The sequence below is a fragment of the Corvus cornix genome, chromosome 4, assembly GCF_000738735.6.
Source record: "Corvus cornix cornix isolate S_Up_H32 chromosome 4, ASM73873v5, whole genome shotgun sequence".
Taxonomy (NCBI): domain Eukaryota; kingdom Metazoa; phylum Chordata; class Aves; order Passeriformes; family Corvidae; genus Corvus; species Corvus cornix.
This window is the reverse complement of record NC_046334.1, coordinates 40,587,316-40,730,957: the sequence shown is the minus strand read 5'-3', so window position 1 is coordinate 40,730,957 and position 143,642 is coordinate 40,587,316. Positions and strand designations below refer to the sequence as shown.

The following is a 143,642-nucleotide window of genomic DNA, read 5'->3' as shown; positions in this document are numbered from 1 at the left end:
ATGAGGCTGCTTGATCCACGTCTTGTTCCTCAGCTGCAGAGGTATCCCTTATCTCAGTGCTACTGTTCGTTCCAGCTATAGTCCACCTCCATGTCTTTCTTCCTAGTGGAAGGACCATGCTCCTCTGTTTGCTCACCTGCCATGAATAGCGGCATCAGTAGGGGGGAGGTGATAACATGATAGGTCTTGGGACTCCATCCCAATATGGTGCTTCACAAAAGAAGCTATGCTTGTAACCATGAGTCTCTTGTATTGTACGGTAGATTCAGAGTGCTCTCCTCAAAATCCTAGAGTGCTTTAGGAGGTGCTGTTTGTGCTTCAGAAGATGATGTTCTTCTCATTCTGTGAGATATGGTAATGCCCATAAGTTAAACTTTGATCATAAGAACTTTGATTTTTGTCATAGGAAGTTGTCAAGTATCTCTGTGGTGGAAGACAGGACTTCCAGGTCAGTAGTGCTCCTGAGTGCTGCTATGTGCTTGTCGTATTCCACCTCTGAGGAGGCACAGTTCACTGTAAGTATGTTTTGTGGTGTAATTTAAATATAACATACTCTGTTCTTCATTATTAAAAGCCTTTCAGAAATGTAAAATCTGATATGGACTGCTTTTAGATTACTCTCTGTATGAACTTTTTGGGGTACAGATTGCTTGAAAGTCGTATGTTCCTGTAACTGTAATATCTCTTTGTTGACTTTTTTCCCCAGATATAAGATTTTAAGCTTATTTTTAGGTTTATACGTAGCATAGCTAATGTACTCAGAATTACATAGGGTAAAATGTTTCGCTGATTAAAATCAGGTGTAATTATATGCGTTATAACCATTTACAGGGGCTGATTTACATTGGCAGAAGACCTGATACAGCTTTTGTCCATCAAATGTGTCTGTATGGCAAAACTTAAGACTCTCCACTGTGTGTTTGTACAGGGTGAGTCCCCCAAGACAGTGGATAGATGTTTGCAGTTTTCCCAATGACAGCTATCTTCTCAGCCACATACTATTGAGACAGAATATGTTGCCCTTTAAATGACAGCCTGTCAAAATGAGAACAGAGTTCTAAAATTGATTTCATGGGATTTAGGTAATCATGAATCACTGGGGAGATGTACATTAGACTGCTTGTGACTGAGATGTTCTAAATAGCTAAATAGTTAGATTTGTGGCTGTCTGGCACAAATAAAGGCTGAAAGGTTCAGAAAATACAAGGGCTTTTTCTGCAATGACATGTCTAATGCTGAAAATGTGTGATCCCTCCTCTCCAGTCTTAGTAAGACAAACAAACGAAAGTAAAAACTTTTGCTCAGCATGGCTTCACAGAGGGGAAGTTATGCTTAATCCACCCAATAATCTTCTATGATGAAGTGACTGGTTTGGTGGATAAGGAGAGAGCAGTGGATACTCTGAAGAAGAGAAGGCTTCAGGGTGACGTCATCACAGCTTTTCAGTACCTGAAAAGAACCTACCAGAAAGCAGGAGAGGGACTTTTTACAAGAGCACGTAGTGACAGAATAAGGAGTAGTGGCTTTAAACTGAAAGAAGGTAGGTTAAGATTATTTATTTGAAAGAAATTCTTTATTGTGATAGTGGAACAGGAACAGGCCGCCCAGAGAATTTGTGGATGCCTCATCCCTGGAAGTGTTCAAGGTTAGGTTGGGTGAGGCTTCTGAGCAACCTGGTCTAGTGGGAGGTGTCCCTGCCCACAGCAGGAGGGTTGAAACAAGATGATCTTTAAGATCCCTTCCAACCCAAGCTGTTCTATGATTCTGTGATACCATCTACTTGGCTTTTGATATTGTCTCCTGTAACATCCTTGTAGAAAAGCCAAGGATGCATAGGCTCAATGAGCGGAACTGAAAACTGGCTGAATTGCCAAGTTCAGAGAGGAATGATCAGTGGCACAAAATCTAGTGTCCAGTAACTAGTGATATACCCTGGGGTTCAGTATTTGGTCTAGTCATGGTTAACATCTTCATTAATGAGCTGGAACATACCCTCAGCAAGTTCGCAGATGACACAAAACTGTGAGGAGCAGCTGATACACCAGAGAGTCATTCTGCCATCCAGAAGGTCCTCAACAGGCTGATGAAATGGGCTGCCAGGAATCTCTCAATTCAGCAAAGGGAAGTGCAAAGTCCTGCACCTGGGAATAAACTACCCCCTGCACCAGTACATGCTGGGGGGGGGGGGTGTGATTGACTGGAAAGCTGCTCTGTGGAGAGGGACCTGGGGGTCCTCGTGGACATCAAGTTCAACATGAGCCAGCAGTGTGCCCTTGTGGCCAAGAAGGCCAATGGTATCCTGGGGTGCATTAAGAGGATCATTGCCAGCAAGTTGTGGGAGGTGACCCTGCCCCTCTACTCAGCACTGGGGGAGTCCATATCTGGAGTTCTGGGTCCAGTTCTGGGCTCTTTAGTACAAGACAGAGATGGCCATACTGAAGGGGGTCCAGCAAAGGCCCTTGAGGATGATTAGGGGATTGGAGCAACTCATGTAGGAGGAGAGACTGTTCAGCCTAAAGAAGAAAAGGCTCAGGAAAAGCTTACCAGTGTGTTCAAATACCTGAAGGAAGGGTGAAAGAAGTTGGAGCCAGGCTCTTCTCGATGGTTCTCAGTCATGGAAACAGAGGCAATGTGCACAAACAGAAATACAGGATTTTCTGTCTATAACAGGAAACAATTCTTCTGCTGTGAAAATGGTTAATCACTGAAACAAGTTGCCCACAGAGGTTGTGGGGTCTGGAGGTGGTCCTGGGCAAATGACTCAAGGTGTCCATGCTTGAGCAGGGAGGTTGGACCAGATGATCTCCAGAGATGCCTGCCAACCTCATCCATATCATAGTTCTGTGCACTTCCTGTGTGAACATTTAGTTTTGATGTAATTCAGTCCCAGTTTGGTTTGGCACAGAAGAAATGTATTTTAATATTTTCTTACAATTTCTTACAGCAGATTGAACTCATTTACTCTGTTCTCAATGGGACAATTCATTTAGATTCAGGGTTTCTACACCTGTGTCAAGCAGAATAAATGGGAGGGAAGCACAGCCTTTCTGTTAATTGTACTTCACTACGTGTTGCATTGCAACTCGGCCCATTAAAGACTCATTAACATCCATTATACTTATGACTGCTTTGTAAACAATGCTAATTCAATAGGACTTCCGAGCTTAATTCCCTCTAGAGTCCTTTGTAATTCCTAGCCATGACTTTCTTTCTAGCTGAAGTGGAAAGGGGACCCCTATGAGAGATTTATGGACTCTGAAAAGCTTATTAATTTAGTAATGCCGTAGTTCAAGCATGTTATTATTACGAACCCTCAGTACTGAGCTTATTGAGTGGACTAGGGACTTATAGGACTTCTTTTCAGCAAAGCAATATTCTTTGGTTCAGTCCAGCTTTGCTCTGATTTCACAGAGATTGTGTGGACCAAACACTACTCCGTGCTACACTGGCTTCCAGAGAATTATTTCTGAAGTGTGCCCTTGTTGCTAACTCAGAGAGTTAGGATGCTGCACTATGCACAGACTGTGCCAAGATTTTTAGGTTTAAGGTTCCTCTGCAGAACAGTTCGGTGATATCAATGGTCCTGCATGCTACACTGGTGGCTGGCTTTTGTGAGGTTAATCCAGTGTTAGCATATGGCAAGCAGCATAAGCCTAAGATCTCGGCGACTTTGTGAAGGCAGATAATATATATATAAAATATAAATATAAAGTTTATTCTGTGAAATAAAAAAGAGAGGGACTGATGCCTCAGGGTTCCTGCAGAGTCTGTCTGTCTTCCAGGCAAGGACTGCAGCCCCAACCAGTTGCCTTTAGCAGCTTCATTATTGCTGGGCAAGTGGGGTGGCTGGCCTTCCTGCTGGCTCTCTGTTGTGGATACTGAGTGGTCTCTGTTGCTGAAGCTGAGTCATCACTTGTTTCTCTGTATCCCGTAGTAGCTTTGAGTTATCTAGTGTTTTGCTGTCTCCTTTATTCAAAGAGGAGAGATGGATACAACCAGGAAGGGGAGAACATGCAGCTGGGAGGCACTGTTCTGTTTGCTGCTGGGAAAAGGTATGTTACAAGAGTTAAAGGCTTTCCATTGCTATCTGAGTTTCTGTTCCGTGAAAGTCTTGCCCTTCTGACTGAGTGCTGAAAAGTGTTCTGCTTCTGGAAAGCTTAGGTTGTTCTTCTTCAAGTAAAGTTCTTTGTCTTGGACACTGTCAGCAGCCCTTTCATGTTTCTGAACTCACAGCCCAAAGCAATCCAAAAGGTTATGAAAACATGTGAAGATCCCACAAATTCCTCAAAAACAGGTGTGAAAGTTGCTTGCATGTCCTGGCTTTAAAATGATCGCTTCTTGCATAAGTACACCTTTGGTGATAGCAAAGTGAGATCTCTTCTGCTAGACAAACAAAACATGACTATTAAATGCAAGCACTTTCTTTAAAAGCTGTCAAAGTATTCTGCGTAAATATCATTCCCTGCTTGCCCTGTTCTTTGATTCTTTCTTAGTGCACATCAATCTAATGTCAGAGAGAGAATAACAGAGCTCTGGTCATACCTTGTAGGGATGATCTTCTGCCAAAACTGGGTATATCTGACACAGGGATAGCAGATGGTGACCAAATATTTCTGCAACAACTCTCCCTTTCTGGGTAAAATTAAGAGTATATTGAAATCCCAGCATTCATAAGTCATGAGCCAAGCCCTCAAACTCTTAAGATAAGTGAAAAGTCAGGAACTTGAATTCGTCAGCAATAATAACAAGGCATCAGAAGGTTGGTTATTTCAGTAGTTTTCCATTTGTAGTTTTTTCTTCCTCAGCTTTTATAACTCAGGTTCTCAAGCATTCTGCATAACCACTAGAATAGAAAAGTAATTTTTATGAAATCCTTAGATCCTGAAGCAGTAGTGTAAACCACCAAATATAATTAGATTTTCTAAATGAAACCATAATGGTTTTAGGAACACTAGAAAGGATATCAGTACTGGATGTGGTGCCACCCATTTTTCATTTCATCTGGCTCTTTTTTAAAACTAATTATAGCAGGCAGGGAAGAAGTACCCATGTTCCCTCTGGCTTTAATGCCATGTCCATTTTGATGGAAAGTTATTTTACATGTCATGAGAGTGTATAACCAGCTTGTGCATGCTCTGAGGTCCCATTCTTCCTTCACATTCATATCCCACCCTCTTGATGGCACAGATGGGAGTGTGTCTGGGCACCCAGCCTGTTGTGGCACTTTGAACACTAGTTACTCCTTTTTCTAATAAGTCTGGTTTGAATATGGGATAGGGAAAATAGAACATGCCAGTGTCAGTGCCAGAAAGGAGAGCTGGGAAGACTTTCTCAGTGACAAGCATTGGAATCACTTACTCCATTCTACTGATCTGGCATTGTTTCACCCAATATCTGTATGTACATGAAAATATGATATAAATGGCAGTGATATAAAAAGCACTAGCATCTGCACTGTTATCTTATAGGCATATGTGAAGATTCATATGAAATGCAGATTGAATGTCACTGTGCCCCATGGCACATGTGGCTGACAAACTAGGAGGGAGTGGAGAATAAGTCCCACAGTTTTGTCCCGGCATTTGCAAGGCAGAAACATCCCAATTCTTCTTCCACAGCTCATCTGTGGCACTCAAGACAGGCACGATTAGACAAAGAAACAACATTGCCTGTATTACTTGCCACCACGAACTTTTAAAAAATAGCTTAATGTGAGGAGCGTTAACACTCGTGGCAAGCAGGCAGGCTTTTCTTCCAACGCACAAGCATCGTCAGCGGGGAGGCTTCCCAGCTCCCTCTTCCCTACAAAGCCTACAAAGCTTTGCGGAAAACTGTGGGGACATTAGGGGTTGGCTACTGCCCTCTAGTGATCGTCACCAGCGCCTGAGGTTACTAACTCGCCTTTTCTCATCAAATTGCTAAAAAAAAACTTAGTGTGTGATGAAATGCATGAAATTCAGTATTATGAAATAGTGCCTGATTCATCAGATCTCAGAATCTGCACCAGATGACGGACTCCTTCCTAGCATGGACACCAGCTGATGCAGCTCTGAAAACACAGTTAATGCAATCCAAGCGTGCTGTGTTAGGCATTTATGCTATCACCTAAGTTAAATATTTCCCAGTTCTTTAGAAACTGTTATACCTTGGTTTGGCTAAGCTTATTGATAGAATTTTTCCCTGAATAAAAACATTGCTGCATTTTAAATACAGCTTTTCAATAATAAGCAAGTCACCCTTCTTTCAAAAAAAACCCTCAACATAACAAAACAATGACTATGGGAAACTTTATAGAAAATAAATTATTGAGAAACAGAATATTTGGTTCAAATAATGATTTAGCTGAATTTGTGAGTAGCACTAGGGGCCTCTCTCCCTTTTTCTTTTTTTCCTCTGTACTAAAATGGTCAAATACCTGCTAGTTAAGAAGTAGGATGTGTGGGTTTTTTTCTCTAGTTATAGATGCAAAGTGCTCAACTCCCTGATTAAGTTCTCATCAAATGTTACCTGATGAAGGGCTGTTTGAGCAGAATTCTGCTGCTGGCATGAGAGGGCAGCCTTGAGGGTTTATTTGATTTTTTTCTTTGCATATCAGTCTGGCTAGGATCTAATTTAAAGCAGCTTAAGGCTATTTTTGCTCTAAAGGCAGTACAGTCATTTAAAACCACCTGCCTTGTTAAGTCCAGCACCCAGCTGTGTTGCTCACTGATGAACATCGACACCCGCGGGTTAGGGACAGCCAAACTGTTCTGCAGGTAGAATGGCTGCAATTACGAGATCCTCAGAACAAGAAGTGTGTTGATCTAATTGGCCTGTGTACAAAACACACCAGGCAAGGGAGTCACCTTTACTTTCATCGTGCAAGAGTAATTGAGTGGTTCACAGCTCTGACTTGTTTTCAGCAATACAACTTAGTGAAATGAATGTGCATAAGTTCTCTCCAGAGTCACACAGACTGCTCCAAGGTTTGAGTCTTTACACATATGAACAGTGCAGCTTATTTGTTCTACCATGTCTTTTGTGCTCTTGCTTCTAGGCCCATGAACACTGCTTACCGTCATCTGTAGGTACAATGTCTTCACATTTCATCACTTATCCTTCAGACTTATGTAGGGCAAAGGTTGCAAAAGTTCTTGGCATCTGCCATATCATGTAGGAGGAAAGCAGCATCAGCAGAGAGTCTCTTGTGTAATCTGCTGATATTTTTGGAGATATGTTTGGGTAATAAAATGTTCACTTTTTCTGCTGGTCAGACTGCCTCCTATACAGTCAAAGTTGTCTGTTGTAAAAAAATGTCTTTAAGGAGGCTTCATAAAATGAAATAATTTATCTGACTTATAAGGAAAGGTTCTGGATCAAATAGAAAGCAAATGATCTTTAATTAACATGGGCTTGTCAGAGGATAGTGAGTCACCCATCAGCTGAGGGCAGGGGAACGTTAAAAAAAAGTGTGGAAAAAATTATGAGCTAGAGGAGAACGTTTCAGATCCTGAATCACCTCTGCATGAACCATGTAGATAGCTACTCTGTTTCTTGATGATTGTTCCAAATTCAGCAATCACTTGTCTTGAAATGATCTTGAATGGCGCTAAAAATAGCTTGATACTGGAGATGCCAATTTTTCCAGTAATTTCCCTAAAATGTCAGCAGAATTACTGGCTGTGAGAAACAATGCTCTATCTTCATCTCCATGGGAAGATGATGTTTGTCTGCTGCAATACAGTACTTTTGAAAACAGCATCCTCTGAATTCCTATGGTTTTCAATTTGTCCTAGATACCTTTGAAGACAACCCTATTTATGGCTGACAACTGCAGAGGTAGGAAAGTCTCATGTCCCCAAACCTGGTAGTTGAGCCATTCAAAAAGGTGAACAGGGATCTCACCAGGTGTTTTGCTAACAGAGCAGATTTTTCCACGAAGTGAGGTAAAGCAGAAACTTTAGGGTAGCTTCAGGTTCTCTAAAAACTGGCTAAACCTTAGTCAGGCTGTTTTTTCCCCCATGTCTCCTGAAAACCTCTTTCCCCTGCTGCCACATATACATTTGTGCAGAAGAAACCCGCTAAGAGTTTTTCTCACTGTTATCAAAGTCATACTGATTCCAGGAAAAGCCAGGAATCTGGAAAGACTTGATTTCCACTAAAATCAGCCCACAGCAATGCCTTTTGATACTAGATAGAGAGGAATCTCTTAAGCGTCTTAAGGAGTACAGCATTTGAATTGTGAAAATCCGGATCATCTCATATGGTTAGTTGCTCCAGATGCATCAGTCAGCCTGCAGTAAGCATGCTCTGAAAACAACCAGAAAGTCCATAGGAGGATTGTCCCAAACCTTTGAAAACTTAATAAACAGTAGCTCAATGAAGCAATAGACTCTGCTGCTGCTTGAACACATCCCACACTGTTGTTTCTGTGGAGGCACTTGCAGATATTTAGCATACAAATCAAACATACATGACTAACATATGCTACTTCAGCATAGAAGCACAGAATATCTTGAGTTGGAAGGGACCCACAAGGATCATCAAGTCCAGCTCCTGATATTGCACAGGACACTGCAAGAGTCACACCAGGCACCTCTTGAGAGGCACTGAGAGTGCTTGTCCAAACACTTCTTGAACTCTGTCAGGTTTGGTGGTTTGGTGCTGTGACCACTTCCCTGGGGAGCCTGTTCCAGTGCCCAACCATCCTCTGGGTGAAGAACCGTTCTCTAATATCTGACCTAAACCTCCCCTGACACAGCTTCAGGCCATTCCCTTGGGTCCTGTCACTGGTCACCACAGAGAAGAGATCAGCTTGCCCTTCCTCTTGCCTCATGAGGAAGTTGAGACCACAATGAGGTCTCCCCTCAGTCTCCTCTTTTCCAGGCTGAACAGACTAAGTGACCTCAGCTGCTCCTCAAGCAGCTTCCCCTTAAGGCCCTTCACCATCTTCGTGGCCCTCCTTTGGACACTCCATAATAGCTTTATATCCTTCTTACATTGTAGTGCCCAAAACTGCCCCCAGCACCCGAGGTGAGGCTGCCCCAGTGCAGAGCAGAGCGGGACAATCCCCTCCCTTGCCTGGCTGGCAATGCTGTGTCTGATGCCCCCCAGGATACAGTGGACCTTCCTTGTTGCCAGGGCACTGCTGACTCATGTTCATCTTGCCATCAACCAGGAGCCCCAGGTCCCTTTCCTTGGCACTACTTTCCAGCATTCTCATTCCCCAGTCTATACATTCAAGGTTGCCCCATCCCAGGGGCAGAATCCAGCCCTTTTCCTTGTTGAACTTATGCACTTGGTGATTTCCCAGCTCTCTAATTGGTCAAGGTCTCTCTGCAGGGCCTCTCTGCCTTTGAGGGAGTCAACAGCTCCCCAATTTAGTATTATCAGAAAATTTAGCCTACCTTTCAGTCTTGTATTCAAGTTGTTTATGAAGATAGTGAAGACAACTGGCCCTAAAGTAGAGCCCTGTGGAACCCCACTACTGAGTGGTCACCAGCCAGAATATGTGTTGTCACCTAAAACCACACAGTGGAAGAAGAAAAATAATTCATCCCAGGAAACAGCATCTTAGTAGCTTTCTCCAGTGTTATAACCAGCCTCTTCCCTTTGGAAATGGTGGTCTGCAGAGCCCCATCTTTCTTCAGGCTGTCCTCAGATGTTCTTCCCTCTGCCCTGCTCCTGGTTGCCAGCATGCACCTCCTGGGAAGAGAGAACCCTATACATATTAGCAAGTGATGAAAATTGACTTTAATCCCTGCACCTGAATCATCACAAGTTATACTATCTGTCTAGTTTGATAACTGGTAATCCCATGTGAAGAAACTCATGTGGGGACAGAGTCCTGTCACAGCAGATCTGACTTATGGGGCTGGGCTGGGTTGCACAAGGGAGGCCAAGGGGAGCTGCCAGCACCTCACCCCACTGTTCTGCACAGCTAACTGAATAACAAGGGAGGAGGATGATGAGAGATAAATATTAAAGCTGGGGGAGTAACTGGTGTTTAAACATTGAAAGTTTTTCTCTGGTGTCTGCTGCTCAGGCCTGCATAAATCTGTTTGTATGCAAATGGTGAACTTGCCCATGCTTACTGCTGCTCAGGTTCTCTTAGCACAAAGCCCCAATCTAAGGAAACTGCCAAAACACTGCAGATCAGCAGGAAGGAAATACAGCATTTTATTAATGAGGCACCCAGGAAAAGTTTGACAACCATTTTATATTGATGGAGCAAATCATGTTTAGCACTACTGACACATACATAGGATACCTAGAGGTAGTTGGGTAAGAGGTAGACTGGGAGGAGAGATCATCAAGTTTCTCATGAAGATTTTTTTCCCAGAATTTTTCTGCAATCTTCCATTCCTTTTCTGTTCTCTCTTTTGTGCTTTGGAATCCCTTCCTACACTATTCATCCAATTACGTGTGGCCAGGATGTACACAGTCAGTCTTCTGCATATTGCTATTTCTTCTTGCTAGTGTTTTTGTGGAGGTTGAAGCCACAGCCTCCCCTGTTTGTGTTGGACCTGTGATCAAAAACCTATAGGAAACATGTATTTGCTTGACAATTCAGGATGAAGAGTGTCCAAAGATGATCTCATAGAAATAGGTTATTAATTCAGCACCTTTACAGGTTGTTGTTACTTAGAGTGTGTTACGCTGTATTGAATGAATTTGGTTTGAAATAAGGACAGGAAAACGAGTAGCTGTCTGCTATGAAGGTACTTGAGCAAATGCGCTGTGAGGAGCACTGGCAAGCAGCACAGACAGCACTGCAAGAGATGTATTTCAGTGCATTTGCTGTATAAAACACAAGCACCACTTGTGGCTTCAATCCTGTTCTTAATACCCATTCATCAGTATAAAGTCAACTGCTAAATAAACAGATTTACATAAAATCAGAAAGGGCATGTGATGTCGATATGTTCTATGTTTTTGAGATATTTCTGTGGCATGCATCAGCCAATTGTTCTCATAACACTTCCAACTGGTTTGAAAGCTAAAAGCACTAATGAATCTGGAAGTGTAATTAGGAGAGTACAGGGCTTTTTTTCCCCTTTTGGTAACTCCATCTTTTTAAAAAGTGTCTTTATTTAAAATGTCATGTTAGCCAGATGAGATTGCTCTACAGGATGGGAAGGAAACTGTCAAGAAACATGTTGATGAACTAAAAGCCTGACGAACACTAAGGGGCTGTTTTAATATTAATTTTAGATTACCACCAAGGTAAAAAACCTGTGCTGTCCTCTTGACCACTGTGACAGGAATGGGGAACAGGAGAAGTTGGTCAAGGATGTATGTGAAAGGCTGGATGGACACAACTGTGGCTGATGGCACCTGGAACAGGATTGCTTAATTCTAAATTTCCAGTGTGCTATTTTTATTAAACAATGATTTTCATCCACAATTTTATAAGTCCCTGCATTGCAAGTTCTGTTACTTGGATCCTCACCTAACCTTGGCCTATAGATATTTTCCTTTTTATATGATAAACAAAAATTACAGCTTTTCATTGTACCGTATGTGTAGACTACATACGCTGACCAAGTCATTCTGCTACTGAGGTCAGCACTGGAGCCTTTAGGCACAGTTTCTGGTCTTTATTTATGGTCTTTCTTCCTCTTTCCACGTGAGCTGGCCTTGCTATTGCTTGCATCTCAAACCATTCCCAGTCTGTTGTGGAGGAGGTCTTAGGAATCACCCTAGTCATGGCATTCACTTTTGCAATGTAAGTGTTTGTGGTATCGTTATATTATTATTTTAGACTTTCTCCGTTTGGTGGTGTTGCCTGGGTGCCTCTCAGCTGTCTGCAGAGGAGTGCTGAGGCTTGGCAGCTGATACTGCAGGCACTGACTGCACAGTGCAGGGCAATAAGCAGGAGGAAAGGGGCCATGGCTACTGTCACTCTTGGTCTTGGGTGTTCTCTTTCGGACCAAAGCTAATTTTATTTCACAGCTATTGGGCCTTTTAACTCCAAAACAGTCCATGTGAAACTATTGGAGTAATTCCATTAACACCAGAGGGCATTTTTACTTATGTCTCCGGTGGCACTGGATGCTTCTATTTTCACTTGTTAACAGTTTCAGTCTACTTAATATTTTTCTTTAACTTGCATGTTTATCTTGTTAACTTTCTAAACATGGAGTTAAAACACTGAAGTGTCGGTACATCTTTCTGTGTCAATGATGCTACTGATTTTTGCACTGAATTTCCATGAAAAATACAACTTTATTTTTTAAGACAGGTAATTTCTGAAGAAGTCTATGGTTTTTCAAATACATGTGGAATTAAAAGATTTAATTCACCTCTGCTGTATAGCTTCTGAATTTAGTGAATTTACATTAGGGTTAAATTTGAGCAAAACTTTCCAGGCAGCTGTCAATCTGCCTTAGTCTTTAACCTCACTGTTAAAAAAATTCTCACATAGGTTTTGGAGACGTGTTTGGTTAAGAGAGAGAGATTTCTTCTTTATTCACAAATACTGAATACATAAAAGAGTGCTTGAGCTGCAAAAATGTCTTGTAATGCTGATGTTCAAACACAAGCAATTACCAGATGGGTGCCAGGAGAAGAAAGATCTGTAAGGAAATGAAAAGCACCGGACTGTATCCCAGGCAGCAGGACATGGTGCAGGGAGCCCACAACTAGCACTAGCAAAACCTATGGGAGTCCAGAAAAAAAAAAGGAAAATAAAAGCAACTTTCATTCATAGTTTTTATACAGACTCTCTTTACTGGAAGTCGCCTTGTTTAGCAGACCATGGGAGACACCTTCTTTTTCATTCAAAGCACTTTTTCATGTGCCACTGTTGTGTTATCAAGCAGTGAGTGGGAGAGAGTGATAAAGTGTGGCCTCAGGCAAAATAGTTAAAGGGAGAAGGAGGAAGATATTAAAAGAAAACTTAGGAAGAAAACCAGACTAATTTTCTTGACTTGATCTATTATACTAAGGCATAATCTTTCAAAGAAGTTGCATTAACAGTCATCTTTAAACGTCCTGGGCAGAAAGCTCAGGGGAGCACTGTAGGGAATTTTCCAACCCTGGTAAAAGGGAGAAACAAATTGCTTAATAAGCTATTCTCCATTTGTAATCCTTATTACATTTCACCCTAATCACTGAGCATTAACAGCAGCAGCTGTGATACCAGAAGTCGTACATTTTTTCAGGTCTGACAGTTTTCCCTCTTTTCTTGAGAACTTAATTTTCCAGTACTGTTTTGGGATTTTGGGGACCTTTATTTAGCAGTGAAAATTTTAGTTTCCAGAAGCACAGAAGCATATTTTGTAATAAACTTGCTGAAGGCAAATTGTTGGTGTTCGGTATCAATGAGATGCATTGTCAAGAAGTTTAAGATTTTTAGAAATTTAAAGGGCCAGATAAGCTCAGGTACTTTACGTAATTTGCTAAATAAGATTGTGTTTAAGACTGCTTCTTTTCCAGTGGAATTTGTACTCTTCAATCAGTGTGAAAGGTTTGTCAATGGAGTGCTTAACCTGATAAACAAACAGCCAAATATCTAAAGAAGCTCTTACTAAGGGGGTGTTGTTTTCCTGTGGTTCTCGGAAAACAACATGCATGAAAGGTGATACAATTTGACCTCTAAACATGCTGTGAAGATTGGTAAACAATCCAGGGCATCTCCCACAGACTGAGGAAAGCTCTTCCAACAGATAAAGGTTTGTTGCAGCAATACTAGGTTTAGATTAAAAAGTAGATTTGAGATTTTCTACTATTTGACCTAATTTTTATTGTCTTTTTGGTAGAAAGTAGTGTTTTCTCTACCTGACCTTTTTGGCATTTGTGAGCTGCATTTGGAAATGAGCCTTGAGCCTCACCCCAGGTATCCCACTGGAGAAGTGGAGACCTGACCCTTCAGTTAATCACAGGGATGCCCCGTGCAGTGCTTGAGATAAAATACATCCCTCAAACCAGCACCCAGAGTTGAGGTACTTCTGAACCATAGCCCGGTGGTTACCCTTGCCAGGCACATAGGAGACAGTGGCTACCTTCCTTCTGCCACCAGTGCACCCATGCCTGCTTTCCTTTGGGAGGCTTTTCCCATGGTTTTCTTTCATTTTCTCTGTTGGGCATGTTTGCTTCTACAGCATCAGTGTTGTTTTCCAGATGAGACATTTAATTGAGGTTTTGTAAGTTCTGCACATTTGTCATTCATCTTTTTCCAATGCTAGGAATTATCCTTCTAATGCCTTCAAAGAGAACGTGGGTTAAATCTGAGGGCTCTTCTTTAGATAAGGTTACAAAAATACTGGTCTGACTGTCCCATGCTAGGGGGTTTGACAGATTTCTTCAGGATCTGGTCCATGTTACAGCTGCAGTTCACAGTCCATGAGAGACCAAACAGTGTGTATTTGACTTGGACTGACACGTCATCTCAGCTCCAGATTTTGCCCTTCACCAGTCTTTCATTCTCCATGTTATACAGTTTTGCAGTCTAAATCACAAATCATCCATTTGAGTATTAAAGAAGTCAACAATATTCAAAGGAGCAGGGGGAGAGGGAGACCCTTTCAGCAACAGCTTGGCATGATAAGAGCAGAGAAATGCTGACATGTATCTCCTCTGGAGATATTTAAAGCCCACATGGATGGGATCCTGTGCAGCCTGCTCTTAGAGAACCTGCATTGGCAAAGGGGTTGGACTAAATAATCTCCAGAGATCCCTCCTAACCCCAACCATTGTGTGATTCTATGATGAAGTATAGAAAAACCTTTGGCACTGGCCATCTTTCCAGAGTATTCTCTGATTTCTTGTGGACTTTGGCATTGCTCTCCTTCATAACTCTGATTCACATCTGCTTTCATCTGCTACTTGAGATTCTCATCTGTGCTGACAGTATCAGAGTACTGCCATAAGTCAGTGTGATGGCTGTGCCTTTCTTTGGCCAGAAAATTCTCTTTGCTTTGTCCCAAGTTAATTCTGAAACTCCCTGTTCTATTTTGCTAAACACTTCTGGTCCCAAATATGAATTATGTCTCTTGTTAGAGGTTCACCAAGCTTCTTAGTCACAGATCTGCTTGCTGTTTCTCCTTTCTTTTTGTACTTAACACTATATTGCTTACACATCTCAACTTTATGAGGCACCTTCCTCTTCATTCTTTTTTGCAATGTTTCACAGTTGATTCCATTTTCTTTGGTCAGCGGGAAGCTCCTACAAAGTGTTTTTGAGCTGCCTGTTACCAGAAATTAGGTTGATTTCTGATTGTTTTCCCTTTTTTCTGGGACTCAGGGCTTGTGGGTAAAAGATAGGTTGTCTTCTCCAACATGATTCTCCTGGTTTCTTTTCCTGGGTTCGGTAAACACTAAGAGTTGTGACTCTGATGGAGATCTGTGTCCAGCATTAGGAGTAATTTTACAGCAGTTTTGCAAAGGCCTGTTTCCTTGCAAGTATGACTTACTGTTACTCTCCCACTCTGCACATAGATATGATGGGCAGCTCAGTGAAGACTGGAGTAAAGACAAGAGGTGTAATGGCTTAAGAGGAATTGAGCTATGGAGGACATGTGGCTGGACTGATGTATTTTGTTTGATAACAAGGTGAGCTGACAAGCCCCTGGAAGATGTTGATGGAACTGGTAGATTTTTTAGTGGGACAGAATTTTTATTCAGGACCCCAAGGTGCAAACCTGCTTTGAAAAATAATATTGATCCACCTACAATCATACCTCCTTATTCTGTTTCTCTTATGCTTCAGATGGTTCTTTTCCCTTTTGTGGACGTGATAGGAAAGAATACTAACCCAAAATGTAGTGTAAATGTAATGTCTTAGGAACAACTTGAAGTGGGATACCTAGAAGTATTGCCACTGAATTTTCTGACAGGTGTTTCTTTTGAATTATGCCTTTCAGCTAGAGACTCCCAGGTAAGAAAGGTGTGGTGAACCTCAGACCAGTTTGTTTACTTGATTTGAAAGCAGCTTTTAAGCTAGGTACTAAATCCTCTCCTGTTACTCAAGAAACTGTCACTGAGATCAGGAGTTTCAGCTGAATCATTGCCATGATTGAGTCTGTCTGCGTTTTGTATTTTAGATAAAATCTTAACATGTTAAGGTGAAACTTTTACTAGTAAGTCTTTAAATGTAATAAAGTATTTTAAAAACAAATGGGTATTTGGAAACCTTAAATGTGTGTAAGAAAAAAGTTGTTTAAAAATGTCATCATGATATGGTTCTAAAACAGCATCAGGGCACCTCTACCTGCATACTCTCCTGCAAAATTGTGAATCTCTGTTTTACACGGAATGGCAGCATTGTTTACAGAGTATTTACAAATAATAGAAGACAAATAATCTTTACAAGCAGTAGGCATATATGACGTATTTCAAAAGGATAATTGAGTTAAAATTGTGTAAAGTGGCGTGAGCTGCACAGCTTTCATCAGCAATACATTGAGAACATTTTGTGACTTGGGAAAAAGGCTTTTAGAAGGATTTGAGTGGGACAAAGGAGTCACTTTAGCTGCCAGACAGTTGTGCAGGGGTTCCTTCAGTCTTTGACCAGGTTGTGCAAATCCAGTCTAATCTGGTTAGTCTTTAGATATATGGGTCCACCTGTAAAATACGGCGTATATAATTATGTGTATGTGGGCTCTGGGCCAACAGTGAGAAGCATGGGTGAATTAGCATGTTGAAATGCACAGTTGTGAATATTAATATGCAAGATCATTAATGTTTTTGTGTGAGTTTATTTCATTAAAAACTGTGCTCACTCTATTTTGGGAGACTGAAGTTTTTTGGTTTCTTGTTTGGTTTTTTTAATGTAGAATCACATACTGTGCAGGTGGTACATTTACTGTGAAAATGAGAGTTGCCTTTTGTAACCTCCTCCCTTCTTTATTAGGTTATCTCTTGCCTCAATGATCCTCTCCCTAATGAATTCTAATTCTCTGTACCAATGGGAGCAGTGTGATCCTATTTTGTCCCCTCAGGGCACCTCAGCACATGTGAATGGTTAACTCTCATCTCAGATAACTGGTTGCATTCTTTCGGGAAGCCCAAGCCATCGACATTATTTTAACCTTTTGCCTACTTAACTTTTCCCTAACAACTACAGTTCCCTCTGTTCTGCCTACCTGGCACGCCCAGCAAAAGGCTCAGGTATTCACAGCAAATACATAACACGTAATAGCTAACACATGCAAAGGACAATATGCTTGTAACTTGCAAAATACTATAATTCTCTGCCATGTTACTGTCCAGTCTCTTTGCTGCTGAAGGAACTGCAGAGGTGACCATTTAAAATAGTTTTGCAGTTGGAATCATGCATGTTGCTCCAACATGCAGTGTCACAACGGGGTTGGCAAAGACAGCCTGAAAGCGAGCATGGGCCCAAATTGCTACAACAGTCTGATGAAATGCTGCGGAAAAAGCAGTGTTGCAAGTCAGGCAGAGGTGAGCAATAGGCACAAGGGCTGGGAGTGTGGAGAGTCCAGACTCCAGGAAACCCAGTCTGCTGAAGTCTCAGAAGGTGCAGAGGTCATACAGTCAGCCTCCAGTGTGGGAAGCTGCCTCTTGCCCAAGGGTTACCGTGGTGCTGGTGACCCTGAGGAAGGAGCCCAGCTCAGCCTAGCTGTGCAGATGCAATGTGATCTACAAGGTCAGGATGCACTTCAGATGTCTTTTGCTGCTCAGTGTGTTTAAAATACAGCTTGCATCCATGCCAAGGTTCATGGACCTTACCTTGTTGGCTCACAGAAACTCTACAGGGGATGGATGGTCATGGGAAGGGCACCTGGAATATCTTGGCTGCTGCACACCTAGATCATAGGGATGTGGCCATAGGGTTTGCAGTGACGTTCCCCAAGAAATCTGCCTGCATAACTCTCTGCAGAAACAGTTCTTGGGCAAATAGTCCAAGGCTGTGCTTTGATGGAGCGCCCTGCCACCAAGGTGTGCTTGGATGGGTGGAGGACCTGAAGAGGTAGAGGGCCACTCAGTTATCTGCAGTGGTGTTCTTGTGGCAAAGGCATCAGCAGTGTTCATGGAAAACAACATTGAAATCGGTCCTTTTTGTTCAACACTGGAAATCAGGAGAAGATAATGTACTATCCAGACTAAGGCAGTTGCTTGCAAACTACAGTTTTGCTTATAACATGTGGGTTGGTAAGAATGGGGAAAAAGTGGAGACACAGAAGTAATTTTGGCTTCTTTTTTTTCCCTCTTCTTTCTTCTTTTTTTTTTTCCCTGAAACATCCCACAAATCTCCACTGGTTCAGAAAAAAACCCAAACATTCCTTTTTGTTTTCTGTTTATTTTAAAATTAAATTTGGGTTGAAAGAACAATTTGAAATGACAGGGTGAACTTTTGTAATGAAAATGTCAGAAGGAAAAAAGAAAATGTAGTGGTAAAGGATGAGGTGGAAGCCTGAAACTGTTGATATTGATATAAGTTTATGACTAGTTTTGAGCTGCAGGGAAAAACACAGTGACCTACACATCATGGATTTGAAATCCCTGTGTACTGGGCCAGGGATTAAAACAATAATTGTTCAAACACAATTATTTTCAGCATGAAGGCTGTTGTCTTCAAGGAATTCTGCCATTCTGCTTATTCATCTTGAGATTTCTGTGCAGTGTCCTCCTTTTCCCCCACTTCGCCTGAGGACCAGTAAGACAGTTAAGTAAAACAGATACTTAAAAACAAAATAGGAGGGAAATACCTCCTTAAATAAGGTTGTCAAGCACGGAAAAGTTCTGACATAGGTGTCTGAATTGTTGTTATTAATTACTAGAGCATAGAAGGTTGCTCTTGGACTGGGTGCTAATAGGTTCTGAGCAAACAAATATTCCCACCCTGAGGAGCTTGGTCTGGGTCAAAGCCTCCCTGAGGAGCTTAGTCTGGGTCAAAGGCTAAAGGCATTTTGGCAGGATAGGAGGAAACTGAGAAGCTGCAGTACAGCCTGGTAGATGATGATGCCAGCAGACCTCTTCTAATGGTCTTCCTGAAGGCCTTCTTAGTGTAGTAGTGTTTTAAAGATGCATTAAGATGGAAGGAAAGCATGGAAGCACCTCGGGGAGGCAGTGACTAAGTGTGGATGTCAGTGGCTGGGAGAGGCTTCTAGCTTTGCACTGGAGGGAAGAATGGCAGGTTAGGACCAGGGAGAGGGCATCAGATGGGCACAGGTGCGAGATACATCCATCTCTCAGATGGGGTCACCAGTGCACTGAGGAGTTTAAGATCAGGGAGAAAAGGCTTTCAAGGATGTAGGGGAGCAGCTGGTCCTGTGCCCAATATGTGCTGGAAATAAGCCCAGGGACATGATCCCCAGTTGATATATCGGGCCTCAGTACAGGAGGAGCAGGTAGGGTTTGAAGGCCTTCTCAGAACTGCTTGCCCGCCCAAGGAAGAACTCTGGAGAAGAACTGCATTTGTAGCTAGTGGTCCCCCTCTGGATTATTTTGAGAGAAGCACTGATGCTTGCTCAGAAAGGATGCTGAGGTATTTTGTTCAGGAACTGAATGCTCTTTATACTCTTTTGCTTATGAAATTAGCGTTGGCTGACAGATTTTGTCTGCTTGGTTTCTTTGGGAGTTTTTTGGGGGGTGGTGATTATGATGGGATTGTTGGAGGTTTTTTGTTTGTTTTGTTCTGTTGTAGTAGCAGTGGCATTTGTTGTCCTGGGCTGGAAGCAAGATCAGCCCCTGTGCACATGAAAAAATTCTAATCTGGTGATATGGGAGGATAAAAGGAGTTGCGGGGAAATTAATATGGTCAATTTTTCCATAGATTAAATCAGCAACATCTTTTGCAAAGAGAACTAGTTGAAGGGTTTAATGTTAGAGGCAGGAGCCAAACTGTGACAGGGAGATGGTGTTTCTGGAAGAGGACAGAACACTGTTGTGATAAGGAAGACCATCCTTCCTACAGGATTTCTCTCAGAGATGATCTGTAGTATGAGTCCAGGTGACAGGTGTTGATGAACTAGTAGGAGAAGTTTTAAGGGATGAAAACGGGAATAAAACATAGAAGAGGATATGGAATGCTGAGAAATAGTACTATGCTAATGGATGAGAGAAGGCGAAGCCAAGAAGGAAGGGCCAAAGTGTAACGATTCCTTGCAAATCACATCTCACAGGATGGAGTGTCTTGTGGAAAAGCTTAGGGAGCTGGAGGCCAAAGAACAGCTATACATTAAACGAGGAATTGGAGGTGAACTGTTTGTAGAAAACATCTTAATATAAGACCCTTCTTTTGAATGGAAGAAAAAAAGGGCTGTGAATTGCATGAAGTTGTGATGAAGATAAAACATACAACTGAGGGATGGAGTGGTTCCTTGAGCAGAAAATGGAATTGCTGTGGATGTGACAAATTGAGAAGAAAGAGGAAGAAAAGTCTTGAATCAGAAGGCTGATGGAAAATAGCTAGGTGAAGTTCAGGTAGTAACATGGAAGAGAAGAGACTGTACAGGATTGCATGAGAATGAAAGAGAGAGTGGAAATTCCAAGCAGCAGCAATGCAGCAGGGACTACCCACCTCCTTAACTCTGTTCTCCTCCCTTTCTTGGGTTTGATCAAAGATGAGAAGGATGAGAAAAATTAGATACTGTACTGGATTTTCAGGTCAGGGTATATTTGCCTTTGTAAGTCTATCTGCAGTGCTTGAAGGCAGAAGCCTTGAGTTTGATTAAGCATCCTTTTCTTGACTCATTTTCAAATAGAGTGATGGTCTTTCAGACAAAGTGAGTGGGGATTTGGCACAATTTAGGATCACTTTGAACTTTAACTGCAAGCAAAGCAATGTTTGGTTTCCATTTTGACCTCACAGTTCATAGGATGGTTTTACTTACTCTTAAGTTTTTCCTGCTCACTTTTGAATCATAAACAGAACAAATATTTTCTCTTTGTCTCTCTGAAACCATTCTCTTGTGATTGTTTGGGGAATAAAATAAGAATCTAGATGCTAGCTGTGAAATAAAGCATATCTGTGGTGACATGTAAGAGAGCCCTAGTGTTGAGAACACATACACTGATATGTTACACTCAGCTTCCTTTGGAACCAAAGTAAACAAATAAGATTATGCAATGAAGTAGAATCAGTTTTGCAAGAATACCCATATAACCATTCCATAAACCAACTTAACAATGCAAAAAAGATGCAGAGAATGATAATAGCCAGCACTCCCTTGCACTTCTCTTTCCCAACTTCTCTTGAGATGAAATCTGATTTAAGGAAATAGTATCTGCAAGTACATAACAGCTCAACAACAGCTCTTCCTCTGAGCAAATACTCTGCTGTTGGTGTATGTGATGTCAGACTAAGTGTTCTTAAACTTTTAGTAATATCCACACAGGAAGGTTGTACAGATTTGTCAAATGAAACCAATTTGAAAACTATTGTAGTCTAATTAATTTGAATTCTTAATGCAGACAAACTGTCAATTGTCATGCAGTGACATGTCTGCACCTTACTCTGTCAAAATGCTCTGAGAGTGGTAAGTACAAATACATGTAAGCATAAAATTAATGTCACACCCAATCAACTACAAAGCCAATCAATAAACCAGGGAACGTGATCCCTTTTGAAGGTCAGATAAAACACATGGTACTTCTGTGCACTCTGACACCAGTTTATGGGACTACCTCATCACCATTAGGTAGTATGAGCACAGTAGTCTGCAAAGGAGAACTTGTTTGTTACTTGAATTTAGAGTAGGGCGAACCTGAGTGTCTTGGTCAGGAGTTCTGAGATAACCCTAGGTCTCAAGACCATACCCAAATTTCTCTGTCTTCATAGTATGACAAACTACTTGGTGGCATCTAAATCTAGCATTAGATGCAAGCAAAGTTGACAGTTGCCCAAGAGTAGACAGACACAAGTGAAAAAATGATGTCCTGACAGAGGGGTTGGGGTGGAAACAACATACCAAGTTGTTTTCCACTTCTCTTTTCTCCCTGGGTCAGCAGCACCATATATATGTATTTTGAAGGTGATGAGGAGCAGAACAAAAAAAAGGTGAATACTGTTGTATTATGTATGCAAAGAGCTGAACTAGAATGTGGCCTCCTGTTCCTGGGAGCAGGGGGCTCACTTAGCTCTAGTACCATGAACTTCTCTGAGGCAGTCGTGTCTGTCAGAGCCCTTCTGCCACCACTGTTCAGCTGAATTTTGACCTCTCCAAAGAGGAGAGCGAAGTGTGCCATTCTGCTTCATCCTCAGAGCAAGCATGGTTCAACTTTGCCTAGACTGCTGAGAAGTGCTGAGCAGGCAGGTCCGACCCTCTGTGATTTGTACAACAGGGCTGCCAGAGTAAAGTCAAATCTCTGGCTACGTAGAAGAAGGAAACAGAAACCTTTGGACTTGCAACAGTGGACTCCAGCACCATTACTTTGGGGTAATAGACTACAGACCTAAGCTGGCAGAAAATCCATGACAACCTTAGTTAGCAGAGCTTAGGGGAAATAAACCATGCTTTGACAGGCATTGCATTTGAGAATGTTTGCAATGCCTTATTCTGCATGTTTCAAAAGACAGTCAAGGCATTTAAATGAAATATTTGTTTTCTGAAGATATTCAGGATCAAGAAAAAGTTGGGAAGCAGTAAAATATCTTCATAAACAAAATATTCTTGGGAGGTATGCAATGTAATATAAAACCATATCAACCCGTGTAACATAAAAGTTTTCAATAGCTGACCATCTTCAGAAAGTTAGCATTCTTTTTGCAACAGAAAGAATCCCTCTCAACACAAACAAATTTCAGGACAATGTAAACAAATTTCATGACAGCAGTAAATCAGGAATAGAGGCAGTTTCATCTACTCCTCTGAGAATATTATAACAATGTGCCCAGGATGAGAAAGTTCACGTGCTTCGTTTTATCTACCATTAGTTGATCACTGCCATCCATTGATAATCTGTGCCACCCCAATGCAGAGTGGATCAGGAGAGCCAGGTATCCCATGGTAGCTGAACTCTGCTAGACTGAGGAGTGGCGTGGCCACCCCACCCTTTTCACTTCTTCCCTGGAGTTGAAGGCAGAAGAATTTGAAAAATCTGCACAATGGATTTCAAGACCTGGATGAAGTAGAGTGTAGGATATATATGCGTAGGATCCATGGATTCTGATGATTCTGTAACAGGAGAAGGTGGCTTATAGATAAAACACATAGCCAAATGAGAAGTTTGCTGGAGAGGTTCCATCAAGAAGTCTCCTCAAAGTCTGTAAGATGGTTCTCTATGGGATCAGGGCTACTGATCTGCCTGGGCAGCAGGAGAAGGATCAGTGAGAAGCTTCAGGTCTTGGAGGCATAACTTGTTCCTCATCCATCTCTTTTAGAGTTGTCTTGTCCTTTCTGCAGACTCTCTTCTTCCTGATGGCTGAGGGGACAAGGTAAGATCCAAGAGTCGACAGCTGTAAACAGCTTCTGTGAGCCAAGGTTGTCAGACTTTGACTGCCAGGGCTTGACAAGCAGATGCTCAGTTGCTGTGAAGTAACTACATTTGGAGTTGTAATGAACTCAGATTCTCAAAAGCCATGAGGGCCTGCATGATCACTTCAGTATTTCTGTAGCAGTTACAAGTGATCCAAGAGACAGCTGGGTAAAACTGTCTTAGTTATGAAATTACCCATGAGTTGCTAAGTACAGACTGGCACAGACAAAAGGCTTCAAAACAATGCCTAAATATCTCTCTGTCATGTTTAAGCTTTGGTGAGTAAAACTGCCATGCTCCCTACTATGTCTGTGTATGACAATTTTCAGAGCCTCTGAGCTTGGAACAAGAATAACTTAAAGGCAAATGGTCTCTCCATGTTAATTTGAAATTATTTGCTTTACACCTATTGGTCTAAAAGCTGTATTTTGTTTATGTAAATTACACTAAGAAATCTTTCAATTAATCTTTCAAATTTTCTAGAACAAATGGGTATTAGAATGCTTGTGAAGAGGTGGGGAAAGTGTGGCTTACTTGAAATTCAGACTTAAGATTCAGTTCAAATTGTTGGTGATTCTGTGGGAGAGAGAAAGAGAAAGGGTGTGTGTGACACAGGCTTGATCAGATTTGTATTCAGATAACAGCCCTGGTGGCAGCGCCCTATGTCAGTGACCATGGCTTTCCACAGGCTGTAGGGAAGGCATGCACACCGGTTCTGCGTGGTTCAGGCAGACTGAACCTGCACCAGGAACAGCAGAGCATGGATCAGCTGAGGACAGACAGCTGCATTTTCATCCCGTGCACTGGAGCAGTTCACACGGAGTCCATGACGTCCATGCTCTGATGCCAGTGTGACAGAGGTGACCTGAGCTAGCCCAAAACCTGCCAGCACAGTGTTAACTTCTCACAATTTCTCAGAGAAACTTGACTTAGCAAACTTGAGACTTCTACCATCTGATACAAGATAATTTTTGATTGAATAGCAGGAGTTGTGAAACTCAGTTTATTGTTGTAAAACCACTAAAATATCTATACAGTCTAGTATCTAGGGTGGTAACAAACTGGTCTTACGAAAACCTTTGAATACTCTGTATGGAAACAAATACAGGATCAGTGCACAGCAAGTGTTCTTGAAACTGCTGGGGCTGCTTCTCCACTGCACCCAGTCTTTCTGGGCACAAAGGGCAGATGCCCAGCTACATGAAGGCCTGGGTAAGGATGGAGGGCTCTCCTTGTGTGTCCCAGGAACCAAGATGGCTAAATATCCTTCAGGGAGTGCTTTACAGCTGTGCAGGCTCTGCTTTTTAATTGCCTGTGATTTTCAGGATTTCCTGGACTGTGTACTTGCTGACTTCAGTGAGAGCATGACCACAGTAATTCACCAAGAGCATCAGCCCTGGAGAGCTCCCTGTGCTACAGCCACAAGAGCAGTGGAGTTCTCCATGTCACCTGGCTTTTTAAAAAGTATCTGTGCTGCACTGACTGATAGAAACCTATGTGTCAAATAAGAGCATGTGATGATTGAAAGGCTGCAGTGCAGGCAGACAGAGGAAAAAGCAGGTAGAGGCTCTTTGTTACACCTGAACTTACTCTCTCTTTAGGAGCCAGGAGGTTTAAGTCACATCTAATACTGGCAAATAACTTATTTTAAATGTCAGTCATCTCTGTGACCTGTAGTAGGCGAGAGAAGCATAGCTCACTCAAATGGCAAATCAGTATAATTTTGAATTAAATATTGAGCAATTTTATCAAAAATAAAGTCCAACAGCATGTAAGAGGTGTGGAGTGTGTGTGTGTGGTGTGTGGGGTGCACTTGTATGCATGGACATGCCTGTGCTGAGGATGGAGAGGACAGCAAGGAGCAGGGAGGGGTAGGCTTGATTGGATGTGAATAATGGGCTTGATTTCCAGGCTTTTCATCATGAAGCCTCTTCCAGACTGAAAACTTTCCTGTTCTTCCTGTCTTAAAGCAGATTTCATGGCAAAACAATTCCAAGACTTTGGCTGTCATCCAAACACACTTGGAGCTGTAGTATTTTAACTGATCAGCAGGCTCCTTTAATTTTTTCTGTCATGCTGCCAAGATCTTGCTGTATAAAGATAATCCCCAGTTCAGCTTTACCATCTGAAATTACTTTTCCTTAGGAAGCAGTGTTGTTGGAAAAGTAGTGTTTGGCCTTAGTGAATCTGGGATATTTCAGTAGACTGCTCATAGATATTACGGAAACATAATTCTGATTTTTTATATATTTCAACTATTTTTATGTATGATTCAATAAGAGTTTAACAAATTGATAATAAGTTCTGCCTAAAAATAGTGGGTGACTGATACATAAATTTCTGTAGGCAGTGGGTAGGGAGACTCTTCCTTGTATTTTTAAAAAGTCTTGTTTATTAAATCATAGATTATTATCCACCTTCATTGTAGGCAATGCTAATGTGGGTTTGTGGGAAGAAAAGTCATCTGATGACAAGTTACGTGAAACAAAGTTACAAATTGTACTGTCACTACTTAACTTTTGATGCAGACTACACAGGTCTTGAACTGTTTTCTGTTTAAGGGCAACGTCCTAAAACCTTTATTCATAAAATTCAAAACCTTTATTCAAAAATATTCATAAAAAGTAACCTGACTGCAGGCAACAGGCTTGCTCCTCATAAACTGTATTACCTGCAAGGGCACGATGCATATACCCTGCAATTACAGTAGATCAGTTGGATGGTAATGTATTAGAGAGTGCATTTTGAAGTTATGCAGGTCTTTGTAATTTGTTTTTGGATTCGCTGATCTCAGTTCCCTTGTTCTTCATCATTAAAAGCCAGGGAGGAGACAGCATGGTGAGCACAGCCTGGCAGGGCTGGGTGCTGGGGGCTCTGCCTATGCACCATACAAGCTTGGACCACCCTGACAGCCTGACAGTGCTGGGAAAATGTTAGATGCTTGCAGAGAAAACAGAAAAATTCCAATCTTTTCTCTTTTTTTGGATTGGTGATGGCAGGAGGGGAGCTCATGTCACTAAAACAAACAATAGTATAAAAGGATTTGAAATCACTTGATGCATGCCTTATTCTAGGTGTGGATTTTGCCCCCTCCTCTAGCTACACTGCTCGGAATCTCAGTGAGTTTTGTGTCTGTTTTGCTCACTGATTATTTTGCAAGGCCTTGGGCTTTGGTAGTCAATGTATGTTGCAGAAAGCAAAAATAATTGAACAGTTGCAGTGATCTTTATTACAGGCATCTACATTTTGACAACTACTTTATTGTATGAGTCCCAACATGGTTACTGTCCTTTTCAATGACTGGCTATGGGGAGACTACATTTCCTTCAACAGGGTGGCTATACTTTCTGCAAAGCAGTAAAATTGAATTATGTTCATGTCCAAAATTCCTTTGGGCTATCTTTTTTACAGTCCTAGGATAATTGTGTGCTTGCACTAATGTTTCCTGATGGATTGTACCAAAATGGCATTTGGACATTTGGAAGCTACAGCTTTTTTTGCTTTTTTTTTTTTTTCCTTTTTTTTCCTCATCTGGCCAGAACTGTGTCACATTCAAAAGAGGACTGCTGGCTTTCCACTAACAGCAAGGTTCCCACTGTGCACACTTAACTAGGTGACATTTCAGTGCTTACTTTTTAGCAGTGTTGTTACTTTGCAGATTTTTGTAAACAGTGAATGTCAAGTATGTGAGGAAATGCCGACAGTGGCATTGTAGTAACTTGGGGGAATTTCTACCACCTCTGAAGAATAGAGATTTTCTAATGATTAAGATCATTATAAAGTTTCTATGTTTTTAGAAAAATAATACTTGTGTTCAAACTGAACATGACTCCTATTCTGCTTGTTGTGAGAAACCTGGTTCAGGAAGCATCACTGTATGTATAAACTAAGTTTACATTTACTTACTTTTACTTTACATCCTGTGGGGCTTTGATAATCTCTGCTGTTCCTACAGCATGCAGCCTAATAAAGTCTCAGGCCTGTTCCTGCTGTTAAGGAATCCTCAACACAGTAGTTGAACAAGTTCAGAGAATGCCACGTAAGATCTGGAGAACCTCTTATCATACCAGTGATACCTGAGTTTTAACCTAAATCTTCCATCTGCGAGTCCTTTTACTGCTGTTTTCATCAAGGCTTTACATGGTCTCTACTACATCTTCTAGCAGCACTGTGTTGCTTTTAGTGGGTCACTAAAGGAAAATCACGCTGCTTATTTAACTCTGACTCCTTCTATAACTTACTCTCCATCAAACTCTAGGAAAGTCGTCATGCTGACCAAGAGGTTTGTCCATAGTGGATCAGTGTACAATGGAGGCTTTACCCTAGAAAGAGCCTAATTTGAACAAGTTTCCGATATATCTCAAGGTATGCAAATGAGCTTAAATTCATTAAAAAACAAATCAGCACAAGTGGCATCCCTGCATTTACCATAAAAGTAGTTTATGGAAGGACAAAAATAAATGCCAACACTGGAAGTCCATATTTCTGTTCATCAGTTTGAAGGAATAATATTTCCTGGAGTTCAGTGCTATTATCCAGGGAGTTTGTAGTTGTAAGGGGTAATCTGAGTCTGAACTTCAAAATGTGCTCTCATCACTCAATTTTCATTACTTCTGGGGAGTTTTTCTGTATTTATGCCAGTGCATCCAACAGATCCTAACACTAGTTCTTATTTTTACAACTTGAAGGAGCCCTTCTTCTTCTCTTCCCCAGCAGTGTGCATGCAGAAAGCAGAGAAGAGTGTCCCCCCTCCTCAGATAAATTCTGACCCAATTTGGGCTAATCTGGGGAAGGGCAAGTGCTGCCAAAAGCTGCTGGGGAGCTTCAAGAGGAAGAGAACACAGAAGTGCTGTGTGTGACAGTCCAATGTAAGTCAAAGCTTAGTTACGTATTAGCTCAGCATTGACGACACTGGCCACTCTACATTCAGCCTCAACCTCATTCCTTCAGATGTTTTATTGTTATGGAGGGAGAAAGATATGAAAAAACATCAGCTTCAACACATAATTATGCCAAAAATACCCAGAAATAAATTTCTGTCCTACCATAGCTTTTGTCTGAGCATGAATATTGTAGACCTTTTTCTTGACAGTTAGAAGAAAGAATCTTTTTTTGTTTCCTTTTGTTATAATCATCATACAGAGGTGAATGAGCATGTTTTGTGTTCTGACTCCAGATATACTGTGGGAATCCTGGAAGGTTACACAGAGCACAAAGCACCAAATATCATTTTAGAAATGAGATGGAAATAATGTCAGTCTCAATGCTGATTTATTTCCCTGCTTATTAAAGTTGGGAAACCCAAGGGTTATGTTTATGACGTTGCTGTGCACTTGAATGTGAGATATGCTAGCTTTGATGCTGTCGACAGTGGGATTCAAGTAGTGTCCCTGAGGATGTCTGCAAAAAGAGAAATTCAGGAATTTGCTGAGCTGTGAGCAAGAAGAGCCTAAAAAATGTGAGTGCTATTGTTGGAACAGGAAGAACTAGTTTTTATTGACTCTATTGCAATCATCTAAGATATCAAATACATTCTATACAATTAAAAAGCTCAAAACCAACAATTACAAAGTAAACTAGAGTACTGACATTATTCTGCTTTGAAAAATGTTTTATCACTTTTTATGTTCTTTAAGAAAAATATTTGATATTGAGAAATGTGTAAAAGAACATACAGAGAATGGGTAGGCGTTTTCTCTCTTTTTTTTAGCTACTACTCAAGAAGTGACTTTAGCACTCAAGGGAGTTACGAAAACATCAGCTGCAGCAGTTCCATCCTAAGTGGAGCAGCACAGCCAAATCTGGTGAAGGAGTGTGCTGCCAGGGCACTTAATAACCAGGGCAGACATGGCAAGACTCCCTATTTTTCTGGATGAAATAAACCATGCCAGTTCTTGCAAGTCGTGTTGTCACCAGGGGCCCTTACCAAACTATGTTGATATGGGATTTTATCTTTTGCCACCTTTCACTGACTTACATCAGAGAAGTTTTGCAACTTATATCTGACCTGTTTAATTCAAAATAGAAGTAAAGACTTTTTTTTCCCGGGTTTATTCTCTAATGAGTACGCCATGGAGTAACAAAGAAAAAGCACATACTTTTATCTTGCCGCTTTTCATTGAAGTCTTAATAGTAAGCAAAGAGGGAGAAACAGTTTGGGGGTTAGCTCTTATTCTTGATATTCATTTTGCTGTGTGGGCAAATCAGTGCACTTCTCTTTGCCCTTCTTTCTCAATCTGTGAAATGGTGATACTTCTGCTCTGAGATTTGAGATGGCTGGGCAGTGCCATTGTGGTCTAAATCCCAGAGCAGTTTCAGAAACCTGAAGGCATCAGCATCACTGTGGCTTAGTTGGGAACAGTACTGGTTTGGTCTAGGTATGTGTCAGCAGAAAAATTGACCTCAGGAGGGTAAGACTGAAACTGTGACTTTTCTACTAGCGATAATAATGCTATGAAATGCAAGGAGAGATCTGCACTGTTAAAGGAGATGTGCTTTTGGTGTAATCAAAGATGTAAGTGTCTTGTGGTTGCTTTTGTGGTAGCTGTAGGTCTGGAAGGAAATTAGGAAATGTGGTTGTTAAAGAGAAAAGTATGTTGACCAGAGCACTAGGAGACAATTACCCTCTCTCCTATAGGATAACAGGAGCTGACTGTTTTCTTTAATGATTGGAAATAATATATATTCTATTACAAAGAGACTTCTTGAAAGGCTGGCTCCTTTAGTTATAGCAACCTCTCCTCACTCCAGCTTGCTCTCTGGGCAGCCCTGTAAAGTTGTCCATTATTTGTTTATAGTCTCACCACTCCTGTTTAAGGCTCGGAGGATATGCTCAGAGGAAAAATGGCAGGCAGTACCTGCACTGTGGGAAATTGTCTTTCTGCCACATTGGAGGCTCTTAAGCCCCTGTACTATTGCTCTTGTTCCTCTCTGCTTTGAAGGGAACAGAATTACTCCACTTCAGGTTATAATGCAGATTGTATTTTGTTGTTTGGTTGGGATTTTTTCAAAACTACCCTAACAGTAAAAAGAGATCACCCAAAATCTCTACAGAGGAGATTTAGCATACTGTAGGGCTCTTGTCTAATTTGACATGTTACCTAAAAAGTAAAATCCCAGAGAACACTGATTGGAGTGACAGGAGACTGGTATCCTCACAAGTCCTTGTTTCTGGCTCTCCCATGCAAGGCCTGCAATGACTCCATGCCAGAGCTTTTGCTGCATTGTTGCTGGCTGATGTAGCTGGTATATGCTCGTTTCTCTCTGAGTGGTGTTTGGGGTAGGAAGGAGTCATCAGAGAACTGATGCATACAAAGAGTAAAATCATAGTGGAGAACGGTCACCTTTCCATTTTATGCCATTAGGATTTGCAGGATCCATTAATCACAGCTGTCCGGCTGCTCAGCCTCCAGGAAGTTTCTTAACATACCAGAAACTTGTGCTGACACAGAATGGGTCAGGACTTCCTCTTCTCTCTGACTGCATCACATGCGTAAGAGGCTGATGATCTGTTGCACCATGCAATGGAAGCAGGTGGTTTTCCTGGAAGTGGCTGTTGCAGATCTGTCTCCGGAAGTTAGTCCCAGAGATGCTCCTGTGTCACACCTCTTTGCTGATCTGGACTGGGAAGGGAACTAGGGGTCTTTTTCTTGGGTGTTACTACTCCCCTCTGTATGTTTGGAGTTCTGCTTAGAGCAGAGGAAAAAAGGATGATGCCAAGTTTGTGGGTTGTCTTCTTGAAGCTGTGTAATGTCGACGAGTGGATGCTGTGCCTGTAAGAAGAATTGGGTGTGGGAAGGCTGGGGTATGTGCTGGGGTGAGCTGACTGCCATTTCTGAGGGAGAGCAAGCAAGAAAACTACTGCCAGGAGAGAGGAAGTATATGCCTTGGGATAAATGACAAGGAAGAGGGAATACTTACCAAGAGAGGGAGACTGGAGCAGGGAGCCCTTGGTGTAGAAATAATATTTGTTATCACTGATCAATCAAAGCACCTGGGAGTAAGGGACCAAAAAGCTCTCTGTTGACAAAGAGCCTGATTGGAAAAAATGTGTGCAAGCTCTGTAGTCAGGTGGTTTGTGCTCACAGGCATGGTGGAGCTCAGGGGAAAGCCAGACTATTTCTCTGCTGCTGTCTGGCCATTAGCAAAACTACATATTTAGAACAAATAATATTGAAGTCAGCCACCAAGTTTTATAGCCTAGATTTGTGCAAGGGTCAAGTACTACCCTATCTCCCAGATTCCTGATTCCTGCCTCAGGTGTTATTTCTGTTCCTGTTTCAAAACTGTGATCAATACTTTAAGAAACACAGTCTGTGCACTTGTTTTTCAGATGTGTCCAACCTTTTCTGACCTTACTGTAGAGCATAGGTGTCTTTTGCTTCTTATTCTGTTCATCTTTCCCTGACAGTACTGTAAGCTTTCTCCCTTCCTCCTCCACTCACGTAAATTAGCTGAGCTTATCAGAGTGCTTGAAGCACAGGCAGGGTGGTTTGGGCTCAGGATTGCAGTAGCACCACTTAATCCAGTCAGACCTCTGATTCCCCCTACCTTGCACCACAAGAACTCTCTGAAGCAAAAGGAGTTCCTCCTTAAAGGCAGCTGCAGTATCAGGGTATCTTTGTGTCACAAAGGACAGCTCAGGACTTCCTGTTTCTTTAACACATCCTTGAAAAAATATGCCAGTTCCTGTATAAACCTGAACAAATACTATTTTTCTTGGACTTTCACAGGGAACATGGATGAATGTGGGGCTCAAGCACTCACTGTATCAGACTGTTCTGGCATAAAGTGCTTCCCAGCAGCATGGCCGTAAAGCAGCAAAGCTATAAAACATCACTGCAGAGAGAGGTGGTGAATTCATAACTCAGCTGCTCCATCCTTTCTGAAGAGGTGTCAGCTCTATAGGTGACAAGTTCCTCTCTCCAGACAGGAAGAGTGGGGAATAGCCCACATGGAAACAAATTAACCCTAAGAATTTTTCCCTTCCAAACTTATTAACATATAAAATCCTTGAACTGATCCTAGGGTAGATTTCAACCCAGAAGTGAGGGCAGGTACCAAGGGTTTAGTGGACTTTAACCACTGCTGTTGGATTAATGTGGAAAACAGTCTTATTTTGACGGCAGTGATCTGTAGTGCAGACATGTGAGAGAGCCGCCTTTGCATATAATGGCGTGGAGTCGTGGGCTGGTGGAGTTCCTACCACCATGTGCATCTGTGTTAAGGAGAAAGGAAGCAAGAGGTATGTACTTATCAGAGAATTTGAAGTTAGAAACAGAAAATAATTTCCAGCCTATCATCTTTAAATTACTTTGTAACCTTCACAAGTTCCCAACTCTGCTGTCTGTAGACACCACACCTGCACAGCGTGGATATGAGTGGGTAACCATACTAATGAAGAATTAGCAATCCACACTGAATAAGAAGATAAAGTTAATCCAGGGGAGCAGGAGCTATTTGAATACCTTCTCAAGATATTACTGTAGCTAACATTTTGTTTGGGTAGTAAGGGAGTTTCTGCTCTAGCTGAACTAGTCAGAAGGTAAGAGACAGATTACTGTGTACAGAGCTATGTGAGAAGGTAAGTCATAGTTGTGTTTACTACCTATGGAGACCAAGAGCTTGTTTAGAGATGTAGTTATGACTGTCTTCACTGTTGGGCTCCTCTCATGTTGTGGCCTGACCAATTGTGTGTCGTGGGCTATATCACAGATCTTAAAACATTTCTTTCCATCTCTTTGTGGGTATTCTCTCTGTTTTTATGTGTTTGCAGTGCTGTGTCCCTCCAGGGATAATGATCAAGCACTCTGCCACTGTTGAAGTGCCACAAATGGCTGAAAATCAGCCTTGCTTTTTATTTTATCCATCTCACCCAAGCCTCAAGTGACCTTCTTCCTGTGCACTGGAGATTTTTGGCTTGTTTTGTTTAAAGCGATAAAGACTTCATAACAAAATCCAGCCTTGCATTTTGACCTACTGTTGCAGTAATCTCCGCTGCAACAAAAATACATGTTGCAGTAACCTACCATGGAAAGGACATACTAAATAACTTCTAAGATTGTTGATGGTTTGCTTAAATATAACACTACCAGATTAGCCCTTCTTATCAGTCAGAAGTTTCTGGGACCATCTGCCTTCAGGTCCAGCCTAGGACTGTATTACCCACTCCTGTCTCATTGAGGGTTTATTACTGATGCTTGTAAATAGCTCTGATGGTAAAAGAAGGTCGATGTTTGAGATATGGATATCAATATTGCCCTCAGAATTCAATCAACCTATCTGTAGATGCTTTGCACTAGTTATTTCCTAATGAAAATGGAAGTACAACACCTGGAAAATGGTAGGGGAGTAGAAAAGGAATAAGGAAGCTTGCCAGCAATCCTTGTGAGTCCAGGGGTTTTTGAGCCTTGCACTGAGTAATAGAAGTTGATGCTGGCTTTGAATGTGCAAATGAACATGACATTTCACTGGAGATGTGAGGAACACAAGGTAGCAAAATAAAAATATTCAGATAAGCTACTATTATAGCACTTCCATCAAAATAATGCCCAGTCACTTGGTCTTTCAACAGGTAATGTGTGCAAGCAGCACAGTGCACTTGTGCATGTATGAGGTTTCAAAATTAAGTTTCTGTGTAAGTGAAGCTGGATAGGGAGCTGGAAAAGAGTAGCCTGTTACAGCAAAGGCTCAGTGTGATTTCATATGTCTTTGGAAGCCTGGAGGTGATTAAGCTTTGCATTGGGCTCAGCTCATTAAACAGAAGAGAGGATTGCTAGAAAGAACAATTATTGATCCTAATTTCTTCCAGAAGTTAAAGGTTAAAGGAGAAGTTTAGTCTGTCTTTACATAAATGAAGCTCGCAAGCTTTTTAAGGAGAAAATGGTGTGTGTTCTTGAAGGAGTTGTGGAGGAGTCAAATGCACTGACACACAGTATTTGGCATTTGACTACTCCTGCAGTCACAGCAAGGTGTGGGATGATGCAGAGGGTAGACAGAGTTGGAAGAATTCCCTGGAATTAGAAACTTCTGCTTTTCCTTTCCTGCAGGATAGTAGGGATATCAGCAACCAACTTCTCATCTTCTGATGGCCACGAAAGTTAATGAACAGCCCTCTATGGCTGTGCAATGGCACTGGCTTGGAACTCAAAGTGCTCCTTTTGTTGCTGCCATTGTTCCCTCAAAAGTGATCCACACTGAGTTTTGTGCAGCTGCTCTGAGGAGTCTTGGATATTCTGTAATGGAGGGCAATAAAGCACAGACTGGGGCACTGTATGAAGAGCTGCACTGTGCTGTTTTCTGCTGTGACAAGGAGATTAATGTCTGCTGAAGGCTGAACCTCTCTAGCTCCTAGCGATTGCAGAGAGGGAGCTGCATTTGTTGCACTTCTCAGGTTATGCTTGCTCTATGCAACCATGATGGATAATGAGCTATTCAAAGTCATTTGGACTCATTTGTCTAAGTAGAGTGTCAGCTCTGTTATTTAATCATCTTGTACCCCTGAGAGTACAAGTGTGGAGCTGTGTCTGGAGAACTAATCATTGGGTGGTGCTTACTCAGTTTATACCTGTGCTTCCACTGTTTTGCTGTACTGTGTGAAGATGCACATTAGCTGCCTGCAGGGCCCGGCTGAGCTGAAGGGAAAAGTTCTGGAAGCCTTCACTGCACTGGGGTTTTGCACCCAAGGCATGGGGTGGAGGTTTCGTCATGAGAATGATGATTTTCCCCTAGTTTGAGAAAAGCTTCTTGGTTTTCTTTCCTTGTAACCATGCTTAACCCATCAGCTGCTCATTAAGGTTTTAATTCCTGATTTGTGTTTCTTGTCACACAGTCATGCTCCTGAAAGCCAAACTGGGCCTGATTCCCAGTTCAGATGTGTTAGTAGCTTTCTGGGGAACCCTGATGCCCTGCCACAGAGAGAGAAGCAGAATGTATGGATGGTTCTAAGTAACCCAGTGAGGTTGGTTTCAGAAATCCTTGCTGGCTTGCTCTTTTTATGCAGCCTGGGATTTGGATTACCTAACAGTGTATGTGTCAGCTCAACTGGTTATGTACCATGGTCCCCTACAGGAATGTCAGATAAATGTTGTTTTAAACACTGCGTCTTTCAACTTGGTCCACAATTTACCAATGTGATACACAGCCCGTGTAAAACTGTTAATTTCTAATCCTTTAAAATATTTTTTTATGCCTAGAGTGACCTGATGTCCTGGTGCGGGAGATGTGGAATAACTGTGCTGGGGTAGCAGTGTAGTGGAGGAAAGGGAAAATGTGATCGTGGTGTGACAACAGCATGCAGACTGTCAATCCACAGATTCAGAACTGAACAAAAAATTTAGGAAGTAATGATTAAGGTATTAAAACAAATTTTTGTCAAGTAACAGGCTTAACTTGATGATTTCTTCTGCCTAACCATGATCCAAAGATTTTGCTGTTGCTATTGATTTTACCTGGAAAGCACTGTTGATATTATTAGGACAATTAGTCTGCTGAAATTTAGGATGGATACACCATTCTATGCCTTGTGCCTTAGTTTGTGAATACTTACTACATCCTGTACTTATTTGCAAGCCCATTCACTCAAGGTAAGATGCCAGCTGAATGCTTCTCAGCTGAGCAGAGATCTTTTGATTAGTCATCTCTCTATAATCTTTCTGAATTTCACTCGCACTAGGTACTTTGAGGTGCTGGACATATAAATGAGAATATTTTCCACTTTGTTGGTCCCTTGACAAAGGTGGATATTGGTTGAACACTTCTTTATCTTTCCACTTAACCCAAGTATTCTTGTAGCTTGTGAAATTTGTAGCAAGCCTAATTGTAGTTTTCTTAATAAGTCTACTTCAACTGTATGCACACAAACTGTGTATGAATAAAACAGATAAAGGAAATTGAAAGTCTACAAGATCACATCATGTTGAAAATTAATGTTTCATAACCATCCTGAAACAAAGTGTATGAGTTCTGAACTTATTTCTAATACTTGCAAACTGGAAAGAGAGTAACTAATCCTGACTAATATCCCCAAGTAAGTGCTTTTCTATGACCTAAAGGACTGAAACAAAATCCACTTTTTTTGCTTGCTTTGGAAAAGAATCAATTTTTCTGCATGGAAGGAAGCAGGACAGAAATGCAGCTTCAGGGGAAGAAAGGGGAATTTATCAGAGGTGAAATCCCTTTGGTTCTCCCCACTGATCACATATTCTCCCTCTTAATCATCTTCCTGCTTAGCAAGTTAAAAAACCCCAGATCCTAATACACTTTTTTTTAAAAAAAACCCCTCACACTTTCCCTGAGGAGCTGAAACACTTTTATGCCAGAAGGTTACTGAACAAGCAAGTGTACGCTGAGCTGAGCAAGAATGTCTGATGAAGAGCAAACTCTTGCTACGTTTCTTTTATTAGGGATTTAAGTCTGAATTTGGAGTTGCTGGTTTAAAGAGGAAACATTAAGCAAATTGTTGATGACCTGCTTTTTACCAGACCATACCATGTGAAAAGCCAGGAGAATCTTGTCCTGGATTTCAGTGGAAGTAGGGCTGACAGAATCCCTCAGCATCAATGGTAACTTGTTTCTGTTGGACTTGCAAATAACTATTTGCAAGAATTTTGATGCACACAAATAATCACATAAATCTTTAAACTGGAGTATTATCTGAAGGACACTAGAAGCTTCTTATTAATGGAAACAGTATTTTTGACGTTCCACTTTGAATTTGTTTCATGTTTTTATTTCCTAAGGATAATGAACTAATTACTTTTACAGTTGTTGGCTCAAAAGACGAAAAAAAAAAGGCACTCTCTCCAAAAAAACATAGCTAGAGTTCTTCTTCTATAGATTTAGACTGCTCTTTTTCTAACCAGGATCTGTGGTTGTGCATCTACACAACTGCAGTTTGGTGAGGAGGCCCATCCATATTATCATGTTCCACAGAAAAGGCCCTGCTTGGTGGGAGGGTGCTGCTGCTCTGTCAACATGTCACATGCTCTATCAATGGAAAAGCTCATTACAGGTTCTTTCTTGAGAAATATTTTTTATATCATGAAGAGTTTAGATACTTGAAGTTTTTAAGTTTTCAGAGACACTTTGGTCAAAGCCGTTTGCGTTGGGACTGTAATACTCTTTGGGAATCCTTTGTGGATGCTGAAGGGGATTTTCTATTTGCTGGAGAACTTGCACTGTAAGACATACAAATTCTTAAATTGCATGTGCATTTAAAATCTGACTGTGCCAAGGGTAAACACAACTGTGGAAAACCAGTGCCATTTCACTATGGGTAAAAGCTCGCTAAGCAGCAATAGATCTTCTAGCCAGTACACTGCACCCGCTGTGTATTATTAATATCCTAATCTAGATTCTGTTGAAGCTAGGAGAAAGATTTTCATCAACTCCAGAAGTTAAATGAGGTTATTAGCTGACCCCAGTGTTCATGTGTGCATGTAATTATGCTAAAGGACTTCAAAAAATTCGGTGCTGCCTCATTAGTTATTATAGTGATAAGGAGTGTATATGGCCTATTTGGACTGGTTAAAAAAAGGTTGAAGATGATCTCTGCATTCTTCCTGCTCCCTTTGTATTTCTGTTTCGCAATCCTTATTGAATTGACCTGTCAGAAATGCCTCTGTGGCTCACCACCCTATGCTACGTTAGGTGATAACGTATGTCAGGAAACATCTGTTGATATGCTTCAGTTGAGTAGCTTTTCCTGAAGTTCAGAACTATACAGCTTTCACTCTGTGTTCTGAAGGATTGCACCATCCAGCTGGACACTGACATACCATCATGGCATTCCAGGCAAGCTCAGACCACCTTCTCATGGGAGGGATAACTCTTTCTGCATGGGGCAAAGCCATACCCTCCACCCCTTTCTGTGAATATGATAAAAGTCCTTTCATCCCCGTGAAAGCAAGATCTCTGATAACTAAGCTTAGTTTGAGACTGTGGCTGCTCTAGGGCTTATAGTGTAAGCTTTGCAAGTTTTTTTTCTGTGCTTAGTGGGGTAGATAACAATTAAGAGGAAGTGGCATTCAACAAGCCTTTGAAGGCAAAAAGAGAATATTGAGTGTACTGAAGGAAAATGAATGAACCTGTATTTTTACAAAGCCAAAAGCTGCTTTCAGCTTTATCACCTACCTTCAACGATCCAAGATTAGGCTGTGCTTACTAAGAAGGTCATGCTACTGGATACACCTGGTGTAATGTTGCTTTCTTGGCTTTCTTTCTGAATGGGGTACAGAATATGGGGATCATGCACCCTGCAGCCTTGCCCGAGGAGGCCATAGGCCAGCTGCAGGCAGAGCAGTGCCATTATAGACAATAAAGCACTCGCCATGGAGGTGAAAATATTATCCTACTTTCTGGAAAGGTTATTAGCTATTGGAATTTTTTTGTTTTGTTTTGCTTTATTAACAGTTAATTTTAAATTTCTAATTTTTCTAATTTGTTACCACCTAATCTCTAAATTGTTATTGAAAAGTTGCCTCTGCTTTATGTTGCCTGTTCAGGTGTGTTAGCCAAATAGAGCAGAGGGAAGTTTGTATTTGCCCTTGTAATGGGAAAGAGCCTATGCAAGCTGCACATTTGCAATTTTTTTAATGTCAAAACCTGAAGGGGAATTATGGGATATGGAACTTTTCACCACATTTGAGATTTGCTAAGGAATTCTGGAGTTTGTGTTTTCACTCTAGGACACCCTGGCCAGTATTTAACCTTGTAGGCATGCAGTTAACAACCTCAGAACAAAAAGAAGTAAGCAAAGGCTTCCTTATCTGGTCTCATGAAATAATTTTCAGCTTGTTGTTAACTCTGTCAAGACAAACTGATAGCTGTTGCAGTCTTCAATGATTTGTGCCAAATCGTATGTTTCAACCCTTAGTAATTTCATCTAGGAGTGTGTTTTAATCTTACTTTGGGTTTTGGGTTTTTTTTTTAAATGTATTCAGTGCTCCAAATTAATATTCCTGGGTTGTCATTCTCCATAGTCACATCAGGAAATTAAAATTTAAAAAAAAAGAACTGCCCTAAATGTGTGGGGTTTTTAAAGTTCTGTCAGCAAAAGCTTATGTAATGGAAACTGTATGTGTAACTCCAGCAGGACCTGCTGCCATGCAGGTGAACTGGGAATGTGAAGGCAGTTTTCCTTCCTGGGCAGTTGGAAGGCACAACCTTCTCCATGACCTTGGGGTGAGCCTTGCCACCTGTTGCTCTTTTTATACAAAAGTAGCCTGTGCCAGCCAGCAACAGCAAGTGCTGACCTCTCTGGGGAGAAGCAAGCAGAGCTCAGGAGGGCAGTGAAGCAGCCTGGCAGAACAGTCTGGCTTGGAGCACGTGAAATGCTTGTGAATGCCACAAGAGCCCCCGGCCTCACACTCTGCCAGCGCTGCTCCTGCCTGCTGGTACTGCCAGCACCTGCACCTGGTACTGCCCTTACTACGGCCAGATAACACCAGGCACTGCTGGCTGCTGCTGCTGCAGGGAGCCCAGGTTAAAATTGCTCTTTCAAACTGATTGATTGTATGATTTCTCTTTAAGCATCTTTGTAGTATTAATTAACTTTAAAACATGAATAATGAATGGAGGATCAAATAGGAAAAGAAACTGTAAAATGTTTATATAACCTGAAGTAAAAGAATTGCCTTTAGTTCAGCTAATCTAAAGTTTGGCTAGACCAACTTAAATAACTTTTATTTAAAATTAAACTTTAAGTCCGAACTTAAACTCTTTGCTCTTTTCACTTGTCATATTCATCTATTAATTTCCTGGCTTCTAACTCCTGCTGTCTTTGCTGTCTTTGCCTTGTGGAGAAAAAGAGTCATTATGTAAGTAGCGACCCAACTGCTGGGTTTTCTGCCTATATATCAGCATTCAGACTGGTAGAGATTCAAGGCTCAGAAATACATACGAGACCTAGTCAGATAAAATTTGCATTATCAGACAGAGGTTAAACAGCCTTGCAGTAGGATCTGTCACTGTTTCATAGGAGAAAATACAAGAAAGAAACTTGATGTATTAATTTTTGAGACAGATAAAGTTTGGGGTTTTCCGTCTAGTAAATTTTTGTTGCTGCTAGATATTTCTAGACAGATTTTGAAAAAACAGTTTTCTAAAATACCAATATGTAGGTGTCCATGAATGTTACATAAAAATAAAGCAAAGCTCTTCAAATAATAATCTTTAGTACCATTAGGTGGTTTGTTACAAGTAGTAGTCAAATATTCCTATAGGCCCATCTCTATATAAAGAAATGGGAATTTCTTTACCAGGATGCATAGTAAAAGATATATTTCCAAAGATAAATAAATGCTTTCTCATCACTCTGGGAGTTTTTCATCTTAAAATATAAGAAAACAAAATAGAGAATAAACTCTGCTCCAGCTGGGCTGTGGTGTTACATGAGGCAATGGAGGATAGCATGGATAGCAGGCCATGGCTGGAACAAGGAAAGATCAGGGATATGATAAAGTGAGATCTCCCCAGTAGGTAATTGGAGTGGTAGGTGTTGGAAGTGGGATGGACTGGGGGAAGCAGAAGTGATGGCCTGAACAGCTTGTGCTGCTCAGGAATGGGGTAGGGAAGCTTCATTTCCAATAACTTCTTGGTGTCCCAGCTCTAAAGGTTTCTTGGGTCCATGCATGATGGCAGAGTTCATGCTAGCCAGCACTCACCTGCAGGGAAACAGTGCCAATACCTGGTACCTATTTTGTGTAGACAACTGCATACATGTGCTACAGGTAACTTGATTAATGGTGGTTCCTTATAACATACATATGGCCAAACCTATTATTATTTTCCTCTTATAATCACTGTTTTACCAAGGAGCAGCATATTTAACCCATTTTTCATGTCTATTTCCCATAAACACAAGTTTGCATAGGCAGGTTTGCTATTCACCAGCAAGACCTATTTTTCTCCTGTGCAGCCACTTGTGACTCACCCCATCGAAGTGGAGGAAGGAGGGTGGAATTGTTTCCACACATTTTCAGAGACAGTGCAGGTGATTTATGATGAAGGGCCTTGACAGGTTGTTCAGTTAATCCCTGGACTGGCTTTTATCCCAAATGAAGATGTAGTTTACTGATGTACCTTGCTGTGGAATATTTTAATGGGCTGTATAATAGCCACACTGATCTTATCCATATCCTTCAAGTCTTTTATTAAAAGTATTCCCAGGACTCTTCTTCACCACAACATTAACTTGTGAGTTGGTTTTATCTCTCTCCCTGTCTAAACACTGCTTTGCACTGAAGCAGGAAGGAGCGTGCAGCCTCAGTTTTGTAGGTAAGAAGGAGCATTAACTAATACCTGAGCTACTCCAACTGCCAGCCTGAGCTCCCCGCACTTAGTCCCGCATTCCCACAGAAGCTAAACACTGGAACAGGGCTTGCCATACATGGGAACTGTAAGTTTTTTTCCAGAAGCCTGTGCTTTGGTATCTGTGCTTACAGGGGTGGATCTTCTCCATTTGTTTAAAGCAGGCAGCTGATAACTTCCGGTGCCCGCTTGTCCATTGTTTTGGTCTGGCATCTGCAAGCTTGGTTTGTTTGGCATTTGATGGCCTGGGGCAGATGAGATGTGGGGCCAACCTTTCAAAAGCAGAGCTCTGTTTACACACATGGTTCAAGTGTTGTGACATCAGTGTTACATGAAAATGCAAGTGACAGAATCAATGTACATGTTCCAGTCTGCAGATGTGTTTTGTAAGAAATAAGAGGCTTTTTTGAATGCTAGGCACTAATTTAAAATCAGAGCCTCAAGATCACCATGTACAAGCTCTTTGACTTTGGGAAAAAACTTGGTACTCATTAGTTCTTTCTGTTTTCCCTTTCTGACCCCTGTAGGCACTAGCATTGAGTTGGAGGAGCCCAAATGAATCCTTGCCATGGTGGAGCATGCTTTTAGGCTGACAGCTTTGAGGAGATGAGCACACTCAGCTTGAGATATCCTCGAAAAGCATTGTTCCTTGCCATGACATCCAGCCTGCTCCCGGGGCTGAACTTGTGCTTGTGCATCAATTCTCATTAGAAATAGTTGCAAGGAGGTGTGGGTATGTGAAGAATGTGAGAACTTGCTGTGTGTTTAGAGGTCATTGCTGGCAAGGGATGTTCAATATACTGTAGTCTGGCGCTGCCTGGGGTTCTCCTGTTTGGTTTTGTGTTAAACATGTGCCAGTGGACTGTAAATTCTACTGAATAGAACAACTTACTCCTTTTGTCAGAATATGTTCCAGCAGAAGAGATGGTATTTTACTTTTTCACACACTTTGTTTCTTAGTTGGAGTCTAAACATAATAAATATTTAACTTCTGAGCTTTCTTGCTCTGATTATTTCTGTGTAATATTTTACTTGATATTCAGTTAAGCAGATGGAACATTATTGTTTGTTCATATATTTCAGTTATATAGTTTTATACATGTCAGAGCCTGTTCTCAAGCAGATGTTAGAACTAAAGAACATAAATTTTATCTTTTTGTGTGATGCCTTTAGCCCTCAAAAAGATTGATATACAGAGGAATGGTGATTGGGGAAAGTTTTTACAAGAGAAAAAGTGAACAAGTTGGTTTGTTCATATTGCATTGGCATAAACAACCAGCAGAACATTCTTGTTGTTTGTCATTTCACTTAAATAACTTTCAAATTTGAAAAGCTTTATGTTGATCATTTTGATGAAGCAAATAGTAAACTTGCTAGTAAACTTGCACATGTGTACAGCTTAAAGGAGGAAGGGGGTGGAAACGTAGCCTGTGAACCAAAGTTCAAAAAAAGAAGAAGGACTGGCCACAGATAAAAAATAGTGACATTTCTATGGCACACCATAGAGAAGAGACATTATCTATCTATCTATCTATCTATATATATATATATATCTATATATCTATCTATATCTATATATCTAGAGATATCTTCAGCAAATGAACTGGAACAATTTAGTCTGTTGCTCTTTTAGGCTGACTTTTCCAGTCCTGTATCATTACAGAGGCACCTTGTCATTTGAGGAAATAACATTTTTGTTAGCCTGACATAAGCAAGCTGAATCAGATTGTCTTGATTTTGCTGGACAGAATACTATTTCCATAGGACTTCCCTTTCTCCTTCATATCTTCTGGAATTCAAACTGACCTTAATGCTGTGGGAAGGGCAGTTCCTGTGTGCTGAGTGTGAACTAAACAGAAACTTTGTCAGTTCATATGGAAGTTCCTCAGAAGATCCCAAACCACAAGATACACATTTATCATATAGAGGGTAGGGAGCAAGAGAACAAGAAATATTTGATAAACAGAGACAGTAATAGAAAGTGGAAGGAGTAGTAAACATAGCTGAAAAATCCTTCCTGTATTTAAAAAAACCCCACAAAACCCTCAAAACCCAACAAAGTCATTACATGCTTAAAAACATGGAATTGCTATTTAAATTTACTTTCTAGTTTTTTCATCTTTTTTTCTGAAAGACCTCTCTAGATATCTTTGTGTATGTATGTATCTGTGTATATATATATATCTATATATATATAGATATATATATATATCTCATGTCTCTTTTCTGGTGTGCCATAGGAATGTCACAATTTTTTTATCTGTGCCTTTATACAGAGGATTTTGTAAACATTTTATTTTCCTGGTTAGGTATCTCAATGTTCAGAAGGCCTGTATTTCATGGAAATCAATACACTCATGACTTCCTTACTTCTATCTAAGTTGAAGAACTATTTAAGGTAACACACTGAGGGTGACTGAAGCAAGCTGGAGGCTGGCTCTGCGCAGACCTTTATCCAGAGCCCTGCCAGTACAGCTCGTTCATTAACTCAGTTTGTTTGAGTTTGTGTTCATCCATGTGAAAGGAAGGCAGATGACTGTAGTCTGCAGGAATCCCCCTACAGATATTTTTCCTCTCTGACCTAGGACAGAGTTTCTTACTTCTGGGCCTCTCTTACCTTTGGGATGTTTGCTGCAATGCCCAATGATGCAACATCCAATATGATGTGTTGTTTCTTAGATGAAAATGCACTTGTATGATGACATAGACCCAGGGGAAAAAAAAGGCATAGAGATAACCAAATTCAGCTGTCCTCAACAAACCAGTTCATCTGTTGCAAGACGACAATATCTTATTCTAGTATCTTCTTCACACACTACCTTTTTATCCCAGCTCTAGTTGTCGTAGAATCATGGAAGCATTTTGTTTGGAAAAGGCCTCTGAGGTTAAATCCAAGCATTATGCAACTGTCATATAACCTCAAACTTAGGTCCCCATGTCACCATTGTCTTTCAAATGTGGCAGGAATATGTGCACTTGCAGCCCAGAAAGCCAATCACATCCTGGGCTGCATCAAAAGAAGAGTGGCTGGCAGGTCAAGGAGATGACGTATGTCTTAGCCTTGTCTTCAGTCCTAGTGCTGGCTCCAGCTGTTCCCCACAGCATCTCTGCATGGACCCCAGACCTGACTTGTCACCTCAAATTGCCCAAGGCTGTTGGTTAAACCACTTGGTATCACCTGTCTGGGTGCCCTGGGGGACAGCACAGCTCCTGGGGAAAAGCACTGCTTCTGCTGGAGTTGTCCTCAGGTCCTGCTGGTTCCTGACTATGGAGGGACTCCACTCCCCCCTCCTGCTCCCTGGTGTTTCCTGTCAGTACTGACATTCCATTTCTCAAGTGTATGAAAGTTACAAATGCAAAATGAACATTATTCCATTTCTCGCTAGGAAGAGGGTTGTCAGGACATAAGTAACTATTCCTGCTCCATGAACCCAGTAGCTCACGGTTTTTAATCGCTATATGTTAGACATTGACATTTTTAAGTGCCTATTTACATAATATTTCTTTGTTTTTCTTCTCTTGAGATTGCACACAAGTGTTGGCAGATGCAGATACGGTATGGTAGAAGGCTAAACAGTCTGTTTTGTGTAAAAATGATACACTTGGGATGGTTCTGAGATGATACACTTAGGATTACCCAACTCTGTAGAGTGCTGTACATACCCTGTAGAGAAAAATAAAAAGAATACAGGGTTTTTTCTGTCAGATGTTTAATTTATTTTGGCAATGACAACCAGTACATGTATATAAGAACAGTACTCTGATATCAATATTACTGGGAAAACAAAATACCAAGCTGAAAATTCTATAATGTTCATATGCTGAAAAGGAAATCCTCTGTTTTGGGTAATCTCTTTATGGGATAACTGCCCTGTTAACATCATGGTCCTGAAGAGAGGAGGGGTCCAAGAAAACGGATTAATTTTTTTAAGGATCACCTTCTCCAAGCTCAAGAGTGGTCCATCCCCACATGCAGTCAAGCAGAGATGATCATCCCCCTCTACTCAGCACTGGGGAGGCCATAGCTGGAGCACTGTGTCCACTCTGGGCTCCTCCATACAAAAGAGACATGGACATACTGGAAAGAGTCCAGTGAAGGGCCACAAATAAGGTAAAGGGACTGGAGTTTTTGTCATATGAGGTGAGGCTAAGCAAACTGGGATTATTCAGCCTCAAGAAGGGAAAACTTGGGGCTAGGGGAGGATCTTGCTGGTGTGTAAATACCTATGTTGGGGGGAAAGATGGAGGCAGACCCTTCTCAATGAAAGGACAAGAGGCTGTGGACACAGACTGGAATACAGGGAACTCCCTTTAAACAAGAAAGACAGAATGTCCTTTTGGATGTCCTTATTTACTTGTTTGGTTTATCTGACATACTTAATGAGCAGATTTCCTTAATGACACAGGTTTAGAGCCTGTATACCCTGTACCCCAATAAAAAGAGTTGATGAAACCTCAAATATAATTAAATTGTGTATGTAGTTGATAAAGGGTCCTAGACCCATCCTCATCCAAAGGAACAGCAGGTTCCTGTGCAAGACAGTCCAGTATTTTCCCTGTAGATTTTGTTTATGCTCCTACTTCCATGTTGTCTGTGCATGTTTCTCTACACAGTTTGGTTGAGGCTGGGTCTCTATCTTTTCTGATCAGCTGGAAAAAAGCTGATTTCAGAGAGTAATGTAGTCCCTGGACGTATTATGTGGTGAGCATCAAGGAGCATCAGAGGAGTGATACCTGGCACTACTGAAATACCTATTTAAATACTGTGTAGCTGGGACTTTTGCAATTTCATGTTGCTGACAGAATTCATGAAAAGATATAAGACACAGAGAGAGAGAGAGATTTTTTAGAAACTCTCTTTCCAGTGAAAGACAAGAGAAAACCAGCTCACTAAAGTTTCTTGGAGAAAGCACTAAAATGTGGTGTATGGCCTTTAGAAACCCAGATGTGGAGAAACGTGTGCTAATAAAGGATTAATTAGCATAGTAGATAAAACAGTAATAAGCTTTGGTGTTTGGCAGATGGAATACATTCAGGACAAAGCATGAAATCACCAGTGCCTGAGATGGTGTATGCAATTCTACCTTGTTTCCTTCATCCAAAATCCTGGACAGAATGCAAAAATCACTTGGCAGATTCTGGCTGTGTCTACATGAGCACTAAGTGTGGTGCAAGAGGAGCAAAGCAGAAGAGCCCACCAGTGGAAGAGCAGCTGATGTCCATGCTGTTTGTGCTCTGGGGCTTTACTCAACTAGCTTTAGAGTGGTGCTAGAGATTCCATGCCCATTAGCAGCAGCAGTCAGTCAGACACACTCCTGGATTATGTGCTTCCATGTCCTTTCCTGAGAAAGGAATTTATTTTGCATTTCTGTGCCACTCCATAGTGTGAACCCAAGTGCAGTTAAGTGGGGACTATCAGCAGCTTCACAATTGCCCTCCTCCTTTGTGCTAAAAAGTGAATATAGGCTCCTTCCTTTCTTAAAACTGTTTTGCAGGAAGTCCTTTGCCTGGTATACTCTAGTATAAACGGAAGCATTAGGAAACAGTAGTTGCCTTTATGTAAAATAAAAGATAAAAGTACCTCCAGTAGTTTATAGAATACATAAATATACATAAAAACACATTTATAGAATATATATATATATATATATATATATAAAGTGTGCAACCTTAACACCCCTACACACACTTAAAATAAGTAATACCCAGGAAACACAGGGAAATTATGGCAATGCAGAATGTGCAACATAGTGGGACTTTGACATGTGGGTTGATGATTTACAGGTCTAATAAACTGATGCAGCACACAGCCAAACGAAAACCAGTTGAGATAACTTAACTGCCATCCAGAGGGACCTGGACAGATTTGAGAGGTGGGGGCACGTGAACCTCATAGAGCTCAAAAAGGCCAAGTGCAAGGTCCTGCACCTGGGTTGGGGCAATCCCAAGCATGAATACAGGCTGGGCAGAGAACGGATTATGGTGCACCCCTGGGGAGAAGGACTTGGGGGTGTTGGTGGATGAGAGGCTGGACATGAGCCGGCAAAGGTGCACTCGCAGCCCAGAAAGCTAAATGTGTCCTAGGCTACATCAAAAGGAGCGTGGCCAGCAGGGCGTGGGTGGGGATTCTGCCCCTGCACTCTGCTCTCATGAGACACCATCCAGCTCTGGGGTCCTCATCACAGGAAAGACATGGATCTCCTCAAGCAGGTCCAGAGGAGGGCCATGAAGATGCTAAGGAGCACCTCTCCTCTGAAGACAGGCTGAAGGAGTTGAGGTTGCTTAGCCTAGAGGCGGCTTTGGAGAAACATTACAGCAGCCTTCCAGTATCTGAAGGGAGGGTGCAGGACAGCTGGACAGGGACTATTTACAAGGGCATTTAATGATAGGAAAAGGGGTTATGGCTTTAAACTGAAAGAGGGTGGGTTTAGATTAGGTGTGAACAAGAAATTCTTTGCTGTGAGAGTGGCGAGACACCAGAACAGGTTGCCTGGCGAAGCTGTGGATTCCATGTCCCTGGAACTGTTTACAGCCAGATTGGGATGATGCTTTGAGCATCCTGGTGTAGTGAAAGGTCTCCCTGCCCATGGCAGAAGATCATTAAGGTTCCTTCCAATCCAAACCAGTCTATGATTCTGTGATAACTATCAGGGGTCCTGATAAAGCCCCAGCTGCCTCAAGATGCCCCTCAAACTCACGGCACCTCACAAAAAAAGTTTAGCAGAGGTAAGCAACAAATTGCAACAAGGTCGTTGTCCTCTTCCAACACTTTCATACTGAAACATATATCCTTTTAGCATATTTATACCGGATGCAGATGTCCTTTTGGAAGCCGTAAGAAAGCCCTTCCTTTGCAAACTGTAACCTCAGACCTCTGAGGGGTTAAGTGGCACTAGTCCCAGTGCTCCACTCAGCTCCCTGTGGATCTCTGTCATCTGTGCCCGCGCAGTACAAAATTTCCACCGCCCCCCCCGCGGGTTTGTGTGCGTTACCGTGGGCAGGGGCAGGGACGAGGGAGGGGGCAGGGATACGGGCAAGGGAAGGGGCAGGGACGGGCGGCAGACGGAAAGAAGGCCGAACGCCAGCGCCCGCCGGGCTGCGCGGACAAGCGGAGGAGGCGGAGGCGGAGGCGGGGGCGGGCTCGGCACACGCACACGAAGCTCCCGCCGTGCTCGGCTTAAATAGGGCGGCGCCGGGCAGCCGCGCACAGTCGTGGTCGCTGCTGCCGCCGGGAGGTGAGCGGGGTTCGGGGGCGCCGTTGCCGCCGGGGCTGCGGACCCGGCCGCGCTGAGGGGCCGGGGCCGTCAGGGACGCACCGCCGAGAGAGGCGGCTGGGCCTGCCGGAGCGGCCGCCGCGGGGCTGGGGTGGTCTGCGCCGCCGCTGTCACCGCGGGGCCGGGCGGTCCCGTCCCATCCTGCCTCCGATCCCTGTAGGCTGCCTTTGCGGGGCCGCGGGGCTTTCCTTCCCGCCCCGCAGTGGGATCAGCGTCCCCCGGAGCCGGCTCGGCTTCCCCTGGCACAAAAGCCGTCAGGAAAGCGTAGCCGGCTGTCTCCGGCCTCCCCCCGGCGCTGCGGCAGCTCGGGCTGGCCGGGCATTGTTCGGCGCTGGCGCTGCCCTCCAGCCCGGCTCGGCTCGGCCTGGCGCGGGGTGAGCAGCAGGTAGCGGGCTGGGCAGCGCAGTGCTGCCTACTGACTCCGGGGGTTCACGTTTGTTTAGCTGCCGGACTTTGCCTTCAAGTAGGCTATTCTTTCGAGCACAAATGCAGCATGTACTTGAAGCAGCTTTTTTTCCTCCTTCTTCTTTTAAAGCAGTTTAGAGCACATATGGAAATGCAGCGTGAGCCAAACTGGCCTAAAATGGAAGGTTGAGTGGCTTTGACTTTGCAGGCCTCCTCTGCTGCTAGGTAGGACTTGTGGTGCTACAGCACAGAGATTTAGCCTGGTTACGCGACGCTTTTGTTCTAGGATGCATACATTTCTTGTTCCTGTTGAACAGGAATTGCAACACTTGAACCCTTCTGAATTTCTAAAGGGCATGTCTGTGAGCTGTCTGGAGTATTACTGACACTCTCTTGGACTATGTAATCTAAACATATGCCTCACTTGGGTTAGCATCTGAGATATGATGGTCAGGTTCTGTGATAGGAAAGAACAGAACTATTCCGTGTGGTGTTAATAGATCTCCTTTTTCATCCGTGTTGCTTTACAGGGAATCGTGTGGTCTCCTGAGCCAGATCAGGAGAATTTACATTTGCCTTTTTGCTTTGGAACGTGCTCTCAAACTCACAAGCTGAGATTTCTCAGCCCTAGAATTTGGATCAGATTCAAAAAATTGAGTATAAGAGGGTATTGAATTAATTGAAAAATACCTTTCTCTTCCTCTTGCAACAATATCAGTATTAATAATGCAAAACCTGATACATGAAGTTCCTCGTGGACCCTTGCTGTTACTGCCTTTTTAAAATTTAAGGGTAGGTAGCAGATAGGGAAATGTTTGGAAGATGGCTAATAGGAAAAATCTAAAGCTTATTATTACATATAGCTGATGTGTGTAGTGCTATCAATTCAAGGTCTTGAGCAAACAGCCTTAGCCTAGCATGATTACAATGAATTTACAAAGGTAGCTTCTAAATTTGGTAGATGTTGTTTTACAACTACAACTTGGCCAACACGAGGTTGGAAGTAAGCCTTCAGTTTTTGAGAAGGAAACCCCCAAGTAGCCTTTTGTTTCGAGGACAAGTACAAGGTTGATATTGGTAGAAAAACAAGACCAGCAATTTAAAATTGAAGGAAAGACAACTTTGAAATACTTATGTGGGTAAGTGACTTGCTATTTCTTGAGCAAAGTCTGTGTGGCTGGTTCTTCTATCTCATTGCTTCGCTAGAAAGGAATCCTTCATGGGATTTTTGGGAGGAGACAGAGGTGGGTTGTACCTTTCCTGTTTTATTTGTGTTGCTCTTCAGTGGGGCAGAGTAAAAGGTTTCTCTTTCTTATCCCTTCATCACTTTTACTAATGTGAGCAACAGAAGGTAATAATAGGTTTTTGTGTTTTGTTTTTCTTGATAATGTGGTTGATGGAATTGGGTAGACTGAAGAAAACTAATGGCATGAAATTTTTTCAATGTGCAGCAGAGATGAGAGAGATGTTTTGGCCCAAGGGATACATTGCTCGATAAATTGGGCTTCTGACAGTCTTACGAACAGACTGCCTGCCATCTCCTACTTCTCTGCTATGCTAAATCACACGTTCAGAGATGTTAAATATTTCACTATGGTAAATATAACCAGTGGCAACTCCCTAGAAATCCTCTCAAGTAAGAGGGGTGATGGTTTGTTCATTGGTGAATGGTTTTGTGGGGGAGTTTACAATGCTGTGTGGCTCAGGGAAGCTCTGCGGTACAGCATTGACTGTTATTGTAGGCTGAACCCTGTCTGCAGATGAGACCTGCCCCATGCAGGTCCCACCTGACTCCTGAAATAAGGATGCTTGATAACATAAAGCTTCTGCTCTCTTGCTGCCTTTCATGTTGAGAGTTACTCATTTACACAGGGTAAAATCTGATTCCCTGCCCTTGGCAGGGAGTTTGGAACTAGATAATCTTTAAGGTCTTTTTCAACCCAAACCATTCTATCATAGTAAAATACTTCTTTTTAGTTAGGATTTGAATCCTAGTAGTACTGGTAGTTTGCTCAAAACTGATTGAAAACAGCTTGTATGGTTTTATAGAGATGTAGAGGAAAAATGGTTTTTGCTCTTGTAGTTGAGCCATTTAAGGGCTATAGCAGAAGTGCATGATGTCCCGTTTCCAGAAGGGGATTTCTCCCCCTTTTTTAAACAAATTACTATTCTTGAACCCAGAACTCTTAAGCTTTTTAGTTTGAGTAGTTTGATACTGCATGTGCCTGCCTGTGTTGGAAATTTGGCTTCTGCTGTTGGACTGCAGTTATAGCCTGGTAAGTTTGAATTAGTTTCCTAGGAAAGCAAAAAGACAATGCTTACTATTACTGACTTGGAGGAAATGTAGGCATACCCTAATACCTGAGGTCAAAAGGTTGCTGTGTTTGTCATACTGTTTTTTGTGCTGCTGGTGGTGGGAGGTCACTCAGTGAACCAATTGCTTCTCATAAGTACTTACTGATCTTCCAGTCTCAGAGTGTTAAGGGTTGTGTTTTTTGTAACAACCTGCTGGGTGTAAACACTATCTAGCATGATGCAATGGGGCTTAATGTGCCTGACCCAGGTTGCCTTCTGCGAGACTTCAGGTATCAGAAGTATGAGTGAGAAACTCCTTCTCAGAGAGTCTCAAAAGAGCACTTAAACCATGTGTTAGCTTGATATTGCACACTGGGCTTTCTGAATAGTAGCCTTTTCCTGGGATGAGTAGAATGAATCAGTTGGTATGATCTACTCAAGCTCTTAGGCCACAAGAAAGCTGCTGGGTTCTGTAGGGTGGTTTTCATCTAAATGGTATTTGGAATGATGCTAGATTAACAGAGTAGTGCCATGATGTATTTGCAAATCATAGTTGCAGGGATGCAATTCTAATGCATAGCAGTGTAGACTGAAAAATATTTGTAGGCACCTTATCTGGTTTTCAGAGATGAGAAACTGGTAAGACTGCTTGGTGACATGTTGTGCTGTACAGGCTTGGATTAAAGGTAATTTAATCAATCACTCTCTGAAAGGTTTTAGTCATACGTGTTGGTTTTCCATTATACACAGGGTTACCAAATGTTGTCGGAGGACTGTAATTGCACAAAAGGCATTGGGCAGATTCTTGTCATGTGTTTCAACTCCTGGACTTGAATAAACTCCAGTGACCTCACCAGTGTGTGCTCAGATTACTTATTGGACATCACTGAGAGGCAAGAATCCAGGTGGAGTTCCACTTGATTGCAAGGGGACTGAGGCCAAATGTCTGAGGACAGGCCTGTGACTTTCCTTGTTGATGTGAACAGAGCCTTGACACGCCAGTTTCAGATTTAGTGCTCCTTAAAGGTTGCAGCAGAAGCCTTAACTTTGGTTGCAGTTTATGAAGTAAGTCACTGTGGCCTAACTGATGGGTCTGAATCCAGCCTGTAGGTTGTTTCCCTCCAGTTCTGCCTTGTCCCAAGTGCAGGAACAGAAACTGAACCAGCAGAGGCAACCTGCACCTCCCAGTGCATGATGTCCTATGGTTGCTTATAGCCTGAGTGGGGGAGCTGAAGAGGAGTTGGAAGTGAAGTGTGAATACTAAGGATCTGGTGGTTCCTCCTGCCTGGGATGTGTTCCTTATTAACAGCTCTTTAGTTCTTCCCTCTTTATTCTTGCAGGAAGGTAAATATGTCAGTTACTGCTTTGAAAGAAGGGTTTATAGCTCTCATGCTTGGCTGGGTGAACTAGGTGATTTCTGGGTAAGATGATATTAATTAATTTATTTTAGTTGGGGAGAGGGCAGAGGGTGAGATGGAGGTGGTGGAGGAGGAGGAGGCCACAGTAGTGGATTAGACAGTTCAATGTACTTGATTTGTTCAGCCAGTCTTCTCTGGCTGAGGAGTTATATATGACTCCTCATATATGTCGTGACAGGCTGCACCACAGTAGGCATCTTGCTGTCTTGTCTGTTATACAGGGCTTGAACTGGGATTTCTCCTTCATGTCTCAAGTACAAAAGCTCCTTTGCTGTATCTTGAAGGTGGTTGTGGTTTGTTTCCTGGCCAGTTTGGCTGTCACAGGTGTTTGCAAGACCTCAGTCAGATTCCCCTCTAACTGCAGGACAGGCAGAAAATCCTGGGAGGATGTGGATGCAGTGTTTAGAGTTTTGTGCTTAATGTGTAGTATTACAGTAGTCCAGCCACTTCCCCAGCTGTGCTGTTGTGTTTCCTTCTGGGAGCTAATGGCTGTCTGGTCACTGAGACGAGAGTTGATCTAATTGAGAACTAGCATCACAACTAATGCAGAAAGATGGTGTTTGCTGGATCACCTCCCTTGTGACTGCCTGGCCAGCAGGGAGAGGGTTGTGGGAGCATGTATCTAGGACAGGTTGGACTGACTCAAATTTAAGGTGATTGTAAATGCACTCTGAGATTACGATTATGTATTCTATTCAGACAAAAGGATTTCTCCAGTTAATAGCCAAAGCTATTTGTTCTACCCATTTTTTATACATAGTAAAGGAGCTAGAATGTGATTCTGCACTTGTTCTTTCAAAGGCTGAGTGGAGAAAGGCTTAAGGAAAAAATGAGATCCATGGGAGCTGTGCAGTGTAACCTGTAAGAGTAAGAAAAAAACTGACTGCAGTGGCAGGTAGCTGTCAGGACAACTCCAAGGTACGTGGGTGGCTGGTTCCCTGTTTCAGCATATCATAAGGAAAATATCTTAGTGCCATATTGCTCATAATAAGAGATAGACAGCTTGTCTTGTACATTTCTCCTCCCTGCAAGAGGCTGTAGAAATAACACAGCCTGTTCTTTTACACCATGTGATGGATCTGCCTTTATGGCAGTGCTAGTGTGTTGTTTATCTAAATATTAGAATAGAGAGAAAGAGAGGCCATTGGTTCTTGGGGTTGTTTTCTTTGCAATACAGAAGCTGACGGCTGCTCTCCTGTTCTCTTCCGTTGCACTCGAACGATGTCTGGCTATGGATAGACAATAGGCAGGCTGCTGGTCACTGTAAATAGACCATTGTATGCCAAGAGTAGGAGCAGCAAAGAACGGCAGAGTCCTGCCAACTTGGGTTGTTGCCTTGAGATACTGGCTCTGCTGTAAAGAATGAGTCTTGGGTGCTGCAGGGTGTGTGTGCGTGAGCAGAGAGAGCTGGCTTTGTCAGAAACTTACAGAACTCCTTAGCCAAATTGATACGGTGAGTTCAGAGGGGCGCCTTTTGGGCTGCATTGTGGGAACTGTTTCTCTGGAGGTGGTCAAGAGAGATAGTTATCTCTGAAGCAGTTTTGCCTCCTTACCCAAACTGCTTTCCCTCTGGTCTTTTAGAAAAAAGACCAAGGTCTACTGATTGCATTGAGAAAAAAAGTGCTTTTGACCTCAAGTGTCAGTTCTGCTCTTTCCCCCCCTACATGTAGCAATCTGAGTATCACAGACTGGTACTTTTCGTTTGGCATCTTCTCCCTTTGGGTCTTCAGCTGTGTCTCACACTGGGGCTTAGTTTGAGTCTGTTCCTTGTGTTCTAGATCCTGTCTGGTAAGAAGGAATTGCAGGACCAGAATTTGTGAAGAGAGCATGGCTTTTTTTACTGGTCTTGAATGAGCAAACTTAGCTAGGTCCTTCCTTGAGGAAAACAACTGAAAGCCAGATGGAAGCTCCATTGTGAAGATCTTTGTATCTCAGTTTGGAGGCTCTAAACCTTCGTCCTTGGTCATGATAAAAACCCAGGATGTCTGATGTTGTTGGAGCATGAACCATGTAAATAATGAGGTGTCTTAAAGAAGGCTGGAAGGCATTGAAGCCTCTTTTCTTGCTGGGGCATATTTGGATGCATATGTTAAGAATGTGAGTTTATTTTCTTTGTTACACCTGGCTTTGCCGTAAATACAGAAAACAAGAGCTGATAGACTTAACAGATAGTGTTAAAGCTTGGAATTGCTTAGTCTTGCAGAAAACTGTGTCCTCACCTTGTTTTTTGTGCAGATGAGGCAGAAGGTATAATAAAAAGATATTATCTCAATATAAACATAAGCAGCAAAATGTATCAGTGTATACCTGATAACTTGTGGTATAAGTGCTTGAGAAAAGTTTTATGTTACAGGCTTCCCTAGAAACAACTGGTCGAGGAAATGAAAAGCAGAGATGTGCATCTATTTTCTTCACCTAAGCTGAAATCATAGCAGATCCTTGACTATAATGGGACTGATGTATGAATTAAATGATGATGTTTACCTCAGTTGTTACCTGTAAAGGCATCACCTGTAAAGCCTTTTGAGTAATTCAAATTACATTGCATTCCTAAATCATAGTTTGTGCGCAGGACACTTCCTGACTAATGCAGACAGGAAAGCAATTTTAGAAGTCTAAGGTGCTCATTGTGGAGGCCTGAGGAAAGAGCTAAGATTGCTCTTAGCCATTACACACATCATAGCCCCCCTTGTCTAGTTTCGTAACATGGTGTCTATGATATATGCGAAATTAACTTGTAAGTCCACACTTCCTTGTTGGTGTATTGGTGTTTTTTTATTCTTAGTGTTCAACTGTCTATAATAAAACTTAAAAAGTAGTTTTCACACCTGCAAGGCTAATGAGCATGATTAGGTGCATAAAAAGCAACTGCATGGTGATCCTAACTATTAAGTCAGTAACTGATTTTTTTTTTTTTTTTTAAAGGGTAGATGAAGAGCTTGTTTATATTCAGTTCATCTCTGCCTTCTGTTACTACAAACCAATGTGTTGTGGATTTTGTTTATAGTCTGCAGTGTATCACTGTGCAAGTATCAAAAAGGCATGTAGTGGCCCTGCATTGCCTGTTGAGGTGATGCAGCCCTGTGCCCTAAGGCTATGCCAGAAAAGAAAAGTGTGGGGGAGAGAGAGCAGTGCCTGCAGGCTGGGGATTATTCCATGGGTCCAGGACTACTCCAGAGGTGGAACTTGATTCCGTCCTGACACTGCCCCCATCCATGACCTTGCTTCAGCCTGTCCTGTTAACATTGTGAAACCATGGGTCCTTTGAACTAATTTCATTACTATTTTGCTGAATCTAGCAAATCTTGTCCAAATACTAGTTAGACTTTTGTCAACTAGACAACTTCTGTTGCCTGGGTGAATAACTGATTGCAGCAGTAAAGATTTCAAGGTCAGACTGTAAACTAGAGGTTATCCTGTAGAAATATGAAATGTTAACCGGGTATAGTTGGTTTTAAAACTAATAAACATAATTCTGCCCGTTTGGGTTTCAGAGTCTCATATGCCACCATCCTGCTGCGGTGGCTCCTTACACAGTATGTTTTAGCTATTAGCTACATCTTTGACATTCTCTAGGACCTTTGTTTAATTCTGTTGTCCATAGGAAATGGCTAGGACCTAAATTACCGAAGTAAATACATCTCTTTGTTCTTCAAGCACGCGGGACAGCGTTGCCAGCCGTCGCTGGGTGTCGGGCGGCCGTGGCGGTGTCAGGGCCCGCGGGCGCCCTTGAGCGCGGTGGGGTGAGCGCTGCGGGCCGAGCGCTGCCGGCTGCCATTGGCCCGCGCGGGCCGGCTGCTCCCGCTCACCTCTCACCTAGTGGGCATCGGCCGGGGGGTTCGGCATGTGACAGGCGTCCCGGGAGACCTTGGCTGTAGAGGAGAGCACCAGCTGAGCTGACTGCAATCCCCTTTTTTTTTTTTTTTTGTGCAGCTGGTTCTTGCTGTGGAATATCCGTGTCAGTGAGTGCTGGCGGGGAGCAGCCTCTTGTAGCTCTTCCTTCTGTGCGAACGTGACAAATCAAATGTGCTTCCTGTGCTTGATTGTATTGGTGCGTGCTGCTGCCTTGGGCCTCATTTGCCACTGCTTTAGTCTGCCTCATGACCAGAGATAAATTGCTGGCATGGTGCTGGGAGAAATAGGAAACTTGCTAAGTACCATAGAGGAGCTATAGGAGGGTATCAGCTTTGAAAGCAGCTTGCTGTACTGACCCTTCTGTGTATGTCTGAAGGGAGAGTAGAAAAGAGTTTATTTTACTGGACTTAGGAGAGGAAAAATACTGCTCCTGCTATGCTACTATAGGATTAGGATGCTCTCTGTTACATGCAGGCAAGGTAACATATGTCCCTGCCCTTCATTTCCCAGTCTTTCCTGCTTGATGATTAACTGTTTAAACATTTGTGAAATTCTCTCCTTTAACAAAAGGTCTGCTTTTTAAAAAGAACTTTGAATGCAGTCTCTGTTGAAAGCAATACTAAAACTCTGAAGAAATTCCCCCTTCTCAGCCCCACCTGTTTTTCAAGAGTATGAACTAATAATTGCTTGCTTACTTAATTGCAGCACAGATATATAAAGATGTTGCCTGCCTAGTGGCAGATCAAGTTATTTTGATGGTGGGAAGCCAGTAGGACAAGGCATACATTACTGTCCTACAGCAATAGTGAATCAAAACAGGATTTCAGATTTTTTTGTGCAACTTTTTTTCATACCAACAGATTCCAGCATTGGAACAACTGCACTGAACTGCAATGCAAGCGCATGAGTTGTTTAGATACCTACGAATGCCAGAACTTGGGGATGTCAGGCAGTATGTGCGCACCCTTCCGACAAATACGCTGATGGGCTTCGGTGCTTTTGCAGCTTTGACAACCTACTGGTATGCAACAAGACCAAAAGCATTAAAACCACCATGTGATTTAGCAATGCAGTCTGTGGAAGTAGAGGTAAGTGTCACTTGATGGATTCTGTACTTCACTGAAATTTGAACCCTAAATGTAGCATTGAGAGAGACCAAATACTTGATTTACATTAGGGTGTTTCTAAACCTGTAGTGTGGGGGCAATAAATTTCTGAAATGTGGCTTGAACTCCTTTTTTTGGCTTTCTGATTTTGAAAACCAACTTGAGGGCTGAGGTCACAGTGGAAATAATTGTCACAGGAGAAGAAGACTGCTGAGAAACTGAGCTTCTGATCTCACTAGTGACAAAACTTGTTCATGTTAGAATTGGCACAGTGTAGTTTTCAATTCCTGGCCACGTGATGACCTATTAAATTAGATCTTGGGGTTCCATTAGGCATCCTGGTATATACTGATTAGGCTAATACTCTTCTGTTATTTTTAGTGTATAATAGCTGACACATGAGACTTTATATTGTGTTACAAGCATGAAGAGGGTACTAATTGTCCTCAGATGATCTGTGGAAGAAATATTAGTCTGCCAAGAGATCCCAGCCACAGAGTAAGCTGAAATTAAACCAGCCACCTGCTGAACTCTGGATATGTTAACTTAGCTTTTGTTTTATGCTTTTTAGAAGCAGAGTTACTTTTAGGTGGTGGCTTCTAAAAAGGGAAGTCAAATATGGAAAGAGTCTGACTGGGAGAAGCTGTTGCTTTGTGAGCAAATACAGACAACTGGTTGCAAGGCTGGTGTTTCTGGGAGTTGTGGTTGTATTGATTCTCCTGCTCACTACAGAGTCAAATACTTAATCTTTCAAGAGTACTTCTCTTTCATCAGGACAGACAAGGTGTTTTCTCCTTTTGAAGTTTTGGAAAATTGTGATCTTTAAGGGAGATACTTACAAAATGTAGGATTGTAAAGCTGACAGCTTCTTTCCTTGCTCATGATAGTCAGAAACTACCACTATAGATTTATATATATATATATATATATATATATATATACACTTGGAACTGAAGTCTCCCTTTACACTACCTTCTTCTGCATGGATAGACTGCATCTAGTTGTCCTGTATCAAATGAATTAACATGACTCTTGTGCTTAAGAGCAGATGTGACTACAAACTGATGTAAACAAATGTGGCAGAGCAGTTTGAAATTTACAGTAGGTCACCTTCATGAATGTTAGCAAACTCCTGTCATTACTTCAAAGTGAGTACTTTTTTCAATGTTTCATAATACTGAGATTAAAGAATGACACATTAGTTGGCCCCTCCATTCACAGTTTATTTCCTGATCTTCTCAGTATGGCAAACAGCAGGCTTGCTGACACATCATGTTACTGTAGCAAATAGAGGTCTGCTACTAGAAGTACACAAAGGGAAACAAAAATATGCACTTGCAATGTGATAATTGCCAAAACCACCTCTTTTCAAGCAACATGTGTAGAGTAAGGATCTAGACATTAGATCTCACTTCTCTTGGTGAGCTTTTCTGATTCTGACAGCAGACATGTAGACAATGTCTTGTAAAGCAGCACATCTTGGCTGCTGGAATGAGCTAGCAGTGCAAGTTTTCCAGCTGTGGAGTGTCTCATTAGGCAGTATAGACTTCTGCAGATTTTTGGGGGGCATTGCACTATGAGATGGTAAAACAGTACCTTTTAGCTGTCCATGAACCCCATGACATGCTTATTTGCTTGAGACTGACAGCTGTCTCAGTTCACTGCCTTTACTTCTTCAAGTTAAATTACTTGTCACTGCTGGATTCTGAGATTGAAATCTTTATTTGGTGGTATGAGACTTCACTAAGCTACTTAAAGCATCATTGATCCAATTATACTAATTGGCTCTCTGATCTGAGCAAGATAGGTATAACAGCATTATTTTTCAATGCCTCTTTAGAAGATAAGTTTTAATGGGAAGGCTGAGTAGTAGTAAGACTTAAATGAAAAACACCTGAGTGTGTTAGCATGTCATGGTGATAAGAGCTCAAACTTAGAGAACATCTTGAAATGGGTGAGATCTGTCCAATTTTTTTCATTAAGGGCTGTATCTGAACTATTAATAGTATTTAAAACTGTAATCAAATGAAAATGTATGTTTTGAATCAAGTTTCAAGTGTCTGTTAGAATTGCTACTCTTAAAACAGTGACAAGACTGATACAGTACTCGGGATTCAGGTTCTCACTACATTTTGCTTAGAATTTAACTTCATATACTCCATTTTCTTACATATATGTTAAGATTGTCACTTCTAAAGGGAAAAAAAAAATCGAATACTGCTCTGAAATTCTTAACATTTTCTTTCTGCCTAAACAATATGATATTAAAAGGCCTGAGGAATTGCTCCAAAAAAGACATGGCAGAAGGCAATGCCTGTTTGCTACCATTTTACTCTCTAATCTACCTGTTCATTAACAATAAGAAATTTGAACTAGAAATAAGCTTATACATAACTCTTACTTGTGATTTAACTTTGTTAGACACCAAGGAAATAAGTGAAGTCATTGGCTGGAGTAGGGTTTCTACATGTTCTGATAACATATCTTCATAACTTCATGTGGGAGAAAACAGATCCTATTTACTGTTGTTCCAGGTCACTTCCCATCTCGTGACTGTTTTGATTTGGTAGGCCAGCACCCAGTGACCCATTTTAACCATCACTGGATGAGCATAAAGATTGCACATGTAGTTGAAAATGGGTGCAAAGAATTAATGAAGTGGCAGGGACACCTTGCACTAGACCAGGTTGCCCAGAACCCCTGTCAGCCTGGCCATGAACACTTCCAGGGATGTGTCATCCACATCTGGATCTGTCTGCCTGTAGATAGCTCTTTCTTTCCGCTGGTGACTAACAGCTGAATAGCTTTGGCTGTTGATTTTGTGTGCAGGCTGTCAAATACATTAAATCTTGCTTTAAAAACTTCCATTTTTCCCAACTTATGCCATGTAGAAGAATAGGATAGAAATAAATATTAGGATGTCAGTACCTTCTAAGAGTAGGACTTTGGATTTGACTGGCTTTTTTGTTCCCCTAAGAAAAGAAATTAAAATACAGAGAGAAGTATTCAACTCATGAAAACTTTTTAAGCCTTCTTACATTCTTCTGATACATTACCAGAATTCTAGCATGCCTTGTCTTTCAAGAATCACATGATTAGACATGTGCTCGTCTCCCTATGAATGATCAGTTTAAGTGCTGTATGCTTACTTAGGGAGTAGCATGCTTAAAATTATATGGCTGGCTTGAAAACTCTGGTTCATACTACTTGCTGCTCAGAATAATATGTTGGTGACCTAAGCACCACTTGCTAGTATACTTTCCTTCTCAGGTAAAGGGAAATTTCTCTTGTCTCTGAGGCATGGTGGAGCCTACAGTGTGTTTTGACATTACTGCTAATCCTAAGCAGCCTGTGTCAGCAACAAGCAAACCCACAGCTTGAACAAAAGCAGTTATTTTACATGACCTGAATAGGCGTTGATAGAGTAACGTATGCTCAGTTGTAGAATAAATCTGTTTCCTTCAGATGCTGCTATTTTTAACCAATGCCAAGGTTTTAATCAATGACCAGGACCTGATGTGTAATGGATTAATTTCCTGCAAGTCCCTGAGCTGCTGCAAGGGCTGCTTTATACAAGTAACTAGAAACTGTTCTCATATTAATCAGATTTTATTGCCTGGCTACTTTAACAACACTTTTTAAAACTGACAACACTTTTTAAAACTGACAACACTTTTGACTGCTAATCTTTTTACTGGACAGATCTATCAGATGCCGTTCAACTAACCTCTGTGAAATCAGCCAAACATTCCAGTCCTGAGATTCAGACACTTGGTGGTAACGACCAGTGATTTTTAAACGAGTTTGCTGCAAACAGAACTTTCTATCCCTGATATTGCACAAACATTCTGGATAAGGACCATTTGGACAAGGTCCTAAAACAGTTCTTGCTGCTTTCAAGCAAAATGTAGACCAATTCTATTGCTTAGTAGGTGAGTTAATTTAGACCTTGCATTATGCTCCTGGTTTGACTTTCACCATATCTGGGAGTATTTCACCACATCAATAACATTGAACTCCTTACGGCCCTCACACAAGGAGCTGTGTGTTTTTCAGAAAAGCTTTTATTCTAAGACTGTTGAAAATCCAGTGAATTCTACTTTACTATGGGAAAAAGAATGAAGTAAGCAAAACTGACAGTTGGTTATGTTTCCCCTTACTGAAAACCCATAAGAACTGATGGGAACTTTTTAATAGTAGTCTGTTATAGAGTTTCTTTTTTCAGAAGAACGGTGCCATCAGTCCTGTATCTAAGCAGTGTGCTGTCTGATAACTCATCTTAGATTTGGTTAGTGCCTCAGGTCCTGAGAAATAGCTTTTGTGGTGCTGTGTAATAGGGCATATAAACAAAACAGTAGTAGCCCACATGAGGAGAAACAAATACTTCTTGACTCTTGCTGAGGAATGGCTTAGGCTATTGTATTTCACCTGATGTAGGAATTATAGCATGTCAGACATGGTACATGGGATACATTGCACTTGTTGATGTTACCATGGCTGGTAACAAACTACATTGTGTGATGTTTCTCAGATTAGCTCCAGAGTGGTGACACTGGGAAAATCTAGAAGATGACCTTGATTATCCAAGACCTGAGAAACCAGTGAAATAAAGCAAAGCAGTCTTTCTTTTCTTTCCAGGCAGAGACATGTACTAGTGATCTGTTAATTTCCTGTAGAGTAGATGTTGGTCCGAGAGCAAGTATACTCTTGAATTTCTAATGTTAAAAATTTTTAGAGGTAAGCCACTCATTAGCTTATTCTGGGTCATGTTCACAGTGTACGTTTCTGCTTACTGTCAAAGGAGTGGCAAGCACTGCATTACTCATACTGTTTTGCTAAAACAAGTTAGACTTGTTTTAGTGTAAAAACATTTTTTTTTCCTCTCTGTGCCTTTAATGTGCTAGCTGATTTCTATAGACATGGGTAATATGACACCTTCTGTACATAAACCTGTATTTATGTAGCTTATACATGGAACAGGTGATGTCTGGTCCTCCAGGATACTTCGAAAACAAGACAAGAAACCAATGGTAGGGAAGAACCTATGACAACATGTGAACAGGTTTTAGCTGTGGATGATAGACAAACTAAATCTGTGCTTGAATTGTTTAGGGTTTGACTTTCTGAAAGAACCAGAAATTGATTATGCCGATAGAGAGAAAATTTTACGCAGTGTTTACTCAAGACACTCTGTTTAACCAGCTGGGCTGTTCCTGATAAGAACTTGCTTGTAGGTGTCTGTCATCATAACAGGACTAATTAACAACTGTGGCCCAACAGTAATTGCATAACTGCAATTTGTGAAACTTGATTGCTCTGTATAAAATGAGATTAAATAATCAGTCACTCTAAAAAAGGCAGTGTTAAAACTGAACTATTAAATTCTTGTATTGACTTATTGACTTCCAATTCTAGCTTATGTAAGTGCTCACCAGCTGAAAAATGGTGATTTTAGTTCTCAAGATAGTATTGTCTTGACTGCATTTAAATAAATCAGGAGGAAACCCTTTTTTGTAAGTTGGCACTTTTAATTGGATTAAAGGACTCTATTTGGAACAGAATATTTTGCTTATGAGAACACTTGTTTAGGATGTTGGTGACCATGCTTAAAATCATTTAGGGTTGAAACCAGATATTGAAGTGTGATTATGTTCTGTAATCTTAATTAGAAAAGTAGATCAGGATTGCACTATTAATATTCTAGAGAGCTCTAGAGGCTGGATTTAGAAAGCTGGATGAAATTATGTTCCATACTGCACTAATAGAGTAAAATATTTCTTAAGAAAAAGTGTTTTTGACAAAAAACACTGCCCTTTTGACTGCCCTTTGACAGTCTTTACTATTCTTATTTGTTCTGTGCTATCATAAGTAGCTGAGGAAGAAGATTTTGCCTGACAGGTTTTTGGTAATGTAGGGAGCAGTCTGACTCTTGAAACAATGTCCTGGAAAACCTTGCATAGCTCTCAAGTTCTCTCAAGAAGAATATTGCTTCAAGCAATTCCCATTCATTTATAGCCAACAAGTGTATCTAACCTCTCTAATTGATTTTCTTAGGGCGGTGAGCATGCTCGAAGGTCCTCTCTTCTCAACAGCGACGAACTGTTGTTGTACTACTATGATGATGTGAGAACAGTTTATGATATTTTCCAAAGGGGTTTACAAGTATCAAGTAAGTCTAAAATTGAAGATAATATTTTAAATATGTCAAGAACTACATATTTGAACTCCTTTGAAATGCAGCAGGACATAGGGGATCTCTGTCTAGCAATATGATGAATGTATTGGATGTGAATTTTCTTGAAGATGAATTAAACTGATATCTTGTGAAATAGAGTTCTGTGAATAAAGTCAGTGCTGTATTCCTTGGCCTAAACCAACTTTGTTGGCCTCTGTGCTTTCCCAGCTTCCTTTCCTGCACCCCTGAAATAAAAACCTAGTTTGTCATCTGAAGGTGTCTGCTGAGAATCTAGGGACTTAACACCAAGAGTGGTGTCAGGACAGAGGAGCTGGGGTTAAATTTTGAGTAACTTTTATCTTTTTTAGATAATGGTCCATGTCTAGGTTCTAGAAAACCAAACCAGCCATATGAATGGATCTCCTATAAAGAGGTAAGTGGTCTCTCTAACTTAGCGCTAGACTTCCTTTTGCTTGCTGAGACCATTGAAACAACATCCAGTAATGTGATATAACAAATCTGAATTATTTATAGATGTTTTAAAGTAGTAGCAGAATATTGCAGAAAGGTTCTAGTTCCTATTACCAGTGTCTTAAGGGAGCAGCCTTAAATATGTGCAAGGGAGAGAAAAAAAGAGCATCTCCTGTGCTTGATTTGTTAACCCCAAAAAATTCTGAAATAGAGCTGCTATCTTGGCAGTCCTTAGCATCTCAATGCTGAATTGTTTAGCACTTGGGCACTGCCTCTGAAGAAGCTGCAGTTCAGGGGGCTCAGACTGCTACTACTTTGTGCTTGCTTCCAAGAGGCTCACTTTACACTAGGAGTTCTATCTACAGGTGTTGTTTGGGCTTCCTGACAACTTGTCTCCATAGTGCTGAATGATGGTTGTATAGGGTGCTAACAAATCTGCTTCTAACTAGCAGTGTGCTGCTTCTTGATCCCTGAAAATATCTGTATGCAAATCTCCATTAACAGCTCTGCATACTTAGCTTGTTCCTGATTTAATCAGTTGGTCTTCAAATTTGCATAAACCTTGCTTATTGCATACTGTTAAGGTCATTAAACACCTTCTGTGTGTAACAGACCTCACCTTTTTCCCAAGGTGACTTTGCTGGGATTTTGTTAGGTGCAACCTCTCTTTTATTAAAGCTTTACTGTTGGGTCATGTGACTAATGTGGTTTCAAGTCATGTGCTATATAGAAAGGCTTTAGAAAACTGCCTTCCCAAGCTTTGTTTATAGAATTAACTGGGTTTTGCCTCCTTGTTCTCCTGCTTTTTGAAGGGAGAAGTGCTATTCCCATAGGCACTGATTGAAGTAGAAGGATGGGATATGTAGTGCTTGTGATTAAGCAGAAATACTATGTTTAATCATTCCAGGGTCACTTCTTGGGTTTAACACAGATACAGCAAACCGGCCTTTTCTGTGTATGTATGCTTAACTTTTAAACTTACACTTAACACTTTCAAGTGTGACTGGATCAAGTGTTTCTTCTGCTGCATATTGAGTGCAAGTGTAATAATTGCAATCAGTGTGATGTAATGGCACTGCAATGTTTAGGTTATCAAAGTCACAGAAGGCATCTGGAATATCCTAGAAAACTTCTCTCTCATTCATACCAATTAATAATTGTTGAGGAGAGTTTGCAATTATGAGCTTGCTTATATTTTTTTTTTCCTACCTCTTTTTTTGCCCCTCCAGGTTTCAGACAGAGCTGAGTGTGTGGGCTCTGCATTACTCCACCGAGGCTTCAAACCATCTCACATTCAGTATATAGGAATCTTTTCACAAAACAGACCTGAGGTAATTTAACTGACATTTTGTGTATTTGTGGTCTGAGCATTACTGAAATGGCCCACTCCTTTATCTCTTGGCAGTGTGCTTCCCTACTGAGAGCCCTTTTGGTGTCAGGAAAAGCCTAAAGGCTGATGTTGTAGACCCATGAGCCATAGGCATGGCATAAGAACCAAAACTGCTAGTTGACACAATGGTTAGTGTCTTATATTGTTGGTTTTGTTTGGTTTTTTGCTCCCAGAGCTAAACGCAGAAGGCCAGAGAGCAAAAAAAGAATCAGAGAATTCAGAAGAACTTAACTAATTATCTTCTGATTTCCAGGTTGTAGAGGTTGTTTAATGGGAAGCAAATGTAGTTCTTAGTGAATGTAAACAGTACTTGGTTTCTCTTAAAAAGTAACATTAGAGAACCAAGATAATTGAAAGTGACAGGAAGTCACAAGGAGGTGTTTAAACCTTTAAAACACAAAGGAACACTTAGTGATTAAATATTTGGACAAAACGATGGGCTAAGATGATAATTCTATTTCTGCCAGATGCCCTGGGTACAAAGATTCTGGGAGGGGAAACTGCTGCTGAAGGCAAAACTTGGAAATTAATTTAATAAAAATGGGTAGAAAGACTGAAAGTGACATAATTAAAGAAGATTACCTGACACATCTATGGGGATATTCAGGTTGATAGTGCCTACCCATTTTAACCCAGAAGTGGTTTTAGATTGCCTTTTCTAAAAATATTATGAAATATTCAGAAAGTATGTATTCTCTAGACTTGTTTATTAAATCTGTTTAATAGGACTGAATTTCTCTAGGTTTGTGTTTAGTAGCTTGAGCTAGCACTTGCTGCATTAAGCTATTCAATGTAAACCTTTATTAAGACAGGGGACTGGTTCTTACTCTTCGTCAAAAGGATGCTGTCCCTCTTGATTAAACACTCCCATTTGTGTTTGCCATTATCAAAGGACATCTATAGTTCTGACAGGGTTAGAAGTGTCTTGGTCTCTTGTTGTCACTAAAATGCAAGCTGTGTGACAAGTGACTTTGGCTTCATTCTTCCTCTTTCAACCTACATCCCAAGGAAATCCTGAGCTCTTGGGTTTTCCTGCTGGAATTCCCTTTCTAACAGCTGTAGATTTATTTCTGTAATAAAAAAAGGCTTTAGTTCTGTAATAAAAAAAGGCTGGAATATATTCAACTAGGAAGCTGTTGAATAACATGGGGTTACAGACTCTGTGGTTCAGTTTCCTGTGCATATAACATGAACTGGAAGTAAAAAAGGGAGACAGATGTTTTTGTTGTGCCAGTTTCAATTGCTTCTTTATAGATCTTTGGGTGCAAACTCTCTGCTGGGTTAGTGAATTTTCTGGAGGTAAGCATGGAAGTGTAGTTTGCTCTTGGATCACAGAGATAAAATGCTCAAGTTTCATTGCTTTGAGTTGGGTCAGGAATGAGCTAAAAACACTTGTTTAAACCAGCAGTTTTAAATCTGGGATTTTCCCTGCTCAGAACTACTGGATGGATGTTGTGACATCCCAAGCATAATCACTAATCCAGACAGGAGAAAATGTGAAGGGGTTTTTTTGTGTGAAATGATTCACATTTGTTCCTTCAGGGAAGAACTGCTGGGGAAATCCCCTAATGGGGAAAATCCTAGCATCTGACTTGCTTAAATATGAAAAAACCAAACTTGGATTTGTAAATAAAAGTATTACTTTCTTTGAGTTCCTGAAAAACAGTCATCTCTTCTGGAAATGAGGAAGTTTTGTTTTGGATTGAGAAAAAACACAACAAATACACTTTCCCCTAAAAGAGCAGAGCCATGTCAGAAAGGAAACTGGAAGTCTGACTGTTGTCTATATTCAGTACAAGTTGCTTGCTTGGGCTTTGAGAGAACTCAAGTGTCAGGGTTTGATATTTATATTTACTCTTAATTTTAGAAGCAAAATGAGGGGGAAAAAGGCATCTTGGTAGCCCAGAAAATAAAGGTGCTGTTTGTACCATTGAGAATGATGGTGTGCCAGAGCTGTTGGAGGCTGCAACAGGAAGCTTTTATCACTGCGTGCAGCTTCTGAAGTCTTGCTGTAGTAGACCCCCACCCTATTAAAATAACTACTAAACTTCTGGCTGCTGAACAGCACCACAGCTGCCCCCTTGTTACATGTACTGGAGGATGCTGTTTAGGAAGAACTCTTCAGTGCATCCTTTCATGGTTATTATAAAGGTGCCTGCTTAGACTTACCAGTATGTGTAATGTCTTCATGAAAGTCTAGCTACCTGTTAGCTGGCCTTGTACTAGTTTTATAAGAACTCTTTCTGGACAAGAGGTGTACAATTTGCCCATTGCATGAATGCTGCCAGAAAAATTTCCTGTGTTTAAGGCTGTCTCAATCAATAGAGTACTTTGGGAAACTGGCCCCTAATAAACAGTTTGTAAAACTGAGATTTGGCAACTTTAACATAGTCTCTATTAGATATTTTTTGGAAAAATCAGCTGAATCATGTTTAAACTTGGCATCATGAGGGGTTGAGGTAGCTGGCTAGTCCTGCAAAAACACTGGAAAGCGTAACAGTTCGGGGGAGGGGAAAGGAAACACCCCTGTTAGTGCAATTCTTGTTGAATTGTAAGTTCTGGTAGCTTTTAAAGGTGGATACTATTTTGTTCCTGTCATTGGGACTGACTAAAGGCACTGACAATTTTTGTCACTCTTTGATGGGAAAATCAGAAATATTCCAGTTCCACTGGCTTCTATGTGTCTGGAGGCTCCCATTTGAGGGGTTGCATGCTATTCTATGTTTTGGTGTAGCTAGTTGATTACAAACTACACCCAAGTTTTACTATTAAAAAAAGAATTGCATTACTATCTTACCTTGATGATACTTTGGATGAAAATAGGTTGGCTGTAATGCATTGCAAGCTCACATAGCACATAATGCTGCAATATTCATTATGTTTATTGAGTACTCTACTTGTTAGCAGGTAAATCCTTCTTACTGCAGCTTGTAGGGATGTATTTGCATTTTTTTATGCAAGTCTTCATATTAGATTCCTGTAAAGAATGGTTAGCGCTGAGAAATGTTGAGAAACTTTCTGGGGCTGACTCTCCAAGGACTTCTACTTTAATTGTGTATGTTGCATGTGACCATCAAATGAGATGCAGATAATGTAGGGGTAAGAATACTGCGTGTATATAAATTTAATGTGTGTCAAGACATAGGTGAATCCTTTACTGGTTCATGGTAATATGGAATATTGAAAGCTTTGCCTACCTCAATAACATAAAACCAATAAAAAAGTCAAAAAAGACTTTTGCTCCAAGTCTTTCTGTTTGTAGGTAAACTGAGGAGACAGGTAATGTTAACTGCTTTTTTCAAAAGTACTTAATATTACTTTTAGGGATAGAGTTGAATTATATTGGATTGGATTCTGTCCTATAGCTCCTTATTATTTGGGGATTTTTTCCTCCTTCTACAGGTAAAAATTGAGTAGATCTTCAAATTGAGAAAATGATACAAACTGCCACTTACTTTTTAGAAAGACTTGTCCAAGTGAGCTGTGTCCTATTAGTTTCCTTGTTAGAGTTTACATATGAGTCTTTCTTGGAGGTCTGTTACAGTAAGCAAAACATAGTGACTTTCATCTCTTCTCTTTGTGCAGTGGGTCATCATTGAACAGGGATGCTATGCATTCTCCATGGTGGTGGTGCCACTCTATGATACACTGGGAGCTGAAGCTATTACATACATTGTGAACAAAGGTAGGACACTTGCAGTAGCTCAGCAGCTGAATAGGTGATGACAGACCTGACTGAGGGCAGAACTGTAACCTTCTTTGGAAAAGTCTTCCATTGTGATGTACTTCAGTATGTATGGATCTAGTCTAAACTGAACTTGTCATGTTTATAATATAGTTCTTTTTCATCAGCTGACTTGTCATTGGTTTTCTGTGACAAACCTGACAAGGCCAAACTTCTGCTAACCAGTGTGGAAAAGGGAGAAACTCCAATACTCAACACCATTGTTGTCATGGAGTCTTTTGGTGTGGATCTTGTGGAACGTGGCAAGAAGTGTGGTGTGGAAGTCTTCAGCATGAGAGAAATAGAGGTAAGACTGCTTAACTGCTTTCATCCCATTTACTTGTGATGGATTCGTTTCAAAATACTTAAGTTTTTGTTGGATTGAAGTTCACACAAAAATATAAAAAATAATAGGAGGAAAACAACTTGCTAATGGTATTTCACAATGCTTAAAGTATAAAAGTGGATGTGCCAAGATGACAGAAGGAGAGCTTTATTAACATGGTCCAAGACTGAACACTGGATCTGAGTGTTAAGGCTTGCCCATGTGAAGCATAATGTGATAATTATATACTGTGACTAATATTTTAGAAATTCTTATTTCAAGATGAATCTGTGTAGGTTTTGGTTTTGTGAAAAGTGGCATTTTCCCCTGTACACGGAATCTACAAGGTGTTTGCTGGGGCAGAAGGAAAATGTCAGTCAGCTTTTTAACAGGATAAAGTTATGGTGATATAGGGGAATGAAACTTCCAGGTTTTGGAAGTAGAAACCATTTTGATTAACCACCTGATGTCCAAGTCTTGGTTTTGATTGTAGTTTATTTTGTCTGCAGAGATCTCTTATGCAAGTTTATTTCATAACTTCACTCATTTGGAGAACCCTTTCCCAGGATCAAATTGCATGAAGTACATCTTTACTGTGATATTATGAAACTGGGTTTAAACTGGTTTCAGCTGTAGTTCTGATGAAGGCTTGGGTCACTAGGCTTTGAGTATCTCCAGAAAAATGTGCTTGTCTTGTGCAGGTGTCAGTAACTGGCGTGAAATGCTTCATTTCACTGAACTTGTTTTCGCAGCAGTTAAGACAGCCATGTTAATAGGGCCACCTTCTGGTAAAGATACAAAAACGTCAGCATGCCTTCTTTCAAAAGAAGATTGGCTATATTGAAGCTAACTGGCTTCAGTAAGTGTGCCAGGTTAAAATGAGGCTAAAAATATTAAATGGGGCTAGAGTCAAGTCACTTATAGTTCACTGGCCAAAGGGTTGGATTAAACTTAGAAAAAGAGTGGCCCAACTGTAAGTTGTTAGACTAAAATTAGCTTCTTTCCTTGAGTTGAACTGCAGTTTTTGACAGAGAAAGATGCTTTCCACTGGATCTTCTTGGAAAAACAAAACTGAGGGTGAATGTTGTCTTTACATAAGATGTTTGTATGCTTAACTAGTGATTTTCAGTAGTACCATGCAGCTCTTATTGCATTAATGCAAACATCAAGTAATAGGTGTTCCAAGAGCCTTTTGTTTAAATGTCTGAAGAGAAGTCAGAGGCAAACTTAAGTATTTCTAATAATGCTTCAGTGAACAGGAAAGTTTTTTCACTTGTTTTTTTAAGAGGGTAGAGACTTTTTGTGTCTCCTGAAAGGTAACTATGAGCTGTTTAGGAGCTTAGATTAGAATAGAATGACTATTTCTAGCTTTAAGTAGTCGTTTTCTGGATTTCTGGTTTGAGTTTGCTCAGCTCTGCATGGGTTACGTGAACAGTTCCTCCATGTATCCCCTAGAAGCAATCAGCTCAGTTTCTGATGCCCAATATCTATATGTATCATGTGGTTACTTGTAGCTGAGTAACTGTGAACAAATGGCTCTTAAATAGAAAGAGATGGTGGAGTTTGGTTCTAAGACATCAAAACAAGGGTCTGGAGATCTTAGCTGTATATTCACTAAATCCCAGATTTTACTCAAAGTGGGTTGTAGGGAGGTACTGAGCTTATGGTGGTACTTGAAATGGAGGTGCTGTACTGAGCAGACAGCTGTGTTGCCATAGTGGTAAATCTTTGCATAATACACCCTTGCAAAAAGGTAAGCCTACAGGTATGGGAGGAGCGTTAACTGTGTTTCCAGACATTCCCTTTGTCTTACACCTCCTTGGGTAAGTCTGACAGGTGCATCATACTAAAGAAGTCTAGGGCTCAAAGGAATGCGTATGCTATTATTGTGTACTTGGAAGGTAAAGGCAGTGGTGAAATTGCTGCCTGTCCTCGAAGGGTGCTTCCAAAGCTACTAACAGAAGGTCCTCTTTAACTTGCATAAGCCCTTAAGCTTACACTGTTTCTAGTCTTACATAGGCATGACAGTAGTAAGTCTTGGTTTGAAACTTTAAAGCTCATAGATACTGAACACTGGCTTGCAAATATTTCCTCTTATTGACTATATCCTTGGTGGTAAAAGGATCGCTTTGGTATCCTTTCCCTTCTGCCTAAAGAACCCTAACATTAGTGGTCAGGTCTGAGTAACTAAGGAGGGAGAAGGGGTTTGGGTGAGAGTTTCTCCTGTGTAAAAGGAGTAAAAGCCAGCAATGGAACTCTGTCTTCCTTGTCACAAGCAGTGGTGGAGGTGCTTGCTGAGATGAATCTTGCTTCATTTACTCAATAATTCAAATATTCAATAGTTGTTAGTGGCACATCTTCTGCATGAGGTATAGGATTGATTGTCTGTCTTATCATAACCTTGAACTTCCCTAGTGAGTGACTTCTAGTTTATTAGCTGGAGAAAAACCCTGTGAGTTAGATAAGTTATCATTTATGTATTTGTAGAACATGGTAGTTATTCTATATATATTTTTAAAATGTCCTGTAAAGCCTTTGTTACTCTTAAAATAACCATAGAATCCCAGAATAGTTTGGGTTGGAAGGAACCTTAAAGATCATCTAGTTCCCACCCACTCTCCAGCCATAGGCAGGGGTGCCACCCATTAGCACTGGGTTGCTAAACAAGTTAAAATGCCTTAACAGAGAGTCTAAATAATGAAGTACTATAGTGTTTAGTAATACTTGATAAATTTAAAGCAAGAAAGTTACATGCTTATGTCTAAACTCTCTCTCTTCTCTCCTTTCTGTAGGAGCTAGGAAGAGCACACAGACAAAAGCCTATGGTAAGTGTGATATTGATTCAAGTGACAATGTGAAGCTGGTTAGCATTCTTTAGGGAGACTTGCTAGTTTGATCTCCCGTAGCTCAGAAGTAACACTAGTATCCTGATGTTTTGCCCAGGAAAATATTTTTCCTTGCTATCTTAACCATACTAATACTTTCTTAACTCTCATAGCCTCCAAAGCCAGAAGATGTAGCAGTCATCTGTTTCACCAGTGGAACAACAGGTACAACTCATTATATTATGTAGAATTTATTATTTTGTGTGTGCAAAAATAATTCAGAAGCCCTCCTACTTTCTTTCTTTCCAAGACTTACCCTTGCTGCTGCACCTTTTTGGCAAGTAGTAGCTGGGGTAGTGTTATGATAAGGTTCCCTTTGATTTTTAGAATATTTTTTTCCATTTATCAATACAGAGTTGCAGTATTGGGGGGTGGAGATGTTACATTTTTGTGCTTGGAAGTAAATTAAATACTGAATTTGTGTTTACATAATAAGGGCTCTGCATCAGACTTCAGACTATCAGTTCTTCCATAATCTTTTTTTTTGTATTTTATCACCAAGATTGTTCCATAGGTCTAAGCAACCTTGCTGTAAGACCAAACAGACTGTCTAGATGTCACTCACTTGACATTTGTGAATTAATACCCACTGGCATGGAGCATAAGGAAAGACTGCAGTAGCAAGCTACGTTTTTAAAACAGATTGAGAAAAGAAATCTGGATTTGGTAGCTGTGTCTTCACAGAAGAGTTGAATTTTGAATGAGAAACATATCCAAAAACATGACAATTTCTCAAGGCTTTGGGCTCCTTAAAAAATTATAAGACTTCATCACAAACTTGTTACTTAACTGTTGCCAGCTGTTCTTGACAGTGCTTTGTTTAATTGATACACAAAGAAATGTATTAATATTAAAGAATGCTATCAGATTTGTTTTGCCCGCTGCTAGCTGAACTTTAACGATGTAAATTTCACTGTTGAATCCTGATGTCCTTCTTCCTTAGGAAACCCTAAAGGAGCTGTGATCACTCATCAAAATATAGTCAGCAATGCTTCAGCTTTTGTGAAAACTACAGAGGTAAACTGCCAAAGATAAACATTGTGGACTTGCTTGAAGGGAAATAATCTCATGAGTAAAACAAACATTGAAATCTCCAACTTTGGTCTTAAATTTTAGTAAGATCCAAGTGAAAATGCAACTTGACAGTACTCTGTGCCCACTAGTCAGAAGTCAATGTTTTCTGGTTATTCTGTCATGGTCAAGAAACTGACACATTTCCAATCTGTTCTGATGTAAGCAAAGTGATACAATAATCCTGATGTGAAGGTACATGATATTCTGCCATGGGCTTACAGTGTATCTCATTAGTGCAAGGAGAACTGTTTTTAAATTAAGCAACTGGTCTCACAGTTAGCTCACGTAAGGCACTTCTGATATCAACCTTAGGGTAAATTGGAAAAACAAGCTTCCTAATCTAAGATGAAAGTGTATGTTTTCAAACCAATAGTATTTTAACCTTTTTTGTCCCCCTTCTCTCCCAATATATGTAATGGAACTCTATGGCTTCTATCAGAATTTATTTCTCTTCAGACTCCTATGAATGATAAATTATACTAATCTTCTGCTGTGCATCTTTATTCATGTTAGAAAGTCATTGCTGTAATCTCTTTAATGAAAAAAGACAATGCAGCTTCATTACAAAGAAAACTAAAGCAGGGGCTGTGCTCTAGAGTTTAGGTGCTAGATTTCACTGTTGTGTTTAACTTAGGCAAAATAGAGAATCAATGAGAATTAAACTTTTGCTAACACTTCCAGAAAACATTTATACCTTCCTCTGATGATGTTCTGATATCATTCCTGCCCCTGGCTCATATGTTTGAGAGGATTGTTGAGGTAAGCATCTGTTTGTTTTACTGAATTATTGAGAAGCGTATTTTTCTTGCAGAATGCATCCAGGCGATACATGCTCTTCCTTCTTGACTCTTGCAAATGTGTGTGAAAGCTTGAAATAAGGTTCAGGCAAGCAGTGTCCCATAAGCAGTACATAGTGAGCACTAGACAATTGGTTTTCATGCCAAAATATAAACATTAACCTTAGAGCTAGGGTTAATAAAAAACTGGTTTACTAGAATGTGAGACCATCCTTTGGCACATGCACACTGCCTAGAAATTACTTCCAATATAATTAGTGCTTTATTAAAAATCCATGCCATTCTTTAGTCTGCAAACCTCAAAAATTTATTTTATGAGGCATCCTGTTTGCTTATACAAAACTAATTTTAAGTTGAAACTTACTATTGCTTCCAAGAAATTTCAGTGAAAAGGAAGGGATTTTGTTTCAGTGGAATTTTCTTCCAGGAAATGGAAGTGGCTTTTAAAGCCACTTGAGTGACAAACTTTGAAGTTCTCTTGGATCACTTGTTTTACCATATAGCAAAATCTGAGGCTTATTTTTTGAGAATGAAAGGGCTGAGGTCGTCTTAATACTGGCAGTCTTGAAGACCTCTGAGCCCATGTTGGGTATTATGCATTATTGAATAGATGCAGTTCCCTTGTGCCTCTACTGTATGTAAGATGTTCAGGTGTTAATTACTGCACTTATTGAAGTTGGATTAACACCTCCTCCTTAGGTGAGATTGCAAATACATGTGTTGAAGGTTTATAGAGGGAGCATCCGTGAAAGCACAAAAAGGCATATGAAGCCAGAAATTGTTTTATGACTTCTTTTAGGAATCCTGTGTTTTCTACTGATGTGTGTATATATACATACAAAAATGTATATATTCATATGTATGTCATATATATGTATGTATGTGTCTATGTTAAAAAGATTTGGAATAGTACATATCTGAGGAATGCCCCTGGGCATTCAGCACTTTTTCTAGCTGGTAACCTTGATAGCAGTTATACTTCAGTGTCTGTTTTACTCCCCTGTCTTGCACTGGAACATACAAGCTCTGTAGGTAACAGCTCTGCTCTTGATTATGCAGTGGAAACAAGATGGGAACTTGTATTTTAAAGGACAAAATGAAAAGAGTCTTTGGATTGCAGTATTCCTCTGCAGTTTGAGGCCTGTACAAAATAGCTGGTACATCTGCATAAGGAAATTAACTAAGGACATTACTGGTAGAGAGGAGAAAAGATTTCTTGCTGTTTGGGGCAGAGATGAACACAGACTCTGTGAGAACCAGTCTTTAGAGTTCTCTTTTAAAGTAGATGTTTCCTTGTTTTTGGCATCATATGGAAGTTAGAGGGTCAATGAACTTGACTTGACAAGTATGTTCCCACCTAGTAAAGACAGTTGCTGATCAGTCCATATAGATTGATATATTTGCTCCTCTTAGTAGATGGTGGCAAAACACAGGTGGAGGGGGAAAGTGACATTTTAGCATGTCTCATGCAGCAAATAAGAGAATGGATAGTAGGGAATGAAGGAGTAGGTATTATGGAGGAAGCAGGAGAAATAAAAGCACATAGGTATAAACACAAGGAGAGGAGAGATGTTAAAAAGTCAAAAAAATAGGAAAATAAAGGGGGGGGTGTAAAGTAGGTGGTGAAGCTTCTAGACAGAAAATATGGAACACAATAGGATTAAGTCTGCCTACCTTTGTGTAGGTCTGAAGTGATGCAGAAATAAGCTTTGGCTCTGCTAGAATCTTCTAAAGAGCGTCTTGATAACCTAAGAACAAGTCCTCTGCTCACATCGGTCCTGTGAAATCAGAAGGAAAACCAGAGTGCAAGGAATGGAAATAAACTAGCATAAGGCAGAAATCCTCACTGGACTAGTAAATAGCATGTGCTGACTATAAATACAGAATTTCTAGGTATAAAGCAGGGGACAAACAGAAGTCTAATATTTTTAAATAAGCTTGTTAAATATTTCAAATGGAGAAGTTCTGCTTTTCAGTCTTTTGCTACCTCTTGAGTCACTGGCATTGCCTTATTTGACTAACTGCCCTTCTTGGGTAGGGGCTTTTGTGCTAAACTTGAAAGTCTGGTTTGTGTATGCCAGACATGTCTTGCTACTTGGTCTTTCTAGTGCTTTCTTTATAGTGTGAGAATGCTGCAAAACTAGTCCAGAAGTTGGGAGAATTTAAGGTGGATCTACACTGCATAGGATTGTCATACATATAGAGCTGGGAACACATTGTACCTCCTGCGTTTTCAGTGTTTACTTTTTTCTTACAGTGTGTGGTTCTGTGCCATGGAGCCCGGATAGGATTCTTTCAAGGGGATATCAGACTACTAATGGATGACCTAAAAACACTGCAGCCAACTGTATTTCCTGTAGTACCAAGACTGTTGAACAGAATGTTTGACAAGGTAAGTTTACAGGCATGAGTCCAGACCTGTGCAGGCTTTTAAGAGACTCTGTAAAGTTTGTGCTGCCAGAGAAGGAGTAACTACTATGCCCTGGGATATTAAATTGGCATGCTAACAACTCTTTCTAAAAGAGAGCTGAAAGTGCAGGGAATAGTACTGGTTGCATTAAAACACTTTCAGGCAGCAAATACTTGTGTTCAAAAGTCTGACTAGGGGACTTGATTCTCTCTGTCTTGGTTAATGGCTTAGTGCTTTGCTCTGAGCAAGTTATTTGAGTCTAGTCTACAACACGAAAATGAGGCTTGGCATCTGCATGCCACTTTTTTAGCATCTGACTCATGGAGTGGAATTTGCAAAGCAAGGTCAGGTGTTTGCTTATGTTTGCATGGACACATACAAATTTCCTACACGGCAGCCAGTGTGTCCTAGCTGGGCAAATGGTAAACCAGCCAGCTGGGAGTGCTGGGGACAAGGTGTGTCAGTACCCCCACTCCTGTGTGTGCTGCTTGCCTGCTCAGGGTCATCTGAGATGGGAATTTGAAAGTAGATTCTTTCTTGAACTTCAGGTTTTAACTGGCCTTTTGCATATGGGTGACTGACTCCTTTTAGGATACAGCCAGGGGAGCTAAAAGATATAATAAATCCTGTGACTGTTAAAGAAATGGCAGAGCTGTCTATGCTGTAGCCAGGACATTTCTCCGATCATGAGACTAGAGGAACACCAAGTAACACAAGGTCCTGTTTGGCTCAGGAACAACTAGTACAATTGGAATCCATTTGGAGGGGAGGAAAACCTGAGACCAGGTTTTAGTACTTAAAATGTATCTCCTTATTCTGCTCACACATGCTCTACTGGAATTTGAGAAGCAAAGTCAAAGCTTGGGACTTAGTTCTCATTATTTCCTCTTGCATGTTTAGTCTGGTGCCCTGAGGCTTCCACTGTTTTCAACCTCACCTACCCTTGCAGTAACCTAGCATGTGAAGCCAGCAAGTTGGGAATTGGTGTGTCAGGGGGCCATAATGCTGCAGTCTGCATACTTTCAGGCATAATGCTGAGTCTTCCTCTTTCCAAATGAATATACTAACGTGTGGGTTGCTCTTGAGTCTGCTCTCTGGCTTCCTGAGAACAACTAGAAGGAGTGTTTGAGAAGTGCAAATTTGTATATGCAAGGCAGATTTCCATTTGGTGTTTCTGAAGTGACCTGCATCTCCTTGCAACACCCCATATTACTTATGTATTATGATAAGGGTGCTTTTCAGGAAATGCTGAGGCTTCTGCTCAGTTTGAATTTTGAAGATACTAGAATAAAGAAGTAAACCATCCATTTTCATTCATATGTTTTAATGAAGAAATTACACATTGAAACAACATCACACAGTTTGATGGATATCAAGAATCAGTTAAGTGCTGATTTCAACCCTTGAACTGAGGTCAAAATAAAAATGCACAAGTATTTCTTTCTAGAATTAAGATGCCTATCAATAAAGGTTGTTTTAATTTATTTGGTTTTCACTGTTGAGTCTCTATGCATGCATCTGTAAGGAAAAGGGAATGGTATTCTAACCATAGTCCATCTTTCTTAATAGATTTTTGGGCAGGCAGATACTTCATTAAAGAGGTGGCTGCTGGATTTTGCTTCCAAGAGGAAAGAAGCAGAACTCAGAAGTGGTATTGTTAGAAATAACAGCTTCTGGGATAAAGTCATCTTCCGTAAAATACAGGTATGCTTGAAAGCCTCTGAGTTGAAGTTTGCAATTGTTGAATTTCATTGGGATGGTTCATATTTCATAGGAATATAGTCTGGTATGGCTTTTTCACTGATTAAAGACTACCTGGCTACTCAGAGCAAAAATCAGAGCTATCTTTTTATTTTCAATCTCATTTTTTCAATTCCCTTAGTTCTCAGAGTATCAGCTAACTGTATTAAGGAAGTGTCTTGGGGTGACTTTATGATGTGTATTCCATATTGCTGCCCTGTGCCCAGAAATTAGGGCAGAAATTCAGTCACTCTGAAACAGTCTGGTGCTTCTCTCTTGACACTTTGAAAGCAAACATTGTCCTTCTGAAGAAAGAATGCTAAGTATGACACAGTGCCACCTGTAGCCCCCATTGTCTTCTCCCTGTTGGTCACTAGTAAGTTATGCCTGCTATTATATCTGACACTCACTTGCTATGGCCTTGACCTTGGCTGTACAACATGCCCATGTGGCTGCTTTTTATAGCATTCAGTATGTATGAGAAGTTGATACAAGGCAGTTAAAAATAAAGCCATCACTGTAAGGCCATGGCTTGAGCTCTTCTTGGCAGAGTCTGCATTGCAGTGACATCACAGTCTGTATAGATACTGTATGTTTGAGATCCCATATCTTCTAGCCATTAATGAAACTAAAAACACTGCAAGAAAGACAGCTTGCAACAGCAGACTAAACTTTTACTCTCTAACATTTGTGGGTGGCACTGTAGGTGAAGAGTGGCTAAGGATGTCATAAAAGGTGACTCGAAGTTTTTCTAAAATGCTTTTGGTGTCCACAGTATCTTGTGTCTATTGTAGGCAAGTTTGGGAGGAAGAGTAAGGCTGATGGTTACAGGAGCAGCACCTGTGTCTGCAAGTGTACTTACCTTCCTGAGAGCAGCTCTTGGCTGTCAGGTGAGTTGCCTGGCCTTAGTCCTAAACCCTGAATATTTTAATATCCATCTCCAGGTTTTTTAGAGTTTTTCTAGCAGTCTGATTATATGGATAACTCTTTCTGGTATTCTTGGAGACCATACAAGTGCGTGCTCTTTTCCCAAGCTTCTCTCAGTCCCATGAAATTTCCATATTCATCCCAAAGTCTTTTAACTGAAGTAATCAGCTGTCTGAAGTGTCTTTCCTGTCTTAGAGGAAAGATTTTTTTGATGGGCTGCAGTAAGCAATAACTTACATACTTGATTTAAGTTTCTGGAGTTTGCCTTGCTTACAGAAGTATTTGTAACCACTGTAGAAAACCTAATAATGTGATGATATTGTAGTGTTGCTGTTTTGAAAATGAGGCTGGGGAGAATCAGATTGCACACATTGCATTTATCTTCAGAGTCTCTTCAAAGTATATGCTTTCAGAGGTAAAATTTGAACAACAGTGGCATAGAACAAATGTGTTGAAATTAAATAAATTTCAAGGATAGAAAACAAAAATACTCTAAAATATTAGGCTTTCATAATTTCCTGAAGTTTTTCAGTGGTGTGCTGGTGTAACAATGCATTTTGCACAGAAAAGGGAAGCCTGTCTTGTGTATAACAATCACAGAGCTGTGATGGGGCATACGGATTCCATTTCCGGCTGTCTCAGACAAAGCTATTTTTAAATTACGTGAATAAAGTCACTACTAGTGCTACGGTTCTTCATTTCTTTCTTGCTTCCTCTGCTGTTTTCTGTTTTAATCTAAATAGGTGTCACATACTGTGTGAAACTGAGTGAAACTATGAGTAAATATTGGAACTGATGGTGGAATATTAGCACTTAAAATTGTGTATTGTGATGAAACTAATAAATCAGTATTTCTTTTTTTTAGAAGATGCTGAGGGTTTTGGTACACTCAAATGTAAAGCATTAGAAGAAACAAAATGTTAGTTGCTTTTTAATGAAGAAACTGTGTTGAAAAGTAATGGTCTTAGATTATATTTTGATTTCACCTTCTAGTTCTATGAAGGTTATGGACAGACTGAATGCACAGCTGGATGCTCCCTGTCATTGCCTGGCGACTGGACAGCAGGTATGATGTTCAGTTCTCTACCTGTCTGTTAAATGTCAGGGTCCTGAAATTTTTAGAGGTCACTTTATTTAATCTTCAGTAACCCCTATCACGAAGGATATGATTGGTTTTCTTCAAGTGAAGTAAAAAAAGTTTTGAAGGGATCCCTTGATGTTTCTACCCCTAAATAGCTATGAATATTCAGTAATTCAAACTTCTAATAGGATCTGTTCTTGTAAGTTGAAGTAGCTTTAGGAGAAGGGAGGTCATAGTATTAACCCTTTGTAGTTTCTATCAAACAGGAATCTTCTGTGTATAAAGGCAGGCTGGAAATACAAATGGCATTTTTTGGTGTTGGAATCAACAGTCTGCACTTCCCTCAGCTGTTACATCTCTAGTTCCTTAATTGAAATAATATTGCTAATTAGTGGGGCTTCTGCTACTTAAATATCTCTGTAGAGAGGATCCTGATTATAAGAAAAAGCAAGCCTGAATACATGGTTCAGCTTGTAACATTCTTAGGGATATCTGAGAATTTAATGTTTCAGTCCTGGCAAATTTAAGCTACCAGAAATCAGTTTTCCATCTTTCTTCAGTGTGTAAGCAGCTTACTTTTTTCAGGATCTGGCTAAAAAGCATCAGGCTATTGAAGTGTTACTCTGTTTAATAGGTCATGTTGGAGCACCAATGCCATGCAATGCCATCAAGCTTGTTGATGTACAAGAAATGAATTACTTCGCTGCCAAAGGAGAGGGTGAGGTAAGTAATTTTGGAAAGTCAGTATGAGCCTCTTGGGAAATCTTGTAAAATGGGTTTTTTGTTCCTGAAATAACTGAGATTAGTAGAAGTGCTAAACATGGCCTGCTACCTAAAATCTAAGATGTCCGCATGCAATATCAGTTAATGATTCACAGAAGCAAACTAGGAAATAGTATATTGGAGGGCAGAAGAAACAGCTTCCATAGTAATCTGTTATCCCACAGGTTAACAGAGGGTTATATGACCATACATAAGGTTGTATGACCAAGGCAGCATCTTCCAGCTGCGGAATAGCTGGGAGGTGTAGCCACCTCATACTGCAGTTATCCTTCAGCAGAATGCTGGCAGAGGGCTTCCCTCCCACTCCACTGCCGTGGGCCAGAGAACAGCTGATGCATGTAGCCACTTACCCAGCTTGTGATGTGTAAGATGAGGTAATTTAAAGTGGCTGGAAACTTCTAAGAGAAATGGAGATCAAGTGACATGAAGGCTGATGATGATTTGTGATTCCTGCCTGTACATTTTTCTGAACTTTTTTCATTTGCAGTCTGCACAAATTGAACATGTATTTTTTACAAATTGCATTTTGAGGACCCACCTTTATATGTGATGCTTTATGCTGTCTTTTAAAATACTGTTTTGAAGTAAAATATATACAGGTTTAACTTTGTGTATATACTTTGAAGAGATGTTCATATAGTAATTTATTTTCCCCAAGCCTCGAAAGCAGATTAACTGTGGTGTCTTTCATATGCTTTCAAGAGGCTATTGGGGCAGCTGGGGGAAGGAGAAATTAAAAGTAGCTTAAGCAAGTAACTAATTTGTGGCTACAAAGGATTTATAATCTTTATTTGTTTTGGTTGTAATTTGTATGAGACTAGAGACAAATCATTGGGCTTTAATTCCCAGAAATACTCAAGGATTTAGTTGGTCTTGGTGGTGGGAAACTGCTTGCAAATGGAGAACAATGTCAAAATTATTCTGTCTTGCATATGACTCCGTATTTAGTCTTCATCAATAATTTTTGCTTCACTTTCAGTATGCTCTTAAAGCTTGGTCTGCTAGAGGAATTGAGTATAAATTCTTATAATAATAAATAGGTAAATAGTTTTTAAAACAGAAAAACTCCTAAAAGTGTTTTGCTTGCACCTAGTGTGAAAGTTTGCTGCATTAGGAGTTACTTTGGACTTGAGTAAAAATGGTAGCACCTTAATATATCAGATGCCATCTTAGGCCTGAAAGACTAACTTCCTCAGTATAAACTATTCTAAATATAACAAAAGAAGTGTTGTAACTTACTTCACAGCACCCAAACCCCATGGCTATGGAATTGCCTCTCCTTATCCATTTGCCTAAAATAAATATTCCTCCTTATTTTCTGCTTTTTATCTGGGTTAAACATTTCTAGTCCCCTTTTCTGAGAGTAAGCTTTCAATATTCTCTGCTCTGTCAAGCCTTGCTTTTCACTTTTGCCAGTTATCACTGTTCAAGAGGAATAAATTTGTGAATTGAATTATATATGAGCATGTGTGGAGGAGGTCTCAGCGCCAGATAGCAGGATACAGATAAATGGTTGGCTGTCTCTACTGGGAAAAGCTGTCACCTACTGCCTTCCTGTGATTTGTAGGAGCCATGAAAAATTAACGTTTGATTGGTCAGTCTTTAACTTGACTGGGATGTGTAGAGTTCTCTTTTATTCATATCCTTCCAGATAAGGTCTGTTTTATAACAGAAGTGACTTGGTTTGTAAAATATGACTTTGGTTTGGTCCCAAGTTTGGTAGGCTCCATGAGGTCATTAGAGCCCTCACTAATTCTCTGATCTCCCTCCTACTGACAACATCTCATGTTCATTGTATTGTAGTTCACCAGCATGCTGGGTAGGCACTGAAAATAGGTGGGATGAGTCTTTCAAGAATCGATTGCTGGACTACATTAGTAATTCCTTCTAGTCTAATTTTTGGACAACAAATGTGCCATTTGCTTGACACACAACTTTTCTTTTCCCTGCTAGTTTTAGCACAATGCCCCTGCTGTTTACCAAAGCTGAAATGAACATGTTGCCAGGCTGAGAGATAGTATTTCTGGATCTAGCCAAATTTTTTCACATAAATAAAAACAAATTTTTTCTGACAGGTTCCAATTATTCAAATAGTGGGTAGGAGCACTGCTACTAGAATGGAAGAGAACAGATCATTCCAATTGCTTCTTATTATATTTCACACCATTGGAAAATGTTAGGTCTCCAAAAACCATGAGTAGAAATTCCTGTACAAATGCAAACTTCCTCTTGCCTTTTCAATGGGAGTTAAGAACTGTTGGAGAAAGCATTTGTTGCTAGTAGTGATTGCTAACTTTCCTTCATAGAAGCATATATTAACAAATGGCTCTTTTCAGGTGTGTGTCAAAGGGCCAAATGTGTTTCGTGGCTATTTGAAAGATCCAGAAAAAACAGCAGAGGCTCTGGACAAAGATGGCTGGCTTCACACAGGAGATATTGGAAAATGGCTACCAGTAAGTTAACTTACATAGCTGGAATGGTACTTTCATAGTTATGAGCAGAAATTTAATAAATATATTAGAGAGCACTTGGTATTGAACAGAATTAGTTAGGTGAAAGACAAGAATTTGTGGATAATTACTGTTGTAGATAAATCTGTGTGCCTGGGGCTAAAAAGGTATTGACAGTGCCAGTCCTGAGGCTTTCCCCAGTTTACATGAGATGGATACATAACCTATTTTCTTCTAACATTTGTTTTACAGTTCTCTGGCTCTAGCACAGTTTTACTGTGCCAGTGTGGCATGCCTAAGCTGTGTAGATTGGTTTTTCACTTGAAGTGCCTCCTCTGAGTGAAAGTTATTTCTGTTAACAGAATGGTACATTGAAGATCATTGACCGGAAAAAACATATATTTAAACTAGCCCAGGGAGAGTACATAGCACCAGAGAAAATAGAGAATGTGTATCTGAGATGTGAAGCTCTTGCACAGGTGTTTGTCCATGGAGAGAGCTTGCAGGTAAGAATTTTTCAGGTAATTGTAAAAATTAATGCAAAAGGAGACTGCAGAAAAGCCTTTCTTCCTTCTGCCCACCTCAAACTTTGGGACTGGAATTTAAATTTTTATCTTCAATTTTTATTGTTACACATTTTAGTTCTGATTGGATTCCAGCAGTTACAGAGCATGTTTCTGGATTTAGTTTCAGACCAGGTAGTGGAGCTGAACTAATTTGCATACTAATGATTGAATATAAATTGCTAACAGTGTGCAGGGGGAAAAACCCAAAAAACAAACAAACACCGAAACAAACCCCCACACACCAAGAAAGAACCTGGATATCTTGGGGGTTTTCAAGTGTAAAGAGAAATGTGGGTCTTCAGAAGCTGAACTGAAAGAATTACTCTTAACTGCACTCCTGTGTTCAGGTAGCAGAAAGCTGCTGACTCTGATCCTATAGCAGGATCAGAAATGCTCCTCAAAGCCTAGCTGACTAGTAAGAAATGTGTAGCAACTAAAGTGTTGACTTAAAGTGTTGGGAATTTTTGTCAAGCTTTTTTCTTTTTTTAGGCCTTCTTAGTAGCTGTTGTGGTACCTGATCCTGATACTCTGCACAACTGGGCCAAGAAAAAGGGAGTTGAAGGCTCCTATCAAGAGCTATGCAAAAACAAGGTAAGGCATATCTAACTGAACAGTTAGCTGTTCTGCATCAGCTTCTTCAAGTTGATGCTTATGCAAGCATGAAGCTATACAATGTATTTCTGTATCCACAGGATGTAAAAAAATACATTCTGGAGGACATGGTGAGAGTTGGGAAAGAATCTGGTTTGAAGTCATTTGAACAGGTATGTTGCTTGTGAGAACCAAATACCTAATTCTTTAAACTTCTTAACACCGATATGATCTGATTCTCCAGAGACTGCTTTTAATTTCTGTCTGGAAAACTTCTCAAGTGACAGGCTTTGTTATGATGTTTGGGCAAGTTTTTAATAGTCTTGTCTATTCCAAGGAATACCGCTTGGCTAGTAACTTTTTATTTTCCAGGTGAAAGACATTTTCCTGCACACTGAAATGTTTTCTGTTGAAAACGGGCTGTTGACACCAACACTGAAGGCAAAGAGACCAGAACTGCGAAAATACTTCCAGTCACAGATAGATGAACTCTATGCTAATGCCAAAATGTAATTGTGAATGGAATGAGGAAAGTGGCACATGTCTGTCTACTGTTGGCCTTCATATCTGTATTTTGACTACAGCAAAAATAGGGAAGGAAACTGTGCAATCATTAACTTGTACAAAAATGGGTACTTGCCATAGGAACATTGAAGAAATGGAACACTGCCTTACTGTCAAGTTGTGTTGCATACTGTTTTTATGGTGACCTATTAATTCCAAAAAGAGCCTTAACTATAAATGGTAAATATATGTAAATTATTTAATATTTCCTTGGTCAAAAATGGGACTCACCTTCACCAAGGAGCTAAGGTTTTATTGCCAGCATGTTTGCTGTCTGCAGTGTGTTTTGCAGTTGTCAATTCCACAAAGGATTTGGCAGCTTTGAAAATGCCTCTAAGTATCTTGCATCCTCAGAAAAATTACTTAATCTCTTCAAAAAAACCCCACCACTCAACCACCAAAAATCCAAACCCTTACAGTTGCATAGCTGGTATCACATCTTTTGTTAGTCCCAGTATTAACTGGGGCAAGGCATCTGAGCTGTATCTCCCTTCTACATCTGCAGCCAGTTATGATATGTACTTCTATAAGGTAGAAGCCAGCACTCCACACAAAAAAGGGTGATGAATAGAAGTTCCTCAGAGTAAGTCTGCATGTGGTGGTTCTGCACTGTGTGGATGCAGTTCATTCAGCAAGTGTAGCCTCTGCTACAGTAGCATGATTCTGGAGTGGCGCCAGCCTCGCAAATGAGAGGATCCCAACTCTGGCAAGAACACTAAAGACCTGAAAACCCAATCAGGAGGCTGGGCTTGCTAACAGTCAGGGTAAACATTGCACCTGTCCTAGCCACTTGTTTCCCTGTAATGAACTTGTATTTAAAATGCATTTTATAAAAATGCGCCAGGCCCTCTGTAAGTGGAAGAGCTTCTGACATAACCTCTGTTTTCTGTGCTTTATGTATGAGCCACTGAGTATTCTTCACTGAATAGCAAAATAGGTCAGGTAGAATTGTTTTTGCCTGATGCTTTGCAGCAGTTGGAATTATTTATATATGCCAACAGAACTGTGTGTTGGCCCAGAATAGTACTTGTTCAGGGATAAAAACCTAATTCCCAGATAAATTGCAAAATAATAACTAGTTATCTTTTGTTTGAAAAATCAGCAGAAATAAGCCTTATTACAGCATAAGTCTTTTGCTATCCTTAACAGAGTTGGTTTTGCATTAACATTCATTGCTGTTTTTTGAAAACATGGATATATGTAAAAATACAAGCACAACAAGGTTTGCACTAAGATTTGTGTGTGATTGTAATGCACTACTCTGTAGCATAATTTCATATGTGTATGCAATTCAGGTACACAAATCCAAGTCAACTGTTAGAGCAGTAGTTTGTTACATTGAAATTCAAATGTTTGCTTAGTGTTGGCTATTTCTATGTTTTATAAAACCAAAACAATTTTCAAAACCAATGAAGGAAACCAAAATAAATATTTCTGCATTTCAATGCTGTGATGTATTTGTTTATCAAGGAAAAATGCTGCTGGCTAACAAGCCCAGGTGTAATATTCTAACTGGCAAGCTGTAAAACTCCACTGCTACAGACATGCTAAATACAGTGTAAAGGCTGGTTGTTTACACTTTTACTGTTGGAAAGTGACTTTTCATGTTTAAAGTGTTGGTCAATATTTGTAAGAAAGGGATACTGTTGTATGTAACTTTCTTTTTCAGTACATTACTAAACAAGCAAGTCTTTAATTTTTTTTTTCTTTTTCCTGACAGTTGTGTTCTTACTAGCACCTCAACTGACTTTAACTTGAGTGAAAGCTGGAGTTTTCTGAAACTCTTATCAGCTCCTGGGTGGTGGTGGTAGTGGGTTTCCTTATGCCTGCCCTCACACCATGCATTTGGCTTAAATCGGGTATGGTATGAAAGATTTCAGGGGCAGAGTTACCAGAGCATAGATGAAGCACTACCACCAGGACACTGTTTAAAGCTCCATGTGACTACAGCTGTCATTGTGAGATACTAAGCAAACCTCTGTTCCTACCCATTGAAGAGTTTCTCCTCTTAAGTAATTTTGTATGTTCCTCTATACATTTCTTCCACACTGAAGGAAAGCTAAACCAAATTTGTCAGTTATTCAATAACATACTCAGATGTGTGTGTGCTGCTTGGAAAGACAGGGAAGTGTCATCACCCCTCTCCTACTGGAGATAGCTGAGAGAGGGATGAGAACTGGATCTAAGGTTTATGTTCTTAACAACATTCTATTGAAGAAACCTATCATTACAGAAACAAAACTGTACTGCCTTATCTGTGGCTCATGGGGCTGGGTGCTATAGCCAGCAAATTAGAATTTTAAAGAGAAATGTGCCACCTCCTAAGCCTAAAGTGATTATTTCACTGTGTTAGCTTATTTGGCTGGCTAAAGCTAAAAGCGTGTGTGTGGGTGTCAGTGTCATCCACCACATGGATGAAGAGGCGTGGCATCAAAAGGGTCCCTCCAGCTTACAAGACTTGACATTGCTAAATCTCCTGTTAATTTTAAGTGGCAGGGATGGAATTAAAAGTTTTCAAGCTATAGAGTACTTTTTTTTTTTTTTTTTTTTTTTGGCACGCCATTAAAGCAAGTACTATTTTTGCGCGGTTTAAAATAATTTCTTAACTGTTTTTAAGCGTAGCTTTCATTTTATCTTGGCAGAAGCGATCTCTTTCGCTTGCTTTTCCAGATGCACAGCGTCAGTTCAGGAAAAGGGAGGGGAGAAGAAAAGGGGAAGTTTTTGTGGTTTGCTTTTCTAATCAGAGTAATTATAAATTCCTCCGAACACTGCATTGCCTCCGGCCGGGGCGGCGCTCTCCCGGCGCTCTCCCGCTTCCCTTTCCGGCCCGGCGGCTCCGCCCCGCGCCTCCCCTTCCTTCCCGCCGGCGGCGCGCGCGCTTCCAAAGGCGCGGGAGGCTGCCCTGAGGGGCCGGGCGGGCGGCCCGGGGCTCCCGCGGGAGAGGAGCTGCGCCAGCGGAGCGAGGGTGCAGGCGGGAGCTGCAGCGTCGCGCTTTGTCTTTTTCGTGTGCCCGGCTCGCTGATACGTGCTATGTGCAGCCCTCCATCCGTACATAAATATATAACCTCTACATCGGTCTCGGCGAAGGAAGTGAGTTTTACTGCTTTTGAAGTGAGCTGAGCGTAATAGCTTGAAGTAACAAAGAATAGTTTGAAGTAACGAAGATTTCCCGTTCTCTCCCAGGTACACACACAGCAAGCTGATTTTGTATCGGGGACAAATTTTCACTGACTTTATCCTCGGTTTTGTATTCAGCAGCATATAATAAACAGTGAAATGTCCTCAAAGAAGAAAATAAAGAAGAGTCATACCAGCTCTAAGCTAAAGGTAGGTTTTGCTAGGTTGGGCAGCCTTCAAATAGCCAGTGTTTTGTTTTTGTAGAGAGCGTTCAAAGGAGAGCAAGGAAGGCGGTGAAAGGCCTTGAGGGGAAGTCGTGTGAGGAGTGGCTGAGGTCACTTGGTCTGTTCGGCTGGAGACTGAGGGGAGACCTCATCGTGGTCTCAGCTTCCTCACCAGGGGAATTGCAGGTGCAGACACTGATCTCCTCTGTCTGGTGACCAGTGACAGGACCAAAGGAAGCGGCATGAAAGCTGTGCCGGGGAGGTTTAGGTTGGATATTAGAGAACGGCTCTTCACCCAGAGGGTGGCTGGGCACTGGAACAGGCTCCCCAGGGAAGTGGTCACAGCACCAGCCTGACGAAGTTCAAGGATTGTTTGGACAATGCTCTCGGGCACATGGTGTGACTCTTGGGGTGTCCTTTGCAGGGCCTTGATGATCCTTGTGGGTCCCTTCCAGTGCAGGATACTCTGTGACTCCGTGTTGTGCTAGTGTGCAGTCAGGGCATTGTCTCTGGAGGTGGATGCACGGGGCTTAATGCAAGGCTTGCTTTGCACTGGCAACTGCTGTGCAGTCCCTGCTGGGGCCGGCTTGGGGTGCTGGCGTGGGGTTTTCTTTTTTCCATTTAGGAGTGGTACAAAATGGACCATTGACAAAAGTTTAAAAGGCGAAAGTTTAAAAACAGTCTCATAAAAGAAGATTTATAGGGAAAGTAGTTGATGTGTATATTTGGTACCATAACAGAAATGCTGGGGCAATGCTAAGCACTGGTAAAATTTAAAAGCTTCAGAAGTCGGTCTTTTCTGGTTATAATTCACCCTAGAGGTATGCACAGAAATTAGTGAGGAAAGTCACTCACACGTGGTGTGAATGGCACACAACTGTTTTGTAAACTAGTGTCATTCTCACTTACCCTTCTGCTTTACAGAAGTGTCTCTCTAATCCTTGATTTATAAATCCCACTTTTGTATAAGAAGTTACACTATAGCTTTTCAGTTTCTTAAAGTGCAAGTAATTGAATTGGACAAGGATGAAAATTTATGTCATATAGAATGAAAGAAGAAATATTTTCAAGCCTGAAAAGAAAAAGACTACAGATCTTAGAAAGCAAGTATTAGAGTGTTATAAGATTTCTAGGCTTGTACACTTTTATGAAATAAGACAAAGCTTGCAGTAGAATACAATATCAAATAGCAGAATATACATGTTTTATACCATCACTTCTCATAGGGGAAAAAGCCCATAGCCTGAGGAAAAAATGTGCTTCAAATCGTTATGCCATAGCTCAGGAGTCAATATGGTTCTGGTTAAATGTACTTCTAGTCAAATGTTCTTGAAAGTCATTGTCATGTTTAAGCTGTTGTACACTCAGAAAAGCTGGATAAACTGGTTCTTAACTTCATACCCGTCCAGGAGCACAAAGCCAACTCCAGTCTTCGTTGGAAATCGGTTCCTCTTGAGGAACCAGATGTCTCAAGGATATTGAAGGTAGCAGGAACAAATCAACTTGAGGAGCTTGATGATTCCTTTGGTTAGTATTAACTTGAATGTCATTTAAGGTATGCTTTTCACAACCAACCACATGGGCAAAATACTTCAGTGCTTACCTAGGAAAAGGTTTTGGTTCTTTGCAAGAGAAAGTAATGGATAGGAGAGACAGACGGGACTTTGTGTTATTTTCCATAATTTAGGAAGTAACAAGAATAATGCTGTAGTATGTGCAAATAAAAGTTAGTGGAAGAATACTGGCTATTCCACCTTTATAGTCTGAATGGTAGAATTTCACATATTATAATATTGCAGTTGTGTAAGAACTTACCGTTAAAAACCAAAGTTCAATATCTTAACTTATTCTGTATTAAATTACACAAATTATGAAGTGACATTTTTGCCATTGTACGAGTATTCATGGCAGCAAACTTGGACATTCTCAGGGATGTCATCCTGCCATTTTCAATGTTACTTAAAAAAATAACATCAAACTGTACAATTTTTGGTGAAGGATTAAAACCACTTCCATGCTTTGTATTGGACTTGTGTAATGAAGCCTCAATACACAGGAAGAGAATCAATTTAGATGGAGTAGATGCTCCTGTGTGGAGTCCTCTTATATCTATCTGTATATATATGTTTGGGGTTTTTTGAAAACCAGTGTAATTAGAAGCTGTAGAGAAAATGTTAAGAGCTGTTTCTCAACTGTAATAGTTATTACTCTGAGAAAATTGTGGAAATATAAATGTGGCTACTAGGAACAGCATTGAAAATGAGTTATAAAAAACAATTAAGCAAAAGGGTTGTTTATAAGGCAAGGCTGCAAAATGAAAAACACTTTTCCTTATTTCTGTGTTATGTATGTAGACTATAAAAAGAGTTCCCTCTGACAGTAATGTAAACTAACACAAAAGTGTTTTGGCTTGAAAAGAGAAATTTGTACTATGGAAGACATGCTAAAACCTTGAATTTCTGAGGGTTCTAATCTATTTTGGTAGCTACCTTCAAGAATTCTACACTTAGAAATATTCTTTAGCAGCAATAATTGCCTTCTTATAGCATCCACTAAAGCAGCTTAAAATTTATATTAAAAAAAAAAGAAAGTAGTTATTTAAATGTGTAGAAGTTTTACATCTGCCATAGCAAAGAGAGACTTGAAACAAACTGTACCAAGCATTTTGCTTGCTCTATGCCATGAATACATGCTGAGCTACCTTTGGTTTGGGTTTGTAAAGAAATAGCAGGTGAATGGGTACAGAAACTATGAAACTTTTCACTGTATATTTTTTCATAATCCTCAAATAATACTTGTAACGAGAACTTCCTTTTTGTTAGTTAGCAAACCACAAATATTCTAACTAAATTCTTAATGGCAGGCAGTGCTCTTTTCCTTAACAGATGGGAGAGGTGTTCATGTGGTTTATTTTCTGTTCTTTATAGATCACCCTTTGCACAGTACTGCTGTGGATGCTTATGGAGAGGAACAGTCACAAAACGCATCACTCAGTTGTGTTTCGGCACCACAAAGGCAAAATGCAGACAGAAGGTCTGGTGGAAAAAAAATAAAATTGTCAGCATTTAATTTAATCTCTAGATTTTTAGTTTAAAAGGGAAAAACGTTCTAGTTAAATTATATGGAACAAAGAAAATTATTTAAAAAATATTTTAATTCAAATTTTAGTATATTTCTCATCTGTTAAATCAAATTTACTTTAATAGAACTCGTATGAGACATAGCTGTACAGAATGCTCCCCAAAACACAAGGTTTTGGTGTGCATATGGTTGAAGATCATTCTTTCTCAGAGGGTAGTAGTGTGTGTTTTTCTTCTCCCAGTAAAAAACGGCGTCACTCAAAGCCTTCCAGTGGTGATGTTCGGAAATTCAACACGGCTGATGCTGGAGTGGAACCCCTTAAGGAGGCTATGGTACAGAAAAAGTTGCATGAGTATTATCAGTCAATTTAATTTTAGTTCACTTCATTCCATGCCTGGGTTAAGGGGGGGGGGGGAGAGGAGGACCTTCCGTTTGTTTCTTAGTACTGCCTTAGTACTGAATTGTATCCAAAATAATCAATCCTCAGAGTGTTCCTGTGGGATGGCCAAGTGAAATGCTTAAAGCTACAAGTCGTCCTATCAACAAGGAATATAATAGCCAGGTGCTCCTGGGTCCTGTAGCCTATTGTCTTGCTCATTTGGGACTATGTTCTTTCCTTTTTTCAAATATATTCTTCGTACCTAAAATATATGTTCTCAAGGAATGGCAGACTAGATGCAATAGGAATCCTTTGTACTTGTTTGGTATTGAAGCAAAACAGACTTATGGGAAAAATAATATTGATAAAATTAATTTTGAATATGTGTTAGAATGAAAAGCCATTCAGTTTTGAATGAGTGTTTCGCCACACTTACTCCACAATTAGTGTAAAATGCTTTTGGCCCACTTAGGTGCCAGACATACAGGGGAGACAACTGTCTGCAGGCTCAAGAAAGTAACCTATGATAAAAGCAGATGTGCAGCAGTTGGAACAAGAGTTTTTTATGTATTGACATTTATTGGGATTGTACACTCAGTACAGAGTCTTTCATCAGTAGGCTGGATGCCTGCAGCACTCTTGCAGAAGTGCTGTTGGTGTCACAAAGCAGTCAAAGTAGAGAAAGGGTTGGGACAGAACGCAGGTGAGAAGGAAGGTGAGCAAGCACTGGTGATCAGAGAAATGTTAATCCTGGGCAATGACTGTGTGGAACTGAGGGTCCTTCAGCTCCTTAGGATGTCTCCAGCCCTGCTGCAGGGCCAGTGGCTGACAGGTCGGTGGCCAGTGCAGTGAGGCAGCTGCTGTCCCGCAGCAGGGTGACCACTGGGCTGGGACTGGTGAAGCAGGCTGAAGGATAGGTTACTGATGCTTCAGTCAGGAAATGCCTTCTGTATTCTGCCTAATTGCCATCTCTCAGGTGTTTAGATGAGTAAACCTAGGGTTTATTCTGGAAGTTAATCTGCTTTTCATACTGCAGAAGACTCTGAATACTACTCAATTCCAGACAAAAAAGAAGCAGCCTTCAGAGGAGAACACATCAGATCCTTCTGGTAAAGTAGACTTTTCAGAACTTCCATATAGCTTTTCTTCATTCAAGATCAAAGTTTTTTGACAGTGTTCATTTCTGGAATGTAGCAACATAGTTAGTGCTTCTAGAAATGGGAAGTTTTAGTTTCAGTGTTGGTATGGACCCCCATTTGGTCCCCATGGTTTGCATCCCTGGATTTGCCTATTCCTTCCCTGGAGGGGTAAAGTATAGGTGTGCGTTATACCTGTAAGGCAGCCTGGTTCCCTTTGGAGGGAAGCCTGGAAACCACAGCTGTGAAGCTGTAGGAGGTGTCAGTACATTCCTTGGTGCGGAAGCCTGGAGCAGCAGCTGTGGGGTAGAACTTGGAGTGTCCCTGCCTGCACTGCAGGTGCAGCTGTCACTGTAAAGACCTTTGAGACAGGGAGCTTCACGACAGTAGCATTTTTTAATAGGGAAAAACTCTCTTGTGCCATCTTGCTTCCTTTGAACAGAACCTGATCATGTTTTAGTACTAGATTTACATTGGGGAGTGTGTGAAGAAACATGGTTTAACTTCTAGTGGAATTGGTTAATAATACTATTGCAAAGTTTAAAGAAATGTATTTGTGTAGAGTGGGTTTTTGAAGCATACATGGTGTTAATAGAAGAATGTATACAAATATAAAAGCTCATGAGTCTTTGAGTAATGCAAGTTGCAAATTCAGGCTAATAGTTTTTTAACACAAAAAATCATGTTTATGGTGCACTGTGTAGTGTATTACTTAGTTTACTGATGTGTTCCTGGGCTTGCTTGAATCAATAAAGAATAAGAATTAAGTTACATATCATTGATCATCCCAGTTCTAAGGTGTTCCCAGATAAATCTATCATAGTTGCTCAGCCAAAGACAGATGAAATAATTTACATATCCCTCTTCCCAAATTTCATGTTAAAATATTTATAACTTTTAGATGGTTATTTTGATGGTGGGCACAAGAGTTCTTCTCTTGTTTTACAGTGTGTACCTGAATTGTGCAATGCTTATGTTTATTCTGCTGTTCCAGTGGATAGCCCACATTCTCTACAGGTTTGGTGTCCCAAAGACCTGAAGAGATCTGCTGGAGATATTACAGAACTGGATGTTGTTCTGGCCAAAGTTGAGAAGATAGCAGCAAATTACAGGTAAATATTCTGCTTTCCCATGACTGGATATTCAAAGTTTTAAAAAGAAATCCCTGTGTTTTTGCTAATGGGCTGTCCTTCAGGGAATCAGTATTGCATGGTTACGTTCTGATGGTAATGATTATTAAGTTTCTATGATAAAAATGTTTTATCACATGTGATCTTGACATGGTCTCCAGGATTTGATATTTTTCCAAACATGAACAGCATATCTCAGGTGATACTTTTCAAGGTAGAAATGAAGCTATTGCTAGTATATGAAAGATCTGCAGTTGTCTAGCTGCTTACCTTTGGGGTTTGTTACTCAAAGGAAGGATTTTGGATGAGATTTCCCCTTTACTAAACCAAATGGGTTGTGTTTTGTCCCTCTGACTTCTCCAGACAAAGCATTGAATCAGACATTTGCAGAAAGGCTATCAGTGACTTCTCTTCTGCTTTCAAGGACCAAATCACTGATCTTGTAAGTACAACAGAAATAAAATCAATTTTGTGGTCAAAGTACCTATGGTTTTATATTGCCCTTTACACATTCATTTTACAAGCTGTAAAAGTTTCCAATCTCTTGTCAGTATAAGTGACATGAAAACACAATTTGTTGTGTGCAGGTTATGATTGGCTGCCTCTGTGCAGGCCTTCACAAGAATTGCCTCTAGACACAACACTGCTGTCATGCAAGTACTTTGCAAAATTGTCACCTTCTGAGAATAGGGAAGCATCCACTAATCCTGAAGTGTTTGTCATATCTAAATCATTATGTAGTAAAACAGGTGAACTGCGTAATTTAAATGAGCATACAGCTATGTCAGACACTGTTTAAAAGCTCATGGACGACTAGGGTTTTAAAAGGTTGATGATTTCATTTTTGTGCTGTCTCAGTGAATTCTGAGTAAGGCCTCTAACATAGTCCAGGGAAAATCATGCTTTTTTAAATTAACATTTTGAACATAACTAAGATATTCCAGAACCATCTGGACACAATCCTGTGCCATGTGCTCTAGGATGACCCTGCTCCAGCAGGGAGGTTGGACCAGAAGACCCATTGTGGTCCCTTACAACCTGAGCCATCCTGTGATGCTGTGATAAGCTTATGGGCTGCAAAGGTTAAGATGATTATGATGAGTAAAATGAACTCAGAACTTTGCAGGAGTTGTGCCAAGTACAATGGGCAAGTATTAAAGCTATAGTTCTGAGTGGTTCATTAGAAGTAACAAGTGTTAGAATTACCAGATTTATACATCCATATAAAGATACAGAAAAATTAAGGTAGGTAGTATTACAGTAATTGGTACAAGGAGTATTACTTGGACTAACTCCTTTTGTGCAACAGTTTTCCTCTGGCATGAGGAGAGAGGAAAGAACCAATACACAACCGGTGATGTCCCTTTGAACCAGGGTTGGCTTTTTAAATAGCTTTTTATGTTATTCCAAAGTAATTCTTGCAGCCATGTTTTTAGGAGGACAGTGATGAACTCAAGATCCATAGTCAATCTGTAATTCTTCTTCTCTGTAGATAGCAGGAGTCCAGGAATTAAAGAACATGAAGAAAAAGAATGCTAAGGTAAATACATACATATCACTATATTGTACGGCATACCGTTGTGGGCATTGGAATGTCAAGAACTTGACTGGAAGAAATAAAATAATTGGCAAAAAAGGTGTGCTGTACTCAGAATCAACTGCACAAATAGAGGTTAGGGAACCACCAGAGGTTTTTTGGAAAAGCTCTGAGTAAATGTGGTGGATTGCAAACTCCATATGTATTCTGCTGTACGGTGTAAAAAGAAGGAATGCACATTGGGATGGGTAAGACCTACCCATGTCAATTACTCTTTTGGCTTTTTGGTTTGGGTTTTTTTAATGAATAATGGTGAGGCCTCTGGAGAGCCAGTTAAATCATGGGAGCTAACCTTAAAGAAACATAAATGAATATAAAATTTAGGAGAGTAGCAAAGATAGCAACCTGTGAGGATAGAATTGGATTGCTTAATTTAAAGAAGGGAAGTCTCAGGCAATTGCATTCCCTAAATAGATGCAGAGTCTTTGTTCAGAGGAAGACAGTTCCTCTCTTCATTCAGAGTAAGCAGTAATTCACTGAAAATGCAGCAGGAATGTTGACAGGAGGAGGCACTAGTGTAAGGGAAGAAAAACACTGCAGTGGTTTCATCAGGGAGAGGTGAATGCCCTACAGAGGAGAGATTTAAGAGCAGCTTAGGCACTGTCTGGATTTTTGCCCAAATTAACATCTTCTGCAAAATTTTCAATGACAAAATAGCTTTAACAAATAAAGTCAACATAAAGCTTATCCTGAGAAGTAGCAGTTAATATGCTAAAGTCTTCTTGACTTGAGGTGATAGGGTAAGCTGCTCTGCATGTAAAATGAAAATCTTAATACACTCCTAGCATTCGATAAAATTTTTGGTTGCTAAATTTAATTTTATGATCAGTTTTGGGTGGTTTTTTTTTTTTAACTGTATGTTTTAGCAAAGAAAGCTTACTTAGTTATGCCAATCATCCTGAACATACATTTGTATTAATTTGCATTTTTAAAACTAAAACCTCCTAGAGTTGATAATATTTGAAATCAAAATGTCACAAACTCCTTTTGTATGGTTGTAAATCCAGTGTTTCTTGAGAGAAATTTTGGATGGAGATTAGAGTTTGACATTTTAAACAGCTTTAAAGTGTTTAAAAATATGGCAGTTTATCAGGTCTGGTATCTTAGAATCTTCCACCATGAGAATCTGTATAAAACCTCAGATAAAAAAAAGGCAATGAAATTTGAGTTGTTTGCCTTTGAAGTTTTAGTAACTGTTTCACAGACTTTGTTCACTGTTTGTTTCAGGCAATAATAAACATCAAAAAGAAAAGCCAGCAACTGGTGCAACTCAGAGAAGAGCTAATTGGGTGTGTTTCTAATGATCAACAATAATAGCCTGAAGAACTTAAGGAGTCTGATATCTTGTAACTCGGAAGGGAAAGTAACTTTTTCTGTTCTTTCCTTTTATTTTGATGAAACTACTGCTGTCTTGCTTTTTGTTTTTATAAAAGCTCATGAGAACCTCTCCTTTACATACTTCAGTTGCCTAGATGGTCATTCTTGCAAGTTCTCTTAGCTAATTAGTTACTGGAGGGTGTTTCATGCCATATGTTCATTGGGAGAACACCAGTGTTATGATTTGAATTGCAAAGGTGCTGGATCATAAATTTACAAAGTTAATTAGAGGACTTTTTTGGTTTTGAGGTGGGAGATTGTATTTCGCCTCTGCAGTTTGGCAGGGGTACATGGTTAGTACATGGTTTGCTTCCTTCTCCTGTGCCCACACAATTCCCCTTCTCTAACTTGGCATTAATCTTAAGTGTCATTTAGATACACACCACAGGAATTATGTTCTTTGGAAGAACCATTAGACTTCCCCAAATCCCTCGGGTTGCTAGTGACAAGCTTTATACTGAAGCTGCATTTAACATACACCCTGTAAGGTAACTCTGTAGGGAACCGTGGACTTGGATCCACAAAAACAGCATAAAAACCTTTTCTCTATAGCCATGAGAGGCATTTTTCTTTGTAGTACTGTTGACAAACTTTGCCCAGAGAACTATTTGAAGTCATCCCTCAAAATGGTTTGAGCCCCCTCACAGACTGAAAGCTGCCTACACTTTTTTAGATGTTGTGTTTTAATCCTTTGATCATGTTAAGAAACCTTTTTTTCTGCAACCCTGTTGGATGAAAATCACTGTTGGTGCTCAGTTTTTGGAGTGCTGCTTCAAAGGATCGAGCACTCCAGCTTATTTAGCAGAGGTGTAGGTAGGTTGTAGATCCTGAATAGGCTTCAGCATAGCTTGAGCAACTGAGCTTGCAGGCAGGGGTGTGCAGAAGCAGAACACCTTGTATTTAAGAAACTACACTAGAAAAACTCACATGCTTAAGAAGGAGTGGCTACACTGTCAGACTCAAAAGAGAGGTTTGGGTCTTTCTGGTGGATTTGGACTCACGCCCCTGTTTAAGTAATATGCTTGTTCTAGTTAAACACTACCCTATAGTACCTGTGTTTTGTATCTCTGACCAACCTTTAAGAACTCCTTCAGAGGAAATAGGGTCATAGTTATTAATGAAATAAATATGCAGATGCAAGCATCAAAGTCTTGATCTTTTTTCAGAGCTGAACCACAACTGACACAACTACAAAGAGAATATGCTGAGGTACAGGAAAGGAAATCTTCCTTGAGGCAAACAATTGAATTAATTACTGATTTAAAGGAGCTACAGCAAGACTGTTTGGATTATAGAGAAGAAAACCCAAAAGCAAAAGTGGTAGTAAGTACATACTCTGCATGTGTTTCAGTTTTATTAGTGTTTTTATTTTAATTTATGAAATGTATTTAACATCTCTTAAGTAGCAATATTTTGTTAATTGTCTTTGTGGAAGCAACTTGAGAATCACTGCTGAACTGTACTGTAGCATCTCACTCGTTTTTTTGGTCTCATGTTAGAAGATGAAGTATTTCAGAGAGGATTCTGCTGCCTTGCTCTCGGGGTCCAGGAATGCAAAGGACATAGAAATGCAACAGTTGTCCTTAGTTGTAACTTTTTTATAGAAGTTGAAGATTAACAGTGAGACAGAAGTAATAAATTTTTTCTGTTGTTATTGTTCAAAAGCAGGGAAAGCTCTGGCACTTCCATGTAAGATATTTAATGCTAAGAACAGTGCTGGATTTTGTGACCAGAGTAACTTCTCATGTAGCCTTAGAACTCATTCCCATTGTACCCAGGACCTGGCATGGTATTTTCTGTGGATAAGGCTTACACACCTGCCACATGTAAGGGATATCCTCAATTTCAGAAGACGCTCTGATTTTGGCTGTTCACTTTTAAAAGTCATGTTGCACCACTTTAGATGGAGGAGGAATAAATACTGATATGTAAGTGATCTTTCCAAGAGTTAAAAACATTGCCTTGCAATTTTATTTCCTTATCAACAGTATGGAACTTCCAGCCTCCCTGCACTTCTGGTGGAGTCTCGGAGAATTCTAGGAGCAGAAAGGCACTTTGAGAATATCAATATGAAACTGGAAGAGGCTCTGGCTGTACAAAAAGAGCAGAGATCAAAGAAAAATTAAGTGTCTTTTTAAGACTTGTTTAATCATTGTTACTCTTATTTTGTTTCAGTCTTTAAAAGAAGTCAATTACTTAAGATTGTATCTTTCTACTGTCATATAGTCTCAGAATATCAATGAAAGGAAATAGCAATCCCAGTACATGTAATAAAACTTTTCTGTACTCTGAACAATGTTGGGTGTTAATCTTGTGCTATTAATCTTGAATATATTCGTAAAGAGAACACAGACTTTAGTTGAACAAAGATAAATAGACAAATCTTTTTATTAAATCTGCATTTGAAATATATTATTTCATCCTGTTTATGGAAATGAAGAAGTCTGTTTTGTTGGCTTCTCAATAAAACTTGGACATACAACTAACAAAACAGAAACTGTACCGCAAAGAGCGTTAAAAGTGCTAAGCTTGGAGCAGCATTCATGACGTTTATTTTCTTAGTCCAATGCTCTTCAGCCCCCATGTAATCTTCCATGATCTCCTCATGCCTATTGAAGTTCACCCAGGCACTCCATTCTTTGTCTTACAGCTCTAGAGTGGTGCTTGTGAACTACCCCCCAGGACCTTTCACATCAGCACATGACACACAAGTGTCATTCATTGCTGGCCAGGCCTGGGCTCAGCTGCCTTCTTTAGTGTAGGTATCTTCTCTCCTTAAAGCTTCCAAAAGAACTTCATCCGAGATTTCTTCCATGGCATAATTCAGACTATCATCTGCAGCTTCAGCTAGTTCCACGTCTTCAGCAGCTTCTAGGAAACAGGCATCATCGCTTGTGTTTTCCCACTCGCTGTCTGACAACAGGAGGTCTTGAGGCCAGCTGTTCTCTGGAGCTACTGAGCTTTTTGACAAGTCTGACGCATTAGAATGTGGATTTACTTTTCCTTCTGTGTGGCCCCTGTCATCCATGCGCGTGGACTCTTCTTCCTTTGAGAAACAAGAACACTACTTACTTCATATGAAAATACTCTTCATACCTTTAACTGCTCTGCAAGTGTGAAGCTTGTGCTGTCACACAGAATGGATACTGCAGAAAGCTGGCCAACAGGACAAGATTTTCCAGCATGTTCATGGATACCCACATTAACCTGTGGAAGCCTATTTTAATAGGAGTAGAACATGCATAACAAAATAAGGATGTTGTTTGTCTAGCACCATACAAGTAGCCTCTTGAATACAGCTTCATAAAATAATACAAGATTAAGACCAACTTCAGTGTCTGTTCAAAAATACTGTCAGGACCTGAAAATAGTTAAATGACACTTTCTATGAAACAACACTAATAGCTATTGATGAGCTGCCTGAGAGAGCTTCACATGCCATTCTGCTGTGTGACATTTAGAGCTGTAAATTTAAATTTAAATGTTGCAAAAATTCCAATTCTTATTGCCTAAGCAGTGCAAAAACTCGTATGTTCAGGGTGTAGAGTCTATGTGCAGCATCAGGTCAGTTGAAATATTCTGTTTGGGGAAATGTGCTGTTTTAATACACTAAAATGGAGATAAATGAATTTCAGAAGTGAGGGTCACTGACTTATATTTGACTCTGGCTGACTCACGTGTTCCAGAACCAGTTCTATTTTACCTTGCCCAGCATGAAGTCAGACATGCACAGCAGAGCTAGACTTGGGCAGTTTGTCTGTTCTGCACCTGGAGCGGCCTTGTGGCTTAGAAGTTGGGAACTGCTGTTCACATCAGAACAGAAGAAAGTCTTTAGTCCCAGGTGAAGTTAGGCAATTCCAGTAACTTAGCACTGCTGGAGAACTTAAAAATGAATATATGGAGCTACTACACCAGCACAGCTGCTCTGGGGACCTCTTCTGTATCACTGTAACAGTGAGTGGAGCTCTCCCAGCAGAGTGGGATGTTAGTGGGAATATCCAAGGACTTCCAGATACTCACAAGAGCTTGAGCATCTCAATAGGACAAAAACGTACCTCTTTGAAAAGAGATGGGAGGCATATCCCAGGCGGTAATGGAAAACCTAAATCAAATAAAAGGCATTAATTAAAGTTAACATTAGAAAAAGTATTAAATATAATTGAGATCACAGGCTACTTACTTTGTGATTTGAAGTTTTGTTCTCTGCAGACAGGATCGTGACACTTTTGATACCAGACTTCATTCTTTAGATCTACCAGAATCCTAAGAATGAAATTATTTAGTTTTTTAGTAACAGTCATAAATGAAGTGAATTCATACAGTAGGAAACTCTAAATGAACAGGTTTTGTTTGTCCTCAGCTATGCACATTGCTTTCATACTCTTGGCAGACTTACTCCACACTTGTTTTGTATGATTTTTAGTAAACTTCAGGTTTCTTAAGTTAAAAGAAATAATTTTTAAGACTAACATCTGAAAGTGAAATTTAGTCAACTTCATTACGTTAAGCTTCATTACATCAAATTAAGATTAGCATATGGGACTTATCTGTAAGATAAGACTTTGTTGCTGCTGCTGTTACAGATGATTGCATTATAAAAGCCAAATAAAATCACTATTTTCTGTCAGCTGATTAGGCCACCCAGCTTTTTCAGCTGTGTTTTAGAAATACCAAACTTCAAGCAACTCACTTGAGAAACAGCAAGTTCATCTAGGTGTGGGGTTTTTTGAATAAAAAACACACAAAAACACATTCCTTATGTTTCAGTGGTTTTAAATCTTACATAAAATTATTTTTAAGTTAAAATACTTATACTAATTGTATACTGTAATTCTAACATAATCTAAAAACCTGACTTTCCATCACTTATTTTGCTAAAACTAGAGGAAATCTGAGGCCTTGTAGAGTCACTAGCAAAACTCATCTTGATTCATGTTACAGGAATTACCATTCTAAAATGGCAGTTCTCGGCTCAAATGAGAGAGTCATTTTAATAACCTAAGAATGTAGTTTCAGATGCACTGTAAATTAATTCAAAAGAGGTCTGCTTGCTTTCTTATTTTTCAGCTTCCTAGCTGGGAAGTATCAAAGCATAGTACTGCTTAATAGCTTTAACATACTCTGAATTTTATGTTAGCATCTTTGGGCCCATATTTTAAATACCATGAATATTATGTCATAGAACTATAAGAAATAAAGGTCCAGTTATCACAAAGTAAACTTGGAGGAGGATAAATCGTTTCTTTGGGTGGGGGGGGGGGGGGTGTAATTGAAACATTGTATCCCCACAGAGCAAGACAGCAGAAATGGTAACAGTTGCTGATTCTATTCATAAGAGTTTTCTCAGCATTTTTTGAGAGTAACAGTTGAACAGGAAAATAAATAAAGCTGTTTTAAACTGAATAGTTAAAGAACATACATTATGTTGTTACTTTTGTGAGCTCTTCCAATATTTTCACACCAACGGTAACCAGAAATATCATAAATAATTAGTTCTTTGAGAGAGAAGTAACTCCACTGTCGTATCCCTGAGGAAAAACAAAATTAATTCTTTAAATTCTTTAGAAACAGTGCTGCAGTAGACTAATTTGTAAATAGTAAGGTGGCCTCTTTACCTCCTTGCAGCCCATCTTTATTAACCAAAGAACGAACAAAATTATCGATTTCTGGATATGGTGAACCCTGGTAACCTTCCATGGGATCTGTTAAACCAAAGGCCACAAACACACACCGTTAGAGGGTTTGCCACTGTGATGCATCATTGTAACACACATTATATAGACCATAGGCATAAAATGTACCTGAATCACATCACACCCTTAAATAAAACCAGGGATAAATTCCTTGTTAGTTTCTTGTAGATCTTTAAAGGGCTACTACCCCCACCCCCAAGGTGCAGAGGGAGCTGAGACAAAGCAAGACAGCAGTGGGTACAGGAGGGGAGGGTCAGTGGCATTCAGGTGCTGCAGAGCATCCTTCAGTGCAGATGTGCTCTGCCTTCTGCAGAAAGGCAGCTTAAGAAGGACCCTCCTAGAAGCTATCAGGTGTACAAGTCACAGAATATCTAAGCTAAGAGTATTTTTTTTTCTATGCAGTAGAAAAGGCTTGAGGTACCTCTGCTTCCTCTGGTAGTTTTACTGTTTAAAAAAGCAGACATTTTTCTCTCCTTCTCCGAAAAGCCAGATGACAGAACTTTTATATCATCACTCGCTCTGAAGAAAGGAGAGAATGCAAAGGAAAATGTATGATTCTTACAGCATAACACAGTACAGCGTAACTCACTGTAACATGCCACAGGATGGCACAACATGACACAGCACTGGGCTCAGGGGTGGGCCAGGAGACCTCCAGAGGTCCCTGCCAATCTTGCTTAGCCCGCGATTTGCTGTGCACCTTTCCCTGTCCCTGGTGCACTTTCCGTCTGGCTTTGGCAGTTTCCCTGACTCCCACCACAGGACGGGGGTTCCTCATCCACAACAGCAACATTTGGTTCCTGGCCAAAGTCCCAGGACCCGGCCATTTAATGACTGCTGGTCCACATTCCCACAGCAGGATGTGCTCTAGATGTAGTATTTATGCAAATACACCCTTTGAAAGGTTTCCATTTTTTTTTTTCTCTACAATGAACTGCTTTTCCTTGCCATATTGCTAACTGGAAGCCAGATGATCACAGAAGCCTAAATTCAAGACGGCAGAATTTCTCATCCATATTTATGGCAGATTCAGCTGATGTCTATGACCTGAATACACTACATGGTTTATTGGCATCAGTTCTGGATAATGAACATTTCAGGATATAAAACCTGAAGTCAGAACAGAGACATGTTTTCAATAAAAATATGATACCATTTTAACCTTCTTTCTGCTACAGCAATAGTTAGGATCTTCTTGAGATAGGGTATGACATATCAGAGGTTTAGATTAGATACAGAAACCTTGATGATTGTCCGTATGAGTACCCAACCTAAGGAGGTGTCTGTACCAAATGGGAAATCCGGTATGCAAGAAAACACGGACAGAAATCCCTTTTATTTCTTATCCTACTTTGAAAAATATTCAGACTTCTCATGTTTAACTGACTAGAAGTCTGTAAGCTTTGCTTCCAGAACAACACAGAAGCTGACCGAACTTAACAATGGTTATGTTTTGGCATTTTGAGTGTGTATAGAGAAATGAGGCGTAATTCAGAAGCCATATCATGTTTGAAGGCAGGTTTAACAGAAGAACAGGACTCCCAAGAAATTTTTCTTCAAAACCAAGAAATTCTACTAGGAACTCCTAAATTACACTGTAACAATGTTAATGGAATAATTGCTCATTCACAATAGTTATCTGTAACTGCTGCAGGAGAATTATCATTAAAATATGTATTTAAAAATATTGTAAATTTGACTAAAATTAAGTAATTACCCAATGTTGCAGATTAAAGAGGAAAGAAAATATGCTTCTTCCAAGGAAACATCCTTTTCACAGTTGGGGATAAAATTATTATCCTCTGCTATCTTCAGAATCACATTTTTTCCTGCTTTTGATGACTTATACATCCGGAAATTTCTGTTCCTTGTATAAACTCCTACAGGAAAACAGATATTTTTTAACATAGTAGTGCTGGCTAGGATTTAAGATATTGAGCACTTGTAAATAAAACAATCTTCCTTAGGCCCAGCTAAGAGTCTAATGAATGGACAGAAACTGTTACTACCTGGCTCACATCCCACAGAAGAAATGCAACAAAACAAGATCACGCACACATTTACACTTTTATGTTACAGAAGAGTTAAGACAAGTGCTCCACATCTCTACACAGGCATTTTAATCATTCTAATTGGTGCTTTCGTAATATCTCCGCAAAATACAACTGAGCCCAAAAAGCTGCACTGTTATTTTAACCAGGAACAACTTAATCAACCTTTCTGTTTTCTGTAGACTGCTTCACAGCTTTTCTGAGGCATATATCCAGTCTCATTTCCAATCTCAAAAACAAACAACTAAAAAATGAACATATATCTTAACATTGAATAATCTATCTAATAATTGATTGAGAAGGTGAGTTTTATTTGCAGGTTGCATTTGATTTTCATGAAGAGAAAAGGACTTACAGAGCCCATACAAGATGAACATCACAAAGCTTTCTGTCACTGCAGCCTCATGATATAATTCAGTATTTCAGCAATTTTAGCTTTAGCTTTCCAATTTTGAGGTAATGCGTATAACATAAATATTGAGGATGGGTAATTTTGGGGAACTAACATCAAATTCTCAAAAGGTGAGACAGGTAACAAACTGTTTTTAATTTCCATTCACAAATATGCTTGAAAGAATTTTGAACATTAAGTGAAAGTAATCTTTCTGACTCAGTAACAGAGAAGCCTACTGTAGCCAAGTTTGGGATTACATTTCAGTAGATCAGACATACTGAAGAGGCCCACAATAAAAGTGATCCTGAATTCCATGAGAAGAATTTGAAGGAATGGGGGTTCTTCAGAAGAGTCTGAGGAAAAAACCCAAGGTAAAGTCCTGTGCAAAAGCGGGCTAAGCTACTTTCATTTCCCTGACACAAGGCAAAAGCAGCAAAAACAGATAGGGAGTTGAAAAAGGCTGGAACTTTCAAACTCTAGTTTGACTACAGGTGTTGTGCTCCTGAGTTTTGTAACACTCTAATACCATGAACAGGCTAAGCCCAGCTGCACCATGAAATACCCAACCCCAAATTTCTATTATTCCATCATAGAAACATAACAACTGCCATTCCAAACAGGAAAAGAAAGCTCAATTCATACATGTAAAATACAGAAAGCCATGCCTCTAAGACTTGTTCTATTATTAAGCAGCTTCTAATTCAACTGAAATAACACAAATGCAATATATGCCATCCTCTTTTAATCCAAATGGGAGCACTAAGCCCTTAAGGGGAAAAACAAAATTAGTATTGTGTGGCAAGAATTACTTTAAACTTCAGAATAAAATAATTAAATGTAGTAATGATCCCAGTTTCAGCATGTATTTGAAGTCTCACCATAGGGACAACGGTAAGAACACCACTGTTCTTACTCTTTGTAATCAAAGATTAAGGAACATCTATCTCATTCTTAACCTTTGTTGCATCCCAGAGAGCTTTAAAAACACTTATATTTACCTAGATCCACAAAAAGTTGGTTGTTGCCTTCTTTATCATTTACTATTAGGAAAGAAAAATCCAAATTTTCTCCCTGGTGTGACATTTCCACATCCTCTGTTTTGTGAGCAATGGCTGGCCAGTCTTTAGAAGCATCTTCAACAGCTGTGAGGTTTGGAAGAGAACCATCTAATCCAACTCCTGCAGAACACTGGAAAACATGCCCTGCTTCTTCTGTTGGAATCACAGCAGCCTTACTCTCCATTAATCTTATGGCAGGCTGCAAAATGGTCCTCACAAAGTTACCTTAAAAACAACCAAAAAAGTCCAAAAGCAAGTAATGTCATCTATGAGTCAAAAAAGAACTGACCGAGTTCCTGTGCAAACATTTTTCAAAACAACCAAGACGGAAGTGGTTGAAGTTCAGGGTCTTTTTAGCCCTTCTGGATTTTTAAAGAGAAATCTTTCAACCTGCCCACTGTATAAAATGGTTCTGGTCAGTAACTGAGAAAACAACACCTCACAAGAAATTGTACTAAACGTCTTAAAAAAAAAAAAACCTAAATATTAACAAGCTCAGATTTAAGATTCTGAAAAGGTTGTGATTGTCCCCCTCACTACTGCTTTCCCTAATTTCACTTTCAGAATGATTGAAGCATTTACTTGCAACTTCATGGTGTATTTACTGATGTAAGAGCTTGACCAAAGCTTACTCCAACAACACATTGCTTTCACTTTCACAAAAGTATTTTATAATGACTTTTCAAACTCCCAGTATTGTAATTCAACTCCCATTGTACCTCCAGGCTCTGCTAGATGGTAACCAAAGACAGACAAATAAAAACCATTCGTTTTAGGCCAAATTAGTTCTAGGGAGAAAACAAGAGAATAGTATAAATACAGATGTGGGAAAAAAAACCTATGAAGTGGAAGGAATATTGGCAAGGATGATTCTGCAGTTGTTGGATGAAGCTTCCCTGGGGAACATCAATGAATATGAAATACTGTTCTTTCCATGCTATATATCAGCAGAATGACTCAGCATATCAAGCATCAAGATCATCATTATCCTCATAATTCATTACAGGATTACTGGAACACACAAATTAGTCAAAACAACCCTAAACTGGCAATTCTCTGTATTGGAGTTGCCATATCCAAGAAATCCCAACTTACATCAACAATTAAAATTGCTTTCAGCTTTCTCCTTATCATGTTTATGCACAGGTGGCTTGAAATCATCTTTGTCCTGCCTTTTTGACCCTGTGCTGAGCAGAAATTAACTGTATTTAGAGCAAATAACAATAGCTTTAATTGTTATGACTGACATTAACCTGAAAATTAAGGCGTCATAGACTTGCCAGTTTCATAGAAATCTGTATTTTTGTAAATAAAACATACAGGCACAAAAAAAGTTACATTTCTGCAAACACACATGCTAATCATAGGAAAAGAAAGTAGAAGATGAGAAAAAACAAGGCTTAATGAAATATACAGTAATTTCTGCTGGGAATACATATTTGTTTCCACATATAATTAATTCCATTAAAATAAACAGTCAAATGTGAGATGGCACTGTACAAAGTCAAAACCTCACCTTTTATTTCTAGGTATAAGAGAAAAGAACACACTTACCAACATGAGTATTATCCTTAAATACAGTGTTTTGGGGTAGAAATATTAAGTGCCGACTAAACTTTTCATCAGTACTGGAATCCAAGTTCAAGACATCTTTTGATGAGCAATTTACATCATAAAGTTCTTTTAATTTTTGGCTGACAAGCTGAAATTATAAACACAAATTATGTTATTCTACTCTAGCATTTTTAGTAGTCGTATCTATAAAACCTAACACAAATTCACATTCTACATATTTTCCAAGGTCTTTTTTGTCCCCTCATTTTGAGCATACAATTAATTTAATTCAAACTAACCCATATCAAATTTTAACCAAGTTTGATGTAGACTGTGTTTCCTTAAATATGCAAGTCACTTAACACTTTAACAGTGATAAGCTAAGGAGACTTTGAGTTTCACAGGTCAAAGTCTAGTTAGGTGGCTTTACCCTGCAGGTTGTTTTCCACCACAAAGCAGTTCACACCCACAGTGACAATGTTGGTAATGCAGGCTCACCAGGAGTGGAAATGGAGGCTGTCATGCTATAAAGGAGTGGTGAGCCAATTCAGAGTTACGGTTTAGCTAATTCATTGGTATGACTCCATGAACAATAACTAAGCAGAAAACTTATTTCACTCTAAATTAGCTCTAAAAAAATCTTCTATATGCTAAGCTAGTGATTACTCATATTTAGGACTGGAACTCAGAACCTAAAGATCTGGAAGCTTTGAGTTTTAGCAGCTCAGATCCCCCATTCAGCAAATCCAAAGTCCTTTTCTTAACCTGAGGAATCACTACATTTCAGATAATAATGGATAAATGCCTTCAGATTCTCTCTGAATTAAGGGCTCTTTATGAAGGAATGACCTCAATAATCTTACTTATGTTCATTTCTAACTAGAGACATGTAGGTGACAGAAGTCTCACAAACAGACATCCACTCATGATGAGATTTTATTAAAACAGAAGATATACTTCTAAAAACATATGAATGCCATATTGCACTTGCAGAGAGCTCATTTTCCAAAAATGTTTGCAATAAAATGGAAACTGCGCTCATTAATACAATTGATAATTAGCAAAGGTATTTAAGTACCAAATTGGTAAATGCAGTCACATGATGCTCTCTACATCATAATTTAACTAAACTACAATGAACTGTCATCTAAAGAAACCTTCAGGAGGGATTCATCTAAGCCTTGACTATGACTATGCCTATGACTGCACCATCAGGCAAAGGGAATGAACTGAGGTATATATGAATGGAACTTTTACTGATGCCACTTTAAAGAGTACCTAAACATTCCTTACAGCTTTGAAGTGGCAGAGCACAAAAAACAATCTTCAAAAGTAAACTTACCATGTCAGTAAACCTACCATGAATAAAAAAGGTCCAACAGCCATCATTCTTTATTTTTGTCTCTCAAATATATTTTTTGTCTCTCACTTTGATTAAACCCTTGCTTTAATTAAAACAGTATTTTTACTTAATTAAAAATACCCACTGGGTCTACAATTCTTTTAATTTTACTATAGCATAATCAAGATAAAGTGGTAAATACTTTGGTTTCATATTAAATTAACAACTAATTCATCTACAACATGACTTTGCTCCAGTTTACCTCAATTAACTTCATGACCATACTCTTGCCATCTGCACCAGGATTCGCTGGTTTGTAAAACTCCAAATCAAAATAAAGTTTGCAAGCATCTTTTTCGGGAATTACTTCATAGCAATGCATAAGACTTGTTTTGTAACCTTTGCTAAGGAAAAAAAAATAATCACAACCTCTCATGATAAACATTATGAGTGTGATAAACATGCTTATCAGTTGCAAACAACGTCCCACATATTTGATTCTGCAATCAACCACCCATATTAAAAAATGTAGTATATATAGTATACTACATATATATAGGCTACTATATATAGTAGCCCTATAATGCTTTGAAAAATGTGTAAGTAACATCAGCATCAAATATCAACAAAGATTATTTGTCTGGCGTAGAATTTAATTTTGTAAAGTATTCTCCTCTCCATACCCCCCACCCTGCCCCAGTCTTACAATACATACAGAAATGTTGTTGAGAATTCAAGGAACTATGAAAACTACAGTAAAGAACTTATCACTCATATATCTTTAGCACAAACAAAGAAACTACATAGAGTTTTTTAAACTAAATTTTAAAATAATCTCATTTTCAATTTGAGAAAAAAATCAGGCTTTTTGTATAAAAATTGACTCCGATTTCTTTTACTTCATAGCCAAATGTTTTATTGTAAAAGAAACAAATGGGGGAAAAAGTTCAGCACATGACCAAATTGTCAATACTTGGAACTACATCATGCAAATGCAAACCCATAAATCAGGTACCAGACATCTGCATTAACGCCCACTGAAACTGCTGTATGACTAGTCAGAGAAGTATGGCTTTGTCACGTGTTGGTACGATCCCCTGAGGAAAGCTGACAGCAAAAGCAAATCTACTGCTAATAAATTTCAGTTCAACAGACAGAGTCCTTAATTCACAGGAAATAGTGGCAACCTGCTACTCAAAAGAAAGTTGAAACCTGCTATAGAATATACTGTTTTGTCCTTATGAAAGCTTTTCCCATTGCCAAGATGAAACCTCAGGCAACCATTACAGCTCTGTGCTACTCAGAGCAGAAGCTGGCTCCTCGGAATACCTATCCAGTGACAGCTCTTACTAGGTAGGATACCCAGTATAGCACTATCTTTTAGTAACATACAGGATACCTTCTCAAATACTCACGTGTAATAAAACCAGAGCTCTTTATACGTTGTCACAAGGTAAAATCTCTGTCCATTCTGTGTGTTCTTTTCCAAAGCAAACACATGAACATCCTTTTTAAATAAAAACATTGAAGTTTTATTCAAAGAACCAGTTTAAATCTTCAGAAGTTCCTACTTGGCATCAACTAAAGGCTAGTAAATACTAGAGAACTATAAGCAGATCTCTTATCCTTTTCCAAGCTCAGTAGCATCTAGTTTTAATTTAGAACATCATTCTGATTTCAGTTACATGGATAAAACTTTGAAGCTTTTCTTTGCTGTGCATTAATGTAAACTGTTTTCTCTGTAAACTCTTGGTTTTTCTGATCAGTGGCAAGTGCATCTGAAGGGAGGAGGAACAATGTCCTGAAAGGAGCAGCCTCATGGACATGAAGGACAGTACAAGCTTCATGGCAAATATTCTTCAGACATTATGTTGTTTAGAACCAAGAATGGAAATTTGAGAAGAAAACAGAAAAAAAACTACTGCCAAGCCAATGAGAACCCATTTTGGAAAACAGGCTGCCAGGATTAAATACCTGAAACAGCGTGGAGAAAAACACAATACTTTATTTAAAAATAGCCATCAATTTGAAAAGTATTAAACTGAAAACAGAGGATACCTTTCACACAATATTTACTTGGCTGATCACTTCTAATCATCTGAACCTGCTGCTCAGATGCCACTGGAGAGTTGTATTGTTTGTATTTAGTCTCTGCCTCTTCTTTATCTTTTTCTTCCTCATTTTTTCCTCCTCTTTCTTCCTACTCAATTCTCACTACCTACACATTCTCCAGCCCACCCTGACAGCTTGTTCATCTTGAGAAGAACAAATTTATCACTACAATGTTACCAAAAAGTACTTCTACTGTTTGAAGTTAACACCACATATGAACTTGTATGTTAGAACAGAACTAGCACTTCTTAAAGATACCACCAGTGCAACATGACCTTGCTGTTTCAGGATTGGGAAGAAAAAGATCTTGCAAACTGATAAAGACTGCCCACAGCAATTTTAAATGGTGTTCAATCTTGAAAGTATATAAAAGAGTAGAGACATTTGCCTAACATATAATATACCTCTTTGCAGGTTTTTACATAATTAAAAGCTTCAGCCTGTCGAGAAAATATTTTCCAAATAGAGGATGGCATAGAGGGTTTGGACAGTCTTGGTCTATAAACCGTAGGAAGAGGGTTTCTTTCATAGTGAGATGCTCGTTCTTCCACTTTCTTCAGTCTTTCTTGCCATTTTCTCTTCATTTCTCCTGAAGCAATTACACATAGTCAAATCAGTATCAATTTCTGTTTGCAAGTCAATTTTAATTTTAATATATCCTGTACTCATCACTGCCTTTGATTCTGGTTTTGTTGCATGTAATTCATTAATTAACTGGGAGTAGTCAATATTCCAAAATCAACACCCAGCCCTGCTATGATGCTTATTTTAATATTAAATATCTCTACACTGTTTTGGAAGTACAAGAGCTTCATATTAATGCTATCAAAGATAAACACAACAGAATGACCACAGTAAGGGAAGGCCTAGAAAGTTTCATTTTTGTCTACAGAATGGTATTACACTCCTCAAAAACTATATGAACTGTTGTCTAGGCACATAACATTAGTAAGGAGTGAATACCGTTATTTTGCTTTATGGTTGGGGAGACAAATGAGATAATTAATTTGTACGGTAGTACAATACTTGAGTTCATAAGAAGAGCTAAGACTTCAGTGACTCTAGCTCTGAGCTCTGTATCTCAAAGCAAAAGAATTGAAATCCAAAATGAGGGCTCCATTCTCCACTGCCAACCTTTGCTATTGATCAGTAATACTTTCATCTGCTTTAAAAGCTCATGTACTTTTCCCAACCTTAAAATAGCAATCTTATCTCTTTTCAAGAAATAGAACCATGCAATAACTCTTGCTATCTTGAAACCTTTAAGCTTCTAGTTCCATAAAGTAATCCAAATGTTGTAGAGTAATGTAGTAAAGCATAAACACACAAGTGGAACACCTGCAAATCAGTAAAAAGCACTGCCAGGAAACTGTGAAACAGAGGAAGAGAAGCAAGAAGTAACAAACATGAAGGGGAATCTTCTTGTTTTGCCCAGCATAACTACTTGGTTCTCCTAACAGCTCCTGGGTTGCGGTGAAAGATAAAAATGAAACTGAGTGTACTGAGAAGTATTCAAACCTTTAACAAGCTGGATCCACAAGGTGAATTTAAGTATTTAAATATTCTTGTGGGGTCCCAAAGCCCAAATTTTAGATTCTCTCATTTCCCCCTCCAAGTTTTCCACAGCAAAAGTTCTTGGACACATACATTTCTGCCCACTGTTCTAAGCCTACCAGTGTCTTGATAGTCAGTGCCTGTGTCAAGTCTAAGTAACAGAATGTTTTTTCTCTAACAGGGGTCAAACATTATCTCTATTGACCTTGTCAATCTTCTGACCTGTGCATTTTCTTCACTCCCTTTTTATGCTCTTAGTTTCTTCTCTGGGTATGAAAAGCTAGATTATAGTAAGCAATCAGCATTTCTCAGAAGTGCTAACAAAACTTTCAGTTTCATTTTCGTGCTGTTGGCTGTAAATTAACTGGGTGCAAAGGACATCCCTACATCAGCACTTTCCCACAAGGTGACCATTAGAAAGGGAAAGCAAAGGAGAAGCCCCATAATTCTCTATTAAACTTTCTAGTTATATCAGGCCGTAGTTTTGCAGAAACACAGCTGGGAGGGTACCTGAACCTGGCAGAAGGTTGATGACCCTTACTTTAAACTGAAACCTATCATGGTTCTTGTAGTCCAAACACTCGGACTCTCAGCAGTCAAACATGTCAAGTCTTTTCAAGGTAACTTCAATTCCTGTGTGAACTATAACACAGCACATCTATTTAGAGCACATAAAATTTACACTCACAGACCAGCCTTCTGAGTTCACTGGGAAATTCCCACTTCATATCCCTCTCTTATGTCCCACCAGAAGTAAGGGCAGTACTTATTTTTTGTTTGACTTGACAGAAAGAAATTTTGTCACCAACATGTTTGGACTTCAGTGTTATTGACTCAGCAGGATGGAGAACCTGGAAAAATGTCTCCTGAGCAATGAGTTAAAGAACTTGCTATTTCATTTTCCCTATTTTATGGAAGACTACTTCTCCATTTACTTCTCATGATAATGACAAAACGTATTATCCACACCTACTGACAACTGAAGCTGAGACATGCAAATCAACTGCTACTCAAAATAACATTACATTTGTTTCCTGACTGGTGTATCATGCAACATAATTCTATAGCAGAATTCATGGTCCTTGACACAAATAAATCCATGAGATTTTCTCCCAGCTACTGATTCAGCCTTAGAAGAACACATTAAATTCCTTAACATTAGTGAAAATTAGCTTAGCTATCCTTACATTGAGCTGACAAGTGGCATACTAACAAACACTACTCATCTTCCCTCAACAACAACACGGAGCAACAGATTTTCATCTTGCCCTCCTAAAAGAGGAAGTGGCCTCTACAATTATAGAATGGGTGAGGTTGTAAGGGACCACAGTGGGTCACCTGGTCCAACCTCCCTGCTCGAGCAGGGCCATCCTAGAGCACATGGCATAGGATTGTGTCCAGTCAGTTCCTGAGTATCTGCAGTGGGGGAGGCTCCACAACCTCTCTGAACAATCTATTCCAGTGTGCAGTCTGTTCCTCAAATTAAGATTGCAAGTGCAAAATTCAGTATATCTGACCTGGTGATAAGACCTCAAAAAGTAGGTTAGTACCTGTTATGAGAAGCTGGAACATATAGTTTTCCAATGTTATCTGACTTCTGCTACTGAAGGTCGATGTACAAATACAAAACCAACTGACCTGAAAGTTGATGAGGAAGCCAAAATTATCCCTCAGCGTCAGAGCACTATTGTGCAAGGCAGGTCTGTGGGCAGCCAGGGACATTCACCATGCAGGTAGGTGAGAACTCTGACGGAAGGGAAGGTCCTGCTGTGGTACAGGCCAGCTCACCCAAGGGGATCTCGCTCACTGAGGTGTGGAGGGGGGCTGCTCATTTAGTAATTGTCCCCACAGATTACTCTAGCTGGCCATTTCCTTTACAAACCACCATTCTGTCAGAATCACAGAATATTCTGAGTTGAAAACATCATCTAATCCAACTCCTGGCCCCGCACATGACCATCTCCAAGAGTCACAACGTGTACCTGAGAACGTTGTCCAAATGCTTCTTGAGCTCTGTCAGGCTTGATGTTACGACCACTTCCCTGGGGAGCCTGTTCCAGTGCCCAACCACCCTCTGGGTGAAGAACCTTTTCCTAATATCCAACCTAAACCTCCCCTGACACAGCTTCAGGCCATTCCCTTGGGTCCTGTCACTGGACACCACAGAGAAGAGATCAGTGCCTGCCCCTCCTCCTCCCCTCATGAGGATGTTGAAGACCTCCTCGTGAAGACAATGAGGTCTCCCCTCAGTCTCCTCTTTTCCAGGCTGAACAGACCAAGTGACCTCAGCTGCTCCATATACAGCTTCCCCTCAAGGTCCTTCACCATCTTCCTTGCCCTCCTTTGGACACTCTAGTAGCTTTATATCCTTCTTACATTGCGGTTCCCAAAACTGGACACAGTATTTAATATGAGGCCACACCAACATAGTATAAACGTACCAGAACAGCACATTTGTTTCAACAGGCACAGGAACTCAAACAACAGAGCAAACCTGACGAGGTTTGGGTTACACCATTCACACCCAAGAGCTACAAGGGCAGCCGTACCTGGCTCAGCCCTCGGAGCCCGCAGGGCGCGGTGGCTCAGTGTCCCCCCGTGGGGCCCGTCCCGGAGAGCCCCGCCGGGAGAGGAGAGCAGAGCAGAGCAGAGAGAGAGCAGAGAGAGAGCAGAGCAGCCACCCCGTGCCTCCTCAGGCTGCCCTCGCACGCCTCCCTCCGCGCCGGGAGCGGCTCGCACGACGGGACCCACCTTCCCCGCGCCGCCGAGGCCGCTCCCGCCGTCCCAAACCCACCGCCAGTGCCCGCTGGCTGCCGCCATTGGAGAGGGGCTGTCCGCCCGGGCTGCCCGCCCTGCGCGGGGAGGAGCCAGCGGGGCGCCGGCGGGCCGGGCAGCGACGGGCTTTTTCCGCGCCGAGCAGCGCACAGCCAAGCGAGGTCGGAGCGCAGCGTCGGCGGGGCGAGCAGGCGGCGGAGCTGGTGGGTGGTGGCGGAGTCAGGATGCGAGCGCGCCGGGATGTGGGCGCCGCAGCGGCGGGGCCGAACAAAGCCGGGGGTGGGGTTGGACGAGGCTGTGGCTCTCTAGGTCCGCCTGGCCGGCCGCATCTCTCCCGGAGGATGTCGGCTGCGGGGAGCAGGAGGGGAGCCGCGTTTCGCCCAGGGCGGGCCCGGCTGAGAGCGCCTCTCCCCCGGCTGCCTTCGGGGCTCCCGGCCACGCAGGCCCGGCGCTCGGTCGGTCGGTGGTGCGGGCGGATGACCCGCGGGCCAGGCGGGAGGAAGCGCCCGCGGTGCCATCCCAGAGCCCGCCGCTACCCCCTGCCCGGGGGCAGAGCGCGGAGCCCCAGGTATTAGTCTTCCAGAAGCTTAAGGTAGCTAGTTTGGTCCCTTTCAGCCTGTTTTTGTGGAGAAGCTGCCGAAACGGGGGGAGAGGGGGAAAGGCGCTTTAATTCTAAGCTGCTCTCTGGTATCCCCATGGTAGACCATTAACTAACCGGAAACACGGGGTCAGAATCTGTATTCGGACCTTCCAAAACAAAGGGTGTTAAACCTCGTCTGTACCGACGAAAACCATGCTTGGGGTCCTGGCAGCCACTGTGACTAACTTTTGAGAGCATGTAAAAGGTGCTGCCCGAGGTGTATTGTGTCCTCTTTCTTTCCTGCTGGACTGAGGGATAGAGCTGGCCATCTGTAGTCTTTTACCCTCTAACTCATAGTTCCCTCCTTTAGGTAGCTGCTTGTCAGGTGGTAGGTTTCAAACTAACACATCATGTCCTTGGTATTAAGGAACTAGATATGGCTGTTGCTTATAGCGGCGGTGGTGGGGTTAATAGGTACAGCTGAATTAATAAGCAAGGGTCCCATCTACACTCGGAGTAATTTCAGATGATTTTACAGCTTCATGCTGAGTACCTAAAAGTCTGTTTGCTTTTGGAAGATCAGAATGCTGACTCAGTGTCAGGGCTTTCCAACAACTACATCAAGACCAGAAGTAATGTGAAGAGCTGTCACATGTATGGGCCTGCTTCCCTCGGTGGTAGCAGTATTTAGTAGGGGGATAGTGTCACACAGAAAATTTAATGATATATTTAAAATGTTTTTTCATATTGTCAGCTTCTATATTTTCCTTACATTATTAGTCAGATAATTATTGTTTAGCATTATACATTGTAGGGTGGAAAATTTTTAATTTGCATGTCTGCATTAGTATCATGTTATGTCGTGTATATGTTCATGTACAAAAAATACCTTCTTTGAATGCTTGACATTTTCTCTTGCAGTCATGTGAGATGGAATACTGCCCTTTTCTAATCTTGAAAGAGATGTTTTACAATACTGATGTCAGTTTTGAACATGTGTTTTAGTAGTGCTACAGTCTTTGCTTTGTAGCAGCAGATATATACTGAACATGTGTTGTCTTCTGTGGTTTGCATATTTCAGGATCCAGTTGGTAACTAAAGACTAGTTATTTGCTTTCTCCCCTGTCTGAGAAGCTTTGGTATTATTTTTATCGCTATACCATTCGTTTCTCTTGTTGGTTGTCATTTCAAATAAATATTGCTTTAAAAAGGAACCTGGTGGTTCTTACGGCAGTGGTGACACATGATGCTGTGAACTTATTTTCATTAGGTCTAGGTAGAATAAGTGAATCCAGGCTGGAATGGAGTAAAATGTTGTTTTATTTATTTTCCTGTCAAAAGAAAAGCATTGGAACAACTGCATTTATGTAGGGGAAAAATATTTTTGCTCGTATTGGTGTACAGAGAGACACCGGTCATTTTCTGGTGGCTTGCAGAGCATAGCTTTGGGCCTTTTCAAGCCACTTTATTTCTTACTACTTAGTATATGTAAAGACCATTGTAGTATCATCTTTATATTTGTTGTCTCTCTTTTTTTTTAATTGTATTTTTTCAGATAAAGTGTTATAAAATAAGCTTGCTAAAATCTGCAGAATATGTTTTGCTAGATTATAAAAATTATGTTGCTCTTTTCATGGACTTTTTTATATTTCCTTATAGTTGAAAGCTCGTCTTACCTAAGCTTTCAGAGAAAATAATATCAAAGAGCAGAATAAAAATTTTTAATACATTTTTAAAGCACTGTCGTGATTTCTTCCCCCCCGCACCTCCCCCCACCAGGATGAGATCATCCTCCACAGGGAAATGCATGGCATCACTGCATTACCTAAAGCCAGATGAGGCAATTCTTAGTAGCCTGTTAGAATCAGCACCATCCTCCGGAGAGCACTGCTGTTACCCTGACCGGTGCTTTAGAGCATAAAATACCCTGCTGGTTCAAACGCCCATTTGAGTGCCTAGCAACAAAAGAGAGATCTCTTTGTGGGTGTCTTTTGTTCTTTAAAGTGCAGGTGACTTGGTGCCTGAGGGTGCTCAGGAATTGATGGATATTAAAAGTGAGTTACAGATTCTGTTCTGAAGATCAAGCATGCAAATTTCAAATAGTTAACGTGTTATAACCAGTTTTTCCAGACAATCCCTATTACTTCTGCAAAGTCTCTCAGACAAGATCCAATTGTGATGAAGTAGAGTGCAGTAAGCTCTAACACTTCATTAAACAATTGAAACTGTAGGCTGTGAACTAGGCCTGCAGAGGCCTTAGTAAGAAATATTTTTATGATATGGTATTACAAGTTGTGCTTTACATTTTTCAGGAAGAAAGTACTATAGTTTGTTGTAATTGCGGGTTTCTTCCAATTTCATTGTTTCTTTGGCGCTGGATCAAGGACAGCGGTTTTAGAGCTTTACATTGTAGGGTTGCAGAAGGGTCAAGGAGATAAGTCTTAATTTAAGGTCACTTAAATGTTGAAGATCTCTCTTAGTGTTTGCATCCTGCTTGAACATTTATGTTGTAAGAAGCATTCAGTGCTCACAGCCAGTTGGGTCTGCAGTTTGCTTAGTTAAGTCTGCTGCTGTTCAGCAGTTTGGTTGGAGCACACCTGATGTGAACCCAAGACAGCCTAATGAGTCACTTACCCTCCCTCATGATTCCAGGGGCTCATCTGTTGGCCAGAGAGTGTTAGCTTTCCCTGTACTTTGGCTGAGTCTTTCTCCAAATAGCTGTTGGGAGCTGGCCACAGGTCATGTAGGCACATATTTACTAGTTTACACTCTCTCCTTCATGTACTTCAGCACTGGCGCTGCAGAACTTCATAGCGCCAAACAGCTGGGATAAACACCAGGGATTTTAGCAGAAGTTGATTTCTGTGCTGACACAGCTACACTGCTCTCAGTACACCTGCTAGCTGGTTTTAATAGAGTTGGCACATGATGCTGTGCTTTTTTTTATATGGTGTGGCTGTTTATTACTGTTGTCAGACAAAGAACAAATGAAGGAAGTAAACCATTTCCCTGTCTCTCTTATTAATCCCAGCCACATTGAAGGGTTTGGGTTGTGCTCTTGCACAAAGTTCTTCTCCAGGAGCAAGAGCAGTATGAGTTGCATCAGAATGGTGGGTTGGTCTCCTTGGATGTTTTCCTACAAATTTTGCTCAGGCTGAGAGCTCAGGAAAGCTGAGAACCAAAGCCAAGGATGATTGCAGTAGGGATGGTTGAAAAAGTCAGAAACTCCTGGAAACTGGGCTGTGCTGGAGCAGGAGAACTTACAGCATTCTTGTCAATGAAAGCCATCCTTTCCAGTTCCTGGGGACCAGAAGCTCTGCTCTTCAGTTAGAGCTGGGTGCACACACCAGTTGTCACTGTAGACTAGACTTTTTGGCAATGCTAATGTTCCCTGCCATACAGCATAGGGTTGGATCACTGTCATGCCACAGGTCATAGGCGTTTGAATTGCCCTTTGGAGCTGCTTGCCTTTTTCTTCCCATAGGGTACTTTTAATGAATTAGACTTTGAAGTTAGGGTGAATGAATCCAGATCAAGGTGCTAGGCAGTTGAGTTCAGCATTGTAGATTTAGTTCCTGCCCCATTATACTGTCTTTAAAGTAAATTTCTAAAACATAATGATAGAATGTATTTTAAACATTTTATTTCTAAAATACCAAGCTTATTTACTACTTTACGAAAATGTATTTTCAGGAAATTTCCTGTTTGCTGCATTACATAATACAGTTGCAAGTGTGGAATAATTTGGTGAAGAAGAAGATTTAATTACATCAGTGCTCTGAAATAGTATTCAGAGTAACGTTGAAGATCTTTTGAAGTCACTAAAAATGTAATGTCTTCCTAGAAACAAGTTAAGAAAGAAGGTTATATATAACCAAATTAGTGCTTCTGATGCATCAGTAATCGTTGCCACGAAAATGGGTGTTTGTGTTATACTAACAAGAGTATAGATATGAAGTTGAGGCTTAATATAATATCATGATGTAAGATGGCAAATATAGTTTGCCCTAAAGAACCTAAGCCTTGAATAAGAATCTTCATCATATCTGTCCAGCAAATCTTGCTACTTGTTCTGGTTACTTACACCTTCTTATTTATCATAAATGTATCTGCTAAAGTAAGTTTTTGCAAAATTCTTGCCTTGTAATGCCTTGTTTGTTTATTGAGGTCTCAGCACTTCTAAGCATTTATTACTTTGTCTTATCTGGCAATTTAAATTTATGATGCATAATTGTTTTCTGAAACTTGAGTTTAAGGTAACTTTTGGTAGTATGTTCCATGATTATGCACTAAGTAACCATGGGGGAGGTTTGATGATTTTAAATTTATTTCTGATTTGGTACCCATTATAATTTATTGTCCTGTGCTCTCATAAAAGTAAATAACCCACAGCATAGGGTTCATTTCATCAACTGTTTAAAGTTACATTATTGTGGTTTTATTTTATTACTATTGTATTTGCCTTCATATTACCGCAGGCCTGGGCCCTAGGGTATATCACCATGTCCCGCAGCCATAGGGAGGAGGAGGAGAGAAGATCCAACAGGCAGGAATTGTGCAGCAAGATTGATTTATTTAATTATTTTACAAACCCTTTTATAGACTTTTTTCTTCACAGTCTAATTGGACAAAGGATCAGCCACCCCTTGGGGGTGATTGGCTAAAATCCTAAAACATCCATTGTCAAAATATTTTCCTACTATACCATAAACAAGACTTTTCAAGGTTGCAAGTGGCTTGGTTGTTTACATAACTCTGCTACCTCTTCTGTGAGAGAGAAAAGTCTCTCATGGACTTAGAAAATAGCAAGAAAATCCTCGCTAGCAGCATTTTTGTATCTACACCTTCACATACACCAGTTGAAATGGGATGCAGTGATATTTTCATTTGAAATGGAATGTAGAGAAATGACTCATTTCTCAAACTACTATGATCCAATTTCTAATCTATGTTAGTCTTTGCACATATCTAATATCTTGTATTGCTTGATTTTGGTTCTCAATTTCTGATGCATGTGGGGACCTTGCAATATTTTAAAGATTATTATCAATTTTTGTGTCTTATCTTGCTTTTTGTAGGTGTTTTCAATGATTTGGTCACAGGGGTCTGCAGACTTTTTCCCAGAGTACTTTTAGAAAAACATTTCATGTTCTTCTTTCAAATACGAAATGTGTAGGGATTACTCAGAGATACCTTTTGGGGCTTTTTTCCCTACTAATATATTAGGCTAAAGTTATTCTGTGAACTGTCATAATGCTTCTATTTTCTTGCGTTTTCAAGCTGATAATTGAAAGCAATGATGACAGACATAGGAGATGGACCACATCTGGGGGAAGATCTGGCAGATGCAAAATCTATTCCAGGTTTTAAAGGGTAAGTCAAGTGCTTTTGGTTTAAGTCTTCAATTTAAGTCTTGAGGAATCTTGTGCTGTAATGGAAGGTAAGAGCCATAAAAGAAATTATGCTCAATGGAAAAGTTTCAATTATCGTAAATTGTAATAATCATAAACAACTCTTAGAGTTGTACTGACTTTGAAAATACACAGTGTGGGACAGAGCAGGCTGCATGAATGTACAAGGAACTAAAAAGCAAAACACTTTAAGGTGCAGCTAGGCTTAGCTTAACAGTACTATCAAGTGCTTAGCTCTTCTCAAGAAGAGACATCTGTGTCTCACCCTAGGATAAATGTTCACATCTTTCTATGCAGTGCTCCTAGAGCTGACCTGAGCCTGTAGAAGACAGCTCAGCTGCTTGAGCTGACCTGCTGTAGAGTTGTGTGTGTGGAAGCAGGAGTGCAAGAGGAGCTTAGGGAGTGGAAGGGAGGAAACGCAGTCCTGCCAGCTAGTTGTTACACTGGTCTAGCACTGTCATCAGATTATGCTCTCTCTAGGAACTTAATTTGACTCTTTTTAATATTTCAATGAAAAATTAGGTTTTAAGAGCATTATGGACCTTTTATTTGTAAAATATAGTATGATTGCAGGCCCCAGTGTTGTAACAACTTACACTACACATGTGCTTAAGTGAGAAAATTCATACCAGCTTCAGCATCTGTGGACTGAGAAAATTGACAGCTGTTGCAGAGTCATGAGTGGTGGGGGGGTTGTTGTGCTCATTAATTGGTGTGCAGATTTACAGCTGCATGTAGAGTCTTGGTCTTTTGTCGTGGATGGAATGGATGCACTTCACTTGTAAGAGAGAAGAAGTAGCAATAGGTTTATTGATATAAAACAGTGATTTAACAACCTTCAGTAGTAGGTACAGCAGTGGTTTAACAAGATTCCATGGCAAGGTACACTTGATTATTTACAGCATAGAGGACAGGGTCAGATAAAACTGTTGGGGAGACCCTCCTGTTGAGACCTTATGTTCAGAAAGGACAAAGGACTTTTAAACTCCTTCTCAGAGTGAAGTCTGGGTGCAGCTGGATTAAGACTTAGTCCTGGACTTGGTCAACGGTTTACGTCTAAAGGATTATATGTGCACAATCAATCCTTTTTATCACGTAGCTAAGATTTGCAGCTTTAACATGCTATCAATTACTTATCTAGAAGCTGTTGTGGTGAGGCATGTCTCAGCCTCAAGGAGAAACCTAGAGAGGTATCCCTTCTGGAGAGGAGATCCTGGTGGGTAGCCTGCTGCATGTGGAGTAAGATAAATGACTTACAGTCATACTTGCATATGAGCTGTATTTTGGTATGGTGCATGCTCAGCTAGTCCTTAGATGTTGGAGAAGACTTATGGCTCTTAGCTATTGTGTTAGCTATCTCCCCAAAGTCCAGCTTCATCCAGATATAGCCATCATGCTGGTGGCTATTGCTTAAGCAGAAAAGGAGCACACATCTGCCACATCTTTTTAGGTTTTGAATGTTTTCTTGTGAAAATTCAATGATAATGACTTTTGGTTAGAATTCAGAACAGATTTGCTTTCTCAGAGCTAACCTTTCCTCCAGGTACATAGATTTCAAAAGATGATAGTAAAAAAACCCAACTGAGTTTTTGTTGATACAGTAATTGGCATCCTTAAACTAAGTTTTCATATTCTCCTGTGCAGAAGCATTATAATTTTAAACACAGTTCTTCCTTGATTCTTTTAATTTTAAGCTTGTTCCAAGTTCCACAGAAGGTTACTACAAATGCAAACTTAGCACTTTCATTGGGCTTGCTAGAATAGCCTATTATTGTCATTATTTTGAAAAAAGAGATCAGAAATTAACACCTAAATTTTGTCTGGTTTCTATACAGAAAGAACCTACCTGCTAGCAAGTCTATGGACTCTGGAATTCTGCCAGACTACAGTTACAGAATGGATTATCCAGAGATGGGGGAATGTATAATAATAAACAATAAGAACTTCCACAGACATACTGGTACCACTTTCAAGTTTTTGACTTTTTTCCTTAATTTAGATAAATTAGTGTGTTACTCTTCAAAATTAAATATGCAGACCAGTTTCGATTGCACTCTAAAATTAAGTCATGGGTGTGATTCATTTCAGTCCATTCTTCCAAATATCCATAGAGGGACCACATTAGGGTATAGCGGTAAGGAGGAGGAAAATTGATCAGCAGTACAAGTCTGTCTTACTTTTTAGTCATAATTTCTATTTTGCAAATGGAATTTTTCTTATGTCCTTAAATAGATAAGTAGATATAAAAATAAGATATAGATAAATCTACAATACAGGTGCAGAGGATGGGAGATGGTGTGCACATGTAACAGTGCAATGTTTTCTCTGTTAGAGTGAATCTGGAATAATGGAATATTTCAGATAGATACAGGTATAACCGAGAAGAGAATTTGGCTCAATCAGGCCATGCCATGTATATAATATAAAAAAATAACACATTTCCCTTATGTATAGGGATGCTACCTCGTTCGGGGACAGATGCAGATGCTGCAAGTGTCAGAGAAGTTTTTATGAAGCTGGGATATAAAATAAAGATCAACAATGATCTTTCATGTGGGGACATTTTTAAGCTGTTGAAAAATGGTAAGTTACTGCATGTTCAGTGTGTGCGTTAGGTCAACCATTGTTTCCAAATACATCTCTAGCCCTCACTTGTTTCTGGGTTCTTTTAGATGTTTCACACCTTCTGGTGATTTATCGCTAAGGATGACATGTACATCACAGTTTCTATGTTTATTCATCTTTGCTGTCTCTTCATGTTTTGTGTCATGACTGTTGTCTCCATATCCTTTCTCATCTTCTAAAGAAGGCTGGAAAAAAGGCTGAAACTTAAATGCAGACTGATTTGTATTCTGACCCTGGGATCACTGAAGCTCTGTGAGTTGCAAAGAAAACTGCTAGATTGGGTAGAGGGGTTCTGTGCTAAATGATTAGTGGTGTGGCCCAAAGAGGGGTTCTGATTGAGGGACCAGAACTGCAGATGCATGGACTGAATTTTCTTTTGGTTAAACAACTCACATGTTGTTTATCTTGTGAAACAAAACACCCTTCTCTCAAGTGAGAGCTTTATACTACTGTGTTAGTCCTGCTTTGTTTGGACTTGGCTACATTTAGACCTTATATTAAATGGTGCCTGGAGGTATCAGTAGCCCTGGAACACAGGCCATTCTAGTCAAGTCATGGAAGGTTCTCTGCCATGACTGTGACTCATGCTCACTAGTGCTCTTCCAGACTGTTCCAGGTCACACTCAGACAGTAAAAGTAGTCCAGTGATTATTCCCAACAGCAGTTAGCCTGCAGCAATTCTGGTCTTGGTTTTTGTGTTTGGTTTTTGTTGGGTTTTTTTGTTGGTTTGTTTTTTTTTTTTTTAATGAAAGTGTTTATGCCAGCAAGTGTTCCCAGGTATGGTTAATTTATTAGTATTGTTGCAGCTGGTCTGTTGACAGTAGCTGAAAATGTGACTCTTCTAAATGCAGTGCTTGTCCATAAATTGTAGAGATGCCTCAGTGTACATCACTTGAGTGAAGTTGAAACAGTTAATTTATTCCAGAACAGGAATTTAGTGGTTTGGTAAGCACTAAACAGTAAGACTTCAGATTTAGGGACTGTTTTCATTTTTCATCTACAAACTTTTACATCTTTCTGAGTTACCACTCATAGTTTCTTTTGGATCATTTTTTTTAAAACTTGTTTGTCTTTTCATAAATTTGAAAAAATCATCTTGGTCCTCAAGTACATTTCCCACAATGTCAGGCAACAAAAGACATTGGAGAATTTAAATTCTGTGCTATTTGTATACCACAAGATGGAGGGAAAAAAAAAGTATAAATCTACAAACACTTTATATCAAGCTTAAATAACTGTAAGTACAAAATCAAGAGGATTCAAAAATCTTTCTAGACCTCACTACAGGTGAAAAGTGAGCAAGAGAGAAGTGTACTGCTAGTACCTAGGTCCCTGCAGGAGCAGCAGCAACTGCCGTGCTATGTTTAGTTCCCATATAATCCAAGTAGTCGAGGCATCCCCAAGTGGAAAGAGAGGTAGGACTTCTCCATTCTTTCCCAAAACTCAGGATGTTCCATCAGTCCAGTCCCAGATCACAAGACTGGCCATTATTGCATGAATGAGGTGTGTCATTCAGACTTTGAGACACTGTGGGAATACCCTTTTTGTCTCCTTACAGTATTCCTGACCTAGCTGTGTGACCATGTCTTGCAATGGGTAGGGTTGGCCCTTAATTTGGGGTGTCCTGTGCCCAACCTCCTGAGGTAAAGTAGGCAGGGAGCTTCTGTTCAGAAGTGAAAACTGCAGGTTTCTAAACATGTGAATTAGTTCTTAAAGACTTCTGTGACATAGGAAGGATCACATGTTCAAAATTTTGAGGGAATATGGGAAGTTAAGATAATTCTCTTTTTGCTTTCAAGTTTCTGAAGAAGATCACAGCAAGCGAAGCAGTTTTGTTTGCGTGTTGCTAAGCCATGGCGACGAAGGATTGATCTATGGTACAGATGGGCCTCTTGAACTGAAAGCACTAACAAGCCTTTTCAGGGGTGACAGATGCAGAAGTTTAGCAGGAAAACCGAAGCTCTTCTTCATTCAGGTGATGTACAGCTGAACAATGATCATCAAATCAGCCAGATAGTTAAAAAAAAAAATACCATTTCCCACTAATTATTAGTGCAAAAAGTTAATCCTTTCTAAAGGATTTGAATGCAGTTGCTCTCAAAGTAACATTCTCTTCAGGTCTAAAGTGGCACCATTTTCCCTGTTAGGTAGGCAGTATTTATAATAGCTGATATTGCACTAATTCTATGTATTAAATGAAATCTTAGGCAATATTTAATGAGTTTCTGAGTGCACTTTGGAATTAATATCTGTCTTACCCAAGCTATGTAGCTGATTTAAATAAATGTTACTGCTTTTCTTCTGAGTCTGTCTAATGGAAATGTGACATATAAAGTCTTCTTATTTTTGCGGGTTTTTAATTATGACGTATGGTTTTTAATCATGATATATTATTATTTTTAAAACACAAAATATCAGTATTTTTATAAAGACCACTGCCTTTATTTTTTAATTTTAATATTATTTTCCATTCTTCCTTCCACCAAATAGGCTTGTAGAGGGACAGAATTAGATTCTGGTATCCAGACAGACAGTGGATCAGAAGAAGCAGTGTGTCAGAAAATACCTGTAGAAGCAGACTTCCTGTATGCCTATTCTACAGCTCCAGGTGAGAGACTGTCCATGTCCGCCTGCACTCACGCTACAAATTAAAGTTTGGAGTTGGACCTAGTCAGTGGGTGACTTCACTTGTATGGAATGTCCCTTTGGTCAGTTTGGGTCAGCTGTCCTAGCTGTGTCCCTTCACAGGATCTTGCCCCCTCCCAGCCCCTTGGCAGGGGGAATGTTGGAGAGGCAGCACTGCTCGACAGTGGCCGAAGCACTTGGGTGTTACCAACACCTTTCCAGCTACCAATGCAAAGCACAGCACTGAGGGCTGCTGTGGGAAAATGCTCAGCCAGACCCAATACACTCTTTCATGAAAATATATATTTACTTCCCTCAGTCACATGTTTTACCTTGATTTGATTTCTTTTTGAGGTGGTTCTGAGGCTATTCTCAGTTCCTACAATACCCCTACCAAACCCTGAGTATATCCTTCTCACTAGCAAACCCTCGAATGTTCATCTGCTGGAAATTTAGTTAATTGGAGTTGTGCAAATAATGTACAGCAAGACGAAAAGATATTCTCAGAGAACCAAACAATCAGATATGCAGAAGTGGATGATAAACACCATCATATTATTTGTCTATCCAACTGTATTTGCATTGCATCCTTAAGCAAAATTGGTAGTGGCAGTGCCCTTCATAAGTGCTTTACATTTCCACTCAGCAGAAGTAGGTTCAGTCTTTAATTCTGCACATATTCCTGAAGCTAGTGACACTGAAACCCATTTTCCATCTGTACTGTCACCTCTCCTTTGTATTTGTGTACTCCATGAAAAATAGGTATTAATGACTACGCTTGCTGCAGCAGAAGGTAGTTTTCCTGCCTTTTGATTTTCTTCATACTTAAGGTTTTCTTAGGTTATAGAAGATGATGGGATTAGAAAAAAATTTTGAGTTGGAATTTGTGGAGATTATAAAATCTAAATGTTGCTGGTTGGTGGTTTTGAGTTTTTATTTTAAAACACTGATTGGTATTGGAAACAATGCAATGTTCCCCTAATTGCTGATCTGTCCTGTATCAAAGGCTGCTCCATCTGATCACTTTGACATTGCTCTCTTCCACAGGCTATTACTCCTGGAGGAATTCAGCTGAAGGCTCTTGGTTTATTCAGTCACTGTGTAAAATGCTGAAGGAACACGCAAGGAAACTTGAACTCATGCAGATTTTAACTCGTGTAAATCGCAGAGTGGCAGAGTATGAGTCCTGTTCAACTCGACAAGATTTTAATGCAAAGAAACAGATTCCATGTATTGTCTCTATGCTCACCAAAGAATTTTATTTCCCTTCCTAAAATAATTTTTCAGTTCATGTTTTTATCTGCATTTTATATGCAATATTAGTACAAAATACGACTTTTAGATCTGAGTAACTGTTCACTACTGTGTGTGGCAGAATGAAGTGTCTCAAAGTTAGATATATGTCTGTTGTTAGAAGTAAAACATAGTATGGCTGTGTTAGAAATGCAAACCTGAGTAGCTGAAGCAGATTTGAAAGTAGTGCTCTGCGTATCACAAAAAATGAGGAAGGGGAGACTAAAGAAAGATCAGATAATTTACTGGAGCTTTTTGGTGCTACATTTTACTTTGCTGAAGGGGCTGAGAAAAGAAACAGTTCTTGTAAATAGTTTGGTTTCATATCTTACAAAGAAGATTCAGAATGTCAGTGATGGTAATATGATAGTAGTGTCATCATACATTTCTTAACTCAATTTCTTGAAGTTTAGGTTATAAGTTAACCTAACTATTTTTACACTTTCGGGCATAAACTGTGGAAAACAGCCATTTCATATTTTTGCATACAATTACAAAGCATGTTTAGAGAACAGTCAGTTTTTTCTGATAATTCCTGATAATTTGATACCTTTGTGTGTGGAATATTAGATAAAGTATTTATATCAACATGGTAGCTGTTTCAAAATAAATTTTGTACTCTGACCTTGAAGCTGAGTGCCCAAGGGACCAGTCTTCCAAAATGTCTTTTTCTGCAGCTCCCTAAGGGAGCTCTTGGGGCATATCTGGGACTATAAGAACCAGTGCAAAAGGAAGTCTGCATTCTGAACAGTGTGCTTTCCTCTTTTTGGCCTTAAATAAGAGTGGCTTTGCTCTGTGCGTACCACGTGTAATCCGTATGAAAACCTAGATTTGTGGTACTGGAGAAATTTCACTTCATAACTCTTAATTTCCATTGAGTTAATTACAAACTTCAGCTAAAATATGTTAACAAATAGTAAATTGATATCTCTTGACTCTGAATTTTGTGAAACAGACTTTTACAAAAATTGCAAAACATTTTTGCTGATATTTCAGCTTGTAGCAGTCTTTTTAAGATCAGTGGAAGACAGAATATGAAATTACTATAGGGTGCTTGCAAAACAAGACTTGAAACTCTTTTTAAATTGTGTAGCAAAAACAATGTTGGCATTGATGTTCACTTCCAGAGGAATTTGGTACTTGGTTTTTTTAATTAAATACTGTTTCCTAAATTGTATCATGCTTTTCAATGTGTGTCACTTGTTTAGGATCTGATAGCTTTTGCAGATTAATTTTAACTTTAATTATATCCTTTTTTCCTCAAATTACTCTTGTTCTTTTTCTCCCCCATCTGCCTTACCACCTGAAGTTGAAAAGAAGCCACCTTAAAGCATTGTATGCCATTGTACAGCCAGGTAGTAAAGTAGTGATTGAGACCTGGGAAATGCAGGTTCAAAAGGGATGCAGAGGAGGCAGTTTTAAACATTGTAGATGAGTTCCCTGATGACTGCCTGCTGGATAGGAGCAATCCTGTTTCTCTCTTGTGTAAATGTTCTGTGAGAAAGAGTTGGTCTATTTTAACTCATTGAAGTTTCAGTTCTGGGCAGATTATTGCCCATGCTTCTGTTGAAAAATTAAATAGGCCCCTTCTTCATGTAGATTGTGAATTACAACAAGCATTTGCAAGGTTGTATGTTGTAAATGACTGACAGGACTTGTCTTAATCTGCTTCAAAGTAATGGGGCATAGGGATGTTCTTTGAGTTCTTAGTTATTTTGCTATGAAAAACTCATGTCACAGAGTTTGCTCTTCTCTTAGGTTTAGTAAGTTCTGGTCTTGATTCGTTTTAGCCCTTTAAAGGAAAATTATTGTACAGCTTTTCCAATGGTCTTTAAAATAGAGCAAAACAAAACCAAAGCTGGGCTACAATGAGTAGCGAGTTGGAGGAATGAGGCCTGCAGCATGAGACACACTGTGGCATATGTGGGAAGGGGATTTCTCAAGGTATGCCATGAGATATATGCTGGAGGGATTACAGTGGGCATGATGGCCCAGTGATGGGTTATCATTAATCTTACCTTAACTCTGCAATTAGCCAGATAGAAGAGGGAGTGATGCTTGTTCCACCCCTGGGTGTGACCCACAGCCTTTGTAGTCTCTCTCTCTGTAACCTCCATATCCCTCTTTTATATATAAAGTGGCTGCCCCACCCCACTGTTCATGATAACAGTACCAGGATTCTTGACTACAGTCTCACATTCACTTCTCCCAAAAGTATTTGAAATCCTTCATGGCAGAGGATGAGAATGTGACCATCATGCAGACAAGTTGATGGGCTTGTTCCTCTCTCCTCCCTAAAGCAGGGACATATCTGGTAAGATTTCTACCTGCACCAGAGCATACCTGGGAACATTTGTACATAGTGCTGTACTCTCAGATTATGTAGGTCTAGTGCATTTATCACTGGCAATCTGAAAAGAATCTGTTACATTGCCTGTTGCTCCAATAAACTGCACTATTTGTTATTGTGTGGTCATGAATGAGACCAGACATAGGGTGTAACCCATGTTGTGCATCTGAGACCTCACTGAACGCAGCCAGACTTACAGTGCTGAATAGGTTATAATCAGAAAATAAACCTAGCCCCATCCAGCCCCTCTGATCTCTGAGGACTAGTTGGAAAGCAAGGGAGTTTATTTTCTGCTGAATTTCTATACTCTAAGCACCAATCATTTAGTAGAGGTAGGGCTTAGGAAATGAGGTATTCCCATCAAGTCCTTTCAGGACAAGAGCTGCATTTTACTCCAAGTCAGTAGATTCCTTCAAGGCAGCATCTAGATACTTCTAACTGAGGGATGGTCTTCCAGTCTGTAGGACGTGCCTGTAGAGACAGAGCCTGTCGGAGAAGGCAGAGGGAGAGGTGGTAACATCCTTTTTTCTTGTGTCTTATTTGTATCTGTCCTATTTTTCTCATGTCTTTCCTAAACACTTACTCTATTTGTAATAATCTTCCATCCCACTGCCTCTTAACCAAGTTCAACCTTTTGACTGGATCACATTTTCCTAATTATCCATGAGCTCCCTAGCTCACCAGACCTCCTTGCCAAACCAAGTCAGGTGCAAGGCTGGGTGAAAACACTTCCATGAAAGTGAATATGCTACCCTGGTGGGAACAGTTCTTCGCTTCCACAAGAGAGGCCTTCATGCCAAGTGTGGCTGCAGTTTCCAAGCTGAGCTAGAAAGCAAACACCTGTTTTCACCTGAAGATCTGTTACTACCTGGATCATCACGTAAATCGTGTCCAGAAGGCTTTTAAGAAGTCTGACATTAGTATTTTGCTGACTTGAAAAGCCAACAGAATCACAAACTTTTCAAAAATCAGTTATGAAGTTAAAAAGATTAGCACATGAGATACCTAACAACTTTTATTGTTTTCTAGTAAAACTAAAAAAAAAAAAAACAAAAAAACCAACCAAACAAAAACCAAACCAATAAAACTAAAACCAATTTCTTTTTTCTTTTTTGAATAAACACATTTAATGTTAAGCAATGGAAGGAGGAAGAAAGTAAGAGAGGCTGAAACTAGGGAGGCAACTCATGCTGTCTGTTTTACAGCAGGTCAAATACTCCCTTCTGGATAAGCAAATCCTTATTTTGAATGCCATCAGTCTGCCTTCTTCCCATAACAACCTCTGAGAGTATCTACTGAACCAAGTACTACGTCTCTTTCTATACGATACATTGCTCTTAGAAGTTCATATGGTTTCTCCTTAAACTTTAAACCAGATTAGTATACATTCACTGGATTACTATACAGCCACATGCAATTTATATTTTTAACTATGGATCAATTTTTTTTTTTTTTTGCTAAAGCCAGGCAGTATGTGTATGAAATCACATCTAGTGATTAGAAATATTAGCAGTATGAATAATAACAGCTAAATTAAGACTTGTTACCCCATATTCTGTAAGGAATGTTACTCATTACCAGGAAAAACTACCTTTCAGCTGTATATTGCCTCCTGCTCTTGATTGCAGACAGCGGAACAATCACAGCCGGTCTGGCTTTTTGAGGGACCAGGGTCAGAGGTATACTACTGCTTCATCACCAGCGGGTGTCGCTGCAGATAGCACAATAATCTCCAAAACTCACATTAATGAGTCATTCAAAATGAAATCCAAACACCTGCTGAATGAAGCAACCCTTTCACAGCTGTCAGCGGTTGTTTGCTGTCTGTCAGCTCGTGTGTTTATTACATCCTGGGACTTGCATCCCAAAGTATGCGAGAACATCACATTGCTGCTTCCCAAGAAAGCCACCCTGTCTTATTGCATGTCAGAGTAAACAAGAATCAGCTGATTTTGAGGCAAAAAGGGTTGTTTTTGCTGCCCTAGACCTACACAGAGAATACTTCCAACTATGGAGCATGTTCCCCTGCAGATCCCTGTCATGCCACTAATAATCCTGTAATGTTTAATAAAAAAAAATCCACAGCACCCCCAAAAACAGGTTTTTGTCTTCAAACAAATGACTGGTGCAATAGCTTGCTTTGCCGGCATCATGACAGTCAATTAGTGGAAACAGAGAGAAGAAAGCCTTGTAAGCTCCTAATTTTAATGTTGTCTTAAAATCAGATTCTGAAGTTCAGATTTTCCTGGATAATCACAAACCAAAAAAATAGGACCTGGCTTTTCCAAACAAATGAAACAACGTTCTTTTCTTCCTAGAGATCAAAATGTTCTGTCATGAAGACTGTTGCATAATTAGAGTGCCTCAAAAGAAAACAAGATGCACAGTAGTCATTTCCCAAAAGTGATTTTGCCCATAATGCCAAAGGACTGGTGGTGGTGCTCTGCCTTTGCCTGCTGAGCACAAGACCAGAATATTTCTGTCTAGTTGAACATGGTGAGCTTTACAGGTTCTTACCTAATGAAATTCCGTAGGATGGGGTGTGTAGAAGACCAACCTAGATGACCTAATAGGTCCTCCTGCCTTCAAATTGTATACAGAAAGGTACCATGCAAATCCATCTTGTTACCTCTGAAAGATGGACCGGTAACAGGTTTTCCAGAATATGCATAAAGCAGTAGTAATATTATCTGAGTGGTTTGAGAGTATCTGATGCAAAGATGTACCAACCACAGTACTCCATGACCATTAAAAAATGTTGGTTCTACTTATTTAACCACAAAACCTTTAGAAAGAGTAGTGGAAACAACCATCACTGGGCAATTTACAATCATCTGCATAAAAACATGATTAATAGTAAACACCAACAGGGTGATTTAAATTTGCAAGATCCTTCTCAACAGAGACAAGCATTTCCTCTTTCTGTTTACTTCTGATACTGAACACAGAACATTTTGTGTTCCCTTATTCCATTCAGCTAAAAGCCACTTCCTCAAATGCACAGCCCATACCTCTCTTGCATGATGCAATGCAAAAAGGCTGGTTGAAGGCAGGAGTAACCTTCTCTGCATAGAATGCTTCTCCTGCTGAGCCTCTTCACTCTTCTTTGCCTCCTCATCCTCAGCTGGCTCCCCATGCTCAGCACACTCCCATGTCACCTTGGCTGAGGCTATGAGATTTCTGGATGAGGGATGACCTTTAGGTGATGAGGATGCTGCTGCTGCAGGAGGTTCTGAGCCTGGACATGCACTTGGAAGACTGTGGCTTCCCTGCCTGACATCTGGTCCCATTGCCCACACTGCTGGTAAGAGTGGTGACCCCACAGGTGTAGCTTTCTTCATTCAGCCTGCCTGTTATTAAGACCTCAGGAAGCCAATAAATAACCCCAAGTGGTCTTTGATCTCTCTGCCCTTCAGGCTTGACATTTAAAGCCGAGTCCATAATTCTTGGTTTTCTTTCCCAATATGGGAATAAGAATGCATGCACTATTATGGTGAAATTGTCTCCTGAGATCTATGGAAGATGGGAGAAGCATCAGAAGAAGGATCCAGCTTTACCGAGTCTCCAGCAGCACGACAGGAGCTCTGCTTTATGTTTGGTAGCTTCTGCTTGCTGAGGTGCTGCTGAGTGAAAGCACAGACTCACAGAATGCTTTGGGTTGGAAGAGACCTTAGAGATCACCTAGTTTCAACACCACCTGCCACAGGCATGGACAACTTCCACCAGACTACATTGCTCAAAGCCCCATCCAACCTGGCCTTAAACTTCCAGGGATGGTGCATCCATAGTGTCTCTGGGCAGTAGAGAATTTCTTCCTATTATCTAATCTAAACCTACCCTCTGTCAGTTTGAAGCTATTTCCCCTTGTCCTATCACTACATGCCCTTGTAAAAAGTCCTTCTCCTGCTTTTTTAGAACAGCTCAGGTATTAAATGGCTGCAGTAACATCATGCTAGACCCTTCCCTCTACCACAGTGACCAACCCACATCCAAAGGCAAAATGAAAACCAGATTCTTCCACCCCTTTCACTAGTTCCCATATTTTATGCCTGCATGTGATGTATAAGCCTCCCTGGCCAGCACTCTGCTCTAGTGGGGCTTCCTTGCAGACCACGTCTAAGGGCTCGGTGGCAAGCAGGACTCCAGGTTTCTGTAGGGTGACACTCACTTTTCTAAGTAAGTCACAAAAGAAGAGTGGGGGTTTGGGTCATACTGAAATCAGTTCAAAAACAACAGGTGGCTTAGCTGCCCAAAGTGACCTGGCTCTGTGATGGTGACAGAAAAACAGCTTGAGCATCAGGGAGGGACAGCAGCAGGGCAAGCAATAGCATCTGTGTCTCCAGTCACCAGCTGGGTGCTGCAAGGGCTGCATCCCCTCAGGATCAGACACAGGCTGGGTGAGCTGGGGAGACCCTGCTGGGGGTATGGAATGCAGGCTTTGCCTGCTGGGCCACATCAACACAGGCACATTTTGATCAGCTTTTTCCAAGGGTACCACTGTGGGAGGCAGGGGGGAGGGCAGGGGAAGCAAGAAGGGAAGCAGTGAGGTGGGAGACCTGAGCAGGAGGTGAGAAGGTAGCACCTCTGACCACAGCCTTGAACTACTGACCAGCAGCTCTGGAAACCTCTGGGAGAGAGGAGGCTTTGCAGCAGTGTATCAGCTATGCTGGGTCTTTCAACTTGGATGTTAACCTCAGGAATGTAATCAGAGAGCTGATTATAAATAGTTTGTGCAGTTGTTGTTGAGATTAAAATGTGCTGCCACAGGCGGTTGGAAGCAAAGGGTTACTGCAGTGTCTGCTCAAGATGCTGTACCTCCGTCATCTATGGCTGCACAGCAAGTCTGAAAAGGGGAAGTGCTAAAGAAATACTCAAAAAGTGGTCCCAGGGAGAGGGAGAAAGAGGAAGCAGCTTGGCTTACAGAACTGGGGGTGAGGGACAAGGGGGAAGAGGCCAAGGAGCAGAGAAAATTAAGAAGGAGGGAGGACAGTCACTGCGAGAGATCCCAGGCACGGGTCGGGCTTACCTTAGAGCTAAAACATAACAATAACCTGCAATAAAAAAGACTAAACCAACAAAACCTGAAAGCAAGGGCATGCCCTAAATATCATAAGTAAAAACCTCCAGGTAAACCAATGCTAATTGTGTTAAGGTGGCAGCATTTAATGGTGCATGGCAGAAACAGAGGGAAAAGAAGATAGGGAAGAAGTGCAAGCTGTGGCTGACCCAGCAGCTTGAGGCACCTGCTCTAGCTGAGAGTCGTGCCTAGCATTGTGAGACGGGTACAAAACGTACCCAGGACCAGCTGGTTCTATCAGCCATGAGTTTAAGCAGTAGTTGCTGCCAGACCTGTGCTGCCTCAGAGAGTTGAGGAAAGCTCCAGGAAAGCTCCCTGGCAAGGCCCAAACTTTAGAACCTCAAAGACTTTGGGGTCATTATCCCTGGAGGTGTTCAAGAAAAGATTAGACGTGGTGCTTAGTGCTATGGTCTAGTTGACAAGATGTTAATCAGCCAAGAATTGGACTTGATGATCTTTAAAGTCTGTTCCAACCTAAATGATTCTGTGATTCTGTGACTTCACAAGCAAAGGAAACAGCAGGCAGCACCAGTGGGGCAGAAAAGGAGGCAAGGAAATGATGCCGTGCAGTGTAGAAAGAGACCTGCTGTTTTTCTGAAGTTAGTATAGAAGCATTTTAAGGAGTAATTGGAGAGATGCCAGGAGCTGTGTAGGATTCTGCTCTAGAGCATCATCCAAATGGGGGTGTCAGCTGGGAAGAAAGTGGAGGAGCACTTGCTGGGCAGTGGGGCAAGGATGGCTTTGGTGGGCATGGGGTCCAGGAAAAGTCTTGAAAACAGACAAGCAGGCTATATCAAAAAACGATGTTTGGAAGAGAACAGTGAAGCAGCAGAGGGGTGCAAGAGGAACAGCGCGATGACCAGCAGTGGGCTGGGAAAACCACCAGTACGGCCACCTCCAGGAAGCTGTCCGTGGGAAAACCACCTGCGGGAGGCCCAGCAAAGCTCTGGCGGCAGCCGAGCTGTGGAGCTCTCGAGCAGCAGTTGTAGCTGTGAGGATGCCCTGCAAACGCCGAGTCACGGATCCTCTGCAGCCAAGCGTGTAGGTAAGGTGAGCTCTGCTGGGGTCTATCACAGACTACTTCCACGTTTGGAAAGGTGCTGAGGGCTCCCCATGCTGTTTCCGTGTCAGCTCACAGTGCAGGCACACTGGTAGAGAGAGAGAGATTATTCAGGACAGACTGACCTGGAAGCTCCGGATTTCACTCTGTCCTGCCTCTGAGTTCAACCTGGTTTTCAGCTTGACAGGATAATGGATTAGCAGCACAGAGGATGGAATGGAGTTTGTGTCTGTGAATGAAGAAAGCCCTGAGGAGAGGTGAGTCAGGACAAAAGGAGGAGATAAGTATGGAGTGTTCCTCATTCTCTGCTGAAAGTTGGAGTACTTGGGAGAAAAACTGTTCATCTCTGAAATTCATAGATGGGAGAATTTTGCTGAGAGAAGCAGAAAAAGAAGTGTTGTAAAGGATTAAAAAGACTGCTCTGAGAGATGCTAAAAAGCACATTACTTTCTCCCCCTTACTTCAAAACAAAATAGTAGTTATCAGGCTTGTCTTAGTGACTGAAACACACTGCAGCTGAAGGCTGTCTTATTACCAACACCTGAGTGCATGCGCAAGTGACAGCAGCAACATTCACAGGTGTCAAGCTCTACAAACCCATTTAAATCAATACAATATTCCCATTGATACAGTCTTCCCAAATTTTGGCTGAAGCTGTGTCCCTATGGCTGGATTTCAGCGTCCCCTGGTGTGAATTTTTAGAACTTGGTGTTACCTGGTTGTAACACTATGGAAGGCAGAACAAAAAGCACTCCATAATCTAAAGGGATAATACCTTGGATATGTTTCTTACCCAAGGCCTAAACAGAGTGAGAAAGCAAACACTCTTTACTGACATAAGATATAGCAATAGAACCCAAACCCTATGAAAAGGGAAACTTCAGTTGTCAAATTTCCTGTGGCTTTATGCTTCCTGTTTATGTTCATTTCATGCCACACATATGAAGGGGTGAGGTCTCATCAAGGCTTTTTGGGTGCCTGTGGCTGTGGCAAATGACTCCTGCGCATGTTTCTTCACTGGGGAGAAGGTGAATGACAGCTGCTGTGGGTCACTTGTTCCTGCACTGATCATCATGGGCATCTACAGTGCCCCAGAGATTTACCGGGTGTTGTAACCTGTGTGCAGCTGAGCAGAATGAAAGCAGTGCAAAGACATCATGACCTTCTAGGACTCCTTCATTTTAATGAAAGAGGTGATTTTAAAAGAATCTACATCTCACAGGACTGATAATAACCCTGCTAAACTTGCCACTGTCTTGCATTTAGGTCGCAAGTATGAAGCTTTGGGGAGATTCGCTGGGAGCCAGTTCACTCCTCTGGATTTGAGCTCTAAGCCATGTTCCTTGTAATCGCATCTGCAGTTAAATCATGACGGCAAAGGGAAAAAAACATGGAGGTATCACAATCTGGGAAATGAGGTTCCAGTGTGGACGTACGTGTAGATGTGGCACTGAGCAACGAGACATTTCTGTGCAAAGGCCCTGCAAAAGACTGGAGCAAAATGCCACAAACCTCTGCAACCCAAAGATAAGAGCTGAAAAAGTGTAAAAATACATAGGCAAGCTTCCTCTACCTCAGGCTTCTTTCTTCAGCTGTGTCCTGATCTCTCCATAACTGCAAGAGATAAGGTATCTGTAGTGGAGTTCACCATTTACCTCCTTTCTAAAACAGAGAATCGTTTGTTTTGCCATCTTGAAAAATATTGCAAAACACTCCAAACACTGATTGCAGGGACAAGTCAACAGCATTGCAGGTGCCACCCATTTCCAGGGTGCTTTTGCTCCACGTCCCAGAGGCGTATATGGGAGACAGCACAGCCACAGCCAAACTGTGCAACTCCACTTGCTGAGGTCTCATGGGGATTTTGGTTGGGAAACGGGATAACTGAAACTCAGAGCTAATGAGGTAAAGTGAGATCCTGAATGGGCATTGTGGGGATGGGAGAAAAGATGTTTTAAGGCACAGGCAGCCCTGCCAGCCTCACTGGTGTGGTGTTGGGCAGCGAGGAGGGGCCTTACCTGAGGTCTTACCTGCCTGCCCCCGCTAACTGCCGTGGTACCTGGCAGTGCATCAAGCCCTGCTGTCTTACAAACCTTTAACTTCCAGCAGGGATTAGCTGGCTTTGGCCTGGTAAAATCAAGACAGCCATGTCCGGTCAGGTGGGCTGACAAACATGGAATAACAAAGGCAAGTGGACAGCAGTCCTGTGATAATGGGTACACAAAGAGCCCTCCAAGCCCTGTGGGTTTTGTCCTTTGGGCATTTCCTTCAAGTTAGCAAAATAACCAGCTTTAGTGTGCAAGCAACAGCACTGAAGTTCTGGCACAAAGTGGGAGATGAGGATCTGAAGAGCAGCCTTACAGCTTTGGACTTTTAGAGAGAGGTCATGTTTTCACCAGAACCACTAACGAAGGGGGACAAAGGGGCATTTTAAGCAACCTGTCTTTTTTACTTTTCTCATGTCTTTAGCTCATCAGGACTACCACAACTACTGCATCAAAAGCAGTGTGGTCAGCAGGTCTGGGGAGGTGACTCTGCCCCTCTATTCCACTCTGGTGAGACCCCACATGGAGTATTGAGTCCAGCTCTGGGGTCTTCAGCACAGGAAGGACATGAACCTCTTGGAGTCAATCTATAGGAGTGAATATATAGGAAGGCCACCAGGATGTTTAGAGGGATACAGCACTTCTCCTACAAGGAAAGGCTGAGAGAATTGGGGTTGTTCAGCCTGGAGAAGAGCAGACTACGGGGTGACCTAACTGAGGCCTTCCAGTACCCGAAGGGTGCCTACAGGAGAGATGGAGAGAAACTTTTTACAAGAACATGTAGTGACAGGACAAGGGGGAATGGCTTCAAACTGAAAGAAAGAAGGTTTAGATTAGATGGTATGAAGAAATTCTTTACGGTGAGGGTGGTGAGGCAGTGGAACAGGTTGCCCTGAGCAGTTGTGGATGCTCCATCCCTGGAAATGTTCGAGGCCAGACTGAAAGTGTTCTGAGCAATCTGGTCTAATGCAAGGTGTCCCTGCCCATGGCAAGTGTGCTGGAACTAGATGATCTTTAAGGTACCTTCCAACCCAAGCCATTCTACCAATTCTATGAATCCAAACCCTGTGACTTTAGGAGAAAAAACCATAGTGTATCTTGATCAGTCTGGGCTGATATTTCAGTTTAGCTGTGCTGTCAAGCTGAGGGACGGGAAAGCAGTAGTATAGCTGAAGTACATGAGTAATCAGATGTGATGATAGGCCATGTAGTGAAGCTCTTCTCAGAGCTATCTTCCATGTCTGCTCCTTTTTGCACATGAAACCATTTAATGCAGTGTTACTTGGCTCTGGCCAAGGGAGAGAAGTCATTGACTGGACAAACTGCAACTTCTCAACTGGTGAAGGGAAATGCTGCTGCTGAGAGTGCCAGGTGCTAAAAGTCACACTGCTTTGGATGACTGGTCATGGACCAGCACCAGCGAACAAGCAGGTACTTGCAGATGAGCTGAAATGTTCTTCTTAAGGAATAAGATTCCCCAGGTTGGAAAGAGAGGGGAAAGAATGTGATGAAAACCTTAAATACACAGTTCAGTCGGAAAAGAGTGGGGAAGCCTGCACAAACACTAGCAGCAGATCTGCTAACAGCTTTTGTGTAATGTTCTCTGCAACTGTTCCACAAACTATTTACAACAGATTTATGTGCATTAAGTTTTGGCTTGCCAAGCAATGAAACACTACCCTTTCTTTGAAGCTGATTGGGAACTATTAACACCTGCTTATCAGACTTTTACATATCTAGCCCAAGGTATCATTTTATAAGGCTTTCCCCTACAGAGAACTCTTAACTCTTCAACCAGATCCACTCCACAAGTGCAATGGCAGTGAAGGAGGAAAAGAAATGCAGTGAAATTATAAATAATTGCTTTTTCTCCACCTCTATTATACAGGGAGCAGGTGAGTCAGCATTCCCATGGAACTACTTTACTGTGAAAGAAGGAACTCCGCCTCAGCCTGACAGCTGTTTACTCTTGGCTCTGCTTTTGGTACCTGCATACTAAAACTTTCCTGCAGGGTTGGTTATTGGTTATAAGCATCATAACATGCATACCTGTGGAGTACTCCTTTCACTAGAAGGAGGATTTGCCACCCCACATGTAATTACTGAAAGCAAGGTGCAAATAGTAACCACAAGCACTTGATTTGTGTTTTTCAAAATAGTCCCACTATTGTAATGTACTACTGAAATCCAGTTGGGTTCATGGGTCCAGGTGTCACGCCGTGACTTACAGAGCTAAGGAAGCAAGCCTTCTCCTAGCTTTAAATTGCCAAAAATTCTTGCTTCTGATTGTTGTTGTTTTACTTGAAATACTGAAAACACAAGCACAAATTAATTGCGCTACTGGAGAACCACCATACAAAGCAATATTATTTCTTGTAGCACTGTAGGAGAGCAGGGTTCCTGAGACAGAGAGACACGTTTGTACCAGACACTGTAACACTGAGTAAGAAGAGACAGCTGTTATCTCTGGGAACTTATCCACATGGACATAAAAGACAGTCTGAGAGAAATAAGAGTAATGAGGAAACCTCACAGCAGGCAGGTAAGACTGGGAAGGTAACTTAAATTTTCTGAGTCTGAGCTAGCACTGACTCCACTGGCCTACCTTAAGAGACAGTCCCTCTGAAGATCAAGGTTGATTGATCTCCTGGTTATTTTTTAATTTGGGCGTTTTAGCCTGGCCTATTTAAAACTCCCCTGCACAGCAATGGTCTTTTATCTGTCTGCCTCTCTCTGATCAGTGCTTGGGAAGTCAGCAGGTAGGGTGCATCATGAGCCTTGCTTCTGCATTGCATGTCAGTAATTAAAGAAGCCATTCAAAATAAAGCTCCTACTCATGTTCTCTATTAATAGCCAAGAGCTTTCCTCCTCCCTTCCCCTCCCACGACCTCTTTCTTTTAAAGTGGTAAAGCAACCCTGTCCAGGGTTGTCCTTGTGCTCAGATACCAACTCAGCATCTTTCCAGCTGCATTACAGCAATTCTCTGAAGACCTCAAGGCAGTTTCCTCAAAAATATGCCACATAACACCCCAGTAACCCTATCAAGATCCCAGTAGCAACGAAAGATTATGGGAATAGATGACTTAAAATTGATGTCAGCTTTTACTATGCCATGAAAGGTTTCCTGTTCAGACCCTGACACTGACTATCCACTCGCTTCTGAAAGCCTCAGTTATGTGGGCTTAGCAAATCTGAGAGCAGGGCAACGGCCAGAGTGGCAGAAATGACTTGTCAAAAAAGAGGCGCAGTGAGATGGGCTGCAGAAAAGATGAGTCATGGACAAGCTGCACTCCAGAAACTGCTCAGCAGGGCCAGCTGCTGCCTTTCAGAAAATTAACTTGCTGGGCTTGACAAGCTAGCACTGAAGGTGCAGCAGAGGAGCTCATCTTGAGCTAGTCCAGTGCATCCAGAGGATGCTGCATCTGCTCTTGCTTTGAGAGGATGGTCAGTTGGATATGCAGAGGTTATGGAGAAGCACTCTGGAGATCAGTGTTGCCAGGCCACATACATGAAGGCAGTCAGCAGACAGGATTTGTTATCCAAAAATTATTCTTTTGTTAATAACTAAACACTGATTAGGAAAGGTAAAAGAGCCAAAGCTTTAAAGAGGGTGGTGAGCTGGAAATGGATTTGTAACTTGTAGTGATTTTAACTTCAGAAAAGCCTTAAATTAACTGTTTATAATTGAGTCCCTCTTTTTTTCTCTTTTTGTGGTCATGTTGGGTGGTGTTGTAGTCTGAGATGGGGAGTGCACTGAGGATGAAAGGCTAGAGGTATATTTAAACAGCCTTCCAAACATGTAGCATAAGATGTGCACAAGGGCTGCTGCAGGGTAAGACAAGCTGGGGGGCACACAGAGAATTGCCTGTTTTGTCAGCAGGAGACCTCCTGAGGAAGACCCCTCTTATTGGCATCTTCACCATTGAGAGGTAAGTGAGGTGGCCACATCCCAGTGCCTCCTGCCTCTCCTCCTGACGTGGGCAGTGGTCCCTGGCGACCCCCATTGCCCAGCAAAGGGGTGCA

General features: G+C 40.7%; 4 protein-coding genes across 7 annotated transcripts; 3 read left to right on the top strand and 1 right to left on the bottom strand.

Moving 5' to 3' along the window:
* The first annotated feature begins 48,807 nt into the window (after positions 1–48,807).
* On the top strand, positions 48,808–87,424 carry ACSL1 (acyl-CoA synthetase long chain family member 1). The gene is made up of 21 exons (XM_039550799.1): positions 48,808–48,908; positions 57,781–58,008; positions 64,081–64,195; positions 64,570–64,634; positions 65,902–66,003; positions 69,648–69,747; positions 69,915–70,093; positions 72,904–72,936; positions 73,110–73,161; positions 73,940–74,013; positions 74,752–74,829; positions 77,125–77,259; positions 78,847–78,981; positions 79,812–79,907; positions 80,938–81,010; positions 81,660–81,748; positions 84,145–84,261; positions 84,621–84,764; positions 85,314–85,415; positions 85,517–85,588; positions 85,788–87,424. The coding sequence occupies exons 2-21, from the start codon at positions 57,814–57,816 to the stop codon at positions 85,926–85,928; spliced, it is 2,097 nt and encodes a 698-aa protein (XP_039406733.1). The 5' UTR covers positions 48,808–48,908; positions 57,781–57,813; the 3' UTR covers positions 85,929–87,424.
* A 1,387-nt stretch (positions 87,425–88,811) lies between these two features.
* Positions 88,812–103,240, top strand: CENPU (centromere protein U). Of its 2 annotated transcripts, none has more exons than XM_019287041.2 (12): positions 88,812–89,069; positions 89,163–89,306; positions 90,730–90,847; positions 92,248–92,353; positions 92,643–92,733; positions 93,817–93,889; positions 94,911–95,028; positions 95,410–95,488; positions 96,539–96,586; positions 97,871–97,932; positions 99,187–99,343; positions 100,671–103,240. In XM_019287041.2, the coding sequence occupies exons 2-12, from the start codon at positions 89,256–89,258 to the stop codon at positions 100,674–100,676; spliced, it is 909 nt and encodes a 302-aa protein (XP_019142586.1). In that variant the 5' UTR covers positions 88,812–89,069; positions 89,163–89,255; the 3' UTR covers positions 100,677–103,240. The 2 variants fall into 2 exon arrangements, with proteins under 2 accessions (XP_019142586.1, XP_010399822.1); XM_010401520.3 differs by lacking the exon at positions 100,671–103,240 and adding an exon at positions 100,009–100,316 and having other exon boundaries at positions 88,813–89,069.
* Positions 100,391–116,618, bottom strand: PRIMPOL (primase and DNA directed polymerase). Of its 3 annotated transcripts, none has more exons than XM_039550800.1 (13): positions 116,530–116,618; positions 112,629–112,813; positions 111,528–111,619; positions 110,375–110,516; positions 108,771–108,918; positions 107,157–107,441; positions 105,431–105,593; positions 104,135–104,232; positions 103,636–103,722; positions 103,440–103,548; positions 102,201–102,283; positions 102,076–102,122; positions 100,391–101,066 (listed from the first exon to the last, which is right to left on the bottom strand). In XM_039550800.1, the coding sequence occupies exons 2-13, from the start codon at positions 112,806–112,808 to the stop codon at positions 100,761–100,763; spliced, it is 1,740 nt and encodes a 579-aa protein (XP_039406734.1). In that variant the 5' UTR covers positions 112,809–112,813; positions 116,530–116,618; the 3' UTR covers positions 100,391–100,760. The 3 variants fall into 3 exon arrangements, with proteins under 3 accessions (XP_039406734.1, XP_010399824.2, XP_010399825.2); XM_010401522.4 differs by lacking the exon at positions 116,530–116,618 and adding an exon at positions 116,328–116,495; XM_010401523.2 differs by lacking the exons at positions 112,629–112,813; positions 116,530–116,618 and having other exon boundaries at positions 110,375–110,511; positions 111,528–111,613.
* Positions 116,619–116,667: 49 nt separating this feature from the next.
* Positions 116,668–130,264, top strand: CASP3 (caspase 3). The gene is made up of 7 exons (XM_039550801.1): positions 116,668–116,756; positions 122,414–122,506; positions 124,380–124,504; positions 124,999–125,127; positions 126,969–127,144; positions 127,660–127,777; positions 128,842–130,264. Exons 2-7 carry the CDS (start codon positions 122,430–122,432, stop codon positions 129,066–129,068), a joined length of 852 nt encoding a protein of 283 aa, XP_039406735.1. The 5' UTR covers positions 116,668–116,756; positions 122,414–122,429; the 3' UTR covers positions 129,069–130,264.
* Positions 130,265–143,642: the final 13,378 nt, after the last annotated feature.

Coding starts and splice junctions, on each gene's coding strand:
- ACSL1 (XM_039550799.1), top strand. CDS start 57,814: ATGCAAGCGCATGAGTTGTTTAGATACCTACGAATGCCAGAACTTGGG. Junction 79,908..80,937: donor GAGCAGCTCTTGGCTGTCAG/GTGAGTTGCCTG, acceptor TTCACCTTCTAG/TTCTATGAAGGTTATGGACA. Junction 85,589..85,787: donor GTTTGAAGTCATTTGAACAG/GTATGTTGCTTG, acceptor TTTATTTTCCAG/GTGAAAGACATTTTCCTGCA.
- CENPU (XM_010401520.3), top strand. CDS start 89,256: ATGTCCTCAAAGAAGAAAATAAAGAAGAGTCATACCAGCTCTAAGCTA. Junction 95,029..95,409: donor AAGATAGCAGCAAATTACAG/GTAAATATTCTG, acceptor TGACTTCTCCAG/ACAAAGCATTGAATCAGACA. Junction 96,587..97,870: donor TGAAGAAAAAGAATGCTAAG/GTAAATACATAC, acceptor TGTTTGTTTCAG/GCAATAATAAACATCAAAAA.
- PRIMPOL (XM_039550800.1), bottom strand. CDS start 112,808: ATGAAGAGAAAATGGCAAGAAAGACTGAAGAAAGTGGAAGAACGAGCA. Junction 104,233..105,430: donor TCTTTAATCTGCAACATTGG/GTAATTACTTAA, acceptor TCCTTTCTTCAG/AGCGAGTGATGATATAAAAG. Junction 103,723..104,134: donor AACTACCAGAGGAAGCAGAG/GTACCTCAAGCC, acceptor TTGGTTTAACAG/ATCCCATGGAAGGTTACCAG.
- CASP3 (XM_039550801.1), top strand. CDS start 122,430: ATGATGACAGACATAGGAGATGGACCACATCTGGGGGAAGATCTGGCA. Junction 125,128..126,968: donor TTTTAAGCTGTTGAAAAATG/GTAAGTTACTGC, acceptor TTTGCTTTCAAG/TTTCTGAAGAAGATCACAGC. Junction 127,145..127,659: donor CGAAGCTCTTCTTCATTCAG/GTGATGTACAGC, acceptor TCCACCAAATAG/GCTTGTAGAGGGACAGAATT.